Source organism: Arachis hypogaea, chromosome 1 (genome assembly GCF_003086295.3).
Source record: "Arachis hypogaea cultivar Tifrunner chromosome 1, arahy.Tifrunner.gnm2.J5K5, whole genome shotgun sequence".
NCBI lineage: Eukaryota > Viridiplantae > Streptophyta > Magnoliopsida > Fabales > Fabaceae > Arachis > Arachis hypogaea.
The window spans coordinates 107982309-108126487 of record NC_092036.1 but is presented as its reverse complement, the minus strand read 5'-3'; the positions used below and the strand labels follow the sequence as shown (position 1 = coordinate 108126487).

At 33.0% G+C, this 144179-nt stretch overlaps 4 protein-coding genes, 1 long non-coding RNA gene and 1 pseudogene across 17 annotated transcripts; all 6 read left to right on the top strand.

Moving 5' to 3' along the window:
- The first annotated feature begins 33448 nt into the window (after nt 1-33448).
- LOC112708516 (dnaJ homolog subfamily C GRV2) lies at nt 33449-49973 on the top strand. Of its 7 annotated transcripts, none has more exons than XM_025760643.3 (22): nt 33449-34479; nt 34911-35147; nt 35302-35389; nt 35509-35717; nt 36196-36297; nt 36373-36435; nt 36663-38897; nt 38999-39361; nt 39631-39771; nt 40071-40463; nt 40578-41072; nt 41549-41772; nt 41870-42214; nt 43829-44123; nt 44568-45011; nt 45087-45432; nt 45520-45863; nt 45941-46405; nt 46561-46685; nt 47808-47931; nt 49233-49301; nt 49461-49973. In XM_025760643.3, the coding sequence occupies exons 1-22, from the start codon at nt 34036-34038 to the stop codon at nt 49665-49667; spliced, it is 7758 nt and encodes a 2585-aa protein (XP_025616428.1). In that variant the 5' UTR covers nt 33449-34035; the 3' UTR covers nt 49668-49973. The 7 variants fall into 7 exon arrangements, with proteins under 7 accessions (XP_025616428.1, XP_072058449.1, XP_072058466.1 ...); XM_072202348.1 differs by having other exon boundaries at nt 33509-34479; nt 36186-36297; XM_072202365.1 differs by having other exon boundaries at nt 33513-34479; nt 36373-36439.
- A 14539-nt stretch (nt 49974-64512) lies between these two features.
- On the top strand, nt 64513-81578 carry LOC112708457 (uncharacterized). 6 transcript variants are annotated; one of them, XM_025760611.3, is made up of 5 exons: nt 64513-64830; nt 65003-65101; nt 65396-65549; nt 67580-67677; nt 68690-70391. In XM_025760611.3, the coding sequence occupies exon 5, from the start codon at nt 68741-68743 to the stop codon at nt 69983-69985; it is 1245 nt and encodes a 414-aa protein (XP_025616396.1). In that variant the 5' UTR covers nt 64513-64830; nt 65003-65101; nt 65396-65549; nt 67580-67677; nt 68690-68740; the 3' UTR covers nt 69986-70391. The 6 variants fall into 6 exon arrangements, 4 of the variants coding, with proteins under 4 accessions (XP_025616396.1, XP_025616404.1, XP_072058439.1 ...); XM_025760619.2 differs by having other exon boundaries at nt 65366-65549; XM_072202338.1 differs by having other exon boundaries at nt 65366-65549; nt 67567-67677.
- Nucleotides 81579-82749: 1171 nt separating this feature from the next.
- Nucleotides 82750-86224, top strand: LOC112708498 (uncharacterized). 2 transcript variants are annotated; one of them, XR_003156359.2, is made up of 4 exons: nt 82750-83130; nt 83303-83401; nt 83696-83849; nt 85761-86224. It is a non-coding gene; the product is annotated as an uncharacterized lncRNA (long non-coding RNA). The 2 variants fall into 2 exon arrangements; XR_003811372.2 differs by lacking the exon at nt 85761-86224 and adding an exon at nt 84393-84794.
- Nucleotides 86225-87490: 1266 nt separating this feature from the next.
- LOC112782006 (probable zinc transporter 8) lies at nt 87491-90914 on the top strand. The gene is made up of 3 exons (XM_025824569.2): nt 87491-88675; nt 88981-89130; nt 90373-90914. Exons 1-3 carry the CDS (start codon nt 88013-88015, stop codon nt 90676-90678), a joined length of 1119 nt encoding a protein of 372 aa, XP_025680354.1. The 5' UTR covers nt 87491-88012; the 3' UTR covers nt 90679-90914.
- An 11945-nt stretch (nt 90915-102859) lies between these two features.
- LOC112708432 (palmitoyl-acyl carrier protein thioesterase, chloroplastic) lies at nt 102860-109144 on the top strand. Its single transcript, XM_025760589.2, has 7 exons — nt 102860-103001; nt 103497-103804; nt 104638-104771; nt 106262-106375; nt 107393-107564; nt 107656-107724; nt 108301-109144. The coding sequence occupies exons 2-7, from the start codon at nt 103505-103507 to the stop codon at nt 108574-108576; spliced, it is 1065 nt and encodes a 354-aa protein (XP_025616374.1). The 5' UTR covers nt 102860-103001; nt 103497-103504; the 3' UTR covers nt 108577-109144.
- Nucleotides 109145-125823: 16679 nt separating this feature from the next.
- On the top strand, nt 125824-131862 carry LOC112708421 (palmitoyl-acyl carrier protein thioesterase, chloroplastic-like; annotated as a pseudogene).
- The last annotated feature ends 12317 nt before the right edge of the window (nt 131863-144179 follow it).

Here is a 144179-nt window from a genome sequence, read left to right as displayed (position 1 = left end):
ATGGCTATCATCTTTCATGTATTTTATGGCATGAATTATTCTTTGCTTATCTCTCGTCTACACTGAGCATGATTATCTATTATGTCAATTATACCCTCTTGAATCCATTAATATGTATCCCATATCTTTTGTATGTGCATTTACATGACCTTTTAATTACCATTCATTCCTTTCATGTTGAGAGTACATGTCTCTTTAAAATGTTTTATTAAATTATTTAACATTCCCTAATTTTACTATGTGCCCTTACATGACCTTTGATACCGTTACATCATTGTTATTCCTTTAATGTTGAGAGTACATGCTCCTTTTTGTGTCTTGTTCAAAGAACCCTATTTTATTATATGCAACTAAATGACCCCTTATATCATTATGTTATTATTGCTCTTTTATTTTAAAGATTAAGAGTACATGCTTCTTATAATATCTAATCCAAGTATTTCAAATACCCACTTTCTTACAATATGCACTTAGATTATATTTTATACATTATATCATTAATATCTTCTTAGGGTCAAGAGTACATGTTTCTTTATAATTGTTTTATTCAGCTAATTAATATCCCTCATTTTATTACATGAAATTATATTGACTTTTATACCATTAGATTAATATTAATATTTCCATGAGTTAAAAAGAGTACATTCTTTCTTAAATATTTTATTCAAACATCTAATATACCCTATTCTACTATGTGCATATCATTATGTCATTATTACTCCTTTAAAGTCAAGAATACATGCTTTCTTAAATATTTTATTCAAATATTTAATATACCCTATTCTATTATATGCATATCATTATTATTACTCCTTCAAAGTCAAGAGTACATGCTTTTCTTAAAAATATAATATACTCTATTCTTATTATATGATCGTTGCACCATTATATTACTCCTTTAGGATCGAGAATACATAATTTCTTTAATATTTTGTGCAATTATTTAAAATGTCCTATTTTCTGCACTTTGATATGACCTCTTTCAATCCATGCTATTATATTACCAAGATCTTTTAATTATAAAATCTATACACATGCTAGAGTCTCATGATTTTCATATATCCCTTTATTATCACAATTGTTCCTTTTCTTCCATGATCTTTTCTTATATAATTTTTCTCTCGTGTATGTTTAAACAACCTAATTGTAAATTGAACTGAGGGAATGATCCTTCGGTAAGGGAAGGTGACCCCCAAAGACAAGATAATCGAGATGATCCTTCGGTAAGGGAAGGTGATCGAATCGAGATGATCCTTCGGTAAGGGAAGGTGATCGGCAAACCTTTGGGAACCTTCGGTAAGGGAAGGAAACTCCCATCAATGTTATATAATAAGATATCTTTGTTGATATAACTCTTTTCTTGTGTATGTCTAAATAACCTTGATTGTAAATTGAACTGAGGGAGTGATCCTTCGGTAAGGGAAGGTGACCCCCAAAGACAAGATATCGAGATGATCCCTCGGTAAGGGAGAGTGATCGATCGAGATGATCCTTCGGTAAGGGAAGGTGATCGCCAAGACACTCGAGATAAGAACCTTCGGTAAGGGAAGGGGACTCTCATTTATACCGGTTTGAGCTCAATACCTTCCATAAAAGTTAAAAGTAAAGAAAGAAGAAAGCATGAATGAAAGTTTGATGTTTATGTTTTTTTTCTTTAGATTTAATTATGATTATGTTACTTAAGATGTTATCCTTCTATTTTCCTATATGCTTTCCTTTTTGCACACATGTTTTACAAGAAAGATACATATTACATGCCACGTTATACGCTCTTTTTAAAAATCCCGCACGTGGGCTGCAGATGGATATGGAGGTGTTGCATAGCACTCCTACTGAGACGTTAGGTTCTCACTCCCTTTCTTTTCCCATACTGTCTCCAGAGGAACATGGCACAGCGAATAGAGACGACGCAGTGTCCCCCGAAGGTAACTTCTGAGTATGACCCCTCGAAGCACGCGTGGATAGTTGCGACCACTACTACCGTGCTCCAAACTATCTACTTAGATCGAGAGTTCGTAGAAGAAGAACCCCAGCTGCCCGTCGTAACCTTCCTAAATAGGAATACTTCAGCATCTAAGAAGCGGTCATCTAAGGTGGTACACCTCGAGTCTGACTCCGAAACCGAGGAAGAGGAATCCGACAACTTGAGCCAAGGATAGGACATGACACAAGGATGGAAGTCTCTTCGATGAAACTAGTTAGGATGCGTTAGTTTCCTTTTCGTCATAGTTACCTTTAAGCACTATCTCCTTTAGAACCGTGTTCATGGGAATTCTTTTATGTTTGCTTGAACCTCTTTGAGTTTTGTTCAATTTCATCCTTTTAGTACTACTCAATTTCCACCCAAAGTTTCGCACGTATTTTCCTTCTCTTCTTACCTAACGATTTAGTTATCTTTGCCTTTTCATATTAAGTGTGACACCCTACTTAAAGGCCTTTAAAGGTAGAATATTAATTTAGGGTGTTACATTGCCTATGACTGTGGACAACATTCTATTGCTGGATGCAGCAGCAATTATGCAGCCAAAAATGTAGAAAATAAAAAATCTAGTGCAGAAAGGCGCTATTATGGAGAATTTCCTTTGTAGGGCAAAGAGAAGTAATTCGGGTAAGGAGAATTTGAATAGCCAAAAAAGAGTTTGTTTGGAAAATGACTAATCTAATGTTGCTTAAGTGGAGGGTGCCAGCTAGGAAATGGCACCCGAGAGGTCATCAGAATCTTCTCATGGAATTGTAGGGATTTGAGAAAATTCCTTACAGTTTATAACTTAAAAAGGATCGTTAAATCTCACTCCCTCAAGATTATGTTTCTATGTGAATTCAAAAATCAATCTCGACAAGAGAAAAAAAAGATGAGATCATGTGGTTTCTCTAGGTGGTTTAGTGTAGATCCTATGGGTATAGTTGAAGGTCTAATTTTGGCATGGAAGGAAGACTTGGAGGTGGTTATTTCTAGCTCTACCAACTTTTATAAAGCTGCTACGATTTCAGATCCTATGTCTCATGAAGAATGGACTTTAATCGGAGTTTATTTGAGCTGCAATGAACAGGTCAGATTGGCGCAATTTGAAACTCTATCTTTACTGATGGGACAAAGTGATCAAAGGGTGGTTTTGATGGGGATTTCAATGCAATTACAAGCCCACAAGAAAAGGAAGGTGGAGGCAACAAATCTCTATCTTCTGGGGAGTCTTTCAACTGTTTCATTGGTGATAATGGTTTGGCTGATATTGGAATGGTAGGGAGGCATTTTACTTGGACAAATAGAAGATGAGGGGTTGATCTTATTCAAGAACATCTAGATAAGATTCTAGCTCAGAACAGCTGGATGTATTTATACTCTGATCCAATGGTTTTGAGGCTTTCAAAGATAGGTTCAGACCATGCTCCATTATTGATGGACTCTAACCCTCAGTTGGAGAAAACCAAGACTTGGAAGCTTGGAAAATCCCAGTACAAGGATTTGCAATATTTTAAGTGGCTCAAAATATCAAAATAAGCAAGTACAGGTTGGTTCAATGGCAGCAAACGGCAAAAGCAAACTCTTAAAAAGAGATTGAGGATCTCCTTAACTAAATTGAGGACATGAAATCGGGGGGATTCATGGTGGTCAGGAGCCGGCAATTTTGGAAGAAAAAATGGAGACTGCTTGGCTTAATGAGGAGCGGTTTTGGCGAGAGAAATTCCGAGTTAAATCACTACGGGAAGGGGACTGTAACACAAAGTTTTTCCATAGGATGTATAAGTCTAGAACACGACAAAACAAGATATGGCGTTTACATTGTCAGAATGGTGAGACAGCCTCTTCTCCCCATGGCATTGCGGCTATTGCAAAGGACTATTTTAAAGGGATTTTTTCTTCTACAAATCATGAGAATCTTTCTCCGTTTTCATAGACTTTGTTCCTAAGGTTACAGCCAACATGAACCAAAGGTTACAAAGACTAGTCACATTAGAAGAAGTCAAAAGAGCCACTTTTAGTGTTCACTCCCTGAGTGTCCTAGGAGATAATGGAATGATGGCTAGATTTTTTTTCAAAAATTTTAGGATATTGTGGGCAAGGATGTTTTTAAAGCAGTTTGAAGTTTCTTCTATGGAGGAAGGATATTGAAGAGTTTCAATCACACTTATATCTACCTTATTCCTAAGATACCAGATGCTAGTAATATGACGCAAGTAAGACCTATCAACTTATTTTCAGTTATGTACAAGATTATATCTAAAGTCTAGGTTCATAAACTCCAACTATGTACGAGTAAACTTGTGAGCTCTAATTAGAGTTCTTTTATTAAGGAGAGAATTATTTTAGATACTATTCTTATTGCTCATGAATGTATGCATTAGCTAAAAGCAAAGAAGAATGGCTTGGAGGCTAAAATGGTTTTGGAATTAGATATGAGTAAAGCATATGATAGGGTGGAATGGCATTTTCTGTGGTTCATTATGGAGAAATTGGGCTTTGGTTTGAGATTGATTAATTGGGTTCGGAAACTTGTGACCAATGTTTCTTACTCTTCTGTTGTTGTAAAAGGTCAATTTTTTATTTTTTATTTTTTAAACCAAACAGGAGAATTCGACAAGGAAATTTCCTATCTTCATATCTTTTTTATTTTATGTAGAAGGTTTATCCTTTTTGCTACACAAGGCAGAGCAAAATATTCAAGTTTTCAGGATTCAAATTCATAGAAGAAGTCCTAATATAAAAAATCTATTATTTGCTGATGACTCAATTTTATTTAGTAAGGCTTCTGACAATAGTTGTGATAAGATCATGGCTATCTTATAAACTTATGAGTTTCAGTAGTCAGAAAGTCAATCTCAACAAATCAGTCTTATTTTTCGGCAAGAATACGCTCCAGCAAGTTTGGACAGATATTACACACAGACTTAATATTACTCATACTGGAGCTCAAGGTAAATACTTGGGACTTCCATCCCTAGATCATAAGTCTAAGAAGGATACGTTTAGTGAAATCAAGGAAAAAGTTCGAAAAAAAACCCAGAGTTGACAAAGGAACTATTTATCAGCTAGAGGAAGACAAATTATGCCCAGAGTGGTAGGAGCAGCAATTTCTATCTATTTCCTATAATGTTTTCATTTGCCTGATTCATTAATTTTGAAAATTCACAGCATTCTCAGTATTTATTGGTAGGCCAGAAGGGCTCAAAGAGACAAATGGCGTGGTTAAGTTGGAATCAGATGATGCAGCCTAAGAAAGAAGGCGATCTAGGTTTAAAAAACCTAAGGGCTTAAAATCAAGCTCTACTAAGCAAACAGTGTTGGAGAATCATTAAACAGCTAAATTCAATTCTTGCAAGAATTTTAAAAGGTAAATATTTCAGATATAGTGACTTGATGAATGCTGAAATAGGTCACTTACCGACTTGGGATTGGCGGAGTCTACTGGAGGGATGTCATGTTCTGGAGAAGGGACTAGTTTGAAAAATTGAGAATGATGCTTCATGTAAGACCTAGAAATTTTGAAAAATCTTATTATGAGCTAATTTCAATTGTCAGAGCTGCTGGCAATTAGTTCAGAGGCCGCTGCTGCTTCGTTCTTTTATTACAATAAGTATCTCTGTCTTGGAATCCTTGCCATTAGTATTCCGTTATATGTTATTAAGGATTTCACGACGTTGATGATTTAGGATTAAGTTATCAAGGTTGTATGTTGCAATTAAACTGTTTCTGTTGTTGTAGAAGTAAGCGGAGCTGTGGATGCAGTTGGTGGACGAAATTGTGATCACATCAATGTAGTATTCTTTGTTGTTGTATGGAATCATTATTATGGCACCTATGTGTGGACACAACTCCGTTCAACTAACCAGCAAGTGTACTGGGTCGTCCAAGTAATACCTTACGTGAGTAAGGGTCGGTCCCACAGAGATTGTTGGTATGAAGCAAGCTATGGTCACCTTGTAAATCTCAGTTAGGCAGATTATTGGTTTAAATTTGATTAATGGAATAAATAGAAAATAAAAGGGATAGAAATACTTATGTAAATCAATAGTGGGAATTTCAGATAAGTGTGTGAAGATGCTGTGCTCCTCTCGTATCTCTATTTTCTTATTACATTCATCCGATCCTTCCTGCTCCTTTCCATGGCAAGCTGTATGTAGGGCATCACCGTTGTCAATAGCTACATCCCATCCTCTCAGTGAAAACGTTCCTATGCTCTGTCACAGCACGGCTAATCATCTGTCGGTTCTCAATCAGGTTGGAATAGAATCCCTTGATTCTTTTGCGCTTGTCATCACGCCCAGCCTTCAGGAGTTTGAAGCTCGTCACAGTCATTCAATCCCAGAATCCTACTCGGAATACCATAGACAAGGTTTAGACTTTCCGAATCCTCATGAATGCCACCATCTATCTAGCTTATACCACAAAGATTCTGTTGGGGAATCTAAGAGATATGCGCCCGGCCTAAAGTAGAACGGAAGTGGTTGTCAATCACGCGCGTTCATAGGTGAGAATGATGATGAGTGTCACGGATCATCACATTCACCAAAGTTAAGTATAACGTATATCTTGGAATAAGGATAGAAGAGAATTGAATAGAAAGTAATAGTAATTGTATTGAAACTTGAGGTACAGCAGAGCTCCACACCCTTAATCTATGGTGTGCAGAAACTCCACTGTTGAAAATACATAAGTAAAAGGTTCAGGCATGGCCGAATGGCCAGCCCTCTCCATGATCAAGAGACCGAATAGTCAAAAGATTAAACTATCAAAAGATGTCTAATACAATAGTAACTTATCCTATTTATACTAGATTAGCTACTAAGGTTTATATGAGTAAGTAATTGATGCATAAATCCACTTCCGGGGCCCACTTGGTGTATGCTTTGGCTGAGCTTGGTCTATCCACGAGCTGAGGCTTTTCTTGGCGTTGAACTCCAAGTTATAACGTGTTTTGGGCGTTCAACTCCGGATCATGACGTTTTTCTGGCGTTTAACTCCAGACAGCAGCATATACTTGACGTTCAACGCCAAGTTACGTCGTCAATTTCCGAATAAAGTATGGACTATTATATATTGCTGGAAAGCTCTGGATGTCTACTTTCCAAAGCCGTTGAGAGCGTGCCATTTGGAGTTCTGTAGCTCCAAAAAATTCATTTCGAGTGAAGGAAGGTCAGATTCCAACAGCATCAGCAGTCTTTTTGTCAGCCTTTTTCAGAGTTTTGCTCAAATCCCTCAATTTCAGCCAGAAATTACCTGAAATCACAGAAAAACACACAAACTCATAGTAAAGTCCAGAAATGTGAATTTAACATAAAAACTAATGAAAACATCCCTAAAAGTAGCTTGAACTTACTAAAAACTACCTAAAAACAATGCCAAAAAGCGTATAAATTATCCGCTCATCAGCAGTCACTGCTGTTATGGGTCGAGGAAAAAAGGGATTTATCATGTTAAAATTGCTGCGAGCTTGATTCCTCGTGCCGGGGGATTGATAAACCTCAATTTTGTGGTTTATCTTGTGTTAAATTTAGGGAATTTTATCAACTTGTCTCACGTTTATTCAATAAAATAGCATGGTTTTGTGATTCTTCCTAATTTGTGCTTAAGAGTAAAAACATGCTTTTTAGGCTTTAAAATAGCTAAATTTATTTCACTTTCATCCCATTCGATGCCTTGATATATTTGTTGAGTGATTTCAGGCTTATAGGACAAAGATTGGATTGAAGAAGTGAAGAGAAAAGTATGCAAAGTGGAGAATTCATGAAGAAATAAGGATTGGTTGAACTCAAGGTGAGGCGTACGCGTAACCCACGCGTACGCGTGAGGACATCTTTCAGGGCGATGCGTATACGTGACCCACGCGTACGCGTGAGGAGAAAATTTGCTAAGCGACGCGCACGCTTCACCCACGTGCACGCGTGACGCTGGTCACGTGACCTCGTTAAAGTGAAACTCACGTGTCCCTTTTTATTATTTGTTATCTTTAGTTTTTTTCTTTATTTTATTGTCATTTAAATTCTCGCTTCTATATGAACCCAACCCGTGAAACTCATAACCAATAATTGAGCACTCGATTGCAATTCCTAGGGAGAACGACTCGGAAGTAATACTCTCGGTTATTTTTATTGGTTTGCATTCGTGACAAACACAGTTAAATTTTGATTGAGGGTTATTAGTCGGTTTGGAGCTATACTTACAACGAAGTGATTTCTTTTACTGAGAAGAAATTATAAGCTGACGATAATCCTTATATCAAGTTTTTGGCGTCGTTGCTGGGGAATTGCAATATGTGCTTGTTATTGGTTATTGTATATATATTGATAGTGTGAATAGGTTTGCTCTTTGTTTGTTTGTTTGTTTGCTTGTTTGAGTCACTAGTTAGGTTCTTGTTTCTTTATCTCTTAATAGTTTTGTTTTTGTTTTTCCTTTTCACTATGAGTTCTCATCACTTTGGCTATGAGTTTGGTTCTAACTATGTTGTAGGAGATGGGAATTACAATGACAACATGCATCAAGGATGAAACAATCAAAGATGGAAGGAGGCTTAAAGATTTGATCAACCTTCTTGGCAATAACCTTCCCAAAAGTACTATGAGCAAGAGCCATTCCACGATGCATGCCAACCCAATGGCTATGTTGGACCTCCTTGTGATTATCAACAACCACCACCATGTGCCTATGAGCCCGTCCTTAATATAGCCCTCAACCACCATACTCACAAGTCCCATACCACCATTAACCTCCATATGATCTTAACCCATACCCACCATATCAACAACCATTTGAACCATACTTAGAGCCACCATCATTCTAACACCAATACTCCCAAGAACCACCAATTCCATATACACCACCTCAAGACTTTTACCAATATGAATCACCTTCCAACTATGACACCTTTCCTCCAAACAATGAACTCTCTCTTCTACCACCGTCTTCATTGAGTGAAGTTTTTCAACCCTTCATGCAAGAACAAAGAGATCTTTACTCTCGTCTCCAAAAGCAAGAATATGAGTGATGAATGGATTTTTGACGATTTAGAATTCACAAATAAATTCTCGTTGCAAGTATAGTTTTCAAACCAAATAAAATCCTTTCATACAAAAAATTGTTTGTCACAGGTAACAAACCCCTTAAAAATAATAACCGAAGTATTCAAATCTTGGGTCGTCTCTCAAGGAATTGCAGGGAAGTGTATTACTATTAGTTATGGGTTTTTCTGAGAAATTTTGGAGTTGAGGAATGGAAAAATAAATGATTATGAATTAAAGCAATGAAAATTAACAAGAGGTTTTATGTAATTAAAATAAAGAGCCTTGACTAGGAGAAGATTAATCGAAAGTTATATCCTTGTTGGATTTTCCAAGATTAATGGTAATAGGTTGTTGTTTCTACTTAGTTAACCCTTAATGAATAAAGGAAAGTCAAGTAGTTGAGCTAACTCTTATTTACGAGTCCTAATCCTCTCCCTTGGGAAGGATTAGCATTAGTGACTAGAGAGCCAGCCAACAACTTCCAATTACAACTTAACTCTTGAGTCTTCCAACTCAAGGGTCTCCTATTAATCAACTCCAAAATTAAGTTGAGAGTCTACTCCATTGACATGGATGCCAATTTCACATACATATTCAAAGGGTAGAAAGAAGACATAATAATCAAATTAATTGGAAGCAAGCAAACAGGTAATGAAATTAAATGAAAAATTATTCTTTGCATTAATAAATCCCAAAATCAGAAATATTCATATGTAACTCATGAATAAGATAAATGGAAATTAACAGAATAAGGAAATAGGAAACAAACTATAATGATAAAGACTTGAACGGAGGTAGTAACTCTTGTAATATCCAACTCAAAAGCATAAAACTATGAATCATAAAATCTGGAGAGAGGAGAGAGCCTCTCTCTCTAGAAAACTACATCTAAAACCTAAAATTATGTGAATGAGAAGTGTCTCCTTGATTTCCCCACTCTGTAGCCTCTAATCAGTATTTTTGGGCTTGAAACTGGGCCAAAAACAGCCCAGAAATCGCCCCCAGCGATTTCTGATACACTGAACTTTCACACCATCCACATGTACGCGCACTTTGCGCGTGCGCATCCCTAAAAGCCAGGTCAACTATGACAAATTGTATATCGTTGCAAAGTCCCGAATGTTAGCTTTCCAACGCAACAAAAACTGCCTCATTTGGATCTCTGTAGCTCAAGTTATGATCAATTAAGTACGAAGAGGTCAGGGTTGACAGCTTTGCAATTCCTTCAATTTCTTGTATTCCTTCCACTTTTGCATGCTTCCTTTCCATCTTCTAAGCCATTTCTACCCTATAAAATCTGAAAACACTTAACACACATATCAAGGCATCGAATGGCAATGAGAGAGGATTAAAACTAGCAAATTTAAGGCCAAAGAAGCATGTTTTCAATCATAGCACAAAATTGAGAAGGAAAATATAAATCATGCAATTTCTATAAATAAGTGAGAATAGTGGATAAAATCCACTCAATTAAGCACAAGATGTACCACGAAATAGTGGTGCCTCAAATCTTCCCACACTTAAACATTAGCATGTCCTCATGTTAAGCTCAAGAGAAACTATAAGAGTGAAGAGGAATGGTAGAAAGTATGCAATGCAACCTATCTATATGAATGCAACTATATGCAAAATGTTTCTACCTACTTGGTTAAAAGTAAACAAATCTTTTAAGAACAAATATGAACTAGATTTTACTAATGCAAATCATAAAAATGAAGTACAAATAGACTTGCAAAAGAAGATAGCTCATGAAAGCCGGGAACAAGGAATCGAGCATCGAACCCTCACTGGAAGTGTATACACTTTAATTACTCAAGTGTTTAAGGTTCGATTTCTCTCAATTCTCTACTAAGCTTGCTTTTTAAGACTTACTTTTCTTCTAACATTCAACACAATTTAATGCACCAATACACATATCAAGAGGTCTTTTCAAAGGTTGTAATGGGGTTAGGGTCAAGGTAGGATTGTATTTGGTCAAGTGGACTAAAATATGAATCCTTAATTAACCTAAACTTCTCACCTAACTTAGGACAATCCATGTAATCATAATATAAAGCCTAACTACCCATTAACTATGTTTTGCCACATATTCATGCATCCGAATTTGCATACAACTCATATGTATTGCTATCATTTACTTTGGGACATTTTGTCCCCATTTAGCATTTGCTCTTTTGCTTTTCTTTTTTCTCTTTTTAGTTCTATATTTTTTTCTTTTGTCTTTCTCAATGCACATGATTAAGGTATTTAGTGCAAGAATATATGCTCAACAATTTTTTCACATTTTTACAAAAAAGATTAACATACTCAATTCCCAAATCAAACGTTTCCAAACCCAATTTTCCCACACTTAAATCATGAACACTCTCACTAGTCTAAGCTAACTAAGGATTCAAATTAAGGATATTGTTGTTTTTCGCTTAGAGTTAGTGATGTGCTAAAATAGAGAACAAAAGGGGTGAAATAGGCTCAAAATTGGTTTGCAAAGGATAATGAAGGGTTAAGGCCATATGGGTATGTAAGCTTTGTGAAACAAGGCCTCAATCACATAAGTACGTGCATACATTAAACAATGGAAATATAGAATTAAGTAAAACAAAAATCATAATTTTAGAGAGAACAACAGACACCAAAGTAAAACATTGGTTGATAAAATGTGGTGGACGAAATTGTGATCATCAACAATGGCTCCAAAGACTTGGTGCTCTTAAACATGAATTACACTTTGTCACAACTCCGCACAACTAACCAGCAAGTGTACTGGGTCGTCCAAGTAATACCTTACGTGAGTAAGGGTCGATCCCACAGAGATTGTTGGTATGAAGCAAGCTATGGTCATCTTGTAAATCCCAGTCAGGTGAATTTAAATGGATTAAGAGATTATTGGTTTAAATAATGATAATAAAATAAATAGAAAATAAAGATAAAGTTACTCATGTAATTCAATGGTGGGAATTTCAGATAGGTGTATGGAGGTGCTGTGTTCCTTCTGAATCTTTGCTTTTCTATTTCTTCCTTCCAGTTTTTTTATCACTCCTTTCTATGGCAAGCTGTATGTAGGGCATCACCGTTGTTAATGACTACATCCCATCCTCTCAGTGAAAATGGTCCAAACGCTCTGTCACAGCACGGCTAATCATCTGTCGGTTCTCAATCAGGTTGGAATAGAATCCCGTGATTCTTTTGCGTCTGTCACTAACGCCCAGCCTTCGGGAGTTTGAAGCTCGTCACAGTCATTCAATCCCGGAATCCTACTCGGAACACCACAGACAAGGTTAGACTTTCTGGATTCCCATGAATGCCGCCATCAATTCTAGCTTATACCACGAAAATTCTAATCAAGGAATCCAAGAGATATGCGCCCCGGTCTAAGGTAGAACGGAAGTGGTTGTCAGTCACGCGCGTTCATAGGTGAGAATGATGATGAGTGTCATGGATCATCACATTCATCAAGTTGAAGTGCAACGAATATCTTAGAACAGGAATAAATCGAATTGGATAGAAAATAGTAGTAATTGCATTAAAACTTGAGGTACAGCAGAGCTCCACACCCTTAATCTATAGTGTGTAGAAACTCCACCGTTGAAAATACATAAGTGAAAGGTCCAGGCATGGCTGAATGGCCAGCCCCCAAATCTAAGAACTAAACGTCCAAAGATTTCTAATACACTAGTAAAAAGTTCTATTTATACTAAACTAGCTACTAGGGTTTACAGGAGTAAGTAATTGATGTATAAATCCACTTCTGGGGACCACTTGGTGTATGTTTGGGCTGAGCTTGATCTATTCACGAGCTGAGGCTTCTCTTGGGGTTGAACGCCAAGTTGTAACGTGTTTTGGGCGTTCAACTCTGGTTCGTGATGTGTTTCTGGCGTTTGACTCCAGAATGCAGCATGAAACTGGCGTTGAGCGCCAGTTTATGTCGTCAAATCTCGAATAAAGTATGAAATATTATATATTGCTGGAAAGCTCAGGATGTCTACTTTCCAACGCCATTAAGAGCGTGCCATTTGAAGTTCAGTAGCTCCAGAAAATCCATTTCGAGTGCAGGGAGGTCAGATTCCAATAGCATCAGCAGTCCTTTGTCAGCCTCTTATCAGAGTTTTGCTCAGGTCCCTCAATTTCAGCCAGAAAATATCTGAAATCACAAAAAAACACACAAACTCATAGTAAAGTCCAGAAATGTGAATTTAGCATAAAAGCTAATGAAAATATCCCTAAAAGTAACTAGATCATACTAAAAACTACCTAAAAACAATGCCAAAAAGCGTATAAATTATCCGCTCATCACAACACCAAACTTAAATTGTTGCTTGTCCCCAAGCAACTGAAGATCAATTAGGATAAAAAGAAGAGAATATACTATAAATTCTAAAATATCAATGAATATTAATTCTAATTAGATGAGCGGGACTTGTAGCTTTTTGCTTCTGAACAGTTTTGGCATCTCACTTTCTCCTTTGAAGTTTAGAATGATTGGCATCTATAGGAACTTAGAATTTCAGATAGTGTTATTGATTCTCCTAGTTAAGTTTGTTGATTCTTGAACACAGCTACTATTATGAGTCTTGGCCGTGGCCCTAAGCATTTTGTTTTCCAGTATTACCACCGGATACATAAATGCCACAGACACATGACTGGGTGAACCTTTTCAGATTGTGACTTAGCTTTGCTAAAGTCCCCAGTTAGAGGTGTCCAGAGCTCTTAAGCACACTCTTTTTGCTTTGGATCACGACTTTAACCACTCAGTCTCAAGCTTTTCACTTGGACCTGCATGCCACAAGCACATGGTTAGGGACAGCTTGATTTAGCCGCTTCGGCCTAGATTTTATTTCCTTGGGCCCTCCTATCCATTGATGCTCAAAGCCTTGGATTCTTTTTGCCCTTGCCTTTGGGTTTTAAGGGCTATTGGCTTTTTCTACTTGCTTTTTATTTTTCTTTCTTTTTTTTCGCCAATATATATATATATATATATATATATATATATATATATATATATATATATATTCGCAAGCTTTTGTTTTTCACTACTTTTTCTTGCTTCAAGAATCAATTTCATGATTTTTCAAATCATCAATAACATTTCTCTTTTTTCATCATTCTTTCAAGAGCCAACAACTTTAACATTCATAAACAACAAGATCAAAATTATGCACTGTTTAAGCATTCATTCAGAAAACAAAAAGTATTGTCACCATATCAATATAATTAAACTAATTTCAAGGACAATTTTCGAAATTCATGTACTTCTTGTTCTTTTGAGTGAAAAATATTTTTCATTTAAGAGAGGTGAAGGATTTATGGAATTTATTCATAGCTTTAAGACATAGTTACTACATACTAATGATCATGAAGTAGAGACACAAAACATAGATAAAAATGAAAAACAGAAAAATTAAGAACAAGGAATGAATCCACCTTAGTGGCGTCTTATTCTTGAAGGACCAATGATGTCCTTAAGCTCTTCTATGTCCCTTCTTTGCCTTTGTTGCTCCTCCCTCATTGCTCTTTGATCTTCTCTAATTTCATGGAGAATGATGGAGTGCTCTTGATGTTCCACCCTTAATTGATCCACATTGTAACTCAAATCTTCTAAGGAAGTGTTGAGTTGTTCCCAATAGTTGTTGGAGGAAAGTGCATCCCTTGAGGTATCTCCGGGATTTCTTGGTGATGAGCTTCCTCATACGTCTCTTGGGTTCCATGAGTGGGCTCTCTTGTTTGCTCTATCCTTTTCTTAGTAATGGGCTTGTCCTCCTCAATGATGATGTCTCCTTCTATGATAACTCCAGCTGAGTAACATAGATGGCAAATAAGATAAGGAAAAGCTAGTCTTGCCAAAGTAGAGGGCTTATCGGCTATTTTGTAGAATTCATGGGAGATGACTTCATGAACTTCTGCTTCCTCTCCATTCATGATGCTATGAATCATGATGGCCCGATCCACAGTAACTTCAGATCGGTTGCTAGTGGGGATGAGGGAGCGTTGGATGAACTCCAACCATCCTCTAGCCACAGGCTTGAGGTCCTGCCTTCTTAGTTGAACCGGCTTGCCTTTGGAATCTCTTTTCCATTGAGCTCCTTCCACACATATGTCCATAAGGACTTGGTCCAACCTTTGATTAAAGTTGACCCTTCTAGTGTAGGGGCGTGCATCTCCTTGCATCATGGGCAAGTTGAACGCCAACCTCACATTTTCCGGACTAAAATCTAAGTATTTCCCCCGAACCATTGTAAGATAATTCTTTGGGTTCGGGTTCTTACTTTGATCATGGTTCCTAGTGATCCATGCATTGGCATAGAACTCTTGAACCATTAAGATTCTGACTTGTTGGATGGGGTTGGTTAGAACTTCCCAACTTCTTCTTTGGACCTCATGTCGGATCTCCGGATACTCATTTTTCTTGAGTTTGAAAGGGACCTCGAGGATCACCTTCTTCTTGGCCACAATATCATAGAAGTGGTCTTGATGGGTTTTGGGGATGAATCTTTCCATCTCCCATGACTCGGAGGTGGAAGCTTTTGTCTTTCCTTTCCCTTTTCTAGACGTTTCTCCGGCCTTAGGTGCCATCAATGGTAATGGAAAAACAAAAAGCTTATGCTTTTACCACACCAAACTTAAAATATTGCTCGCCCTCGAGCAAGAGAAGAAAGAAAAGAAGAAGAAGAAGAAGAAGAAGAGAAAATATGGAGGAGAGTGAGGGGGAGGTGTATTCGGCCAAGGTATAGAAGAGGGGGTTGTGTTGTGTGAAAATGAAGTAGAATGGAAGGGTTTATATAGGGAAGGGTGGATGGATGTGAGTGGTGAAGGGGGTAATTGGGAAGAGAGATTGAGGTGATTGGTGAAGGATTTTTGGAAAAGTGTGTTATAGGATTATTAGGAGGTAAGGTGGGAATATGTTATATGGGAATCCTGTGGGGTCCACAGATCCTGAGGTGTCAAGGATTTACACCCCTGCACCAATTAGGCATGTAAAATGCCTTTGCATGCAATTCTGGCGTTTAAACGCCGAAGTGATGCATGTTCTGGGCGTTCAACGCCCATGTGCAGCATGTTTTCTGGCGTTGAACGCCAGTTCCATGCTTGTTACTGGCGTTCAGCGCCAGCTTTTCTCAGGGCATATTCCTGGCGTTCAAACGCCAGGATGTTGCTTGTTTCTGGCGTTCAGCGCCAGATCCATGCTCTGTTCTGGCGTTGAACGCCAGCCAGATGCTCCTTACTGGCGTTTAAACGCCAGTAAGTCCTTCCTCCAGGGTGTGATTTTTCTTCTGCTATTTTTTATTATGTTTTTAATTTTAATATTTTTTTCGTGACTCCACATGATTATGAACCTACTAAAACACAAAATAACAATTAAATAAAAATAAAATTAGATAAATAAAAGTTGGGTTGCCTCCCAACAAGCGCTTCTTTAATGTCAATAGCTTGACAGTGGGCTTTCATGGAGTCACACAGGTGATCAGGTCAATGTTGTATAGTCCCAACACCAAACTTAGAGTTTGACTGTGGGGGCTCTGTTTGACTCTGTACTAAGAGAAGCTCTGCATGCTTACTCTCCCTTGTTACAGAATGATAGTAGTGTGCCTTAAACACAAGGTAGTCCCCATTCAATTGAAGGACTAATTCTCCTCTGTTAACATCTATCACAGCTTCTACTGTGGCTAGAAAAGGTCTTCCAAGGATGATGCATTCATCCTCCTCCTTCCTAGTGTCTAAGATTATGAAATCAGCAGGGATGTAAAGGCCTTTAACCTTTATCAACACTTCCTCTACTAATTCATAAGCTTGTCTTACTGACTTGTCTGCCAATTGTAATGAGAATAAGGCAGGCTATACCTCAATGATCCCCAGCTTCTCCATTACAGAGAGTGGCATAAGATTTATGCCTGACCCTAGGTCACACAGAGCTTTCTCAAAGGTCATGGTGCCTATGGTACAGGGTATCAAGAATTTGCCAGGATCTTGTCTCTTTTGAGGTAAGGTTTGCTGAACCCATGTATCAAGTTCACTAATGAGCAAGGGAGGTTTACCTTCCCAAGTCTCATCACCAAATAACTTGGCATTCAGCTTCATGATGGCTCCTAGATATTGAGCAACTTGCTCTCCAATTACATCTTCATCCTCTTCAGAGGAAGAATAATCTTCAGAGCTCATGAATGGCAGAAGGAGATTTAATAGAATCTCTATGGTCTCTATATGAGCCTCAGATTCCTTTAGGTCCTCAATAAGGAACTCCTTCTTGGTTGGGAGACGTCCCATGAGGTCTTCCTCATTGGGACTCACGTCCTCCCCTTCCTCCTTGCATTCGGCCATATTGACTATATCAATGGCCTTGCACTCTCTCTTTGGATTCTCTTCTGTATTGCTTGGGAGAGTACTAGGAGGAGTTTCAGTGATTTTCTTACTCAGCTGGCCCACTTGTGCCTCCAGATTTCTCATAGAGGACCTTGTTTCATTCATGAAACTTAAAGTGGCCTTAGACAGATCAGAGACTAAGTTTGCTAAGTTAGAGGTATTCTGTTCATAATTCTCTGTCTGTTGCTGAGAAGATGATGGATAAGGCTTGATATTGCTGAGCTTATTTCTTCCACCATTATTAAAGCCATGTTGAGGCTTTTGTTGATCCTTCCATGAGAAATTTGGATGATTTCTCCATGATGAATTATAGGTGTTTCCATAAGGTTCACCTATGTAATTTACCTCTGCCATTGCAGGGTATTCAGGATCATAAGCTTCTTTTTCAGAAGATGCCTCTTTAGTACTGTTGAATGCATTTTGCCATCCATTCAGACTTTGAGAAATCATGTTGACTTGCTGAGTCAACACTTTGTTCTGAGCCAATATGGCATTCAGAGCATCAATTTCAAGAACTCCCTTCCTCTGAGGCGTCCCATTATTCACAGAATTCCTCTCAGAAGTGTACATGAATTGGTTATTTGCAACCATGTCAATAAGTTCCTGAGCTTCTGCAGGCATTTTCTTTAGGTGAATGGATCCACCTGCAGAGTGGTCCAACGACATCTTGGAAAACTCAGATAGACTATAATAGAATATATCTAATATGGTCCACTCTGAAAACATGTCAGAATGACACTTTTTGGTCATCTGCTTGTATCTTTTCCAAGCTTCATAGAGGGATTCACCATCTTTTTGCTTGAAGGTCTGAACATCCACTCTAAGCTTGCTCAACTTTTGAGGAGGAAAGAATTTATCCACGAAGCCCGTGACCAGCTTATCCCAGGAGTCCAGGCTATCTTTAGGTTGTGAGTCCAATCATGTTCTAGCTCTGTCTCTTACAGCAAAAGGGAAAAGCATGAGCCTGTAGACTTCAGGATCTACTCCATTTGTCTTAACAGTCTCACAAATCTACAAGAACTCAGTTAAAAACTGATAAGGATCTTCAGTTGGAAGTCCATGAAACTTGCAGTTCTGTTGCATCAAAGCAACTAATTGAGGTTTCAGCTCAAAATTATTTGCTCCAATGGCAGGAATTGAGATGCTTCTTCCATCAAACTTGGACGTTAGTTTAGTGAAATCACCAAGCATCCTCCTTGCATTATTGTTGTTGGGTTCGGCTGCCATCTCCTTCTCTTGTTCGAAAATTTCAGAAAGGTTGCCTCTGGATTGTTGTAATTTAGCTTCTCTTAGTTTCCTCTTCAGAGTCCTTTCAGGTTCTGGATCAGTTTCAACAAAGATGCCTTTTTCCTTATTCCTGCTCATATGAAAGAGAAGAGAAAAAGAAAAAAGAAGAGGAATCCTCTATATCTGGACAAAGAGGATCCTTATTATTAGTAGAATAAGAAAGAAATAAGAGTGGAGAATCCAATCACAAGGGTGAGGATAGAGGCAGTGATTGGAGATGAAGAGAGGTGAAGAGAATTGTTACTAAATAAATAAATAAATAGAAGAAGATAAGAGAGAGAGAATTCGAAAATTAATTTTAAAAAGGAGTTAGTGATTTTCGAAAATTAAAGATGAGATAGAATTGAAATTAAAATTTAAAACAATCAATTAATTTAAAAAAATTTTGAAAAAGGGATGAGATATTTTCGAAAATTAGAGAGAGAGAAGTAGTTAGGTGGTTTTGAAAAAGATAAGAAACAAATAAAAAGTCAAATAGTTAGTTGAAAAAGATTTGAAAATCAAATTTGAAAAAATAAGAAGATAAGAAGTTAGAAAAGATATTTTAAAATCAAATTTTTGAAAAAGATATGATATAAAAGATAAGATAAGATAGATTTAATTTTTAAAATTAAAATTAATTACTTAACTAACAAGAAACTAAAAGATAAGATTTTAGAATTTAAAGATTGAACCTTTCTTAACAAGAAAGTGACAAACTTCAAATTTTTGAATCAATCATATTACTTGTTAGTATAATTTTTTAAAATCAAGATAAAATTAAGAAAAAGATTTTTTTGAAAAATATTTAAAAAGATTTTCAAAAATTAAATAAAAAAATAAAAAAGATTTAATTTTCGAAAAAATTTTGAAAAGATAAGATTTTTAAAATTGAAAATTTGACTTGACTCATGGGAAACAACTAATTTAAAATTTTTTGACTAAGTCAACTCAAATTTTCGAAAATTAGGAGAGAAATAAGGAAAAGATATTTTTTTATTTTTGAAATTTTAATTATGAGAGAGAAAAACACAATTATGACCCAAAACATGAAAATTTTGGATCAAAACACATGATGCATGCAAGAACACTATGAATGTCAAGATGAACGCCAAGAACACTTTGAAGATCATGATGAACATCAAGAACATATCTTTGAAAAAAATTTTATGCAAAGAAAACATGCAAGACACCAAACTTAGAAATCTTTAATGCATGGACACTATGAATGCAAAAATGCATATGAAAAACAATCAAAGACACAAAACAAGAAAACATCAAGATCAAACAAGAAGACTTACCAAGAACAACTTGAAGATCATGAAGAACACCATGAATGCATGAATTTTTCGAAAAATGCATAATAATTTTTTAAAACATGCAATTAACACCAAACTTAAAAATTGACTCAAAATTCAAACAAGAAACAAAAAATATTTTTGATTTTTATGATTTTATGATTTTTTTTGTATTTTTATTATTTATTTATTTTTTTTGAAAATAATTTTTGGGAAAAACGTAAACAAAGAAAAATTTTGAAAAAAAAATTTTGAAAACTTTTTTTTTGAAAAGAAAATTACCTAATCTGAGCAACAAGATGAACCGTTAGTTGTCCATACTCGAACAATCCCCGGCAACGGCGCCAAAAACTTGGTGGACGAAAGTGTGATCATCAACAATGGCTCCAAAGACTTGGTGCTCTTAAACATGAATTACACTTTGTCACAACTCCGCACAACTAACCAGCAAGTGTACTGGGTCGTCCAAGTAATACCTTACATGAGTAAGGGTCGATCCCACAGAGATTGTTGGTATGAAGCAAGCTATGGTCATCTTGTAAATCCCAGTCAGGCGAATTTAAATGGATTAAGAGATTATTGGTTTAAATAATGATAATAAAATAAATAGAAAATAAAGATAAAGTTACTCATATAATTCAATGGTGGGAATTTCAGATAGGTGTATGGAGGTGTTGTGTTTCTTCTAAATCTTTGCTTTTCTACTTCTTCCTTCCAATTTTTTTATCACTCCTTTCTATGGCAAGCTGTATGTAGGACATCACCGTTGTCAATGGCTACATCCCATCCTCTCAGTGAAAATGGTCCAAATGTTCTGTCACAGCACGGCTAATCATCTGTCGGTTCTCAATCAGGTTGGAATAGAATCCCGTGATTCTTTTACGTCTGTCACTAATGCCCAGCCTTCAGGAGTTTGAAGCTCGTCATAGTCATTCAATCCCAGAATCCTACTCAGAATACCACAGACAAGGTTAGACTTTTCGGATTCCCATGAATGCCGCCATCAATTCTAGCTTATACCATGAAGATTCTGATCAAGGAATCCAAGAGATATGCGCCCGGTCTAAGGTAGAACGGAAGTGGTTGTCAGTCACATGCGTTCATAGGTGAGAATGATGATGAGTGTCACGGATCATCACATTCATCAAGTTGAAGTGCAACGAATATCTTAGAACAGGAATAAATCGAATTGGATAGAAAATAGTAGTAATTGCATTAAAACTTGAGGTACAGCAGAGCTCCACACCCTTAATCTATGGTATGTAGAAACTCCACCGTTGAAAATACATAAGTGAAAGGTCCAGGCATGGCCGAATGACCAGCCCCCAGATCTAAGAACTAAACGTCCAAAGATTTCTAATACACTAGTAAAAAGTTCTACTTATACTAAACTAGCTACTATGGTTTACAGGAGTAAGTAATTGATGTATAAATCCACTTTCGGGGCCCACTTGGTGTATGTTTGGGCTGAGCTTGATCTATTCACGAGCTGAGGCTTCTCTTGGGGTTGAACGCCAAGTTGTAACGTGTTTTGGGCGTTCAACTCTGGTTCGTGACGTGTTTCTGGCGTTTGACTCCAGAATGCAGCATGGAACTGGCGTTGAGCGCCAGTTTACGTCGTCAAATATCGAATAAAGTATGAACTATTATATATTGTTGGAAAGCTCAGGATGTCTACTTTCCAAAGCTGTCAAGAGCACGCCATTTGGAGTTCTGTAGCTCCAGAAAATTCATTTCGAGTGCAGGGAGGTCAGATTCTAACAACATCAGCAGTCCTTTTGTCAGCCTCTTATCAGAGTTTTGCTCAGGTCCCTCAATTTCAGCCAAAAAATATTTGAAATCATAGAAAAACACACAAACTCATAGTAAAGTCCAGAAATGTGAATTTAGCATAAAAACTAATGAAAACATCCCTAAAAGTAACTAGATCATACTAAAAACTACCTAAAAATAATGCCAAAAAGCGTATAAATTATCCCCTCATCAAAATGCAACCAATCAAATAGGCTCAAAATCTCACTGGTTTTGTGTGTTCGAGCTCTACAACCATGTTCCAAATTAAATTTCTTCAAACAAGTTTAACAAAAATTTTAATTCAAATTAGTGAAATATTCTAAAAAGTTTCTTGAAAAATAAAATATTACTTCAACCAAGTAGTTGGTAAAATATGCACAAAATCAAACAAACATGCAAATACAACAACTAATTTAACAAAGAAAACTAAACATTGGTGTTAAGACAGGAAAGTAACTAACCCACAAAGATTGGTATCGACCTCCCCACACTTAAAGATTGCACCGTCCTCGGTGCATACAAAGATGCGCAAGTGGGCGGGTTGCTCCAACTGATGCTTTATTCCAAAGATTATGCAGCAGACTTGTTTATTGCTCCAGTTAGAAACTTTTCCTTTCTTCTCTTGGTGGCCATCCTGAAAGAAGAGAAAAAGGAAGGAAAATAACCCACAAGCAAAGATATGAAAAGAAATAAAACATATGTGGGCTAGTGCTAAATAATAAGGTTCTCAACTACATGGTAGCTACAACATGTAAGTGAGAAAATAATAGAAGCAAATGGCATATGAATAGTGCAAAAATTGCAATAATGGGAGAGAGAGTGTGGGTAATAAGAGACAATATAAGTATATATCAATGCATAAGGAATATAAGTGTCATAAAAGATTAGCATAGACATCCAAATAATATCACCCAATAGTGTAAAATAGGTCATTATGCACCAAAATAATACAAGAAAAGATGCAACAGTTGAATAAGAACATTTAACACCAACGGAAAATAATAAACTTAGAAAAAAAATAAAAACATGAATAAGATTAAAATGTAAGGAAGAGAAGTATGCAAAAGCAGTAAGTAAAAGAAATGGGAGAGAATAAGGATGAGAAGAAAGTGAGAAAAAAATTAGGATTGAGAGAGAATTAGGATTTGGGAGGTGGGAAAGAATGAAAACTAGCGGCGCTGGGATTTAGTGGTGCGGCGCAACCAACGCGCACGGGTGGGTTGCGCGAAAGGAGAGGGATGCGGAGGCGTCCAGTACGCGTACGCGTGATCGAAGCGGTGCCTCTAATGCGAATCCAACACTTGGCTAGCACAACTTTCGACCAAAACACTCAATTACGCGGATTTCCAGGGGCACGCGTGCGCGCCATGCATGCTTCTGCGTGGGTCACCAAAACTGCGAACGCGTCAGGTACGCGTACGCGTGGGTGAGCTTGTGCGTTGGGCATGCTTCTTGCACAGCTCCCGCAGAACCCTCTGTAACTTGGGCATAAATTCGATTCCCCCAAGGACGCATGCGCGTCATAGATGCGTAAGCGTCAAAGGCCCTCTCTTCTTCTTTTTTTTTTTGCAGAATGCAGATGATGCATAACTTATGAATTAACACTTATAGAAATAAAATAAAATAAAACTAAGAAGAAAAAGGGATGATTATACCATGGTGGGTTGTCTCCCACCTAGCACTTTTAGTTAAAGTCCTTAAGTTGGACATTTAGTGAGCTCCTTGTCAGGGCGGCTTATGCTTGAACTCTTCTAGGAATCCCCACCAATGCTTGCAATTCCAATAGCCTCCGGGATCCCAAACTAGGCACCATTTTGATGAACGGATTTTTGACGGTTTAGAATTCACAAATAAATTCTCGTTGCAAGTATAGTTTCCAAACCAACTAAAATCCTTTCATACAAAAAATTGTTTGTCACAGGTATTAAACCCCTTAAAAATAATAACCGAAGTATTCAAACATCGGGTCGTCTCTCAAGGAATTGCAAGGAAGTGTATTACTATTGGTTATGGGTTTTTCTGAGAAATTTTGGAGTTGAAGAATGGAAAAATAAATGATTATAAATTAAAGCAATGAAAATTAACAAGAGATTTTATGTAATTAAAATAAAGAGCCTTGACTAGGAGAAGATTAATCAGAAGTTTTATCCTTGTTGGATTTCCCAAGATTAATGGTAATAGATTGTTGTTTCTAGTTAGTTAACCCTTAACGAATAAAAGAAAGTCAAGTAGTTGAGCTAACTCTTATTCACGAGTCCTAATCCTCTCCCTTGGGAAGGATTAGCGTTGACTAGAGAGTCAGCCAACAACTTCCAATTACAATTTAACTCTTGAGTCTTCCAACTCAAGTGTCTCCTATTAATCAACTCCAAAATCAAGTTGAGAGCCTACTCCATTGACATGGATGCCAATTTCACATGCATATTCAAGGGGTGGAAAGAAGACATAATAATCAAATTAATTGGAAGCAAGCAAACATATAATGAAATTAAATGGAAAATTAAGGTTATTAGTGACAAACAAAATTAAAATTTGATTGAAGGTTATTAGTTGGTTTGGAGCTATACTTACAACGAAGTGATTTCTTTTACCGAGAAGAAATTATAAGCTGACGATAATCCTTACATCAGGGATTGTTTTAATAAGAAAATATTTTGGGTTTTGAATACCTGACAAGTTTAGTAGGTTAATACAAAATGATGAATATTTGTGATGTAAATAATTTTTTGTTGAGATTGTCATTGTTGTATTTGTTGTTGAATTTGTTGATTTCTGAATTTCTGGTAAAATGGAAAGAATACGTTGATTTTAGTTTCTTTGATTTAAATTGATAATGATTGGTCTTAAATGATGGATTTGGAAATGTTGACTTGAAATATTAGTTTTGTTGAGTTGTAGCAAACTCCGGTTTTAGGGGAGATGTTGTTGAAATTTTTCTAAGAATTTGAAGAAGTTTTGGTTATGATTTCAAAAATGAGTTTGGTTTGAATTAATTATCAAAAGAGACAAGTCTTGAATAATGAATATTTTTAAGGATATTAAAGAGAACCAGATTTTTATTATTTGGTTGATTATTTTAACTTTATTGATTTTTAATAACAACGAAAAGATGTTTGATTAACTAGTTAAAGATTTTAAAAATTAAATTCTCTATAAATTCAAGGATTTGGGATAGAAGAGTGAGTTTGAAGTTGTGAATGAAATATAAGAGTTGAGAGAAAGAGAGTTATTTTAAGGAGTGTGATGAAAATTGTGTGGTGTTTGATTTGGAGATAAGTTTTAAAGGATTATACTTGAAATCGAGATGTGATTAGTGACAATTGGATTTGCTTGAAGTTTGATGATGTTTTCAGGTTTCGGAGTGAGGATAATGATTAAGTATGATCGAGGTATGGTGATGGCTAACGATGATTATGAATGAAAATATAGTGAAATGTGTGAATTGAGTAGGCTTGATTTTGGTTGATTGTGAATGAGTGGATTGAAGTAGTTTAAGGTTGTTTTGTTGAGTTAAAAATTGTTTTGACTTATGAATTTTTGAAAATTTGATAAACTAGAATGAGACCCGCGCGATGCGCGGGACTGTAAATTAATGATAGTATATAATAAATATTAAAAATTGTTATGTTTTGTAGAATTAAATTAAATATGTGTAAACTAAAGTTAAATTTGAAAGGTATTTTATTTAAAATAACTTGTAGTACAAAAGATTTGGATGTTGGAATTGTACAAAGTGACATCTTTATTTGGTGATTTAATTTTTGTATTTACTTTTGTTGATGGACTTAGTCTTCTTATGTAGTGCTCGTCCTCCTTTTTCTTTATTGGTTGTTGTTAGAGTTGTTGCTTTCTTCTTTCTGTCGTATGTTCTTGTGAAGACATGTTCTTTATGAATTGTTGAGTCGTATGCACTTTCTATTGTGAGACTCCTCTTAGTTTGTGATTGTTAATGTTTTTCATAGACGAACCATGCAAACTTTGATAAACCAATTGTATGTTTGTTTGGTAATATTGTTCAAAGAATATTGTTTCATTGAGTAAGTCTGAGATGTTGTGTAGTTCAAAAATAAGTTTATTGTGCTAAATTTGATGTTATTTGAAAAAATAGTGATAAGAGACTTATATAAGTAGGTCTAATATTATGAAATTTAAATATTTGTAACGTAAAATTTATTATAGTTAATAATATTATTAATAGATTTGTAATACGGATGTTTATTACATTTAATGAATTATTTATAGAAATTAATTATTGGGGCCTTGGGGGTTATAAACTTATTATATTGTTTATAACGGTAAGATATAATAAATATGGGGATATGCATTCAATGTTTTTTGTAGGTTAATTTCTAATTATCAGTGTTTTTTATTTTTTTTTTTATATTTTATTTTTTTGCTGATTTAGAAATAATATGTGATTTGTCAAAAATTGAGTGGTTGATTCTGAAATTTTGCCAAGTAAGCAATATTGCTGACATGACATTAGTAGGAGAAGAAACATGTCTTAAAAGTAATGTGTGTAAACTTATGTATCTACTTTTATATATTAAGAATTAATGATAGTATATAATAAATATTAAAAATTGTTATGTTTTGTAGAATTAAATTAAATATGTGTAAACTAAAGTTAAATTTGAAATGTGTTTTATTTAAAATAACTTGTAGTACAAAAGATTTGGATGTTGGAATTGTACAAAGTGACATCTTTATTTGGTGATTTAATTTTTGCATTTACTTTTGTTGATGGACTTAGTCTTCTTATGTAGTGCTCGTCCTCCTTTTTCTTTATTGGTTGTTGTTAGAGTTGTTGCTTTCTTCTTTCTGTCGTATGTTCTTGTGAAGACATGTTCTTTATGAATTGTTGAGTCGTATGCACTTTCTATTGTGAGACTCCTCTTCGTTTGTGATTGTTAATGTTTTTCATAGACGAACTATGCAAACTTTGATAAACCAATTGTCTGTTTGTTTGGTAATATTGTTCAAAGAATAATGCTTTATTGAGTAAGTCTGAAATGTTGTGTAGTTCGAAAATAAATTTATTGTGCTAAATTTGATGTTATTTGAAGAAATAGTGATAAGAAACTTATATAAGTAGGTCTAATATTATGAAATTTGAATATTTGAAATGTAAAATTTATTATGGTTAATAATATTATTAATAGATTTGTAATACGGATGTTTATTACATTTAATGAATTATTTATAAAAATTAATTATTGGGGCCTTGGGGGTTATAAACTTATTGTATTGTTTATAACGGTAAGATATAATAAATATGGGGATATGCATTCAATATTTTTGTAGGTTAATTTCTAATTATCGGTGTTTTTTATTTTTTTTTTGTATATTTTATTTTTTTTGCTGATTTAGAAATAATAGGTGATTTGTCAAAAATTGAGTGGTTGATTCTAAAATTTTGCCAAGTAAGCAATGTTGCTGACATGGCATTAGTAGGAGAAGAAACATGTCTTAAAAGTAATGTGGGTAAACTTATGTATCTACTTTTATATATTAGAAATAGATTCTATTTTGGTTAACAACTGATTTTCGGCCAACTTCGGTAGGCCGTATCTTGTTCTTCGGAGTTGGAAATTTTACAAAACTAAATTTTTATGAAAATTTATTTATCAATCTTTCCAATGACTGAGAAATGAATTTTGTGAAAAAAGTTATGAAAGTTTGAAATGTGGACCGAAAAACTTGTTTTTTACAACATAACAGCTTTTTCCCATTTTGATATGCCATGTGTACACAAACATTGGGTTGCGTATGCGACTTTATCACGTTTACGCTCATGCGTACGCCACGTAAGTCTTGCGTACGCGAGCGAGCTCCACTGGCCAAACCTTCTGCGTATGCGAACATGTGTATGCATACGCGACCCCCCTGTTTTTCTGTTGACAACCTGCAAGGACGATGTTCTCACCCCCGTACAGATTTTCTTTTTCAGTGATATGTTCAGGAAGATTTGGCGCGAAGCCACGATTAAACTACAAGCTTATTGTTATGATTGTACTTTATGAATTTGGTTTAGTTATTAGATTTTCCCCTCGATAATTATTGTTTTGGTTTTTAGAGGGGTATGACTCGTATTTGAAAAGTTTTGACTAAGTCTATGTATTTAATATTATGTGGATATAATTGTGTGATTAAATGATTCAAAGTAAAGACTTTTTGTTTTCACAATTAGAAATTCGGTTTTTATTCGCGAATTCTCAATATTAAATATAGTATGAAATTAAAGGAGTAGAGGTAGGTAACACTTAAACTTTTAGCGCGATCATGAGGTATTAGAAATTTGGGTGTTACACTTCGAAACAGTATGATATAACTTTAGGATATAGAATTGCATACCAATTTTTTTATGTGCCTTCTGAGCTACATATCCAAACACAACTTAACACCTTGAACTATGGAGCAGCATTTGAAAAATTCAAGCGCCACACAAAGTTTAAATCTTCATATAAAAAGTCCTCCATGAATGTCTCCCAGTGATAAAATTACTCTACCATCGCTTCTCAAACACCAATCCAACCTATCCCAGATGCTACTCTAATGTTGAAACTATTATCCATTGTATTTTCACATACTCATATTCAAATAAAATTTGGGAGAGTAGTCATTAAATCAGAATCCAATAGTTAATCCATTCAATAATTTCATGCAAGGATGAGAATCAATTATTTCCTACATGAAGCAGTAACGGAGGGAAGAGAGGGATCAATAGTTGTAACACCATACCACACAGACCTTTACAGCTAGGATGTAAAATAGAGGTGGCGAGACGCTATGACCTCTAAAATATACCGAGAGTTCTAAAATACATATAACATATATATGTGTGTGTGGTGGCCACAAGTTTTGGTGCCTATAGTGGCTATGGATTTCACAAAATGATATTTTCAACCAAATAAAATGAAAAATTGAAGCACGTTTCAGTTTTATTAATAAATAATGACATGTTTATTAGTATAAATAAAAGAAAAAAATTAGACCATTTATCATATTTTTTGACAAAAAAATGATCTATCGTTTTCTCTCGTCATCAAAAATGGAGTCGCTACCAATGCCCAAAATTTAAAAAATGATAGTATCTAAAAATACTTACATTGCATTAATTTTTTTCTCACGTTAATAAATAATTATTTATATCTTTTATTTTTAATTAAAATAATCATTTTATTCTACAATAAAAATTTTGAAGTCTAAAATTACTATTATTAATTAAATTTTAATATTAGTAAAGTAAAATTTAAAATTATTAATTACAAAAAAGAAAAGTATAAGTAGATAATGAAAATATTAATGCAATGTAAGTATTTTTAGATACTATCATTTTTTAAATTTTGGGCATTGGTAGTGACTTCATTTCAGACGAGAGAGAGAGAGAGAGAGAGAGAGAGAGAGAGAGAGAGAGAGAGAGAGAGAGAGAGAGAGAGAGAGAGAGAGAGAGAGAGAGAGAGAGAGAGAGAGAGAGCTACAGAACCTATTTCTCCAAAATAACAAATAAGATGAATTAATACAACATATATATAATAGATGGAGACAATAAGTATCTAAGCAAATATAGATAACCAAAATAAAGCCCAAGAGATAAAAATCTTCGCAACATCAGAAGCTTCCAGCAAGCCTCAATGAGGAGCCTCATGTCCTACATCTGAAAACCACAAAATCCGAATGGGTTAGAACCAGAGGTTCTTAGCATGGTAACAGTGCCCGCATATCTAACATATAATGTCCTGGAAAAGCTGAAGGCAATCCTAGAACTTCCAACATATAATTAAAGCTTATAAACATAAATAAACCATAAAGATAAAACAGGCAACTGGCTAAGGGTCTTCAGAGCTATCTAAAACTCCCCTTTCCAACTCCTCTGAACCTCCTAACCACCAACAAAAAAAAAAGTGCCACAAACACAATTATTTCAAGCGAGGAAATCACAAATAGAAAGCATATACAACAAATAAAGCAGGTAGCAAATAGTTTATGCAGTCACTTAGGCAATCCGAATAAATCACACCAAACAAACACATAGATGCATATGATGCATGCCTGTTCTAGTGGCTGATGAGTCTCATCTGTCGGTTATAAAGCCAACTCGACAAGTCTTGGTAGCTAACCATTGGACTGTCCCTCTGTCGTGCATCCCCAACTATAGTAATTCTCAATTATAATCATAATCATAATCATAATCATAATCATAATCATATAACACCCACACTGGTATTTATTCACGGGGTGAGCTCATATAGAACTTTCACAGTGTCCAGCCACACTTACGACATAGGGTCAGCAGAATATCGAGTCTTAACCTGGAGCACTTGGTAGCTAGCCACTACTTTCACCTAGGGAAACTCGTATCTCAGATAGTCATTTAATACTCATTCATAAACATTCCATAATCATTTATTATGACCATATCATCACATAATTGCACTTTTTTTACATCACTCATCAAACCCGGGGCAAGTAGGGGCGAAACCACAACCCTTGCGTCCACCCGAGGATGCTCTATGCTAACCAACTTGGAGCAAGTGGGGCGAAACCACAACCCTTGCATCTACCCAAGAGGTACGTTCTCATATATCCAGGAGGAACTAAGGAGGGGATCCTAACCTCCCACCATCTCGCTGGAGGTGAGTTTACAATACCAGGAGGAACAAGAAAGGGGATCCTCACCTTTCAACATCTCTATGGGGTCGCACTTTCAAGAAATAGGACTTAAGATAAAACAATAATCCAAATTCATATATTCATTATTAGCCCTAAATTAATATTTATCATAGCCATCCAACTCATAACATAATCCATAACCAGCCATAGATCATTATCAAATATAGCACTTCGCCTCACGGCATATACCGCACTTCCTAATTTATCGTTAACTCTACTCTTACTTCATCCTCAAGCTACCACCCTCAGTAACTCATACATTCATCATTAATCATAATTTATCGTTAACTCTACTCTTACTTCATCCTCAAGCTACCACCCTTCCTAGCTTCTTCTTGTTACTAGGCATACTATAAGGATTTAAGACTAAAAAGATGAAAATAGAGGCTTAGAGGTTTGAAATTCGGTTTTAAAAAAACACAAAAATCATATTTGCTGAAAATAGGGTCACGCGCACGCGTGGGTCACTTGCACGCGTGGGTCACGCGCACGCGTGAGCGCTAAAAAAATCCAATGTCACGCGTACGAGATGGCCACGCGTATGCGTGAGCATGCATGTTGTCCCATTACGTGTACGCATTGCTCTTTTTCGTGTACGCATACGGACCAGGCAGAATTGACTAGTCGAGTATCAAACTTTTGCGTACGCAGAATCCCCATGTCACGGGTTCCGCGTGAACATGCATTTTTGCCCGCGTATGGGATGTATGCGTACGCATATAATGCAGCAACACAAAAAGCTGTTGAATCCTAATTTTTCAGTTTACGCACCAAACTTTGGTCGAACATAACTTCTTCATTTTAAAACATTTTTTCTCCGTTATTCGAACGGCATAAACATCTCGGACCCAATTTTATTTCTAAATAAGTTTGACACAAACTCTTCTAAAAAACCAACACTTTATGAATTCAGCCTCAACCACATTCTAACTTTCTCAAACAATCTATAACCTACTAAATTTATTCACTTTAATCAATCTCAAACTCAATATTTCAAGTTCAACAATATACAATACACATTCATCACCTTACCAATTCTCCATTTTCATCAAATTTCAACCCAATACTTCCAATGCCACAATATTCAATATACAACATTAATATCCATATCAAGCCCAATTTCAACTTCAAATCAACATACCAATCATCATCATCATATACAATTCACATGCACCAACAACAAGAACATCATTTACACCCTCCAAAACCAATAATCCCTTAATCAATACAATCCATTTCAACCAATCAACCACATTACAAATTCAATTCCTATCTTAGGGTCACTAGCCTAAGTTTTCACATTACATTACATTTTAGATAAGAGAAATCGAAATCATACCTTGGCCGATATTCCGCTCAACCTGGATCACCTCATTTTCAACTCTTCCTCGATTTTCAAGGCTCTAACACCTCCAATATCAGATTTTCAGCTTGTAAATCCCCTCAAGCTCTCAAATTCTCCATCAAGCTCCAATCCATTTATATATATACCTTGCCTAACACATATAACATGCATCCATACATACAAACTTAATATCTAATCACAACAACTCAAGTATTTTAACTTAAGGTTAAAAATCTTGCCATACATAAGGATAAAAGAGGTGAGATTAAGCCTTTTATTCAAGCTAATTGGATCCTATAACATCAAATAGCTCAAAATTTCAACACTTTTACTTACAACTTTTGAAATCAAGGCTGGAAAAATTGGAAGAGAAACATGGCTTATCTCGGGAACAAAGTTGTGAGCTTTGTAGAGTTTAACACTGCGGTCGTGTGGCCACAAATGGTGTGGCGATCGGAGTTTCGGATCAAAAGTTATTGCAATTTGATTATGTAGTGAGGGTTTGTGAAATTTTGGAATGTGTTCTTCCCTCTTGGTGAGCATTCAGCGTTTATCAAGAACTTCTTTGTTTTTGAAAACACCAAACTAAATCCCATGGAGGTAGTGAGAGCAGCTGACTGTCTCTGTCGCATCGGTGTCATACCAAGGGCGAAGTGTGCATGTGATCCTTGCATTTTTTTTTCTTTTTTACATTAGTTCTTTCTTCATTTATTAGCAATTATATCCTCCTTTATTGAAACTATTAGTTTCAGTAATGACTTTGGGAGTCTTTTTTTTTTTGTTGTGTTGTAGTCTTATAATTTGGACACTTATTTTCTTTCTCATTGAATGAAATATATCTAAAAATTATTTTAGATATTATCATCTATGACGCACGGACATTGACAAGGATACATGACATGACACGATGTGGGATAAGTAAATTTAAAATTTTATAAGACACAAAAACACGATATATATATATATATATATATATATATATATATATATATTAATTTTTAATTATTTTATTATTTTTTAATTGTATAAATTATTTAAAATATTTTTACTTTAATAATTAATAATATATACTATTTTTAAATTTATTTTACCAATATCTGTTTAAAATAAGATTAAACACGTTGACATATAATGATATTTAAGTCTATTTAGAGAAAATTTTTTTATTAAAATACGATTGAATATAAAAAATATGCGTGTATTAATAAGTATCATATTCAAAATATGTCCACAAATAAGACAACTCAAGAAAAAAAGTGTCCCTATTTAGTATTTACATAAATTAAATAATTCTATTAATTACCGATTTATATCATTTTTAGCGTTTTTAACAAGATGCATTCTATCTTATATTTCGTTTACAGTGTAAACGAAATAATTTTGAATGTTGTAAACGAAATATGAAAAAAATTTTAAACACGTATCATGGGTACACACGTAATACATAAAAATTGATTTACTCCATGTATTTCTACGTATACGTGTTTAAAATTTTTCTCATATTTCATTTACCGTGTAAACAAAATACGTTTAAAATTATTTTGTTTATATTGTAAACGAAATATAAGATACAATGTATTTTGATAAAAACACTGGAAATGATATAAATCTGTAATTAATAAAATTTTTTAATTTATATAAATAAAAAATCCCTCTCTAAATTCTTTTTTTTCTTCTTAATAGTAAATGTAAATTAAAATGAAATATCACAAAATGTGAAAGTATTAACTCGCAAAGTCGGTTTCGGTGTTGACAAATAAGAACACGCCACGTCATCCTAAGTAGTCAGATGCGGTGCGGGGGATCATCGCTATCCTTCCCTCTTTCCACGACTCTCTCTCTCTGTTTCGCTCCGTTTCGGCAAAACTCCTCCTTGATCTCTATCTTGGATTCAATTTTCGCCATGCGGTTTCTCTGATTCACCTGCATAAACATCCGCTCCCATTCTCCAGTCCCTTAATTCCGATTCGGATGATTTTCGCATTCGCTGAACCAATCGCAGATTAGTTAGGGTTTTCGATTCGATCTGAAAACGACCGAATTGAATGTAAAATCTCTCTCCCCAAATTTTCAGAGCTGGGGGCAAATCAGTCTCGGCCTCACCGAACCCCGGCGGAGGCGGCAGCACTATTATACTACTCCTCGCGGCAGCAGCAGCATCAGCATCAGCAGCAGGGATTCTGGTCCTTCCTCAGCAGCCTTCAGCATGCGCCACGTGTCCCCACTCTCGCCTACCTCCCCCAGGTCGAATCCGTAACCAGCTACGCCTCCGATCTCAACCGCCCCGTCCACCTCCGTCCTCCGCCCATCATGGAATCTGCCTCCGCTGGCGCTGTCGCCGCGCGCTCCTCCTCCGGCTCTGCCGCACCAGCTCCACTCGAGGAGCCCGAGTACCTCTGCCGGTACATGGTCGTGAAGCACTCCTGGCGCGGCCGGTATAAGCGGATACTGTGCATATCCAGCGTCTCCATTGTCACGCTCGACCCGTCCTCGCTCTCTGTTACGAACTCATACGACGTCGCCACTGATTTCGAGGGTGCCGCGCCGGTCCTTGGACGTGACGATAATTCGAATGAGTTCAGTGTGAGCGTGAGAACCGATGGAAGGGGGAAGTTCAAGGCGATAAAGTTCTCGTCGAGGTATAGGGCGAGTATTCTGACAGAGATGCATCGGATAAGGTGGAATAGGTTGGCGCCGGTGGCTGAGTTCCCGGTGCTGCATCTTCGACGGCGGGCGTCTCAATGGGTCCCATTTGTAAGTTATCCTGGACACGCTGTTCTGGTTGCTACTTTTGGTGTAATGCATGGCTGCATCTTCATTGGGATGGTGAAGGGTGTATGATTGTTGGTTTTTAGTCATCATATGTTTTATATTTTTAGCTGCTGGTTATGGTGAAGTTTGAGGATGGGCACGTGTCTTGCATTTTTCAAGTAATTTAGACGACAACGATTTGATATGTAGGGGGAGGGAAGGCCCCGAAAGAGAAAAAACAGAAAAAAAAAAAGGGGGGGGGGATAGAACACGTTAGGATGAGTTGCTGATGCTTTTCAAAAAATCTGATTGAATTTTTGTATGCTTGATAAAGTGTGTGATGAGCCTCGCTGTACAAAAATGCAAAGAAAATAACAGGAAAAGAAATGTATATGTGAAACTAATTATCTTTGTATGACTCTTGACACTTACAGAAACTTAAGATAACCTATGTTGGTGTTGAACTTATTGACACAAAATCTGGTGACCTTCGCTGGTGCTTGGATTTTAGAGACATGGATTCTCCTGCAATTATTATTCTTTGTGATGCATTTGGTAAGAAAAATGTTAATCATGGGAGTGGTTTTATCCTTTGCCCTTTATATGGAAGGAAATCTAAAGCTTTCCAAGCTGCCTCTGGGTGCACAAATTCAGCTATTATTGCGAACTTGGTATGATGACGTTCTTTAAGCCTAAACAATTGTTCTCCTAGATTTTGGCATCTTAATTCATGTTACCATTTGATATTGAGATAATGCGATGGTTTATGTATTGTCTTGTAACACAACTTAACATCAGCAGTAGTAACAGTAATTTTTATTGCAGACAAAAACTGCAAAATCCACTGTTGGGTTGTCCTTGTCTGTGGAGAATTCCCAAACTCTTACAATCTCTGAGTATATAAAACAAAGGGGTATCCAGTTATAATTATAACATCATTAATCTTCCTTCCACATTTGAATTATTTATTGCCTGTAGTGAGTTTCTTTTGTTTTTGTTTTTTTTAACCTTAAGCGTATAAATCTAATGCAGCAAAAGAGGCAGTTGGAGCCGAAGATACCCCTTTGGGAGGTTGGTCTGTAACTAGGTTGCGTTCTGCTGCCCATGGAACTCTGAATGTTCCAGGATTGAGCTTAGGAGTTGGTCCAAAAGGAGGACTTGGTGAACATGGTGATGCTGTATCTCGACAGCTCATTCTTACAAAGGTGTCACTCGTGGAAAGGCGTCCTGAGAATTACGAAGTAAGTGACGCATTTGTTAAGACAACTAGTAATATAGAAAAATGTGTGTAAATGCTTTGGGAAATCTATCAACTTCTGACACAAGAATGTATGCATTGAGTTGCACAACTAGTTTCTGGAATTTAGTTCTGATTTTATCTAGAGTAACACAAACAGTATCAGCTTTTTATAATTTGAAGTACATGCAGATTTGTTGATCACCTATTTTGTGTATTGTTAGGGGCCTACATATTTAAGTTGTCATGTAGCAAGCAACATCATTCTTTTTTTGTCCAGGGCAAAATAGAATTTATGGAAGAATGGAAGTTTTATACAACTTCAATTAATGTACAGTTTTGTGTATATCAATAGTTTTATGTAGTCTTTATACATATCTGACTGAACTGCTTTATATCAGTACATTTCTATCTGCATGTAAGATGATTTTTACTTGGAAAGCTTATATCATATATTGAGAATTTTCACTAGATGTGTGCAGGCTGTTACTGTTCGTCCTTTGTCTTCAGTAAGCGCCCTTGTTCGGTTTGCTGAAGAACCCCAGATGTTTGCAGTTGAATTCAGTGATGGATGTCCTATCCATGTAAGCAATCTTACGCTACTGCAATTATGAAATTTTATGCTCTGAAATTTCTCATTTGTATGGTACTGATTGTAGGTTTATGCAAGCACATCTCGCGATAGCTTACTTGCAGCTGTTCGTGATGCAATTCAAACTGAAGTAGGTAGATGTATCTCATCTTGGTTAAGAATTTTCCTACTATGGCATGTATAGATGGAAGTAAAGTATGGCAGTTCATTTGCTAGTTTAATTGCTTAGAATCTTGATATCAATTTTAAACATTTTACCATACTGAAGCAAATGGCTATATGGTATATTTTTATTTTCCAAAATAAAGAAATCCTGCATTGTCTAAGTGCATCTTTGACTTTTGATGTTTTGTGCAGGGTCAATGTGCCATACCTGTATTGCCAAGGCTGACAATGCCTGGTCACCGGATTGATCCTCCCTGTGGAAGAGTTTATTTGCAATATGGTCAGCAAAAGCCAGTTGCTGATGCTGAAAGTGCTGCAATGCATTTGAAACATTTAGCAGCTGCTGCCAAGGATGCTGTTGCTGAAGGTGGTTCCATTCCTGGATCAAGAGCTAAACTATGGCGAAGAATAAGGGAGTTCAATGCATGTATACCTTTTAGTGGTGTGCCTTTAAACATTGAAGTGCCAGAGGTTACCTTGATGGCCTTGATTACTATGCTTCCTGCGGCCCCAAATCTTCCTCCAGAATCTCCTCCTTTGCCACCCCCGTCACCAAAAGCTGCTGCAACTGTGATGGGTTTTATTGCTTGTTTACATCGACTACTTGCATCAAGAAGCGCCGCATCACACGTGATGTCTTTTCCAGCAGCAGTTGGAAGGATAATGGGTTTGCTTAGAAATGGTTCAGAGGGCGTTGCATCGGAAGCTGCCGGGCTTGTTGCAGCACTCATTGGTGGTGGGCCTGGTGATGCTAATGTGATGGATTCTAAAGGAGAGTGGCATGCAACAATCATGCATACGAAGTCAGTATTGTTTGCTAATCAGAGTTATGTCATTATTCTTGTCAACAGATTGAAGCCTATGTCAGTATCACCTTTGCTGTCAATGGCTGTGGTTGAAGTGCTCGAGGCTATGATTTGTGATCCACATGGGGAAACTACTCAATATAATGTTTTTGTTGAGTTGTTGCGCCAAGTTGCTGGGTTAAAGCGTCGTTTGTTTGCACTATTTGGTCATCCTGCCGAAAGTGTTAGAGAAACAGTAGCTGTTATTATGCGATCAATTGCTGAAGAAGATGCTATTGCTGCGGAGTCCATGCGAGAGGCTTCTCTGCGTGATGGTGCTTTGTTGAGGCATTTATTGCACGCTTTTTTCCTTCCTGCTGGTGAACGCCGTGAAGTTAGTCGACAACTTGTTGCTCTTTGGGCGGATTCCTATCAACCTGCTTTGGAGCTATTGTCTCGAATTCTGCCTCCCGGACTTGTTGCTTATTTGCATACACGCTCTGATGGAGTTCAAGATGAAGAAACGAATCAAGAGGAGTCATCAATTGGGAGAAGAAAAAGACGCTTACTTCAGCAGAGGAAAAGTCGCATCGGGAGAGGACTAACCTCTCAAGAACAACCCTTCGCTTCAGCTAATAATTTTGATGTTTCAGATTCGGGTAGACAGACAGGGAGTGCCATTGTTAGGGGCTCAGACAACTACCATAGAGCTGCTCTTGAGCCAAGCTCTGGACAGGCTTCAGATATTCAATCTTCTGTTGTTCATACTAATGAAAATTTGTCCAGTGGATCTCCTACAGCAGTCACACAAAATGGGTATTCAACTGTTGTTGCTTCGGCTACTTGTCCATCTGCAAACTCAAATGAAGCAACGGTACCTGATTTATCAAATTCAGTTGCTCCTGATGGCAATGCAGTTGGCTTGCAGAATGCAGATGTTCCAGCTCCTGCTCAAGTTGTGGTGGAGAACACTCCCGTGGGTTCTGGTCGGCTTCTATGTAACTGGCCTGAATTCTGGCGAGCGTTTGGTCTTGATCACAATCGTGCAGATTTGATTTGGAATGAGCGTACTAGGCAAGAGTTAAGAGAATCTTTGCAAGCTGAAGTCCATAAACTAGATGTTGAAAAAGAGCGTACTGAAGATATTGTTCCTGGGGGTGCTATCCTTGAAATGGCAACAGGGATTGAGAATGTCCCGCAAATATCTTGGAACTATGCTGAATTTTCCGTTCGTTACCCAAGCCTGTCAAAAGAAGTTTGTGTGGGCCAATATTATCTGCGTCTCCTGCTTGAGAGTGGCAGTGGTGGCAGGGCACAAGACTTCCCGTTGCGTGATCCAGATGCTTTCTTTAGAGCACTTTACCATCGTTTTTTATGTGATGCAGACACAGGGCTTACCGTAGATGGGGCTGTTCCTGATGAACTAGGTGCATCAGATGATTGGTGTGATATGGGTAGACTAGATGGTTTTGGTGGCGGTGGTGGTTCATCAGTGAGAGAGCTTTGTGCAAGGGCAATGGCAATTGTATATGAGCAGCACTACAAGACCGTTGGTCCTTTTTCAGGCACTGCTCACATTACCGTTCTCCTGGATAGGACAGATGACAGAGCTCTGAGACACAGACTTCTTTTTCTTTTGAAGGTCATTGTAAATTTAATCTACTTATTCTTTCTTGTTTTCTCTTTCCTTTTGGTGATTCCACTTTACTAGCTCTACTCAAAGTTAATTTAACTCAATTTCAGGCTTTGATGAAGGATTTAGCTAATGTAGAGGCTTGTGTTCTAGTTGGAGGCTGTGTATTAGCTGTCGATCTTCTTACAGTGGTCCATGAAGCTTCGGAGAGGACAGCTATTCCTTTGCAATCAAATTTGATTGCTGCTACGGCTTTCATGGAGCCACTCAAGGAATGGATGTATATCGACAGAGAAGGTGCTCAAATTGGACCTGTGGAAAAAGATGCTATTAGAAGGTTATGGTCCAAGAAGGCTATTGATTGGACAACAAGGTGTTGGGCCTCTGGGATGCTAGATTGGAAGAAGTTGCGTGATATTCGTGAGCTTCGCTGGGCACTTGCCCTTAGAGTTCCTGTCCTTACCCCACCTCAGGTAGAGTCACCATCTTTGGTGGAAGATAATGTTATATTCATATAAACATCAATTGTTCTGTACATATTTTTCTCTATCTCGAATTCTTTATTATTTCTTGTCTGCCACAATTTTTTTTAAACCTAAAGTTTCTGTGCCTGTTATATTCTTCTGAAAATTGGCATGTTGCTAGCTGGAAAGATGTCATTTCTCTTGGAACATGTATATGTCTTATTTATGCTTTCATTATATTTTCATGGTACCTTCCTGACAATGGTTCTTGCCTTCAGGTTGGAGATGCAGCTTTGTCCATATTGCATAGCATGGTGTCTGCACATTCAGATTTAGATGATGCTGGAGAAATTGTTACTCCAACTCCTAGAGTAAAACGAATCTTGTCAAGTCCACGTTGCCTTCCTCACATTGCACAGGTACTTTAAAGGTTTTTTCTTATTATTTGGCCATGTATCAAAATATGTTTGTTCTGATATACTACTGCTATAATAAAATTTCTTTCTCAAAGATGATAGGAATTGTCTCATTGCTTGTTAACTTTATCATATTTTCAAGTTGTTTGCTATGTGATAGTATGGTTTCAGTTGATTTTTAGTATTTTCTACCCTTCCAATAATTCATTAATATAATATTTTATTCTAGTTTTTATTTTTCTTTTCACTTTTTCCCTCTTTCGTTGTGTGTGTGTTGGGGGTGGGTTGTTTTATGAATTCAGGCCATTCTCTCTGGGGAACCAAGTATTGTTGAGGCAGCTGCTGCATTGTTGAAGGCCATTGTTACCAGGAATCCCAAAGCCATGATACGTCTATACAGCACCGGTGCATTTTATTTTGCACTGGCTTATCCAGGATCTAATCTACTTTCAATTGGGCAACTGTTTGCCGTCACCCATGTCCACCAAGCATTTCATGGTGGCGAAGAGGCTGCGGTTTCAACTTCATTGCCTTTGGCAAAACGTAGTGTTCTTGGTGGACTTCTTCCTGAATCTTTGTTGTATGTATTGGAGCGCAGTGGTCCAGCAGCATTTGCTGCAGCAATGGTATCAGATTCTGACACTCCTGAGATAATATGGACTCATAAAATGAGGGCAGAAAATTTAATACGTCAGGTATTACAAATTAAGATCTGATGTGTATATTTTAATAGAATACAAGTGTACTTCCCAAACTACCTTTCCGATATTGTTCATGCGGGTTCAATATATCCCTGTTCACTGTATCAGGTTTTGCAACACCTTGGTGATTTTCCACAGAAATTGTCACAGCATTGCCATGTTTTATATGACTATGCTCCAATGCCTCCAGTTACATACCCTGAACTTAGAGATGAAATGTGGTGTCATCGTTATTACCTGAGGAATCTATGCGATGAGATCCGCTTTCCAAATTGGCCTATTGTTGAGCATGTAGAGTTTCTGCAGTCTTTACTTGTAATGTGGCGTGAAGAGTTGACGAGAAAACCTATGGATCTTTCTGAAGAAGCAGCTTGCAAGATCCTTGAAATATCCTTGGAGGATGTATCTGGTGATGCTGTAAATAAAAAGCATTCTTTGGAGGTATCAGATGAAACATCTAGCTTATCAAAGCAAATTGAAAATATTGACGAGGAAAAGTTAAAGCGACAATATCGAAAACTTGCTATGAAATATCATCCTGACAAAAACCCTGAAGGAAGGGAGAAGTTTCTTGCTATACAGAAGGCTTATGAACGCCTCCAGGTAAACATAGTTTGCATGTTACAAGCTTATTTGGATTCATATGTCAATAGAAGTCACTTATGGACAAACTCTAGTTATTTTGAAGTCTTCAAAGGCCATGGGGACATGTTTTGTTGTCTTAACTTCTTAATTTTTGATATGTAAGTATATTAATCATGCAAACAAGTCCATGTACTTTCTTTAGTGTGAGAAATGGTGTGATAGCCCCTTGTCACTCAGATTGGGAGTGTGTTGTAGATGCATATGCTGTTGTTTTGTTCTTCTTTTCTCCTTTTGCAAGCCAGCTATAGACAGGCTTAGTTATATGCATGCACAGATTTGGGGTGGCAAAATCATGATGTATGTTAAAATTTCATTTTGCTTCTTGGGTGGATGTTTACAGTGAATTTATGCGATATAATATCATTTGCTTGCAACAGTATATTTTTATATTCTAATTCACTGAAAATATTTACCTTTTGTGGACTGTATCTTAGGCTACAATGCAAGGATTGCAAGGTCCTCAGCCTTGGAGATTGCTTCTTTTGTTGAAGGGGCAATGCATTTTATACAGAAGATATGGAGACATATTGGAGCCATTCAAATATGCTGGCTATCCCATGTTGTTAAGTGCTGTTACTGTGGACAAGGATGATAACAATTTTCTTTCTTCAGATAGAGCACCTCTTCTTGTTGCAGCATCAGAGCTTGTTTGGCTGACGTAAATTCCATTTTCTTTCATATTGGCTTCACTATTTTCTAAAATATTTTGAATACCATTCTAACTCATGCTGCACATTGACTTTTATTGTGGCTAGATGTGCATCTTCTTCACTGAATGGAGAAGAGCTGGTGAGAGATGGAGGAGTGCAACTTCTTGCAACCCTTCTTTCCCGTTGCATGTATGTTGTTCAGCCATCTACTCCTGGAAATGAACCATCTGCCATTATTGTTACAAACATCATGCGAACATTTTCAGTTCTTAGTCAATTTGAGGCTGCCAGATCTGAGATACTCGAGTTTTCTGGGCTAGTTCCAGACATTGTGCACTGCACTGAGTTTGAGCTTGTACCAGGAGCTGTTGATGCTGCTCTACAGACTATTGCCAATGTTTCTGTTTCATCTGAATTGCAGGATGCTTTATTGAGGGCTGGTGTTTTATGGTATGTCAATTAATTTTTTTGATAAAATGCTTGGTATTTATCTCTCAACTATAGGTATGCAGGAGGATGTTCCATGTGAATTTAGGCTTAGTTGGCAAACTTAGTGTTTTTGTGTGCCTGTGTCGCCAAATAGCTTAAGTACTTATTGAGTAATATGAGCTTTACCATTACATGAAAATTTACTGTGTATGAAAGTAGTTCTGTAAACAGCTATCTACTAAGCTCTCTAGATTTTGCAAAGTCTTAATTTTCAAAGCTTAATATATATTACTTATGAAACTAATCTCAACATCTGATTGGGTTCAAAACCCGTTTTACTACGTTCATCCATACATGACAAAGATGTTTCATGTGTGCGCTCTTGTTGGAGCAGATAATACCAAAAGTACTTATGTACTAGAATGGTTATTTTTTTGAGAAATGCCTGGCATATTATTTGGCCACTATTTTAAAATGATCTGTCCGCTCCTATATCGGTGGAGCTATAAAGGGAATGCTGTATGTTAGTCTAGTTATAATTCGATGATAATTTATTGAGGGATCATACTATCTCCCTTTCTTATCATTTTTATGTTATTAGAGTTGTGTCTAGTTTGGAATTTTCTAGCTATTCTATTTTGTAGTATTATCATAATTTTTGTGGGTTTTGGCAGACCATTTAAACCTAGCCTTTCCTTGTCTTTATCATTGTCAATTTGATCCTGGGTTCCTCTTCCTCTTGGGACTTCCATTTCTTTCTTAACCTTAATGATAGAGAATCATTTCAACTTTTGGCTCTCTTAGGTATCCTTGATGATTTTTCTTTGTCTTCTAACCCCTGACAAAAGGATATTGTCTCTTGATTCCTCTGGTAGTTTTAGCTGTAATTCTCTCTTCCAATTTTTACTCACTCCTCTATCACAACTTTGGTCTAGACAAACCCATTTGTAAGTCCCAAGCTTCCTCTAAATTCAATTTTTTTATATGGGTCAGCTGTGCTTAACATAGCTAATGCCAATGTCTTGTTGCAGGTTTGAAAATCACATAAGGCTAGATGTGTGTTATGTGTGAGACAAGCTCAGAGTCAAATTCATATCTTTTTTTGCATTGCCCAGTAGCTGTTTTCTTGTGGAGCAATTTGTTTATCATCTTTGATGAATGCTGTGTGCACTGTTTAATCCTTGACTGATTTCTATTGACTAGGTTTGTTGGGTTCGTAGTAGAAAAGAGGCAAAACTTTTGTGGCAATGTTGAGAGATTGGAAAAGCTATGCTTTACAGATAAATCTAAACCTTTTTTGCCTTTGCTTTTGTATAGGGGATCCCTTACCAAACCCCCCCCCCCCAACCCACTCACACAACAATTTGTATTATCCTTGTCCTGATAAAATGAAGTTCTTCTTTTATCCCCTGGAAAAAAAAAGTGGTTGACCTGTGTGGTTTTCATTCCTTAATGTATGTCGGTTAATCCTTTTGATCAAGTGATGACTTTTCTGCTGTGGATACCTAATGAACTTGTATATGTGGACAGTACATATTTGTGTTAATTTCAGAAAATGACTGTTCCAGTTATGTTATATGCTCACAGAATATTTGTTGGACTAAGTCATTTAGTATGGTCCATGGTCCATGATAGGTACCTATTGCCGCTGCTGCTTCAGTATGATGCAACTGCTGAAGAACCGGATGCAACAGAATCACATGGTGTTGGTGCCAGTGTTCAAATTGCCAAAAACATGCATGCCATACGGGCAGCCCAGGCTCTGTCAAGGCTCAGTGGTTTGTGTGGTGATGAGAGCTCAACTCCTTACAATCGGGCGGCAGCAAATGCCCTCAGAGTTTTGCTAACACCTAAGCTTTCTAGCATGTTACGAGACCAATTACCTAAAGATTTGCTGTCCAAGTTGAATGCAAACCTGGAGTCTCCAGAGGTGGGTCCCCACCCACTACTCTCTTTCTAGCTAGGTTTTAATCTATCTCCTTTTGTACAGGTTATTGAACATACTTTGAAGGCCGAGTCTGTTAAAAGTAAAATACAAATATATGCTTGGTTGTAGCTTCTGTTCCTATTTGGAATCTGGTTAAGTAATTCTATTTCTTGTACCAAAATGTGCAAATAAGCAGATAACATACTCGTAATTCATGGCTGCAGTAGCGAGAATTTCAATTTTTTTTGGCCCATCCTCCATTTCATCCCGCTGGGGCCCTGCCCCTGGTGGGAAAAAACCTGAAAACGAAAGTAGGGTTACATGCTGACTGGTTATGGTGGTTAATGACAATCCATTATCAATTATGCTTGGTTTAAAATGCTGCTGTTCTGCTTCTAAGATTACTGCATTAATACTATGTTTTTATTTTGTAATCTACTTTTTCAGATTATATGGAATTCTTCAACACGGGGAGAGCTGCTGAAATTTGTGGATCAGCAGCGTGCAGCTCAAGGTCCTGATGGTTCATACGATATCAGAGACTCACATGACTTTGCCTATAAAGCACTATCAAAGGAATTGTTCATTGGCAATGTTTACTTGAGGGTCTACAATGATCAGCCAGAATTTGAAATTAGTGAACCAGAAGCTTTTTGTGTTGCTCTAGTTGATTTTATATCTTATGTTGTGCACAACCATCCTTTTGAGGATGCTGATCAATATGTTGATGGCATCTCTTCTCCTGCTCAGAATTATGAGGATGCTGTTGATGGATTTGTGAGTGAACAGCCTGTCCTAGATAATTCTAGCACAATATCCGAGGAGCAAGTTGTTGGGAAGGAAGAAGCCGAGCTAGTTAAAAGTCTCCGTTCCGCATTGATCTCCCTACAGGTTAATTGCTTAACAGCTTTACTTGTTTGTAATACTTTCTGAGCATGTTTGACTAATCTATCTTATTTTCTGCAGAACCTATTGACTAATAATCCAAATTTGGCATCCATATTTTCCAATAAAGACAAGTTACTGCCTCTTTTTGAATGCTTTTCTGTCCCTGAAACATCAAACAGCAACATCCCTCAACTTTGTTTAGGAGTGCTGTCACTCTTGACGGCACATGCTCCTTGTTTGCAAGCCATGGTTGCAGATGGATCTAGTCTCCTTGTTTTACTACAAATGCTTCACTCATCCCCAAGTTGTCGTGAAGGGGCTCTCCATGTTCTCTATGCATTGGCAAGTACACCTGAACTGGCCTGGGCAGCTGCCAAGCATGGTGGTGTTGTCTACATTCTTGAACTACTGTTGCCTTTGAAAGGTAAGAACTTAATTGATTTATATTTTTTCCTCATTCCTGGAAGGTTTGCAGATTGTTAAATGCTGATGATAAAAATCGTTCATACAGAAGAAATTCCACTCCAACAAAGAGCTATGGCAGCCTCCTTGTTGGGGAAACTTGTTGGGCAACCAATGCACGGTCCAAGAGTTGCTATAACACTTGCAAGGTTTCTTCCAGATGGCCTTGTATCAGTAATTAGGGATGGACCTGGTGAAGCTGTTGTTGTTGCGCTTGAGCAGACTACTGAGACACCAGAACTTGTGTGGACGCCAGCAATGGCAGCTTCTTTGTCTGCACAGATTTCAACCATGGCATCAGAATTATATCGGGAGCAGGTGAAAGGCCGTGTTGTTGATTGGGATGTACCTGAGCAGGCATCTGGGCAGCAGGAAATGAGAGATGAGCCACAGGTATGACCTAATAAATATAATTTAGACTTTTTTTTTTGTTATTTTGTGGAGTGGAATCAAGTTTTGTTTTGATTCAGGTTGGTGGCATCTATGTTCGTCTATTTTTGAAAGATCCCAAATTTCCATTGAGAAATCCTAAAAGATTCTTGGAAGGCCTTCTAGATCAGTATTTGTCATCCATTGCTGCCACACATTATGACACTCAGGTTGTTGACCCAGAGTTGCCTTTGCTTCTATCAGCTGCATTAGTTTCATTGCTTCGTGTTCATCCTGCACTAGCAGATCACGTTGGATATCTTGGATATGTCCCAAAACTAGTTGCTGCTGTTGCATTTGAGGGAAGGCGAGAAACAATGTCATCAGGTGATGCAAATATTGGAAAAAATGCAGATAAAACATATGACCCTGATAATGGATCAACAGAGCACACACAAACTCCTCAAGAACGTGTGCGGTTGAGTTGTTTGCGTGTCTTGCATCAACTTGCAGCTAGTACCACATGTGCAGAAGCTATGGCAGCAACAAGTGTAGGAACCCCTCAGGTATGAGATTACATATTCTGGAATGTCTCAAATGTATTTACTGTGGGAGACAGAGAGGAGAATGTGAGCTAGATTACCTTTATATATATTAATATAAAACGAAGTTATATATATATATATATATATTCTTTTCCCTCTCAAATTTCTTCTTCCAGGTTGTTCCACTGTTAATGAAAGCTATAGGGTGGCAAGGTGGAAGCATATTAGCTCTCGAGACCTTAAAGCGTGTTGTGGTTGCTGGAAACCGAGCAAGGGATGCTCTTGTTGCACAAGGACTTAAGTGAGTACCTTCAAGTTTTTTATATCATTCGAATATTTTCTACTTGGGAGATTAAAACTGCCAAAAAATGCAAATAAAATAAAAACTTCTATGCTAATCGGAAAAATAATTTAAATAGGAGGAAGTTGGATGTGCTTGTGTGGAAGGTCGTGTAGCTTGTTTTGAACTCTAATCTCCATAGTCCGTATAACATTTAATAATTCTGATCATAAAATTCTGCTATTTTTTTTGTGATGATTGGCTGTGTTTGGTTGTTATCCATGTCCATCAAAGACATGGACACAGTGACATAGGTCCATTAATGGTTTAATAAGACACAAATTACGAAGGATGTGCTGACACACGACATAAAAAATACATATATTTAGTATCTTTTCAGATTGTTGGGACACATATCAGATACGACAGATTTTTATTACACTTTTTTCCTTCAAAATTTTTAAAATTCCACTTTCCATCACGTTGATCACCAACAACTTCTTCCTTATTAGAGGTAAAATTTGTTTCTAATAACAAATATGCTCATGTCTCTTTATTAGTGCCTTAACAACCAAACAGGTTACATGTATTCATTTTGTCTGTGTGCATGTATGTCTGTGTGTTTGTCTTCATTGTTCTGAAATAGTAAACAAACACGGCCATTTGGATCTAACAAATTGTTAGATTGGGTATGGTTTTGCCCCATTGAGTATAATTATTAAGGCCCAAGGGACAATTTTTTTCTATCTGTGGATAAAATTAGCCTTTCAGTGTACTTTTCCCTGGTGTACCTGGATATAAAGTCCAGTAAATTCCAATGCATCCTGTGATACACTATGGATTGGCTTTCCAACATGAGACTGTTTGAATAATTGACAAATCGCTTATTTTGTATCGTTTATGAATATGTTGAACAATTTTTGTGACCAATGAATATATCTTGGAAGTTCAATTGTGATTTCATAATCTCGAGGATACCGACTCAAATGTATTCCTACTTTCAATGCAATAGAGATGAATAAAATTTATGCTAGAGATTTATTTTGTCTGTAGAGGTGAATGCTTCAAGGCTATATTTTGTATTTACTGTTGTGAGAGGTACATTTGTCTCTAACCCTAGCAATAATTTTGCAAACAATGCAGAGTTGGTCTTGTTGAGGTACTTCTTGGTCTGCTTGATTGGAGGGCTGGAGGGAGAAATGGCTTTTGTTCTCAAATGAACTGGAATGAATCTGAAGCTTCTATCGGCAGAGTGCTTGCAATTGAGGTTAGAGTCTCATCATCGATTTTTTTCTTCCTCAAGTAATGAGTCCTGCATATTTTGTTTGGTTTATGTTATTTCCCTCTATACAAGACTATTATCCTAGCTGCTTCGTAGATCATAACGGTCTTCTGTAAAGACTCCCCTGTTCTCTTTTTGTTTTGTGTCATTTTTTTTAAAGGTAACAATCAACATGGTCATTTTTCCAAAAAACTTATCAGGGTTGTTGCTCCCAATTTTTTTTACCTTAGATCGAGTTAGTCCTTCCTTCAAATAGCAAATTATTGCTGTTAACGTGGACTGTTAACTGCAAATGTGGCAGAGCATTAGGCATGCCTGAGATGGCACAAAGTTGGTTCAATCAATTTGGTCTCTATCAACTTGATCAAACCCAAAGAACATGTAACTTACACACTGCATCATCACCTTCTTCGTGTTCTTCCCTCTTTTATTTCTTTGCAACCAAGCTCTCTTTCATTCTCCTCCAAGATTTGAAACCTTAGTAATTAGGAGGAGTAATTAAAAGAATTCAATTTAAAAACAATAACAAAAAAGCATCCAATTTTTTTTTTTAATTCCTTCCCAATTTTGCCATCGCAAGGTAAGCTCCTCTACTCTTTTTTTTTTTCTTTTCTTTTCTTTCCAGAGAGGGTATTCCATCATTGGGAGGGAGGGATTGCTAGACTTTAGGTTTTAGGTTTCATGCATTTGATAAGGATTGGGGTTTGACGTATACTGGTTTTGATTGAGATTTCCACATATTGGATTGCCATAATCGGTCTTATTCCTGCCTTTCTTTACTATGTTTACATCATCATTTTGGTTGTATATCCTGGTGAACACCCTCTAAGGTTTTATATCTTGGAGGAGGAGGAGAGATTGGTTATGGAAGGAAGATTATACAATGTGTGGATTATATATTTGTTGGATTTTGATCAATTTTGGTCTGAACCAGATTGATTCAATCACCTTGCATGTCTAATGTTTGGCGACTTCGGCAGATAACCTTCCACATCAAATTCCCTTTAGTAGCGTTAATTGGCTTTCTGACAGAGGACTAACTTGATCTATGTAAACGGGGGATCATTTTGATAAAAGATAGAGGGACCTTTTTTATTCTTACCATATATTTTAATGTTAAATGAGTTGGATCTTATCATGATTGTCTAATCTTTCGACTTCAAAATGAGAATCGTTGCATTTGAGTCCATAATATTTGTATTTCTTTCTGCAAGAATTTTTTACTGATTTGAGCTGACTTTGTTAGTTCATCTACGCTGACATGGTGCATTTATATGCTGAATCAGGTATTGCATGCCTTTGCTACTGAAGGAGCCCACTGTACTAAAGTCCGAGAAATATTGAACAATTCTGACGTGAGTCTAACACATCTGGATTAATAAATTCATATGATTGTTTTTGCTTTGCCTAGTGGCACTTCAAATGTTGGTTCAGCTATTTTGCCGTCTGCCTATTGCAAATATATACCAGCCAAATCACCATTTACGATGTTGTTCTCCTTTCGTGTCTTATAGGTTTGGAGTGCATACAAAGATCAAAGGCATGATCTTTTCCTTCCTTCAAATGCACAATCCGCAGCCGCTGGAATTGCTGGTTTGATCGAGAATTCATCATCGTCAAGACTCACGTATGCCCTTACTGCACCTCCACTGCAGTCATCTACTTCTAGACCTCCCCCATCATCCACATCCGACTTCCATGGAAAGCAAGAACTCTCATAGTACAGAAAGTAAGTCCATTTTTTCAATCAGGTTGACGGAGAGCATATATACATATATATGCCTATACTTGTAACTCACCTGTATAGTACACTGTACAGTTTTCTTGTCTACATGCTTCTGGGTTGCCCAAATTGAAGCATGTGAAATTTTTCTCTCTCGTTATTCGTTTGTTTTCAAGAGGAACTCTCCCAAGTTCTCTCCCATTTTCCTTGTAAATTGGATGGTGTATTTACTAATTTGCTACGAAAATTGCGAGGCATGTGCATTTCGTGAAAGTTCAGTCACAGTTGCGGCAAGGATTCAACATACCTTTTCCCTCTTCTATAGGTCTATTGTTTTTGCTTCTTTTTTCTTAAATAAATTGTCACGTTTTCGTTTCCCATTAGTTTTAAATTGATTGGTCCATACGTGCGCCACTTTAGCAATTTAGGTATGCTAGATAAGCTAAGAAAAAATCATAATAGCGCTGGAGGAAAATAATTGTACTGCAACTTTTTCAATGCAAGATGTAACTAACCACCTATACATCAATTTCAAATCACCTTGATCTGTTTTTTGGGTTTTACTAATTGGTAAGATTTTAAAGGGAAAATTGTGAAAGAAAGTTTTACTTAGTGAATATATTAGATTTTATATTGGAAACTTTTGGGTTTCAAGTTTTATTTAATGCCTAATTGTTTGTATTTATAAAATGGTAATTTATTCTAGCAATTCATACTTTATAATGTTAATGACTCGTAAAATTAATAAAAAAAATTAAGAAATTTATAAATTTTGTATTGTAAGATGTTAGGATTTGTAACAATTAAATTTGGTTTTACATGATTAATAAATCAATAAAATTAAGTACATTAGGGACATAATTTTGATATTGAAAAGATTTAGCATGTGACATGTAAAGAGTTATAATAAATTAATGTATAACAGATCAAAATAATAAAATTAATAAAAAAAATTAAAAAAGCTTGAATAAATAAGAAGAAAATAAAACAGAAGCCGTGATAGGTTATGATAAAATGAATTGAGTTTTTTGTTTTTTTAAATTTCATATCATATTTATTTTAAATAATAATAAATAAAAATATGTGAAAAAAATGATGAGATAGAATTATAATATAATTTTAAAATAAAAATTTAAATTAGATCATTATATTATTACACAACACAAATTAAAGTAATTTTATATTATAATACACCATACAAATAAATAAATAACTTAAGCAAGTTTATTATAAAATCTTTTTTTATTTATGCATGCCTAACACTACGATCCATGAATACTTCATGTCATATATAGTTTCGAGTGACGCTCATTCAAATAATCGAATTGGAGGCTGGAGGGTATGGTGGCTTGTGTTCACAAGTTTCCTTCTTATAACAGTGCCTTATCGGAGGAAAACAAATTACGATAAAATTATTCAGTAATAGAGTACTTGATAAAAAAAAAAAAAAGAATTTCTCTTTTAGTATATATAATCTTTTATAATGAATAAAGAAAAATAGAAGGAATGAAATTTTATTTTTTATATTAAAAATAAAATTTAATATTTATCTTAATAAAATTAAATATAAATATTTTAAGAATTAATCAAATTCATTAGTTGATACAAATAATTAGTATAATTGAATTCAATTAATATCTTAAGAGACAATAATTTTCTTAACCAAATTAATTTGTATTTATTGTATTCAATTAGAATAAGTAATAAATTATTTATTTTATTATGTATCTTATAAATTAATGAATCAAAATAATCGATATAATGCATTACAATTAATTGATTAATATAAATATAATAAATTGTGTGATCCCTAAGGTTTCAATCGTCCTATTTAAATCCCTAACGTTTTAAAATAGACTCAATGTTGTCCTGCCGTTAGGGATCCGTTAATAAAATTGACGGCGGGACAAAATTGAGACGATTTTGAAACGTTATGGACTTAAACAGGACGAAAATGTTGGAAACAAAAACGATAGATAGAAATAAATTTTAATTTTATTTTTCAATAATATCAATTTTTTACTATACATAGTATTCAATTATTTTAATCACATTTACACTTAATCACGTTACTTTCATTCTAAATAATTTTTTTTAATTTTACACTTTCATTCTAAATAAATAATGTAATGTGATTAGAATGAAATAAAGTGTAATATATATATATATATATATATATATATATATATATATATATATATATATATAAGTAATGTGATTAAGTAATGAAAGTAAAATTACATTATTTATTTAGAATAAAAGTATAAAATTTATTTATTGATAAAAAAATTATATTACTTTCAGCGTGAAATTATAAAAAAATTAATTTATTTATAATGAAAGTGTAAAATTATAAAAAAAATATAAGTAATGTGATTAAGTAATGAAAGTTAAATTACATTATTTAGAATGAAGTGTAAAAGTTATTTATTTATAAAAAAATTACATTAATTTAAATGTAAAATTATAAAAAATTAATTTATTTAGAATGAAAGTGTAAAATTGTTAAAAAAATTATAAGTAATGTAATTAAGTAATGAAAGTAAAATTATATTATTTAGAATGAAAATGTAAAATTTATTTATTTATAAAAAATTACATTACTTAAAATTTATTTATTTATAAAAAATTACATTACTTTAAGAATAAAATTATAAAAAAATTAATTTATTTAGAATGAAAGTAATGTGATTAACTATAATTTAAAAAATAATTGAATATTATGTACAGTAAAAATTAATATTATTGAAGGATAAAATTAAAATTTATTTTTATGTATCGTTTTTGCCCCAAACGTTTTCGTTCTATTTAAGTCCCTAACGTTTCGAAAGCGTCTCAATTTTGTCCCGCCGTCAATTCTATTAACGGATCCCTAACGGCAGGACAACATTGTGTCAATTTTAAAACGTTAGGAACTTAAATAGGACGATTGAAACGTTAGAGACAACTTTGGAACTTACCCCAAACCTTGGGAACAAAAACGATACTTTACTCTTAAATATTTAATTGAATTAATTAATTTATATAATTATTTTATCATAATAAATTATTTCTATTGAGTTAAAAAATAAATAAATAAAAACAATTATATAATAATAGATTCTTCAGTAATCGTTGTACATTTATAAATAGGCCCTCATTTAATCGTACCCCTATACTGCTCTGCCGCCGCACTACGATTGCATGGTTGAGAGAGAGATGGCGGAATTGGGTGCGCAACCGAAAAGAAGGAAAGTAGAGCGGATAGAGATGGATGGATCGTACCTTTGCTTTATGACAACGGAAGACATGTTCGTGATCAAGTTAAGCAATCTGGAGAAACAAGAAGAGGTGAAGGACTGGACTTGTTTATCTCCACTAAAGTTCTATTTCAATTTGAAACTACCAGTAGAGTATTTGTGTCCTTTTGAGTTCGACTCCAAGATCTATATGGCGCCGGGCGAGTTGCGCAGATGGGCAAGGGGGAACGGGCGTTCCTTTCCAATTTACGAATTCAATTTTGAGGAGAAAGAAATCAAGCCTACGGAATCCCTTAATCAGCCATCCGTACCCTTTAAGTCATCATTTGTCACAAACATCTCCGGCTGTGGTGATGTTTACTTTTATGTGGATACCAAATTCGAAGGCCATCAACCTACACTGATGATTCTTTATGCTGCTACCAAGAATTGGGAAATATTTTACCCGAAACTTCCTTTTCCGCCGGGCGAAAGTGATCCTATCTGTTGCGACATGTTCGCCCTGCACGACAAGATCATGTTGACATCTTCCTTCTTTACCCCTCAGTCCTATTGGACTTTGTTCGACCCCGTAACCAAGTCTTGGACGGATAAGCCAGATGGTGATTACAATATATTCAGCTTAATACGTGCTACGTGGGGCGACGTGTATCGTACTCTTTTACCTCAATTTGCGGTGTCCGTTCCAGGGCTCAACAACGACTACAGTGTTGCCCTTTCACACACGTATGCTGAACCTCCAGAATTCCCAAAAGGAATTAAGAATGATGATTTGGTTTGTGTAAGGGTCACTGCTTTTATGGTTAACCAGAATGGGCGTGTCGCATTGTTTCAATACCTTGATAAGTGTTTTGAGGGGATAAGACCCACGCTGAATGCATCGGATACGATTAAATTAAGGATTCTTGACCTTGGCCATGGGAAGCTGTGTGCACTCCTCTTTGGTTATACAATGGAGCAGCACATTCCTGTACTCTGCATATCCATTTTCACACTCTCCGTGCTCAGTGATGCATTGCAACTTCCTGCCTCCCCCATGCAGCGAGATTTCTTGCAAGTGACTGTCCATAGTAAAAGTGCCTACTCCTCGGAGGAGGTGGTTGAGTCTCTTATGCATCACGCCTTTGTTTGGCCGCCTATCCAGGGAGCACGATTTCACCGCTATGACCCGGAATTTTGCCCGTAACTTTTATAGTTGTTGTTACTTGCTTGTGGGTTGTCATGATTTGATTCCAAGATAAGGTAGCATTGCAACTTATCATGTCTTTTTTCATTTTCAATTAACTTCTACTATCTATTCGGATATTTGGAACCTTTTGGATTTCAATCTAGTGCTTGATAATTATATTACTACATCAGAAGTAAATATAACCATTGTAAAGTTGGTGAAGAACTCTGCAATTCAAGATTTTACGGGGAAGAGAGTGGCCAACATATTGTACCGATGTGGTTCAGAGTTTTATCACTCAACAACTTTTGTTGATTAGGCAAGTAGACAAGTTCAAGAACTTGTGCTTTAGACTCACTCCATTGCATTGCTTGGAGCATTTTCCTAGTTGAATAAACAAGTAATTGTTTTATGACTTCCCTTTCGATTTGTGAAAGAAAGGCTAAAAAGCTTAGTTGAGTATGCCATATCCCTTAGTTGTGAAATACAATTTTAGGCTTCATCGTTTGGTCTAGATTGTAGCATACTTCACTTGTAGCATTGGTAGGTCTTTATATAACCAATTTTACATAAGGATTTTCTTTTCTTTCCTTCTTGTGTAGTATATATATGATCATGGACGTTGGCCGCTAGCTCCTTGTGCATGATCTTGTAATTTTCTTCCTACCCTTCCTGTTTTAGACTTTTAATACTAGTTTTACTCTTTTATGTACATGGGATTTTTGGGCCATATATTTTTAGCATAGCACCTCTTGGTTACTGTGGTATTGCCATTTATGCTCTAATTAAAAGTATTAGAGCGATTAGGAAAACAATTAGTATAGGTTACACTTTTTAAATATTAGATTTTACTATATTATACTCATCATAAGAGATCATTCTAACTCACAATAAGCCTTTTATTTTGTTATTTTCCTTCTTCTTCGATCGCTTTGTTGTACTAAGCCGATGATTAGCTCTCTATTGGAAAAGGAGCTCATCTCTTGTCATTGTCACCCCTCTGGCCCTCTTATGTTGAGTTCTGATTATGACAAGAGCGATGTTACATGTAAATCTTTTTGTAATTAACTCCAACCAAAAGTTAGTGTAAGTCCATCGAAAAAAATGTGGACATATATAGAATGTGTATTATTTTTTCTTTTTGCTTTTTGCAGTATTAGGTTTTCAGTGAGAGAAATGAAACTGAAAGAGAAAATGTTTTTTGGAATTGTATTAGAAGTCTATGTACAAGAGGTTTTTTCTGCTATATATACAAACAGGGGTCACACACACACTTATCATATCAAGTGCTACCCTTTCTCAGTTACACTACTAACACCCCCACCTCAAACTTTGGAAAAGTGAACTACTGACCCTAAGTTTGCCTTTAAAAAATTTAAATAACCTAGAAGATAATGGTTTTGTTAACACATCTGCAATTTGATCAAGTGCAGGAATGTTAACTACAAATAGTTCTTTCTTATTCACCATTTCTCTTAATGAATGCAAGTCTAATTCCAAATGCTTGCAACGGCTATGGAGAACTGGGTTGGCTGCAAGCATACACGCACTCTGGTTGTCACAGTAAATTGTTGGAGCAATCTTTTGAGATACCCCCAGTTCACTGAGAAGATGCTGTAGTGACACAAGTTCAGACTGCACGGAAGCCAACGCACGATACTCAGCCTCTATGCTACTATGGCTAACTTTAGATTGTTTCTGGCACTTCTAAGAAATTAGATTTGTTCCTAGATATACACAGTAGCCTGTGACAGACCGCCGGTCATCGAGATCACTTGCCCAATCTGCATCAGCAAAACCCAAAAGTTTAAAATCAGTACACTTTGAAAAGATAATCCTATCACTTACCGTCCCTTTCAAATACCGCAAGATCCTCTTCACTGCTTTCCAGTGATTAAGAGTGGGATTGTGCATAAATTGTGAAACTCTATTCACAGAAAATGCAAGATCAGGCCTTGTTATAGTCAAATATTGGAGAGCCCCTACTATAGAACGATAAAGCTTCGGATCAGAGCAAGGTTCAGAATCATTTGTATAGAGTTTCAAATTCCCAACCATGGGAGTAGGCAAGGCATTTGCCGTTTCCATGTTGGCCTTTTTCAGAATTTCCATTGCATATTTTCTTTGAGATAGGTGTACACGTCCTCCCTGCAAATAAGAAAATTCTATGCCAAGAAAAAAATTTAAATTACCAAGAACTTCAAGAGGGAAAATTGTATTGAGTTGCTTAATTAATAGATCAATTTCATTAGCATCATTTCCAGTGACAACAATGTCATCGACATATACTAACATGTATACAACTGATTTGGTATTTTTCCTTACAAACAGGGAAATATCGGATCGAGTACTTTCAAACCCAAACTTTGTCAATGTTTCTTTCAAAGTTAAGTACCATGCCCGTGGCGCCTGTTTCAGGCCATATAGGGCCCTATTCAGCTTGCATACCAGGTTAGTATTGCTATCCTCATAGCCTTGTGATTGAGTCATAAAAACCTGTTCCATTAAAATTCCATGTAAGAAAGCATTATTAAAATCAAACTGACGTAGAACCCATCCTTGTGTGATGGCCAGAGTAAGTACAACACGAACAGAAGAAGGTTTTATCACAGGGCTATATATCTGCTCATAGTCTATGCCTTCGGTTTGATGAAAACCTTTGGCAACAAGACGAGCTTTATAACGAACAACCTCACCATTAGTGTTTCGTTTAATGGCAAAAACCCACTTAGTTGCATTCGGTGGGGGAGTCACAAGACACCAAGTATTGCATTGCCTTAGTGCTTTAAGCTCAGCGTCCATAGCCTCCTTCCAGTGAGGGGTTTGGATAGCTTGAGCAACAGTTGTAGGTACTTGTTGTTTAAGATCAATATCAATATGTGTAATATAGGACTTTGGCTTGTGTATACCCGCCTTTGATCTTGTTACCATATTGTGTATATTGGTGGTTGGATGAGGAACCTTACTTAGAGGGGGATCAAGTTCCTGACCAGTGGCCTCACTATGCATAGAGACATTAGTCTCTAAAACTGGGTTAGGAGTAACACTAGTGTCCTGTACGCTAGTAGATGTAGGTGATTGCAAATGTGTAGTTGTTCCACCAGTTCGAGTGTGATTTGAGAACGAGTTACTTGTAACGGTAGTATTTGGTAGCTTTAATGTGGAGGGTAAGCTGTAATAAGCATCAGTAATATAGCTAGGAACAGATTCAGTGTTAGTAATGTGAGCAAAAGAATTTTGAAACAAATCATGATAGGGAAAACTCAACTCATCAAAGATCACATGGCGAGACATATAAACTTTTCCAAACTTACTCATACATTTATATCCATGAAATTTAGTGTCATAGCCTAAAAATAAATATTTCTCAGAGCGATATTCAAGTTTATGCTTATTGTATGGTCGAAAAAATGGAAAACAAGTACACCCAAACACCTTTAACGCACTATAATCTGGTTTTCGATTATGAAATTTTTCAAATGGTGACATAAAATCAAGAACAACAGTAGGTAGTCTATTCATTATATGAACAGCAGTAGCAAAAGCATCTTCCCAAAATTGTATGGGAAGAGATGCTGTTGCCAATAATGAAAGACCAATCTCAACTATACTTCTATGTCTTCTCTCTACACTACCCTGCTGTTGATGTGTATATGGACATGAGAGTCTATGTCTAATACCATTATCAGTTAAAAAGGTAGTGAAGGCAGCAGATACAAATTCTCTTCCATTATCTGTCTGCAAAGATTTTAATTTATGTCCAGTCATCATCTCCATTTGATTTTTAAAATTCTGAAGGGCATTAAGAGCTTGGGACTTATTAGTCAACAAGTAAATATATGTATATTTAGTACATGCATCTACAAAACTAATGTAATATTTCATACCATTTCTAGATGCAATAGGAGATGGTCCTCATATGTCAACAAAGATTAACTCTAGAGGAAAATTATATGTAGTATTAGAATCACTAAAAGGTAAAGCATGAATCTTAGAAATAGAGCAGATTTCACAAATTTTAGAATGAGCTGGTTTTGTAGGTAAAGGAATATCACATTGTTTAAGAACACGAAAGAGATTATTCATTGAAGTGTGGCCCAATCGTTTGTGCCAAATTTCTACATCATGAACACTTGTACAAGTTGCTGTTAAAACAACATTTTGATTGCTAAAACTATGCTTAAAGTTGTTTGAAATACAATGAAAATTTAAAGAAGAAGGAAAATTTGTAGTAGCAGTATGAGAGTTATTATGTAATTGGGTTTCAGACAGAGAAACTGATTTTGGCACATAAAGATCATCAAATGTATAGATGCCATTCTTAGTGATTCCTTGAAGAAGAGGGGCCCGAGTTACCTGATCACGAATGGTACAATGATAAGGCCAAAATTCAAAGAAAACACCATTTTCTTGAGCAAATTTCGAAACACTAAGTAAGTTTTGTGTGATTGTTGGAACATATAATAAGTTTGTCAATGTAAAGCCAAGATTGTTGTTTTTATTAACGAGAAAAGAGGAACCAGATTTATGAATAGAAATACCTGCACCATTACCTACAAAAAGTTGCTCATGATCAAGATTGCTTGGAGAATGAGAGAGCAAATTGTTGGGGTCGGCAGTGACATGATGCGATGCTCCTGAGTCAACATACCAGGATGAGTCTCCAATGGAGGATGTTGTAGACATATATGCTTGTGGCTGATGGAATGATGCAGAAGGTGATGGAGGACATGTATTGGAAAAGGGAAATTGTGGTGGAGGAGTGGGACGTGGTGGGTTTGGTTGGAACTGCTGATCAAAGCGATGGTAGCAGCTCCATGCTGCATGATCTACCCTGCCACAAATTTGGCAGATTGTTCTTGGAGGTTGCCATGAGCTTCGACCACCCCTTTGGGATCTACCGCCACCACGACCTCGTCTTGCACCCATTCCTCTAGTTGATGACGGCAAGAAAGCTTGTGTGAAGTTTGCCACGGGAATTGATGAGGATGGAGTCTTGAATCTATCAAGCATATCATCATACGCTTGAAGAAAGGATTCTACCTCACTAACAGAGAAAGTGCCCAATCTGGACATGATAGAAGTTATGTAACCACTATAATCCTCAGGCAATCCATCAGTAATAGCTTGGATATGATCATCATCATCCAATTGGTACCCAATAGCAGAAAGGGAATCAACTAGCTTTTGAATTTTGGAGAGATAATCATAAACAGTACCTGTTTTCTTGACACATTTTAATTGGGATTTCAAGCTTTGAATTCTTGTCTTGGATGTTGAGGAGAAGTAGGTGATGATGGTGGTCCACGCATCACAGAAGCGGGCACAATGAACAATCTTGTTCTTGTATGATGTAGTCATTGAAGCTATGAGCCATGTGGTAAGGGAGAGATCATCTTGCTTCCAGATCTTGAATGCTTCAGTTTCTTGTAGCAGATCCGTGGAAGTCTCTGTTACAGAATCGATTTGGTTGTTGTATCAACTTTTGATGCTGCTGCAGGCGGAGACTTCGTCACCGGTTCAAATCTCTTAGGAGCATTAGCCCAATCAAGATGAGTCTCCATTGAAAGACTCTGAATTGTGAGCCATGCTTGATGGCGCCATGTGTTGAAATTGTTGTCATCAAGCTTTTCAGCGATGGGAATGAGAGGTTGTTTTGTTGAGGATGAAGCAGAAATGAGGAAGGCCATGATCAAGAACTTGATCTTGAGGCTCTTGATACCATATTAGGTTTTCAGTGAGAGAAATGAAACTAAAAGAGAAAATGCTTTTTGGAATTGTATTAGAAGTCTATGTACAAGAGGTTTTCTCTACTATATATACAAACAGGGGTCACACACACACTTATCATATCAAGTGCTACCCTTTCTCAGTTACACTACTAACATGCAGCACATAAGTTTTTGTAAGAAAGTATAGAAATTTATTGATATGGCATACAAATTTTTAAAATATAGCACATAAATTTTTGTATATAACACAAATTTATCAATATAACACAAATATTTATATATAGTACAGAGTGGCGAATCCAGAAATTTTATAAGAGGAAGGTCAAATTAAATACAAAATAAATTAAAATATAACATAATAAAAAGTCAACAAAATATAATTTATAGCATATAGGTCAAAATTAATAATTATATTATATAAAAGTTAACATTCAACTACATACTTTAAGATTTTGGTATTTTTGAATTTGTTCTGCGATATTTTATATAATTAAAATGATCAATTTACCATCTGAAATAAATTTTGAAGCATTTTCTTTTTTAACATACATAATCATATCATCTACTAAAAATTCGTCTTTTATCTTGTTTAAAGAAACTAATATCCAAAATAAAAATTAATAAAATAATAATAATCCATCATAATCTTAATCTTTTAATATAATTAATAACAATATAATTAGTCTACCATAATCTTAATCTGATTTTTTAATATAATTAATTTTAATTAAGTAATCAAATAAATTGAATATAAATATGTCTAATTTAATTGTATAAAAAATAGTAAATTTTCTACAATTAGACATATATATATATTGGGATAAAACGCCATTTCAAAATGAGATTATATTATTAATGACATATAAATATTAAAATTATATTAATGCATTAATTAAAATATATTATTAGAATAAAAAGTTGCGAGAATTAAAATAACTAAAATTTATTAACTTTAATTAGCATAAAATAAGAAAGAGATGATTAATCAAGGTTAAATAAATTAAAAAATATTACTAAATAAAGCAAATGTTACAATAATTATATTACCAATTGAAAAAAAATTTCAATCAATTCAAATTTTTATTTAAAATAGATAAATAAATATCACCAATAAAAAAAATGAATGGGACATAATAAAAAATAATTTTGGTATTATAAATAATTAAACTAAATTATTATATACAATTTTTATTTTTTACCTTATTATAATTTAAGTTAACATTAATGATAAAAAAAAACTGATTTTAAATAGTCACAATTCGTATTTTGCAACATAATTAAAGCGCAGTTCATAATTTTTTATTTTGTGATTAATAACCAATATTTTTTAAATTTTTTATTTTGTGATTAATAACCAATATTTTTTAAATTTTTTTGTTAAATATTTTTCTGCAAAACACAAATTTGTGATGAATTATTACAATCATAATTAATTAAGAAAATAAAAAAAATTATAAAAAAATCAAATAAAAAATAAAAAGTAGAGTAAAAATTTATTTTGAAACTAAAAATTTGTCAATTATGCTAAAAATTCAAAAAATTTGTATTTTATTATATAATCAAGTTTGTTACTCATTTCAACTTCATTATCCCTTTATATCCAAAAAAGTATATTGTAAACCCCGGTTAAATTAGTAGATAATTAGTCAATAAATTAGTTTTTAATAAAGAAGATTAGAAACACAAATATTATATTAAATTAGGGTAGAACTCATCGAAACAAGAATTTTGACATTAATTTTAAAAAAAAATTAATCTAAGATTAGATTGAATAAACCGAACCGATTGAACCGAGCTCGTGGACCCAACCGGACCCGCATATTTAAGTGACTTACGGACTTTTCTTCCTCATTTTTAGAAGCTCGCTGAAGGTAATAGCAGGGAGAAGAGAAAGAAGAAAATTCCCGTCACCTTACGGTGAACTCCAATCTCCCGTAACTTTTCTGTCCGAGTTCTGATTATCGCACCATTTGTGGCCATACGTTTACCGCATCGACCTCTACGTTTTTACCGGAACAATTTTATAGGTAACTTTCTATTTCACCTTAGCCTCTTTTTCCCCAATTTTTGAAAAATTAAATGGAGGTATTAAATTTCTTTGTTGTTTGATATTTTAGGATCCAATTAGCTTAAGAGAAACGTTCACTCTTACTTATGTGAAGTTTGGGTAAGGTGAGGAAACCATAATTCTATTTTAATTTCATTGAATTTGAAATTTGAGTATTAAATTGGGTATATATGTGTTATAAATGTGTATTAGGTTGTGAATAAATAATTGGAACTTGAAATTGTGAATATTGAAACTTGGAGGAAGATGAGCCTAGAATTTATTGAGCTTTAGAGGGGCTGTCTTGGTTTTAATTAAATTGCTTTGGTCGCTACGTGAAAATCGGCTAAGGTATGGTTTAGGTTTCTTACATTTAATATATAATGTTCTGTAAAAACTTAGGTTAGATGACCATAGGATAAGTTGGATTGCATGTGTATATTTAATACTTAGTATTCTGTTGATGAACATGGTTGGTTTGGTGCTTGTTGATTAACTGGTGATTTGGTGAATTATTGATTTGAGGTATAACTATTGTGGAGGTATTTTGTGTTAAAAGTCTAGGATTTGTGAACTATGACTCTTAGTTGAATTTCTGTTGTTGGATTTGAATATTGTATGAGTATAATTGTTGATTTGAGGTAGATTTATTATGGTGATTGTTATGATGATGAGGAAGGGTATGTTGAACCCGAAAATGGTGGCAAAGTCCGAATTTTAGAAGAGATGTTGCCGAAATTTTATAAAAATTAGAGATTTTTATATGATTATTTAAAAAGATTTATATTCAAAGATTATATGGTTTGATTTTAAGTTATTGAGAAAATGAGCATATTTTAAGTTTGATTCATTTAGAAAAGAATGAATTATGTTTTGAATTGAAACTACTGATGGACGTAATGGGAGATGTGATAATGAAGGATAAGGATTGAATATGATTGATGTATGATGATGTTGATGAATTATAATTGAATTATTTATATAGCTTATGAATTTGAATAATCTGAGATACGAGATTCTCTGGATTAAGTGTCGTGGCTTGCCACCACGTGTACCAGGTTGAAAACTCGATACTCTGTTGACCCTACGACGTAAGTGTGACCGGGCACTATATAAATTCCCGGAAATGTTACCCCCATTGAGCAATATTGATTATTTGAGAAAAAACTATGCATAGACTCTTGGGGATGCACGTCGGGGGACAGTATAAGTTCAATTCAAACTTGTCGGGTTGGCTGGATAACCAACAGATGAGTTTCATCAGCCATAGGACAGGCATGCATCATATGCATATTACTTGAACTACTTGCTTGTGCTTTAATTGGGTGTACCTATATGTACTTGCCATGTTAAATGTGTATTTGTTATCTACAGTAATTGTAACATTCTTGTGCTTGCCTTTATCTGTTTATTTGTCTGTGAAAATGCATGATGGAGTTGGAGGTATGGAGGAATGGCAGTATGAGACATAGATTTAAGGTTAAGTTAAGTTAGGTTTAAATATTCTAAGAAAACTACCTTTTATGCCTTCTGTTTAATACTTTAAGCTCTATAATCTAAGAGTCGGGATTCTAGGATTGACTCTGGCATTCCTAGGGCCTTATATATTATATGTGTGACACCTTTACCATATTGAGAACCTCCAGTTCTCATTCCATACTATATTGTTGTTTTTCAGATGTAGATCAAGAGACATCTCGTTAGGCGTCTGGATTGAAGTGGAGTGGTTACTAGGTTATTTTGTGATGCTATGATGTATATGTATATGTACTTAGCTTTCTCTCCGTATAACTTGTTCTTTTTTATTCTCTTAGAGGTTTATGGAGAGGCAAGATTGTGTATATGTACTTTTGAGTTTTGGATATGTATGTATATATGTGTAAATATTCTTCGGCCAGTTTTGACTTTGCAGGCTGAGTTAGGAGCTTGTTATTTTGTATCTTTGGCACTATGTTCTTACTTCTGTTATCTTATGTTTAATAGTTATGATTTTTTTTCTAATACGCAAGTTAACTCGTTCCTTGAGTATTGCGCTTTTATTTCGCTATTTTTATTTCCTCTATTCTTCAATGCTCCTAGTATATTATAATTCCTCTACTATTATATGTACTCATTTTATTTTAGAGGCCGTAATACCACACCACCTCTGTTTTACGACTTAAGCGTAAAGTTTAGTGTGGTAGGGTGTTACAAATATAATGTCACATTTATTTAAAAAAATGAAACTTTTTAAATATACGATATAATGTATAATTTAAAATAATAAAATAATAAATATCTAAAATTTTATAATAATATTTAAAATTTTCAATGACGATAATATAAATATATATTTTATACAAATTAATCTCTTATTCATATAATATTCTTAATATTTCGTCTTTGAATATTTTTTTATTTTTATTAATATCATCATAATATATTTTTTTTGTTACTAAATGCCATGGTTATTAATTATGTATATGTAGTAATATGATCGACATACAGTTGATAATTTAATAATAATTAATAACTTTTAACTATTAATTTTAGTTAAAAACATTTATAATAAATTATACAGAAAACAGTATGATATTTTTAATAAATAACATTATGACACTTATAATACTTTTTTTTTTGTGTCATAATATATATATATTTTTTTTTACTGCAGTAATGGAGTTTATATCTCTCTCCACTTTTCCTTTTACTTTCCATTTCTTCCAAAACCTTGATTGCTACCATTTGAGGTGTGATGAGAAGAGACGAGAAACAAGAAAGTAACACCATAACCTTCACCGTGGCAGTTTGCGTTCGCTGTTCACCGTCGCTGCGTCGCAGTTCGCGTTCGCTGTTCACCGGTGCGGTTCGCCCTCGCCTTTCACTGTTCGTCGTCCCCCGCATCGTCTTTTATCTTCCCCTCTTTTATGTGTGCGAACCCTACTTTCCCATTTGGCGACTTTTTCCTTCTCTTCCAACTCCACTGAACACTGATAGTGAGTATTTAATTGTTCTTCTACTGTATTGTTCATACTAAACATGTTCGATGAAATGCTTCAACAAGATTTCTTTGAATGCGCTATTTGTTATTTCTTCTCTTGATTCCTTTGATGTTTTTGTGCCTTGATGGCATCATGAACTGGTTAATGTTCTTCTTGAATGATGTAGGTGATGTCGATAGCTGAAGCCGGAATTGAGCGAGCTAAGTATGCAGTTGACGGGTTTCTAAGCACAGTTGGTAGGTTGCAAGCTGAACAACATAAACAGGTACTTTATTGATGGTTCTATATTTTATTGTAGGGTTATGCACATGTTGTTTTGTAACATTGTTCTGCAGATATTCAATATTGGCCCATTTGTGTGTAATTATGCTGAAGCTGATAAAGCATGTCAACCTAAACTAAATCTTTTTCATATACATATCTTTCATGGCATTCGGTTAATAAGGTTGTGAATCCTCAGTGAATGATACAGCATATTTTGCTAAATTAGGCTCTGTTTTCACCAAACTTGTCTTTCTTCATGATCAAGGCTTAAAGTTAAAAGCCATTGTCGTCTTAGGTACTTCTCATCGGATCCCTTCAGAATACTAATGATGGGATGGAAGGCACTAATGAAATTATAGTCTTTAAGTTCCTGACAAAACCGAATTCAGTAAAACAAGACTTGCTAATGTTGTGAAGAGCCCGAAAAAATTAGGTTCCAAGGATCCAAGGTATGTTCTTATACTATCTTGTATTATCTTGTGATTTATTGATTTCAAGAAACAAATTCATCAACAATCTTCAATCTCTTGATTCAAAATTTGAGCCATGCATTATTTTTGATAAATAGCCTTCCGTTGAACTCATGGTGTTGAAGCATTAATCTTAATTAGCTGGTACCAATAGCTATTTAGACTTCAATAATATGTTTAAAATAGACATAAATTTAATTCCTCAATACATATATGATTTTAACCCTTACTTTAAAGAATTATTTTTTGCAGAAAATTTAAGTCCTATAACTTGGTCCATGCAAAATTCAATAGAATGAACAATTTAGCCACTAAGAGAATTTAACTGTTTCTTTTGTTTTTCATTCTTTGTTTAAAAGAACTATTAATGAAAAAAATAATTAATTCTATTGGCTAATTTTTAAATAAATATTTATTTTAGAATCAAATCCAAATATATTTAGAATAGAAAAAGTATTCCTAAAGGTGTTGTCTGTGTCATGATTGATGAGTGTAAAGTCCACTGAATTATGCAAATTAAAGTCTTGAATGAAGGTGCCTGAATTTGAAGTCTACAGCAAGAGACACTTGTTACTAATCTATGGTCAAGTGAAGTCAACACCCAACAGTTGCACACCTCATTATCGATTCCCACTTTATTTGTTTGCTTAACATGATCGAGACATGATTTCTAAATATGTTTCATTTGATATAGTCTTGCTAGATAAATTGTTTCAATTGTAGATATCCCCCCTCCTCTTCCTTTCCCAACTTAGCTCTAACAGTTATTTCTTCACTTTTCACTGGAGAAGACTACTCTTGTGTATAGTTAAGTTCTTCTTTTGCAACCTCACAGTTTTTCAAATTAATTATAATAAAATGAACTGGCAAGTGAGCCGAAACAATGCACATCAGGCAGAACAAGTTGAAAGGTAGCTCAGACTTTATTTCAATTATTGTTCTAATTAATAATGATGATAGATATCTATCACTGCTTCTGTAAGATATATATCAAGATTGCAGCAGTGAATTATTATTGTAAGGTTCTTGCAGCATGCTTTTCTTTTCATGTTCTTCTTAACTAATGGATTTCTAGCATGGTTTAATTTCATCTTCATTAGCTTTTGCCCTCAATTTTCAAGCAATTGAGAAAGTACAGCATAACTATGCTGAAATCACCCAAACTGAGAGAGACATGTAATCAAGTATATGCTTGAAATGTGTCTTGTTTTCTGCTATGTATCTGTGTATGTTAATTGATGCTTAAGATAGATATATAAAAATGTGAAATGGTAGTAGTAGTAGTAGCTTTGTCTCCGGGCCCCAAGGAATGTTTAGCTTATTTCACGTGGACAAGAAAGCTACTGAAGCCATCATCAGTATCCTAACATATATACATTCATCAGATGTGAAATTCTTTCTTTTCCTAATCTTTCTTTTTCTAATCTTTCTTTTCTACCACTAGCTATATAGCTAATAGCTTCTATATAGCTGCTGAGTGCTGACTCTCTCTCTCTTTCTCACCCTCTCTTCTTCCAAGTCCTTTCACCTTTATTTGCTTGTTCACCTTTAAGAAATAACTGTGAAATTCTTTCTTTTCCTAATCTTTCTTTTTCTAATCTTTCTTTTCTACCACTAGCTATATAGCTAATAGCTTCTATATAGCTCCTGAGTGCTGACTCTCTCTCTCTTTCTCACCCTCTCTTCTTCCAAGTCCTTTCACCTTTATTTGCTTGTTCACCTTTAAGAAATAACTGTTTTCTTTTCTTACTTATTTGTTTGATAAGAACATCCATTGATCAAAGAAGTGAGAAGCAATGTAGGTTGGCCAATTAATATATTCACAAGGATTGAAAGGGAAGGTTATAAATCAATACAGAAACCTTTTTGTGGAGGCCCGTGGCAAGGGTTCTGCCAAAAAGGATCTTAATAGTCAGAGGAACTTGTTCTGAGATATTTTAGAAGTCATTCATCATCTTATAAATCTAGTATTTAAGTGCTGATCTTACTTTGTTAGAGGTATTTTTCAGAGAGGAAGAACCACTGAAGTTGAAGCAAAATTTGAGAAGCTCTTGAGAAGAGTAAATGTGAAATCTGAAAAGGTTGACCTGTCAAAGAGGTATTAAGGGTAAGGATTTTGGTGTTCTGAGTATATTTTTATCAACGAGGTTCGAACACGGGTTGGCAAGGATGCAGCGTCACTCCCTTGCCACTGTGCCATCTTGATTCTGAGTAATATGTGTGATAAAAAATAAATATATAATAAACCATTAATGAATTTTTATTTTCTTTTTTATCCTTTTAATCATGAATTGAAATGAATACCAAACATAACAAGTAAAAACACATAATATATAAACATATTATAAACATATTGATATTGATTGTGTTATCTTCTATTTTCTCTAGTTCATTTAAATTGAAAAAGTATTTTGTATTAGTGACTAATTTATTATCTATTTTTGCATTATAAATTATATTTAAGAATTGATATTTGATTATCATTAATTTTTTTAAAATATGCATTTAATTTTTTATTTTATTTTTATCTTTATAATTTTATATTTTTATTTAATTATGATCGGGTTAACTGGGTAAATCAGTAATCTATCTGTTGAACTTTTAAACAATTGAACTTTTATACTGGATTAGACGGGAGTTTGCATAAAATTGATTTTGTAAACTAGATTTTGATAAAAAAAATTTTGTTAAATGATTTATGTTTGGCAATTTTTGTATCAAAATAGATGATAGTAAAATAAAAGTTGTTTAGCTTATATTATTCAAAATTACTTCCAGATAAAAAAATTACAAAAATAGATATCAACTAAAATAATTTTTTTATATTATTCTATTATTTTAATTTAGATATTTAATAAATTTTATTAATTAAATTTTATAATAAAATTAATATTTACTTACTAAAATAAAAAGAACATATAAAAAGAACATATAATAAATTGTGTGATATTTAAATATTTAGTTAAATTAATTAATTTATATAATTATTTTACCATAATAAATTATTTCTATTGAGTTAAAGAAATAAATTAAAAAAAACAATTATATAATAAATCTAAATAAAATAGATCGAATAGAATCAATAGATTCTTCAGTAATCGTTGTACGTTTATAAATAGGCCCTCATTTAATCGTACCCCTATACTGCTCTGCCGCCGCACTACGGTTGCATGGATGAGAGAGAGATGGCGGAATTCGGTGCGCAACCGAAAAGAAGGAAAGTAGAGCGGAAAGAGATGGATGGATCGTACCTTTGCTTTATGACAACGGAAGACATGTTCGTGATCAAGTTAAGCAATCTGGAGAAACAAGAAGAGGTGAAGGACTGGACTTGTTTATCTCCACTAAAGTTCTATTTCAATTTGAAACTACCAGTAGAGTATTTGTGTCCTTTTGAGTTCGACTCCAAGATCTATATGGCGCCGGGCGAGTTGCGCAGTTGGGCAAGGGGGAGCTGGCATTCCTTTCCAATTTACGAATTCAATTTTGAGGAGAAAGAAATCAAGCCTACGGAATCCCTTAATCAGCCATCCGTACCCTTTAAGTCATCATTTGTCACAAACATCTCCGGCTGTGGTGATGTTTACTTTTATGTGGATTCCAGATTCGAAGGCCATCAACCTACACTGATGGTTCTTTCTGCCGCTACCAAGGATTGGGAAATGTTTCACCCGGATCTTCCTTTTCCGCCGAGCGAAAGTCGTTATCCTATCTATTGCGACATGATCGCCCTGCACGACAAGATCATGTTGACATCTTCCTTATTTACCCCTCAGTCCTATTGGACTTTGTTCAACCCCGTAACCAAGTCTTGGACGGATAAGCCAGATGGTGATTACAATATATTCAGCTTAATACGTGCTAAGTGGGGCGACGTGTATCGTACTCTTTTACCTCAATTTGCGGTGTCCGTTCCAGGGCTCAACAACGACTACAGTGTTGCCCTTTCACACACGTATGCTGAACCTCCAGAATTCCCAAAAGGATTTAAGAATGGTGATTTGGTTTGTGTAAGGGTCACTGCTTTTATGGTTAACCAGAATGGGCGTGTCGCATTGTTTCAATACCTTGATAAGTGTTTTGAGGGGATAAGACCCACGCTGAATGCATGGGATACGATTAAATTAAGGATTCTTGACCTTGGCCATGGGAAGCTGTGTGCACTCCTCTTTGGTTATACAATGGAGCAGCACATTCCTGTACTCTGCATATCCATTTTCACACTCTCCGTGCTCAGTGATGCATTGCAACTTCCTGCCTCCCCCATGCAGCGAGATTTCTTGCAAGTGACTGTCCATAGTAAAAGTGCCTACTCCTCGGAGGAGGTGGTTGAGTCTCTTATGCGTCACGCCTTTGTTTGGCCGCCTATCCAGGGAGCACGATTTCACCGCTATGAACCGGAATTTTCCCCGTAACTTTTATAGTTGTTGTTAGTTGCTTGTGGGTTGTCATGATTTGATTCCAAGATAAAGTAGCATTGCAACTTATCATGTCTTTTTTCATTTTCAATTAACTTCTACTATCTATTCGGATATTTGGAACCTTTTGGATTTCAATCTAGTGCTTGATAATTATATTACTACATCAGAAGTAAATATAACCATTGTAAAGTTGGTGAAGAACTCTGCAATTCAAGATTTTACGGGGAAGAGAGTGGCCAACATATTGTACCGATGTGGTTCAGAGTTTTATCACTCAACAACTTTTGTTGATTAGGCAAGTAGACAAGTTCTTTCAAGAACTTGTGCTTTAGACTCACTCCATTGCATTGCTTGGAGCATTTTCCTAGTTGAATAAACAAGTAATTGTTTTATGACTTCCCTTTCGATTTGTGAAAGAAAGGCTAAAAAGCTTAGTTGAGTATGCCATATCCCTTAGTAGTTGTGAAATACAATTTTAGGCTTCATCGTTTGGTCTAGATTGTAGCATACTTCACTTGTAGCATTGGTAGGTCTTTATATAACCAATTTTACATAAGGATTTTCTTTTCTTTCCTTCTTGTGTAGTATATATATGATCATGGACGTTGGCCATTAGCTCCTTGTTTGCTCCAGGCATTGACATTGTGCATGATCTTGTAATTTTCTTCCTACCCTTCCTGTTTTAGACTTTTAATACTAGTTTTACTCTTTTACGTACATGGGATTTTTGGGCCATACATTTTTAGCATAGCACCTCTTGGTTACTGTGGTATTGCCATTTATGCTCTAATTAAAAATATTAGAGCGATTAGGAAAATAATTAGTATAGGTTACACTTTTTAAATATTAGATTTTACTATATTATACTCTTCATAAGAGATCATTCTAACTCACAATAAGCCTTTTATTTTGTTATTTTCCTTCTTCTTCGATTGCTTTGTTGTACTAAGCCGATGATTAGCTCTCTATTGGAAAAGGAGCTCATCTCTTGTCATTGTCACTCCTCTGGCCCTCTTATGCTGAGTTCTGATTATGACAAGAGCGATGTTACATGTAAATCTTTTTGTAATTAACTCCAACCAAAGGTTAGCGTAACTCCATCGAAAAAAATGTGGCTGATTAATTTAAATATGGAAAACATTTTGGTGAATTGGGAAAAAATGGAGCAACTGTGTGTATTACACAGAGATGGACGTGTCAGATGAAATGCACAGCACGCAGGGGACGTGGTGCATACAACACGTGGGGGGCGTGGAAGCTAGGTGGCAAGCTGTGGTTGAGCCACCTAGGCAGCACGCAGGGGGCGTGCTTAGTCAGCACGCAGGGGGCGTGTTGACGTGGCGAAATCTGGTTGGCTAGTTGCTGCACCACGTGGGGGGCGTGCTGCGTCAGCACGCAGGTGGCGTGCTGACGTGGCGAACGGTGATTGGTCCAAGTGTGAACCACGTGGGGGGCGTGGTAAGTACACCGCTCTATATAAGGTAGAGCTCGATAGTGTTTTCCATACTGAGTGAGTGAGATTTGAGTGTGTTGTGAGGATTCTTTGATGCTGTAGTTGGTGTAATGGAGGACACCGCAAATTTGGTGGTGTATCGTAATGGTGAGATAATACGTAATACTCATGAGGGAGTGAGGTTTGTGTCACAAAATTCGTTTTCGTTTGTGGTTCCATGCACGATGACGTTAATAGAGCTGCAGAACGGCCTATGTCAAAGCATGGAGAATGGTACGTTAATGAGAGTGAGCAGAATTCTGTACCGGAATCCGGTTGTGATTTTTGGTGGCCTAATACAGCTTGATACCATTCCGATCACGGATGAAGCGAGTATGCAGAATATGTTTCAAATTCACCGGCAGACTTATATGAGACACCCACAGATTGAGTTGTACGTTGAGTTTGAAGCTGTAGAGGCAGTAGCGGTCCAAAATGATATAGATGTAAATGATGATATAGCTGCAGTGTACGAAGGAATGAATAGTGACAGCGAAGAGGACTTCGAAACCACTTATGAAGCCGACGATGAAGATGAGGATGGTAATGTGGGAGTTGAGGCAGCAGTGGAGAATGTAGTGGTTCGTCCCCCGATGGGCGTTCCACCTTTTATGTGTGAGTTGGATCTCGATGCCATGCATGCCCCCGAGTTTTCGGAATATGCAAACAGAGGTACGTGTTGACTAAATAAGAAGTTTTTGTTACTTTATACCTTTGAGTGTGCAATACACGATGATTTCGGCTTTCTGTAGGTATTGCTGATCCTGAGGACGGAGAGTTCCGAATACAGTTCTAGAAAGTCGGTCGTTGCAGCAATTAAAAGTTTCACTATATCTAGAGGAGTTGACTATGATGTGTTTGAGTCTGAGCCACAGACGTTCTATGCAAAATGTAAGATGTACGGGCGTGGATGTGACTGGCTTATCCGAGCCAGCTTGATACGGAGAAAAGGTTGTTGGGAGATACGCAGATACAACGGTAGGCACACGTGCACCATCGGAACGATTTCACAAGATCATTCCAAGTTGGACTCAGATACAGTTGCTGAGGCTATAAGGCCGTTGGTCGAGACGGACCCGTCCATCAAGGTGAAATCTATAATTGCGGAAGTCCAGTCAAGGTTCAACTATACCATCAGTTATCGAAAGGCTTGGTTGGCAAAGCAGAAGTCAGTTGCCATCTTTTTCGGTGATTGGGAGGAATCTTACCAAGCATTGCCGTGGTGGCTCTCGGTCATGGTGCAGAAGATTCCTGGTTCAGTTGTCCAAATAGAAACACGACCACTCTACTTCGGGAATGAGGAGGCACAAGGTGTAAAAATACTTCATCGTGTATTTTGGAGTTTCAATCCATGCATTAGGGCATTCAGGCATTGCAAGCCCCTGGTTCAGGTTGACGGCACACACCTATACGAAAAATACAAAGGTACACTTCTAGTCGCTGTTGCACAAGATGGGAACCAGAACATTGTGCCTATCGCCTTTGCCTTAGTGGAAGGTGAGACAGCTGATGCGTGGCACTTCTTTCTCAGGAATCTGCGAACGTATGTTGTTTGAAAAGACGGTGTGGGTATGATCTCAGACCGGCATGAGTCAATACGGGCAGCAGTTAATCGTTCCGGTGGTGACTGGCAACCTCCAAGAGCATGGTGGATGTTTTGTATAAGACACATCGGCAGTAACTTCTTAAGGGCATTCAAAGTCCCTCACTTGCAGAAGCTTGTTGTCAATATAGGGTATTCAAGAACGGGGAGTACAATATCAACTATAAGAGGTTGGAAGAGCGAGGCGAGGCATATGCCAGGTGGTGCGATGCCATCGGACTCAGACATTGGGTATTGGCATTCGACGAGGGACATCGATGGGGCCATATGACAACAAACCTTGTGGAGTGTATTAACTCAGTGTTGAAGGGTGCCCGTAATCTACCTGTGTTGGCGCTGGTCCGAGCAACATATTATAGGTTAAATGAACTCTTTACGCGGAAGAGTGCGGAGACTCACGAACGCAAGCGTGCTGGATTTACATACTCCGCATTTGCGCAACAGCGGATAGAAGCAAGTATGCAACAGGCTGGGAATATAGTTGTGCATCGCTTTGATAGAAGAAATGAGGTGTTTGAGGTGTGCGAAATGACTACTAGAAAGGTGTTAGTTGTTGATCTAGCGCGACGGACGTGTGACTGTGGGCACTTTCAGGTTGAACGAATACCATATCGCCATGTTATTGCTTGCTGTGCTAACCAGCGGCTTGATTGGCAGTTGTATGTGCATGATGTGTACAAGTAGATGGAAGTTCGTAAGGTTTATAGGTTTGAGTTCACACCATTAGGAGATCCTGAGACATGGCCTGCTTATGAGGGACCCACATTGGTCGCTAATCCCGCACTGAGGCGAATGTCTAAAGGCAGGCCCAAACTGACCCGATACCTGAATGAAATGGACTCACGTGACATGCGTGGTCCTCGGATATGCCGTCTCTGTGGTGCTCAGGGTCATAGTCGGAGTAGGTGTCCGCAGCGTGCTGGACCGAGTGGTGCTGGTTCATAGTTTAGTTTACTCATGTTTGTACTTTTTAATTTGCATTTCGTCAGTTAGTGCTTTTATTATCAGACGTGTTTGTACTTTTTTATTTGTATTTTTCAAATGAAGTCTATCCATTGATATCTAAATGTCTGCTTAATATTGTCATTAACTGATTTCCTTAAGTTAATATACAAAAAAGGGAACTACAGGTTACATAAGTTAACAAAGCAAACATTAAACACGAATTACATTAACTTAACTCTGAAAATAAAATCTAGATAACCTAAACCGAAGCTCACTTCTTTCCACCAAAGTACCTCAGTCCCTTACCCATAATGTCCAGACTGAACCGCGATGGAGTATACTTATCAGGTGGATTTCGCTCCGTCCGTAGGTCATATGGGTGACCTCGAACTGAGTCATCCACCCCCGGAGCTCCCGAACCACCTGCCTCTGTAGGAGCGGCCGACCCACCTGCATCTGTCGGAGCGGCCGAACCAGCTGCATCTGTCGGAGCGGATGATCCGGGGTTGAACGTGTCAACAACTGTGTATGCCCGCTGACGATGCATAAAACCACTATCACATGATGCACTCCCTGACGTGCGGTCGGAAGGACGACCCTGCAAACCATGAGCCATATCTACTGATGCCCTACGTGGATCAGCTGACACCGACAGTGAAGGGATACCACTAAAATCTGACCAGCCACCCAAACCAGCCTCTCCGCCGCTGGAGAAGTCAAACCAATCTGTACCGGAAGGAATGGTAAGTATGGGATCATGATGATGGCCGGATGGACCGTGGTCACTGTGCTGAGAATGGTGGCTGCTCTGAGCGTGGGGGTTGTGCTCAGAGTGCTGAGAATGGTGGCTGTGCTGAGAGTGGTGACTGGCCTGAGAGTGATGGCTACCATGACTGTAGGCCGGTGGCTGTGGTATATAATAAGGAATCGGCTCAAACACTGCATGCTGTGGGGCAGGTGGCTGTGGGGGAGGTGGCTATGGGGCAGGTGGCTGTGGATGATGAGGAACGTAGGCCGTCAATCTCAACAGATGTCCATAGGAGCGTACGTACCAAACCTGATACTCTACCGTCGGGAAAAAATCCCAGGTCGGAAGGGAGTGCCGATCCCGCAATCGACTGTGTCGCCTGTTGGCCCACTCCCCTATCCATGCCCCATGCAAAACTGTCCAGTCATGTAGCTGCACTCCACGTAGAACGACGCAATGCTGATCAACTGGAATATCTCTTACTGCCCGCAGAGGAGGTTGTGCATATTCATACTGACGCATCACTCGGTCCGCAGGGTGCCACTCGACACACTCGAATGACAACAACGGAGCAACGATGTCACACACCTCAAGATGGGGATATAACTCGTCCGGAACGATCAATCCGTGATACGGCCGCCACTCAAATTGCCACAGTATTATTGGCATATTAGAACTCTAACAATAATGGATTGAAAAACGGAACAGCTAAAATATAACTATTTACCTCTTCCATGTAGTCTATGTCATGCCTGAATGTCTCTACGGTCTTGGATAACCACGCTGTAGTCCGTTCCGAATGACTCCACCTGACACATTATTAATCGAAAAAATTTAAATAAAACACCATAAGTCAAACATGCATCATGAATATAACACACGACTAAAATAAGACTTATTACCTCCTGGCAACTGGTATCTCGGCGGGTGGAAGGGTTTGTCTCGGTACGGGAGCAAGACACGGCATTCGCTCTCATGCCCAAACAAACAATAGATTCAGAGGGCCATCCATCTCCTTAGTATCATATCGTGATGCACGGCATAGTGCTCTGTAAAGATGAGCGAGACAAGTTGACCCCCAACTGTAAGTATGGATCTGCTCGAAATCGCGAAGCAATGGTAAATACTTCGCATGGACATATGCGGTTGACTTGTCCGTCAATAGGGTCGACCCTAACAAACATAAGATATGACATCTGACGTATCTCCTGATGGACTCCTCAGTATCCAACGACTCTGCATCTCTAATACGTCGAACCCAAGCCAATTTTATATAGGACTTCGCATTATGACTGACTGATGGCTCACGACCGAATATCGCTATGCCCTGACTTTGAACAAACTCGCTACTACTATCTGTCCATCCACTGACAGGCTCTCCATCAATGGGTAGGCCGAATATATGAGCGACATCCTCTAATGTCACTGTAACCTCACCGATTGGCAATACAAAGCTATGGGTTTCAGACCTCCACCTTTCAACCAGAGCAGCTAACATGGGGTGAAATCCTCTTATGACTCCAATTCTGGAGACGTGGTAGAATCCCGTGGCGCGTAAGTGATTCTCCACCATCGGATTCCACGTCTGTGGTGGATCCAGTTTACGCACCAACAAATTCCTGTTAGGCTGCATTAACAAAATTACATGTTACATTAATTAAATAATAATCCTTATCATATTATAATATACATTCACATATTTATACGAGAACAATATTAAATAATATAATATTATTATATAATATAATATTATTATTATAAAAATAATAATCTTTTATATATATATATATATATATATATATATATATATATATATATATATATATATATATATTATACGATAACAATATTATTATATATATTAACGTTATATATATTATACGATAACAATAATATAATAATATATATTATACGATAATAATATTAACCTTTCATACTATTATATAATATATTATTATTTTTTATACATTTTACATATTTAATTTATTATAATATTTACTTACTAAATTTTTTAATAACGATACAGTATAATATAATTTAGGGTTTATTTACTAAACATATTATTATTATTATTATTATTATTATTATTATTATTATTAACGTTTATTTTATAAAAAATATTATTATATTCTTAAAATATTTAAAAATATACAGAATAATATTCTCAACACCAAAATATATATGTATCATAAAAAAAATACATAAAAAATAAAATAATTTAAATACATCAAAAAAAATATTTACTTACATAAATAGGATGATCCAAATAGTTGATAATATGTTCTTCAGGCGCTAGATAATTACATACCATTTTTTTTTAATCCTTTAAACTAATATTCTTTTTATTTTCACGTATAAACTTAACTCACCACTATTCACTACTACTCACTATACCCTCCTCACTAATACTACCCAACTCACTTCTTTCTCTCCTTCTCCCGTGTATTTCTTTTCTTTCAGCTCAAACACTATGATTCTATGAATAGGAGGAGAAGAAGCCCAACGACATGCATATATATACATGGAGCAATGGTAGCGCTGGTTCCCGGGGTGGGGGGCTGTCTCCTGCATGCAAGCAGGGCTGCAACACGTCCCCCGCGTGGTGCAGCAGGTGCTTTGGGACTCCGCGCAACTCTGCCATGCCTGACGTACCACGCCCTTGGTGTGATGACTCACCACGCCCCTGGCGTGCTGCCACCTCAGCCACCACGCCCCCGGTGTGCTGTCACCTGGCTTTCCACCTCAGCCACCACGCCCCTGGCGTGCTGCCAACTGTTTCTCCCGCTCAGCCACCACGCCCCCGGCGTGTTGAGGGTGAGCTCCATCCTCCGGTAATTCCCCTCCTTGGCCAATATCCGGCCAATTCACCAACACAGCATCCATAAAGAAAATAATTTCCGAAAAAATGTGGACATATATCGAATATGTGTATTATTTTTTCTTTTCGCTTTTTGCATCACATAAGTTTTTGTAAGAAAGTATAAAAACTTATTGATATGACACACAAATTTTTAAAATATAGCACATAAATTTTTGTATATAACACAAATTTATTAATATAACAAACAAATATTTATATATAATACACAATGGCGGATCCGGAAATTTTATAAGAGAGAGGTTAAATTAAATATAAAATAAATTAAAATATAACATAATAAAAAGTTAACAAAATATAATTTATAGCATATAGGTCAAAATTAATAATTATATTATATAAAAATTAACATTAAACTACATACTTTAAAATTTTGGTATTTTTGAATTTGTTCTACGATATTTTATATAATTAAAATTATCAATTTACCATCTGAAATAAATTTTAAAGCATTTTCTTTTTTAACATACATAATCATATCATTTACTAAAAATTCGTCTTTTATCTTGTTTAAAGAAACTAATATCCAAAATAAAAATTAATAAAATAATAATAATCCATCATAATCTTAATCTTTTAATATAATTAATAATAATATAATTAGTCTACCATAATCTTAATCTGATCTTTTAATATAATTAATTTTAATTAAGTAATCAAATAAATTGAATATAAATATGTCTAATTTAATCATATAAAAAAATAGTAAATTTTCTACAATTAGACATATATATATTGGGGATAAAACGTCATTTTAAAATGAGATTATATTATTAATGACATATAAATATTAAAATTATATTAATGCATTAATTAAAATATATTATTAAAATAAAAAGTTGCCAGAATTAAAATAACTAAAATTTATTAACTTTAATTAGCATAAAATAAGAAAAAGATGATTAATCAAGGTTAAATAAATTAAAAAATATTACTGAATAAAGCAAATGTCACAATAATTATATTACCAATTGAAAAAAAATTCAATCAATTCAAATTTTTATTTAAAATAGATAATTAAATATCACCAATAAATAAAAATAAATGGGATATAATAAAGAATAATTTTGGTATTATAAATAATTAAATTAAATTATTATATACAATTTTTATTTTTTATCTTATTATAATTTAAGTTAACATTAATGATAAAAAACTAATTTTAAATAGTCACAATTCGTATTTTACAACATAATTAAAGCACAGTTCATAATTTTTTATTTTGTGATTAATAATCAACATTTTTTAAATTTTTTTGTTAAGTCTTCTATATTTTATGATTGACAAATTTTTTCTACAAAACACAAATTTGTGATGAATTATTACAATCATAATTAATTAAGAAAATCAAGAAAAATTATAAAAAAATCAAATAAAAAATAAAAAATAAAGTAAAAATTTATTTTGAAACTAAAAATTTGTCAATTATGCTAAAAAATTAAAAAATTTGTATCTTATTATATAATCAATTTTGTTACTCATTTCAACTTCATTATCCCTTTATATCTAAAAAAGTATATTGTAAATTTCGGTTAAATTAGTAAATAATTAGTCAATAAATTAGTTTTTAATAAGAAAGATTAGAAACACGAATATTATATCAAATTAGGATAGAGTTCATCGAAACGAGAATTTTGACACTAATTTTAAAAAAATTGGTCTAAGATTAGACCGAATGAGCCGAACCGATTGAACCGAACCCGTGGGCCCAACTGGACTCGCATATTTAAGTGACTTACGGGTTTTTCTTCCTCATTTTTAGAAGCACGGTGAAGCTAATAGCAGGGAGAAGAGAAAGAAGAAAATTCCCGTAACCTTACGGTGAACTCCAATTTCTCGTAACTTCTTCGTTCGAGTTCCGATTGTCGCACCATTTGTGGCCACGCGTTCGTTGCGTCGACTTCTACGTTTTTACCAAAGTAATTTTATAGGTAACTTTCTATTTCACCTTAGCCTCTTCTTCCCCAATTTTTGAAAAATTAAGTGAAGGTATTGAATTTCTTTGTTGTTTGATGTTTTAGGATCCAATTAGCTTGAGAGAAACGTTCACTCTTACTTATGTGAAGTTTGGGTAAGGTAAGAAAATTATAATTCTATTTTAATTTTATTGAATTTGAGATTTGAGTATTAAATTGGGTATATATGTATTATAAATGTGTATTAGGTTGTGAATAAATAATTGGAGTTTAAAATTGTGAATATTGGAACTTGGAGGAAGATGAGCCTAGAATTTATTGAGCTTTAGAGGGGCTGTCTTGGTTTTAATTAAATTGCTTTGGTCGCTACGTGAAAATCGGCTAAGATATGGTTTATGTTTCTTACATTTAATATATAATATTCTGTGAAAACTTAGGTTAGATGACCATAGGATAAGTTGGATTGTATGTGTATATTTAATACTTAGTATCCTGTTGATGGACATGGTTGGTTTGGTGCTTGTTGGTTAACTGGTGATTTGATGAATTATTGATTTGAGGTATAACTATTGTGGAGGTATTTTGTGTTAAAAGCCTAAGATTTGTGAATTATGGCTTTTAGTTGAATTTCGGTTGTTGGATTTGAATATTGTATGAGTATAATTGTTGATTTGAGGTAGATTTATTATGGTGATTGTTATGATGATGAGGAAGGGTATGTTAAACCTGAAAATGGTGGCAAAGTCTGAATTTTAGAGGAGATGTTGCCAAAATTTTATAAAAATTAGAGATTTTTATATGATTATTTAAAAAGATTTATATTCAAAGGTTATATGGTTTGATTTTAAGTTATTGAGAAAATGAGCATATTTTAAGTTTGATTCATTTAGAAAAGAATGAATTATGTTTTGAATTGGAACTATTGATGGACGTAATGGGAGATGTGATAATGAAGGATAAGGATTGAATATGATTGATGTATGATGACGAATGAGATGCGATTGAGAATGACGTGGATGTTGATGAATTATAATTGAATTATTTATATAGCTTATGAATTTGAATAATCTGAGATACGAGATTCCCTGGATTAAGTGTCGTGGCTTACCACCACGTGTACCAGGTTGAAAACTCGATACTCTGTTGACCCTACGACGTAAGTGTGACTGGGCACTATATAAATTCCCGGGAATGTTACCCCCATTGAGCAACTATGCATAGACTCTTGGGGATGCACGTCGGGGGACAGTCTAAATTCAATTCAGACTTGTCGGGTTAGCTGGATAACCAACAGATGAGTTTCATCAGGCATAGAACAGGCATGCATCATATGCATATTACTTGAACTACTTGCTTGTGCTTTAATTGGGTGTGCCTAGATGTACTTGCCATGTTAAATGTGTATTGGTTACCTGCAGTAATTGTAACTTTCTTGTGCTTGCCTTTATCTGTTTATTTGTATGTGAAAATGCATAATGAAGTTGGAGGTATGGAGAAATGGCAGTATGAGACATAGATATAAGGTTAAGTTAAGTTAGGTTTAAATATTCTTAGAAAACCACCTTTTATGCCTTTTGTTTAATACTTTAAGCTCTATAATCTGAGAGTCGGCGTTCTAAGATTGCCTCTGACATTCCCAAGGCCTTATATATTATGTGTGTGACACCTTTTACCATACTGAGAACCTCTAGTTCTCATTCCATACTATATTGTTATTTTTCAGATGTAGGTCGAGAGGCATCTCGTTAGGCGTCTGGACTCTTGAAGTGGAGTGGTTACTAGGTTATTTTGTGATGCTATGATGTATATGTACTTAGTTTTCTCTCCGCATAACTTGTTCTTTTTTATCCTCTTAGAGGTTTACGGAGAGGTAAGATTGTGTATATGTACTTTTGGGTTTTAGATATGTATGTATATATGTGTAAATATTCTCTGGCCAGTCTTGACTTTGCAGACTGAGTTAGGAGCTTGTTATTTTATATCTTTGGCACTCTGTTCTTACTTCTGTTATCTTATGTTTAATAGTTATGATTTTTTTCTAATACGCAAGTTAACTCGTTCCTTGAACGTTGCGCTTTTATTTCACGATTTTTATTTCCTCTATTCTTTAAGGCTCCTAGTATATTGTAATTCCTCTACTATTATATGTACTCATTTTATTTTAGAGGTCGTAATACCACACCACCTCTGTTTTATGACTTAAACGTAAAGTTTAGTATAGTAGGATGCTACATATATAATGTCACATTTATTTAAAAAAATGAAACTTTTTAAATATACAATATAATGTATAATTTAAAATAATAAAATAATAAATATCTAAAATTTTATAATAATATTTAAAATTTTTAATGACGATAATATAAATATATATTTTATATAAATTAATCTCTTATATTCATATAATATTATTAATATTTTGTCTTTGAATATTTTTTTATTTTTATTAATATCATCATAATATATTTTTTTTGCTACTAAATGCCATGGTTATTAATTATGTATATGTAGTAATATGATCGACATACAGTTGATAATTTAATAATAATTAATAATTTTTAACTATTAATTTTAGTTAAAAACATTTATAATAAATTATACAGAAAACAGTAATTTTTTTAATTAAATTAATATATATTTATTATTTTATTACATTTAATTATAATAAGTAATAAATCATCTATTTTGGTATGCGCCTTATTATAAAGTAATAAATTAAAGTAATTAATAATAATTTATTAATATAAATTATAATAAATTGTGTAATACTTAAATATCTAATTAAATTAATTAGTTGATTAATTAATTTATCGTAATGAATTGAATTTAACGAGTTAAAAGAAATAAATCAAAAAATACTCTCAAAAGCATGTCACGTTAACTCCATTACTAAATATAAAAATCTAATTTTTATTTTTTTTTATATAATAGAATAGAAGAAAAGATGTTTAATTAAAAAATGTTCCAAAAAGTATATATTAAAATTATAATTAAATTTTAAATTTTTATTTTAAATAAATATATAATAAATACATTAAAAATGTAAATCTTATATATTTTTATATTTTTTCTCAATTAATAAAATCAATCAATCCTTAACTAAAGCCTATATTGGGGGGTTACGACCCTTTCACTACACCAAATATAGCTACCTAAATTTGGGGCCCTAATTCTAAGGATTTCCATTAATTAACATTATGACACTTATAATATATACATATTTTTTGACTGTCAGTAATGGAGTTTATATCTCTCTCCACTTTTCCTTTTACTTTCCATTTCTTCCAAAACCTTGATTGCTACCATTTGAGGTGTGATGAGAAGAGACGAGAAACAAGAAAGTAACACCATAACCTTCACCGTGGCAGTTTGCGTTCGCTGTTCACCGTCGCTGCGTCGCAGTTCGCGTTCGCTGTTCACCGGTGCGGTTCGCCCTCGCCTTTCACTGTTCGTCGTCCCCCGCATCGTCTTTTATCTTCCCCTCTTTTATGTGTGCGAACCCTACTTTCCCATTTGGCGACTTTTTCCTTCTCTTCCAACTCCACTGAACACTGATAGTGAGTATTTAATTGTTCTTCTACTGTATTGTTCATACTAAACATGTTCGATGAAATGCTTCAACAAGATTTCTTTGAATGCGCTATTTGTTATTTCTTCTCTTGATTCCTTTGATGTTTTTGTGCCTTGATGGCATCATGAACTGGTTAATGTTCTTCTTGAATGATGTAGGTGATGTCGATAGCTGAAGCCGGAATTGAGCGAGCTAAGTATGCAGTTGACGGGTTTCTAAGCACAGTTGGTAGGTTGCAAGCTGAACAACATAAACAGGTACTTTATTGATGGTTCTATATTTTATTGTAGGGTTATGCACATGTTGTTTTGTAACATTGTTCTGCAGATATTCAATATTGGCCCATTTGTGTGTAATTATGCTGAAGCTGATAAAGCATGTCAACCTAAACTAAATCTTTTTCATATACATATCTTTCATGGCATTCGGTTAATAAGGTTGTGAATCCTCAGTGAATGATACAGCATATTTTGCTAAATTAGGCTCTGTTTTCACCAAACTTGTCTTTCTTCATGATCAAGGCTTAAAGTTAAAAGCCATTGTCGTCTTAGGTACTTCTCATCGGATCCCTTCAGAATACTAATGATGGGATGGAAGGCACTAATGAAATTATAGTCTTTAAGTTCCTGACAAAACCGAATTCAGTAAAACAAGACTTGCTAATGTTGTGAAGAGCCCGAAAAAATTAGGTTCCAAGGATCCAAGGTATGTTCTTATACTATCTTGTATTATCTTGTGATTTATTGATTTCAAGAAACAAATTCATCAACAATCTTCAATCTCTTGATTCAAAATTTGAGCCATGCATTATTTTTGATAAATAGCCTTCCGTTGAACTCATGGTGTTGAAGCATTAATCTTAATTAGCTGGTACCAATAGCTATTTAGACTTCAATAATATGTTTAAAATAGACATAAATTTAATTCCTCAATACATATATGATTTTAACCCTTACTTTAAAGAATTCTTTTTTGCAGAAAATTTAAGTCCTATAACTTGGTCCATGCAAAATTCAATAGAATGAACAATTTAGCCACTAAGAGAATTTAACTGTTTCTTTTGTTTTTCATTCTTTGTTTAAAAGAACTATTAATGAAAAAAATAATTAATTCTATTGGCTAATTTTTAAATAAATATTTATTTTAGAATCAAATCCAAATATATTTAGAATAGAAAAAGTATTCCTAAAGGTGTTGTCTGTGTCATGATTGATGAGTGTAAAGTCCACTGAATTATGCAAATTAAAGTCTTGAATGAAGGTGCCTGAATTTGAAGTCTACAGCAAGAGACACTTGTTACTAATCTATGGTCAAGTGAAGTCAACACCCAACAGTTGCACACCTCATTATCGATTCCCACTTTATTTGTTTGCTTAACATGATCGAGACATGATTTCTAAATATGTTTCATTTGATATAGTCTTGCTAGATAAATTGTTTCAATTGTAGATATCCCCCCTCCTCTTCCTTTGCCAACTTAGCTCTAACAGTTATTTCTTCACTTTTCACTGGAGAAGACTACTCTTGTGTATAGTTAAGTTCTTCTTTTGCAACCTCACAGTTTTTCAAATTAATAAAATGAACTGGCAAGTGAGCCGAAACAATGCACATCAGGCAGAACAAGTTGAAAGGTAGCTCAGACTTTATTTCAATTATTGTTCTAATTAATAATGATGATAGATATCTATCACTGCTTCTGTAAGTTATATATCAATATTGCAGCAGTGAATTATTATTGTAAGGTTCTTGCAGCATGCTTTTCTTTTCATGTTCTTCTTAACTAATGGATTTCTAGCATGGTTTAATTTCATCTTCATTAGCTTTTGCCCTCAATTTTCAAGCAATTGAGAAAGTACAACATAACTATGCTGAAATCACCCAAACTGAAAGAGAGACATGTAATCAAGTATATGCTTGAAATGTGTCTTGTTTTCTGCTATGTATCTGTGTATGTTAATTGATGCTTAAGATAGATATATAAAAATGTGGAATGGTAGTAGTAGTAGTAGCTTTGTCTCCGGGCCCCAAGGAATGTTTAGCTTATTTCACGTGGACAAGAAAGCTACTGAAGCCATCATCAGTATCCTAACATATATACATTCATCAGATGTGAAATTCTTTCTTTTCCTAATCTTTCTTTTTCTAATCTTTCTTTTCTACCACTAGCTATATAGCTAATAGCTTCTATATAGCTGCTGAGTGCTGACTCTCTCTCTCTTTCTCACCCTCTCTTCTTCCAAGTCCTTTCACCTTTATTTGCTTGTTCACCTTTAAGAAATAACTGTTTTCTTTTTTTACTTATTTGTTTGATAAGAACATCCATGGATCAAAGAAGTGAGAAGCAATGTAGGTTGGCCAATTAATATATTCACAAGGATTGAAAGGGAAGGTTATAAATCAATACAGAAACCTTTTTGTGGAGGCCCGTGGCAAGGGTTCTGCCATAAAGGATCTTAATAGTCAGAGGAACTTGTTCTGAGATATTTTAGAATTTTTTCATGTATTTGAATTTCATTTTATTTATTAGTTGATATAACTATGATAACGGAAGTCATTTATCATCTTATAAATCTAGTATTTAAGTGCTGATCTTACTTTGTTAGAGGTATTTTTCAGAGAGGAAGAACCACTGAAGTTGAAGCAAAATTTGAGAAGCTCTTGAGAAGAGTAAATGTGAAATCTGAAAAGGTTGACATGTCAAAGAGGTATTATTATTTGGTCTTCATTGATTATTACTATTTAGTGGAGTGGAAGCTGGAGACTAAGTCAAACTTTAAATCTATTCAATTTAACCAAAAAAATTGTAACGTTAAATTGTTCTAAGGACTTGCTACAAAATTGTATTCAAAGGGGTTGATTAAAAATGATCAAAGTATTGCTCGGAAAGATAGTAAGAAAGCAACTCTAGTTCTCTGTCAAAAGTTGAAGAACTACTGGATCTATGTTCAAGGTATGGGTTTTGGTGTTCTGAGTGTATTTTTATCAACGAGGTCCGAACACGGGTTGGCAAGGATGCAGCGTCACTCCGTTGCCACTGTGCAATCTTGATTCTGAGTAATATATGTGATAAAAATTAAATATATAATAAACCATTAATGAATTTTTATTTTCTTTTTTATCCTTTTAATCATGAATTGAAATGAATACCAAACATAACAAGTAAAAACACATAATATATAAACATATTGATATTGATTGTGTTATCTTCTATTTTCTCCAGTTCATTTAAATTGAAAAAGTATTTTGTACTACTGACTAATTTATTATCTATTTTTGCATTATAAATTATATCTAAGAATTAATATTTGATTATCATTAATTTTTTTAAAACATGCATTTAATTTTTTATTTTATTTTTATCTTTATAATTTTATATTTTTATTTAATTATGATCGGATTAACTGGGTAAATCAGTAATCCATCTGTTGAACTTTTAAACAATTGTTGAACTTTTAAACAATTGAACTTTTATACTGGATTAGACGGGAGTTTGCATAAAATTGATTTTGTAAACTAGATTTTGATAAAAAAAAAAGTTTGTGTTAAATGATTTATGTTTGGCAATTTTTGTATCAAAATAGATGATAGTAAAATAAACGTTGTTTAGCTTATATTATTCAAAATTACTTCCAGATACAAAAATTACAAAAATAGATATCAACTAAAATAATTTTTTTATATTATTCTATTATTTTAATTTAGATATTTAAATAAATTTTATTAATTAAATTTTATAATAAAATTAATATTTACTTACTAAAATAAAAAGAACATATAAAAATAGACAAAATATATTTTTAAATAAAAAATATAAATTATATATATATATATATAATCAAATGTTACATTTTTTAAGTATTAACGTGAAAATGTTAATTTAGTATTTTTTTACATTATACTCTTATTCTTAATATTATTTTAGAATTTAATGTTTATGATTTTATTATTATCTATGATTAATTTTTTATTTATTTTATCTTTGTTAATGAAATTATAATATATATTATAAAAAAATTATACTAAAACATAGTATATGAAAATTACAATGATAAAAGAGAGTACTAAAAATAATAAAAGATAAATATTTACTTTGAAGCGAATGAAATAAATCTAAAAGTTTTTATGATGTTTTTTATGTAGTATATTTTTATTTTTTTTAGTATGTTATAATTTTTTACTATTATTATTATTTACGGTTAATTTTTTGTTTAATTTATTTTATCTAATAAGATCAATAAATCATATTATAAAAAGATAATAACAAATATAATACACAAAAATCATAATTATAAAAGTGTATAATGTTAAACCAATAATTAACAAAAAAATAAAAATAATAAATAATATAAAAATAGAATTCATATAAATAGAAATAATAAGAACTCTATAAATAATACAATAACATAGATAAAAGATAGAGTTAGTAAAGGATAAATAAATGTTTAATATCCATGGCTAAAAGTCCGTTAAGAAAACGCAGAAACTAAAAATGGTTGTTATTTCTTATAGACGTAGCAAAATCACATTTGCGTTGAAGTTTTTAAGAAGTCTAAACGTGCTATTTCTTTTCCAACGTGTTAAACACACTCATTGTCAAGAAGAGTGAAGAAAGTAACGTGTTTACTATTCACACGCCTACAAATCAACCTCACTCCTAAAAATTTGGTCAAAATACTCCTCAAAGTCTCAATACAACAAGAGATACACTAACCCGTTGCAATTTCTCCATCAAGTCATTAGAGTAATTCCCACTTTTTAAACCTAGACTCACAAATTGGTCAATCTAAAGTTTCGCCAAACCAAAGCACTATATAAACAGCCATAACAACTCATAATTTCTCTCAACTCTCATTCTCTCCCTTACAATCATGGCTACTACACCAATGAATTCAAACCTCCTCTACAAGATTATTATTGTTATTTCCTTCCTTGCAATCACAACTTGCCCGGTTGCCTCAGCCGAGGAATGTGCCTCGAACCACCAAGGAGCATGTCACAACCGGAGCGAGGCGCTCAAGTATAAGATAATAGCAATACTTGCAATTCTAGTGATGAGCATGATCGGCGTATCGCTGCCGATGCTCTCACGCGTTGTGCCCGCGATTCACCCAGACCGTGACCTTTTTGTGCTAGTGAAGGCCTTTTCCTCCGGTGTCATCCTCGCCACCGGTTACATGCACGTATTGCCGGACTCATTCAGTGACCTCATGTCGGACTGCTTGCCGGAAAAACCGTGGCACAAGTTCCCATTCACTACATTCATCGCCATGTTTTCTGCTGTTTTCACCCTCATGGTGGACTCTTTCTCCAACTGTTTCTTTAAGAAGAGAATCCTTGCTTCTTCTTCTACTACTACTGGTGATTTTTCCGAGAAGAACATTGAAGTTGATGGTGGTTGCCGCAATGAAGTGAATAAAGAATTGGAATTGCTTAGTCACAGTCACACTCACGGTGATGAGATTGAACACGGAAATGGAAACACGAAAGTTGTGAGTGGGGAACAGTTGCTTCGCTATCGTGTTATTGCTCAGGTTAGTTATCTTAGTTGGTAAACTACCAAAATAGTAGTAGAAAGCTTATACCATTAACAAAAAAGAACTCCGACAAATATGAATGATAAATAAGTTTTCGAAAAAATTATAAACGTGATAACAATAATAAAACAATATCATATTTTGTTATTTTATCGTGTTTTTGTTATATGCATGTAGCACAACTAATCTTCGTTTTATTATTGTTGTTGGTGATGAATTTTGAGCTTGTGGATTATGTTTATTATTTATTGTTTGGTGTATGAATTGTGAGATGTAGTAGTGTGTATATAACACGTATGCAGGTGTTGGAGCTAGGGATTGTGGTGCACTCGGTGGTGATTGGTTTGTCAATGGGAGCTTCGGATAATCCATGCACAATTAGGCCTCTCATTGCAGCACTTTGCTTTCATCAATTCTTTGAGGGAATGGGCTTAGGAGGCTGCATACTTCAGGTTTAATTTGTTGATTGCCGATATGTATCTTTATTATATTTTTTATGTTAAAAAAATTAACCACACTAAAAATTAATACTAGTTAATTTTATTAAAATCAAATTTTCTTAACTACTAATAATGAACTAATGAAATAGTTAGAAAAGTTAGTTCCTAGTCATTCTCCTAACAACAATAATTTTCTATTTTTAAATATATACATGAACTAAGAAAATAATTAAAGAATTTTAAGGTTACAAAAAATTGAATCTAAATTAACAAAATTATATTAATATTTTTTCACGTATTCCATTAATTTTAATATTTACCAATATTTCTTTTCTTAATAACTTAGTTCAATCATGTCTTTGTGTAAATGCATAATTAAAAAAAAGATATTAAATATTGTCACCAATGTTTGTTTATTTTGTAAAAATGATATCTTTTTTTTTTGTCTCTCTATTTTCATTTATTGTATTTTCTAGTTTTACAATTTTAAAAGTGAAAAATTGAGAATAATGAAAACAAATTACATATTTTATTTTTCACAGTTCTCTAAAATTAAATATAAAACACTAAAAATAACTTAATTAGTATTCTGAAAGTGATAAAATATATTGATGTTTATATTCGAATGGTTTAATCCTAGTAATTTAACAGTCGGGTAATACTGTTGTCGGTTATATGGTATCCAAAGAATAAAGAATAATAAAGGAAAAAATCTTAAAAGTGTAGAGTGAACTTTCCATTTTGGATTCTGAAAATTTTATTTTTTAACAAAATGACTTTTAAACGAATGAAATAACATTTTGATCCTCCAAAAATAATCTTAATTTGCAAAATACACTAAGAATAAAAAAGCATACTCAAAAACAACTTTAGAAGTCGAATGAAATCTTTTTGGTAAAAACATAAATACTAAAAAAAATACTCTAAATATTGAATGTTAGGTAAGTTTTCTGTACGTACCTTCTAAACAATTTCTACATGTTATAACAAAAAAAAATGTAAGTTGTTTGCCCATTATAAAAAACTACTATATTTTTTTAAATTGAGACAATTTTTCCAAGTTCAATTTTGTTTCTTTCTTTTGAAGATTATTTTGTCAAATATTAAATTATTTGGGATCAAAATTATGATTTGCTCACTAGTGATATTCAACTTTATGTGAAAAAAAAAATGTAACTAAGAATGATTTAATATATAAATAGATACCCATTTAACGAATATATATTTCTTTTCCAACATCTTTTTTGGTAACAGGCAGAATATGGGATGATGATAAAGGGCACTATGGCCTTCTTCTTTTCGGTGACAACTCCATTTGGAATTGCATTGGGGATAGCTTTGTCGAAGGTGTATAGTGAAACAAGTCCAACCTCACTCATAGTTGAAGGTGTTTTGAATGCTGTGTCTGCAGGGCTTCTCAATTACATGGCATTGGTAGAGTTATTGGCCACTGATTTTATGGGCTCAAAACTTCAAAGTAAAGTGAAACTTCAAATGTGTGCATATCTTTTTGTTATGCTGGGAGCAGGAGGAATGTCAGTCATGGCAATATGGGCATAGAGAAAAAAGAAATGTTGTAAGAAAGAATAAAGTAGAATTTTTAGGGTGGGATTGCTTTTTACTTTTTTTTTTTTTTTTCTCACATGCATGCCTTGGTTAGTTTTTCAAGCCCCTGAGATCTAGTTTAGAAAGACCTAATAGATGTTAGCTCCATGCTCGAACTCAAGATTTTATGTCAAAGTGTTTGGTCACTTGTGGATTGCCATCCAATCAAAGTATCATTGGCTTTCTTTAAATTTGGTTTTAAGGATAAAAATCATAGTAAATTTTTATTTTAGTCAAACTTACAACAAGACAAACTCTAAATGTTTGAAGAGATCACCTTTTCTTCCTTCTGATTAAATAGTTACTCAAAAAAGTAACAGTGTAGCCTAGAAATTCTCTTGGTCAAGATCCAACCAAGTTGAAAAAAACTAAAACTAAATAAAGTACACATCTATCAATAATAAGTGATATAGTAACTTTGACTTAGTGTTTCCACTTGAATTTATGCCTCATAGTATATCCACTTTACCATAGAATGAATTTAGTTTATATTTATCTCTATAGTTAAACATTATATATCATGGTATACTAAAGTTTTAAAACAAATATGCAACATAAGACATACAATTTCAAGCCAAATAAAGAGATAGTTATATCAGCATAATATACTTCTACTTACATTACATAATACTAACCACAAATCTCAAAAATTTTTCAAACAAAAAATAAAGGCAACAACAAACATAATTCTCGTTGTGCAATATAAAAAGGGATAACCTACATTATAATCAATCACCACATTGATTCATCTAAGAGCCCACAATATAGACATGTAATCCCACCAAGAGTCCTAACATATAGGTACACGTCTTCCGTTTAGTTTAGTAAGACACAAAAATTTAATAGACATAGAATGACATAGATGGATATGAATACACAAAATTTGTGTACTACTTATAAGTTGGGACACTAAGACATAAACACAAGACACTAATTTTTTTTTTTAAATTCCAATTTTAACCCTAAACCCTAATCACGTTTCTTCTTCTCTTCTCTTCCGTCTTCCCTCTTCCCTCCTCCATCTTCTTCTGCCTCTATTATCTTCCCTCAATCACTCCTCCCTCTGCCGCCATTCTTAGCCACTCTTTAAGATCTGTCACCCACCACTAAACAGTCGCAACATCCCTCACGAGTAGCAAGTCACCGCGCCGTCGCAGAGCCGTCATCGTCCACCCTCGTGACCCAGCACCTCAACGCCATTGTCATCCACCCCTCGTGGCCCAGCACCTCACACCTTGCAACACAGAAACGCTCTTGCTACTCGTCTTCCTCCGTTTCACAACTGCCATCGCCTTCCAACAACTTGCAACCGTCATTGCCTTCTTCTCCCATTCTATTGCGGTCACCCCATCTCTCATTCTCTTGATTTTTTTAATTTTGGTTGATTGTTACTGTGATTACTAGTTGCTCCTCTCTGTCAATTTTTTTGAGATAGACAATAGTTATTGTTAAGAAATTTATTTCAAAATTTTTTATTAATTATAGATGATGATAGTCGTATTGATGATGATGGTGGTTGTAGATGTTGAGGATGGTGGTGGTAGTGGTGTTTTTGATAAGGATAAATTTGGTATTTGATATGAATAGAAATTTAGCGTATTGTTGTGTATATTATTACCAAACACAATTAAAAAAAGGGAGCTACTCAAATGAAGATGCAAAAAACATCTTTTTATGAAGATGCTTTGTATAAAAGTGTGATTTATTGATTTGGCCACACTTCAAATAAAAACAACACTTTTATAACATATCAAAATCTAACCCTACACTCCATCATCTAAGGGTCAAAAAGAAAAATCATCACATGAAGACAATTATAATATCTTCATGGGAGTACCCACCTTAAAAAAATTGTGTATGTTTATGTCTATGTATTGTTATGTCTTTGTGTCTGCGTCAACTCTTTTGTGTCTTTGTTACCAAACGGAGCCATAAAGCACCATCGGTCATCAAGAAACCAGCTCTGATTCCTTATTGGACAACTGACAACTAAAAGTAGTTAACTTACTCAACTACTATACTTTTAAGCCAACTACTCAAATGAAAATGGCAAAAATATCTTTTTATAAAGATGTTTTGTTTAAAAGTGTGACTTATTTATTTAGCCAAATTTTAAACAAAAACAACACTTTTTATAAATATCAAATTTGACCATACAATCCATCGTCTAAAGGTAAAAAAAAAAATATTTTTACATAAAGACGATTATAAAGTCTTCGTTATAATATCCACATACTGTTAAAGTTTTATAAATAAGAAGCATAACTATTGGACCATATATTAATATGGGTTAAATATCTTGAAGAAAATCACAAAATACTCTCCTATTTATGTCAAATGCAGAGGTAGAACCAATGTGAGTGGCAATGCAGTTACCTTAGGACAAAAAATATTGTTCCTGTATAATGCACATTCTGCCACAATTATTGAAGATATTACTGCAATTTTTGCCATCTGATAAAAACTAATGCTGAACACAAAGAAAGATAGCAGGGACAAAAAATAATTAAGAGTAACTTAAACAAAACATAAAGAACAAACAAATAAATAAATAAAAAATAGAACAAATGATACATAGTTGGTTTACCTATTCTACTTCAAGCTGACATTAGCAAGGCCAGATAGAGACATAACAAAGCCAAGTATAAACAAAAAAAGACATGTGAATGGATTTTGAGGAAGGAGATGCAGGGAGCAAACTTAGTGCATTCGACACCGCCATTAAAAACCAACTCACTACATAGTGAATCAGTGAGAGAAGTATTGAGAACTTGAACTGCACAGTTCATAGCACTTAGATAGAATCAAAATAAAATAAAAGATTAATTAACATATAAAAGAATAAGTTATAATTTCTATGATAAGAGAGTAAAGTAAAACAAATAAACAAACTTTTTGTCGATGAAGATATGCCAACTGCAACAAGAAAGTTGAAGGCAAGTGCTGCAGCAGGAAAACTAAAAATTATATATATCTATATATATTTATTTTTATTATGATGTTGTTTTTGCCCTCTAATAAATTATAGATGATTTTTTTAAAATTTATCTTTAAAAAATATTTTATTTAGTTAAACTTAACATGTAACAGTATTTATCTTGTAAAATTTGATTTAGTATTAAAATTAGAAATAAATGAATCAACTCAATAAAAAAAATTAATAACTAGTGATAAGGTATTTTTTAAAATTAAATAATTAATTAATTACCAAAGTAAAAATTTAATTTTTTAAATACACATAAAATTATCAATGTCTTTCTTCGTCTTAAAAAATTATTTGATATAAGAAAGAACATTATTTATTTATCTATCTATTAATTAATATTATATATTTTAACTTTAAAACAGTTTTATTTGTATCGTTATTTTTGTTTAAAAAAATATTTTTTTATAAATATTATAATGAATAAGTAAACTTTTTAATTGAGTGGGGGATAATTCATATAGTTAAATCTTTTGGTACTTAAATATAATTCAAACTTCAAAATTTAAATACTAGTATATTAATAAATTTAACATGCCTATTGATTAATTTTTTTATTTATTAAATATGTAAAAATAATAAAAATGGAGTTAATTGAGAACATGAAATAATAAGTTGTTTATAATTTAACCAAGATTTTGAGTTTAAATTTTAGAATATAGCAAAAGAAATATCTTTTAGAAATTATTTATAATAAAAAGTTTTTTTTTAAATTGTGCACTAATTTTTTTAATTTTATATTTTTAATTTTTTATTACATAATATAAATATTACTATTTAATAAAATTTATTTTAATATATTTTTATTTTATTATTAAAATTTTTTAGGTCCGTCACTGTATTCTAAAGACTGATAAGTTCACTGAACGAGGTTTACTTTGTAACCTGGAATCAGATACAACATGTATTTTTGTAATGGAAAAGTATGAGGAGACAATAATAGAAGTATTGTACAATACATAAATTTAAAATATTTGATAAACAATTAATTAATTTTAAATTATAAGTAACTAATTAATTTTGAATAGTTTTCAATTTGAAATTTAAATCATATATTAGAATTAGAATTACTGTCGATTTTGGAAACAAATAAATTACCTCCCTCTCTCACTTCTCTCTCTCAATACCGTTTGTCAGCATTCTATGCCTTTCTCATAAAGTCTCGCCGGTACACTAACACCATGGTCACCAGTCACTATTGGAGATACCGTCCTCACTTCCTCATATGCGCCTTCACTTTTTCCCATTCCTTCAAGTCTCTTCTCACTGATGATACCACCATGCTCTTCTTCTTTGGATCCAAGCATGGTTAGCTTCTTTCATGATTTGAGCCCTATGCTTCACAACAGTGCCGCTTTTGTCATGACTAGTCCTTCAAAATTATGTTTCACCACAATAATAGTTTCTTCTGTTTATTCATCTTCTTCTATTTTAATGGTCAATTTAGGATGGTAATTTTAGTAGGTATGCGGATGGTTATTTTATTTTTATGTAGATGATTATTTTGATTGGATTGAGTTTAGTTATATATAATTAAAATTGTTAGATGTTCAATTCATTAGGTATGCGGATAATTATTTTTATCCTTAAGTGGATGGTTATTTTTATTAAGGGTGAGTGGCTGACAAACCAAGTAGCGACGGTGAAATGAGATGATTATTGATGAAGGTGGGGTGACCACCGGTTGAAAAAGAAGAAAGTATTGGAGGATTTCAGATGGTTATTTTTTTGAAATAACTAACAAAATATAGCGGGCCTCTTTTGTAATTGCATTGTTGCCTTTTTTTTGTCGATAGATTGGACAACTCTCAATACTAGATACCCCAATAGATTTGATAACCCCAATTCTAAATATACAACACACCCACACCCTCCGTATACATTTTTATTGTTGTAAGGCGGGCCTTTCACTTGGCCAGGTAAATAGATTTTTGTTCGTGCATATATAAAATATTTTTGTTGGCTAATTTATACAAGAAAAAAGCTAACAGATTGGGGCTTATGCAAATGTGGAATTAATGCTTGTGTGGTATACAAATAGTTTTCTTTTTGTACACAGACATAGTTATTTAAAGAACTAGACAACTTTTTTTTATAAGTTTTCATTTTTTTACCTATGGGCCTCAGTTGGACCATATGAAAAAATATTTATGTTTAGAAATGCGTTAATGTGTATTTTGTGCTAACTTTGGAGAATTAAAAAATAATAAAATTTTAGTCATAATTCTAATTAAGTCCATCCAAGTATTTTAAATTTACGTGTACGTTTGGTTGCCATTACTTCTTCTTTTAAATTCGCACACATAAATTCTTTTCATATACTGCGTCTTCTTCTTCTTCTTTTTCTTTTCCTTTTTTGTTATTTTTTCTTTTGTTATTGTCATCACTAATAACACTAATATTTTGCTAAAATTTTTATTAGTTCTGATTTTCTATGGTGCTATCATTAAATAATTTTGACTTATTTATTAGTTTATTTGAGGTTCATTTGAATCCAAAAATAAATTCGATGTGTTTTTGTTGATGATTGACTCTTTTTTATTACTTGTTCAAATCTAAACTAATTTTGTTCATTTGAAAATTAATATAAGTAAATATATCATGTGATAGGCATGTATTTAGAATTATATTATTTATTCTATTTTTTAAAAAAATAAAAAAATAAAAAATTTAATATCTCCATGTATTATATATAATATTTTAAATAAATTATATTTTAAAATATTTTGATAAAAATTATATTATATAATAATTTTTAACAAAAATAGTTAATAAATAAATTTTAAATATAATAATCTAATTATTTATCAAATAATAAAAGATAAAATTTTAATTATTTTATATTTTTATGTTATAATTTAAAATATTTTTTTAATATTATAAAAATTTCTTACATAATAATTTTAATGAATAAAAAATATTCATATATTTTATATTTATATGTTTTATATTTAGTTATTTAAGAATAAAAAATTTTATTATTATTAAAGTATTATATTAAAGTATTGTCATTTAAAATATTTATTTATATACTAAAATATTTTGTATTTATTAAAGTCTATTAATAATTTTTTATATTAATTTTTAATTTTTATTTAATAAAATCTAATAATCTATACAAATATAATACATCCAATAAACACATCATTATATATTATACTCATTTTAGATATACCTTGTCACTTTACACAAAAATAATTTCTGATTCCAAACACATCCTCATAAGAATTAGACATAGCATTAAATAATCTGTTTTACGTTGTTTCCGAACTTCCTTTTCCATTAAACTTCACATCCATGGTGCCAAGTGCCAACCATGACCTGAATTACACGGCACTTACCTAAACATATATATAATAGCTTTCGATGATTGTTCTCTTATATAATATAATACAAGTACTATTTCAACAATTAAACATAGCTTAAAAACTTATAGTAAAAGGTAAAATATCTAAGTTATTTTAGAATTTTGTTAATACTATTCAATAACTAATAAGGATGCTGATTTGAGTAATTCGTTCCCCAGTTATTATTTGTAAATTTATTTGTAGTTATTAAAATAACATTTCTCATATATATATATATATATATATATATATATATATATATATATATATATCATACAGCATTTTTTTTGGATATCCAAATAGACAATAAAATAAACAAAAATGAGAGACAAAAGAAAACTGGATTTTTAAATAAATATTTTAAATATTTTATTTATCAAAATATATTTTATATATATATAATATATAATAAAAGAAACTAAAGTTACGTTTTTACTTTTTACTATTTATTCCTAAATAAATGTTTAAATTATTGTAAATCAAGAATAATATATGACTTAACATATATAACTAAACATATATTATTAATTATATATTACATAACAAAAGAAAAATTAGTTATATATGTTTAAAATTTGAAAAATAAATCAACTGCAAATTAACGGCAAAATTAATGGCAGATTTTTAAAAAATTAATTACAAATCAACTGCAAAACAACGGAAAGAAATTAACAGCAATAATACTCTACATTCATGTAAAAAATATTAGCCAGACGTGCTTTCTTTTTCACTCACTCGTTTGTCATACATGCACTACATATAACGTGCTGCAATCTAAAGTTTTGCACAACGTAAACTTTCTGCTGCAACATAAACTTTTTTTTTGCTCACGTCTTCTTCTTCGATCTGCACTTTTTAATCGAAACAATGAATAACTCAACTTCAAATTAATTGAATGAGAGCAATTTGGATTATTCTTCTTAAAGAATCAAACTGACGAAGTTTGGATTATTCAATTTTGAATCGAATTGAATGGAATGCAATTACTAATTTGAATTGAACTGAATTTGAATTGAATGGACGGAGGTGTATTGAATTAAATTGAATTGATAATCTGTAAATTGTAGGCAGGGCTGTTTGAATTTGATTTTATATAATAGATTATGTTTCGTTCACTCAGTACTATACAATTGTTTCACCATGAGTACTGTGTTCGATTCATTATGCAGAAAGCTGTTTGGATTTGATTTTATATAATAGATTATGTTTCGTTCACTCAGTACTATACAATTGTTTCACCATGAGTACTGTGTTCGGTTCATTATGCAGAAAGCTATTTGAATTTGATTTTATATAATGTATTATGTTTCGTTTACTCAGTACTGTACAATTGTTTCACCATGAGTACGTGTTCGGTTCATTATGCAGAAAGTTGTTTGAATTTGATTTTATATAATGGATTATGTTTCGTTCACTCAGTACTATACAATTGTTTCACAATGAGTACTGTGTTCGGTTCATTATGCAGAAAGCTGTTTGAATTTGATTTTATATAATGGATTATGTTGCGTTCACTCAGTACTATACAATTGTTTCACCATGAGTACGTGTTCGGTTCATTATGCAAAAAGATGTTCGAATTTGAATTTATATAATGGATAATGTTCCATTCATTTAGTACTATACAATTGTTTTACTATAATAATATTTTGGTTCATTTATGTTCTACACAATTCAAAACTTTTTCTCCTCACCTTCTACTGCTTCTTCACCAAAAGAAGGAGGAAAAGACAAAAAATACAACAGCAACAACAACAAAAGAATGACGATAAGGAGAAAACATGTGAAAAAGAAGGAACGCGAAAAAGAAGGAGGAGAATGAGGAGGAGGAGGAACGCGAAAAAAAAGGCGAAGAAGAAGAAGATGCTCCGTGCGTAAACGAGCGTGAGAAGAAGCGCGGGGAGAAGCGAAGAAGAAGAAGGAGAGAAGAAGCGTTAGGCAAGAGTAGTTTCGTGTGTGTTGGGCGCATGTATTTTACGTTTCATTTAATGGTATTGGATTTATTTTGGTATTGGGCCAACTTGGATGAACTTGGATATATAATTACATGGATGTGTAGTATGACTATAAAATTAGTGATTTAAAACTACCTACGAATAATGAGAAAGTTAATTGTAGTGAGGAAGTTATTAATCTAATTTAATAAATTCAATACAAATAAACGTTAATAGTAGTGAAGTTATTAATTTAAAATTTAAATGAGATATAAATGGATTAAAGTCGATCTAAATAATAACAAAAAATATTGATTTTTAATACAATTGGTGTTAATGATATGAAAGATGCTGAATAAGAGCCTAATCTGGAGGTAAAGTGATTTCATCATCTGTTAGAATCTGCCACGAAACCTTTACTTGAGGGGTGCGTTCACTCGAAATTGTCTTCATGTGTTAGAATGATGAGTATTAAGTATAAGTCAAATTATGCCCAAGAGTCTTTTGATAAGTGAATCACCCTTTGGGTGGTTGTAGTTAAGATTAAGTCAAGAGGTCGCATCAAGTCTGAAGGAATGGAAGGTCAAGAACCTTTTCAAATTGATGACCCAACTCTCTCGAAGATTGTGGTTGATACTGGTGATTTGATCACCCTTAGGTCGAATATTATGGATGATGACATCATTGACTTTATGATAGATAACGAGACACTACGAGTAGATGACAACGATATTCAAGAAGAAGAAGAATAAGAGAAAGAAGAAGAACCAGAGGAAGAGGAGGATGAACCAGAGAAAAAAGATGATGAATCCGAATAAGGTTAACATAAATATAGTTTAACTAGCTTGTTATATGTTTAAATTTAATTAGTAAGACTATATAATTACAATGCACGCTAGACTTAGTTCTATCTTATATATTTCTTTATTAAACTTTAATTAGCTTATGATATAATTACATTGTTTCAGGTAGGCATGACGACAAGTAGGGATGTCACGAGACAGCCTCGTGGTTAGGGTAGAGGTAGGGCAACTACTGGCTCCTATGGGACTTCTTAGTCCTCACCTTTTACCTCGGCTTCCTCTAAGTCGTTACAGGATCAACCTTTTATCATGGTCCCTAATCCTAACTACGTGGGTCCTGCCACGCCATCCCTCCTCTAGGCAGTTGTCCTACTACTTCACGAGAATGGACTCTTCCACCTCCTCCACCCATTCAGCAGACCACTACTTTAATGATGCCACCTTCAATGAGAGACACCGCAGTGTTGAAATCCTCTCAGGGATCCTAGCTAGATGCCCCAGCATCGCCACTGGTCGTACGGATGACGATTTGGCCTGATGGTTTGATAGCACGAGTACTATTTTAATTGGTTTTAAATGAAATTTATTTTGAAGTTCTTAAATAACATTTGTATTTATTAATCTTAAGTTTTTCAATAATAGGTTTGCACCAAATAACAATGCATGTACACAAGAGACAAGAGTATAACAACGTCATTAAGCTGATGTACGACAATCCATGGCTGAGCTACAAAAAGATCCCTGTTGGGTGGTAAAAACTCTACATAATCAAACTTTAGTTAGTTTATATCTTTATTTTGTTTAATTATGTATTTAATTTTGATTAACTGGTGCTAAATGTTTTCTTGTGCAGGAAAAATTTATATGAGAGAAAACTCATGATGACATGATTAAGAAGATATTCGACCATTGGAGGTAACTTCAACAGATGCTTAAGAACGTACGTAAGAGGTGCAACCACCTTACTTAGTGGCTCCGTCCGAACATTAAGAAGGTCTTCTATTTCTATTGGGAGACTAATGAGGGGTTTAGGTCATCACCGAGCCACAAATATGGCCAACAGAAAATTTGCCAAGTCATTCAAATATATTGGCGGGTCAGCGACTTTTATAAAGATAAATATTAGGATGGTATGTAACTTGTTTTAGTATGTTAAATTAGTTTTTTCTTTGACATATAATGTAATTATCAATTGATTTAATATATCTCTTCAATATGTGCAGTCTAGGTTGTTGGATTGCAAGACAATGATGGCGAAAACCTTCAAGTATACTCACATCTTGAAAGAGGATAAGGAGAAATTTGCTAGTCATCAGTCTCAGGATTATTACGTGAGAAAACGTCATGTTTTGAATCAGAACATATAACGATGTGTTTCAATTAATTGTCGTTATAATCACTTTTGTATATAACGTGATACGTAAGAATCTTACACACAAAGGTCGGAGGCCACGACCCAACAATCTCAATAGAGTGGGAGGATGGCAACAACTCCGCTGTTTCTGTACTTGATCCTGATACAATGTGGTACGAGACCGCAACTGAGTCATACATGAATCGTGTCTACCGGTTGGGGTTATTTTTCACCGACAACCTCCGCACCTCCACCTTGAGGGCTTTGTCCGTCTCAGCCACCAGTCCTGCCAATTCTGAGGTTGTTGATTTGCGGGAGCAGGTTCTTGTCCTCACCCAGAGCTTTCATAACCAGGCTCAACAGTTGTATCAGTCTAAAGAGAGGTATAACGAAATTCTTGCACGGATAGAAGTGATGGATGCTCGCGATGCAAAGACAGAATTCCTAAAAGAAAAGCTCAGGCCGGAGCTAAAGCATATTCAACAGATGCAAGGATAAATGGCGACACACTATGAGCACATGCAGCGGTGTTGCTGGAGGGGGCTCCTCTTCCTCTCCACAGGACCTAGGACAGGCACCGACACCACCACCTAGACTGCCACCTTAGCAGGACCAGGGAGACGATGACGATGACTACTATCAGGACCAGTAGTCATTAGGGTTTTGTTTTGATTTATTTGACAGCATTTTATTCTTCTGTGTTTTTATTCTGCATACTTGATATTTTGCAATATATATAAATCATCAAAAATACTATTTGTACACCAAAATCAGTCACTAAAGTTAACCACCAACTGTGTATAAATATATATGTGATTTAATTTATTTTCAACATATATTTATATTCTGGCATATATTTTATATGGATGGCTGATTCTAGTATACACGTAACATAGTCCATAAATCATTGTTTTTAGATAAATTACTACTTGATTTTTATTAATTGAAATTTGACTATTAATTATTGAAAATTGATATCGGAGTCTATTAAATTTAGAAAAAAAAAAAAGAAAACTATTCAACGGTAACGTAGCGCGAAATCATATCACTTAGCGCCAAAGTTCGGAAATTATTGGATGGTAATTACTAATTATCAAGAAATTTTTGTCATCTTTATATTAAAATCTGCCGTTAATTTCACCCCAAATTATTATTGGAAGAATAAATTTGACAATAAATAATTACTAGCGATATATTTATTATTGGATTGTTTTCGATGCAAACTTTGACTGTAATAAATTTACTAGCAAATTTTATTCGTACGGTACTAAGTGAATTTTTTTATAGTGCACACTCCGAAGGCTTGACACCTCATTAAGTCCATCTTGTTAAAAAAAAATGGAGGCATTAGCCCACATAGCACTTAAACTAGTGGGATCCCTAGTAACCCATACATGGTTTGACTCCAAATTATTTAAAGATTCGAAGCATTGATATTAGTCGACATCTAGATTCCAGAGAATTATCGATCGACTTAATTTATAGATCTAAACCTACCCATCAATTCTACAACCAAACGACTTATAGACTTATTGACCGTAGTCGAACGATAGCATTAAATAATCTGTTTTACGTTGTTTCTGAACCACCCTTTCCATTATACTTCACATCCGTGGTGCCAACCATTACCTAATAAGATACACGGTACTTACCTAAACATATATAACAATGATTTTTCTCTTATATATAGCATTTTTTTGGTATCCAAATAAACAGTAAAATAAACAAAAAGGAGAAAAAAAAAAAAACTCAAGCCTCAACAGGTTTCTGCTTCACTACTAATAGCTTCAAGAAGAGAATTCTAAGGTTGCAGCGATTCTAAGTACTCAGCATCTCTACGTTCTGTCTAGCTAAAAGGTCTGCAATGGAATTGGCTTCCTTCACAATTAAGTTAAAATGAAACACCCAGTCTCTGTTCAACAGATCATGAATTCATTATTAATTGAATTTTTTAAAAAATAGAATTTTTATAATTATTTTATTTATATTTTAAATTTTAATCTCTAAATTATAAACTTTTAATCCTAAATACTAAATTATAAACTCTAATTTTTTCTAAAAAGTAGAATTTTTTATAATTAAGAACTAAAAATTATTTAATGTTAGTGAACTAAAAATTGGTCTCCAATATTTTCTCTTTGAAAAATTATCCATCTTAACTTTCTTTTTATGAGAAAATTTACGAAGTCAGGCAGCATTTAACCAACAAAAAAAAGTGAATAATTCTACACCATTAAAAATATTAATGATGGCTAATTGATGACTATAAATCACAAAACTTGCTGCCTATAGCACTCTTTTTCTTAACTATTCTTTTGTTTTACATGCTTTAATACGTACATATGTTTGTAGAAATCATTATGGTACCACTGATTACTGCTGCTTCAGCGTGTTCACTTCACAATGTTATGTTACCATCACAAAACTATGGTACAAAGAAAGGCATCAAATGTGGCCCTAACCTAGGACAAGGGTTTGGAATGAAGCGTGCTTGTTGTGGTGGCTTACAAATTAAGGCGAATTCCCAAAATTATAATAGCGATGATAAGTTTTCCAGAGTTCTTAGCACATCTTCTATTCGTCAAAACTTTGCTATCAGAGCATATGAAGTTGATGCTAATGGAATAGCATCTATTGAGACTTTGATGAACTATTTTCAGGTTTGTCCTTAAACATCATCATTCTTAATCATACACATGAGCTCTGAAAACAAATTAAGACATGGTTAATAAAGTTAACAGACATTATCTCAATGCTAGACTGTTTATATATATATATATATATATATATATATATATATATGTTAATTAACTTGAAATTTTGACAAAATAAAATGTGAATTAATCATGTTTCAAGATTTAGGTAACAACATGAAAATACACAAAGTATGACTGAGAAATATGATGATGTCCATTAAAATGATCCCACAAAGCAATAATTCGTACAAAGAACTTGAAGATATTATTACTGTGCAATACTTAAAATTCAAATTCATCTTAAATTTTTTATTTATTGTACGATAATAGGTATGCTAGAAACAAGGTAGAAGAAGAGAAAAAGAGAAAAAAAGAGAGAGAACAATTGAGAGAGCAATGTGATTCAATGTGTGTATTGGATTATTGATTCAGTACATACACCTTCCTCTGCTCTTCTATATATATATTATTTAGATTTAGATCCTTTAAATTTTGAATTTTACTTTAAAGAGTAAAGTGTGATCTCTCACCATTTATTTCATAGGTAGGAAAAAGAGAAAACATAAGAAAAAAATATTTAAGCGTGAGAGATCACACTTTATTCTTTAGAATGAAAATCCAAAATTTAGAAGATGCATATGCTATATATTTAGCTAAGAGATAGAACAGAATCTACTAACAAACTTATAACTTCCTTAAATATAACTAACTTAACTAACCTTTTATCATTTACGACATGTATACCGTAACATAGAATAATATTGTTATCTCATTTCGCTCTATTATTTGTTTCATAGCACTCTATAACTTATCACTGTAAGACACTTGGGGTCCACGATGATGTAGCTGGTTCTACGAAAGAAATGATCAAAAGGAACTTAGTATGGGTGTATAGTGAAATGCAGGTTTCGACTTATCGTTATCCTAAATGGTAAGTCTTCCTATATATTTATAATTTTAATCATATTGATCTTTAATTTGCAATGAATAATGATGATTCTATAACATATATATTTCACTGGATTTGGTTGAGTGGTTTATAGGAGATCGATTGATATTTGACTATGAAACAAAATTCCTATACATTCATGAAGGGATTAAGAGAAGACTGAGAATGATTCCAAAAACAATAAAGTATATTGAATTGAAAGTATATTAGAGTTGATTTACAAGAGTGCAGCACTATGCTAACAAAATATCAGAACAACCAATTCTATTACACAGTGCAACAAACTAACTAACTCACTATTTTACACTAATACCCCTATACTCTATTTATTCATAACAAATTTTTGTGTCATTTATTATTAGATGCTCTAAGAATAAAATAAAAGGATTTACTCTCTCCAATTAGTTTATGCCATATATACAAAAAGGGAAAGTATGAGGAGCCAATGAAATATTTATACAATGTGTATAATGGAGGTTTATGGAGTATTAGAGATATAATTATTAGTGTTATATTTTTCCCATCAGCTGAAGTTTTTGGGATGAGTGGTATTATGACATGGTATTAAAGCGTTAGATCTAAAAGGTCAAGAGTTCGATCCTTGGTGAACCCAAAAATTAAACTAATTTTTTGAGAAGATGTTTATTATCCCTTGTACTCTTATTCTAAATAGTATAACTCAATAACCATTGTACAAATAGTTCATTATCTCCCTAGCGGATCCTGTAATCATATTACTATGTGAACAATAAATCTATTTACTAATTTTATTTTTTAGCTATGTTGACAAATTAAGATGATACTATATGATTAAGTTATTTTGATAACTAAGTTTAACTATAGTTGGTTTAATAGTTTATTGGCACAATAAAAAAACAATTGAAAAACAAATTAAAGAGGAGATGCATGAAAAAAAAAATGAGTAAATAAAGTGATAAATAAATCCCTTAGAATTTACATTTTAGACATATTAGTCATTAAAGAAAAAAAAGTATCAATAAAGTTTTTTAAGCGTAGACAAATTAGTTCAAATTCAGACATTTTACCCTAATCATAAGAGTTAATTTGAAGATAGTGTATCCACATCTGTTATCTTAGATGATTTTATTGGTACTTTTTTTAAAAAAAATAATCTATCTAAAATATAAATCTTCAAGAATTTATTTGTCACATTATTCAAAAAAAAAAAAGACTTGGTTAAACGTAAATATAAAAATGACTTGTTCACTTGATATTTTTGGACAAATTAAATAATAATAATAATATATTGCTTTCTTAAGTAATTATAAAAGTCTTGTACTATATATTCTCTCCCTGTATATTAAGCCTTATGGAATTTAATTTTGTTGTTGTCATATTTTCTCATTTAATTTCTTTTAATTTGTTTTTGACGTATTATCCGAAAAACAAATTCTTGCAATCTTCCTTATGTTTCATGAATATAAAGGGCAGAATATATATTTGTATTATAGGGATGATGTAGTGGAAGTGCAGACTTGGTTATCTACTGCAGGAATGAATGCTGTGCGCTTCAATTGGATTGTGCGAGATTTCAAAACAAATCAAATGTTGAATAGAGCCTCAAGGTATATAAATCAATTGCTTTTAAAACATTTTCTTTCTCACTTTCCAACAATCAACGTCAAACCTAAAAAAAAATTGATCTTCTTGTTGGTAGAAAAAATAAGGAAATATGACATTATTTCTTTTATTTCTTGTCGAAAATCAACTTTGACAGAAAAAAAAATTGATGAAAAATTATATTTATAAATAGTGTCGTATAGATTGACATTATGGCATAAGTGTATATATAAAGATAAATAAGATTATACATGTATGAGTGAATAGTATTATACGAAAATTGTTTTATAAATAGTAATTTACACCAATATTTAATGTAAAAGACTAAAATCCGATAAAAACTTTATGTCGAAATTTCAAAAAAAAATTATTATATTTCTTTTTTACACTTTAAGAGTATCTATTCTTTTTTTCAAGAATAGTAGAGATGTTTAAAAAAAATTGTTGTATAAACTCTCATACTTTATCATTTTTGGACGCTACTCAAATCTTACTTGAAAATTAACTTGCAATTAGTATAAAAAAAGAAAAATTACCAAATTAATTAAACACCCTAAATGTTAAATATTAATTTCTAAATTTTAAATTTTAAATTCTAAACTCTAAATCTTAAACCTTAAATCTGAATCATTAATATAAAATATAATAAATAAAACTTAAGATTTATTTCATTAATAAAAAATGCAATACTCTTTGCTAAATAAGGAGTGTTTAAAAATGAGTTATTCATTTGGCTAGATAATTAAATTAAAGGCAACAGTTTGATTTAGAAATAATCACTAAATGCAATTATTTAATTTGTTCAAATAATCAATACTTGGTAACTTATTTGGAATTGTTAGATAACTTAGTTAATTAACCGGAACTATTTAGAAAAATAATTTTTCTCAATTACTGTGTTATGCGACTTCATGCATGTTTCTTTAGCTTGTGTACGTTTCAATGCAAACCACCTTGGTACAACTTGTTAGAAAACTTATAATCAATTGATTTGGATTTGGATTCTGATACTGTCTATGCAGTGTTTCTGTCTTGATGAACAAATTAACAAGAAGATTATCTAAAATACCGGAAGAAGTCAGAAGAGAATTTGAGTCCTATCTTATAAATTCCAGAATTATTATAAAAGGTGATGACAAAAAAATACCTAAACTTGATGACACCACAGCAGATTATATTTGTACTGGTTTAAAGGTATGCATGTTTTCTTTTCTTATAAATAATTGTTTAATATTGATTAATTTCTTACATTTATATCATGTAATGTGTGCATGTTAATTTTCAGCCAAGATGGAGTGATCTAGATATAAATTTTCATGTCAATAATGCGAAGTATGTTAGTTGGATTTTAGAGGTAATTAATTTTTTTTTCTAATATATATTTCTAGAATTCAAGTAAAGAACTAATTTTTTAATGGTTTAATTACTCTATTGATCCCTATAGTTTTGCGAAATTTTCAATTAGGTCCCTATACTTTTTTTTTAATTGAGTCCTTGCACCAAATTTTTTTTTAATTGGGTCTCTACACTTTTTTTTCTTTTTACCAATTTTTTTTTAATTGGGTCCCTATAAAATTAAGCCAATTACTACTAAGAATGACTTAATTGAAAAAAAATTTAGTGTAGAGACTCAATTAAAAAGAAAAAAAAGTATAAGGACCTAATTGAAAATTTCACGAAACTATAGGGACCAATAGAATAATTAAATCTTTTTTAATTAATATCAAGTATCAACTATTTTTTAAAAAATAATTTTATTTTAAAAAATTTAAGTTAAAAAATAGTTTTACAGAAAAATAATTAATTTTAACTAATTAAAAATTAATTTTCTATATTTATTCGTACTTTTAGGATATGCATTTTGTTCTGATTTGGCTTTATTATTTAGTTTGATACAACATGGTCTTTGCTTTCAATTTGAAATATGCAGAGTATTCCACAATCAATCTTGATGAATTATGAGTTATCTGCCATGAGTTTGAAATTCAAGAGGGAGTGTAACAGAGACAGTAAGTTACAATCTCTAGCTGAAGTTTGTAGTGACAATAATAATAATAATAGTAATAATAGTATTGAGTGCAATCATATGCTTCGATTTGAAGAAGGTGTTGAGATTTTGAGGGGAAGGACACAGTGGAGACCTAAACCTCCTAACAACTTTGACATTTTTAATCATGTTCCAGAAGCTTCCATTAAAGACTTGTAATCTCTATTTATGTGGGGGCGTGTGTCTCTGTTACTAGCGTGTTACTTTGATGGTTAATAATAATAATAATAATAATAATAATAATAATAATAATAATAATAATAATAATAATAATAATAATAATAATAATAATAACGGTAATGTATGTTAGGAAGACAAAAAAAATAGTTATAATTTGTTTTATTGATTTTGGCTAAATTTTTTTGTTATGGAACATTTTTGTAATAACAATTTGAAAAAGTATCGGTAAACAATGACAATATTAAACAATGTGAATAATTGATATGTCGGATGCTCAATTTAATAGGTATGCAAATGATTATGTTCATTATTTTTAATTGGATGGTTATTTCTTTTGATTTGATTTATTCATGCATAATTAACAATAACTGGATGTTCAATTCACTAAGTATGTACATGATTATCTTAATGTTAAGATTTAGGAGGTAATTTGAGGGGTGGAATGTTTTTTTTTTTTTACTTTGTTGGGTCAATTCTATAGTGTATTGTTTACAAAAATCATTGTCTACCTAACAAGTAATAATAATGCGAATTGCTTTTATAACCATTAATTTTTTTTCTCAGTTCTTTTAGATACTTCGATTATGGAAGTTTAGGTATCGTTTGTTTTGAGGTACTGGAATAAGGATTTAGTATCACTTTTGTTAATTCAAAAATTGGTACTAAAGAATTTCAGTCTCTGACTCCAAAATTTTAATATTCTCTAAAAAATGAAGACACATAAGACTAAAATTTTTGGAGATAGAGACTAAAAATTTAATAATATTTTATACCTAAAATACCTCATTTCAATTAATTAATTCTAATTTTATCATTTGTGCAAATTAAATTAAAATTTCATTCTTATTTCATTCTCTATCTCTCACTTTACACTAAATACAATATTAAAAATTATTTCAGTTTCTATTTCTCTTTCAAATACTATCTTAAGTACAATTCTTAACTGTAAATTTTGTTGAGTTTAATTAGAGAACTAATTTTTTTAGTTAATATCAATTAATTTTTTTATTTTAAATTTTAAATCATAAATTTTATATCCTAAATTATATTCTTAAACTCTAAATTCTCCAAAATTAAATAGCAAAAATAATAATTTTATAATAAAAACTAACTAATTAATTATTTAAAAAATAATTCTCTATACTTTTAATATATAAAAAAAATTTTGTTAGCCAAACAAAAATGCTACCCGCGCTAAGTAGCCAACTATAATTAAATATCATAGATAACTCATACGTGTCTCATGCAAATCAATCTAAAAAGATTCATCTCACCAAAAAAGAGTCTATGCTATGTATATTTATCAAATTTATTAAAAAAAAATAAAAGTTAATATTTAATTTAAAAAATATAAAAATAAATATTTTTAAATATTTAAAATTTACTATAAAAAGTAAGTTTGACAATTTTGACACAAAACTTATAAACACTAAAGAATTAACCAAAAAAACTATTTGATTCATATATGAATTTATAATCTATGTCGTTGGATCGTAAAACCATACTGGTAAATATTTTTAAGTTTTCGCCTACTTTAAAAGCAAACAAGGAACGATTTGCTGACGAGCGGTCGACAACTCATTATGTGAGTTTAAATTAATCATAAATTTTAGTTTTATTAGGTTTTAATAAGTTCGTTTATTTAACTATTATTCTAATCACAACTAATGTGTGAGACCCAGAATTTATATCAGCAGAGATTGGAGGCCGTGACCTAGCAATCTCACCCACCCAGTGTAGCCGACGAAACCGACTCGGAGACCTTAGTCGTGGATCCTGACAGGATTTGGCGCGAGATCGCCTCCGAGCCCCACAAAAATCGTCGCTTTGGGTTTGACTCGTTCTTCGCCAATGGCCTCCGCTCCTCCCAGTTGGAGGCTTCCTCTACCTTTGCTTCTGCCACCAGTCCTACTGATCCCCAGAAGTTATGGACTTGAGGGAGGAAGTCCAAAAGCTAACATAGAAGCTTCACCAGCAGCAGGAGCAGTATGAGCAGAAGTATCGAGAGATTCTTGCACGTGTTACCGCCAGCTCGGACGTCACGGAGAAGCTGGAGCAGCTCGATCGGCTGCGACAGCAGATGGAGGAGTATAGCTAGCAGATGTGCGTTGGAGGCAGTAGTGCTACTGGTTCCAGCGACGCTACTGGTTCCAGCGGCGACGCTGTTGGTGGGGCACAGCCAGCAGCACCTATTCTGTCGTCTCAGTAGGGGGAGCACGACGACAATGGCACCAATGACGACAACGATTATCAGGATCTCTAGCTGTTAGATTTTTATGCATTTTTGTTCTGTGACATTTTATTTCATTCATACCATTTATTTTTAATAAAATAATTTGTTGATTTCTACTTCTTTTAGATTTCTGATAATAATTTCATTAACCAGAGTTTTAATTTGAGATTAATCAAAAAAATTAATAATGTTATCAGTGGAATTACTGTCGGACTTGGTTTTGGCGCCATTTTTTTAAATAGCACCAAAGTTACAGTCGGATTAATCCGACAGTCATCACCAACCCCAGGCTCAACAACTCATTCATAACACCGATAAAAAATCTGCCAATTAGCATCGGATGGAAAAAATTTGCCAAGAAGGGATTTTCGGCACCGTTTATATCAATAACTATAAGATAATGGTAAATTTGACGATAATCTTTTTAACAACAAATTTATTAAATTAATCCGACCATAAATTTGATAATACTCAACGTTATTTTTTAGTATCGTTTTGCAAAATCTAACCTTTTTTTTATCTTGGGCTAATTCCTTCAACCCTACCCAAACCTAACAACCTACCCACCCCAAATTCAGATCCCCTTTTTTACATAGACTTTCATAACAACCTAGCAGTTAGACTTTCATAACGTAATTCCTGTAGAAGTTGAAAGTAGTGGGAGTTGTAAAATAAAGCTCCCATAGCCTCCTTTTTAGACTGGTCTTCTTCTCTTCATCATTTTCTTTTTTCTTATTTTTTCTTCTTTTTTAAGATCTGAATTCGATGCATGGTATGATTGTGCCGGTTTGTTCAGGTCTCCTCTGCTGGCAGCGCCCCTGATGGAAGCTCTGTTGCAAAGGGTGAAGGAATCCACAATTTCTCAGTGGGAGTTCCTCTCTACTAAATTGCTCGATTCCAATGTACAATCTTTGTTTCGTATTAAGCTTGAAAAGTAAGTTGTTTGTCTTTCTCGTTTTCCTTACCGTCTTTCTGTCATATTTAAATCTCGTATCTGTTTGTGACGGTCTTCTGGTTTAAACGCAGGTTGCTCCTCTGTCCATTGCCCCCCTCCGGTTCCTTCCCTGTCTTCAATGATCACCTGATTGGGTACCGTTAAAATCTGGTTTTCTTTTTGCTCGATTGCACCTTCGTGATGTGTAGGCCTTCCTCCAATTTTTCTAACTTTCTCTGCTTTTCTTCTCAATTGGGTTTCAATTATCACTGGTAATCTCACTGATCAATTGCTTGAAAGTGTACCTGCTGCTCTTTGTGTTGCTATGAGATGCGCTAAATGATTTTCCTCCCTTGGAGTCCAGGTTATCCCGGCATCTGATAGATCTTTTAAAAGATGTGCTATGTCCTTTAAATAAGCTAGTATTTCGCCTATATAAGATTTTGTCTTTATTGATTGTATTAATTGTAAATTATCTGATTCTATTAAAACTTTTCCCAACTACAGATTTTTTGCCATTATCAATGCTTCCCTAAGTGCTAATGCTTCAACTTCAAGACTGGAGAAAATCCTGATTTCTGTTGCTGATCCTGTGATAAATTTTCCTTGCCAATCTCTAAGAACTGTTGCAGTTGCTCCCTTCTTGTTAGATTTTCTGAAGCTTGCATCCACATTGATTTTCAACCAATCCTTTGGTGGAGCCCTCCAGGTAGCATTTCTCATCCTCTTATTTTCTGTTCCTTTATGCTTCATTTTTATCTGTTCGATTGCCGATAAAAATTCAATTTGCATTACCTTTGCTGCTTGAATTATTCTATTTGGGCTGATTTCTTTTCCTTGAAAGATATGATTATTCCTTTGTTTCCAAATAGCCCAGCACATGAATCCTAAACTTCCTATCTGTTGTTCCTGCATTTCTCTGCCTTCCTGTTTTATTTTGTTGATTGTTTTCAGCAACCATTGAGCAAATGATCGAATTGAGTTATCTGTCGGTATTGCCTGAATTTGTGCTCCGAACCAAGTAGGTCTTGTCCATGGACATAATAGGATAGCATGCTCCACTGATTCTTCTCGATCCCTGCATATCCTGCATATTGGACTATTAGTAATTTTTCTTTTCAAAGATTATAATTAACTGCAATAATATTGTGTGAGGCCTTCCATAAGAAGAGCTTTATTTTATTTGGTATTTGCATCTTCCATATCTCACTCCATACTTCCTTTATATTATCACTAGAAGATGCACAATTATCCTCACCAACTCTCTCTTCATATTTGGCAATGTAGTACCCTGATTTTATAGTATAATTTTCATCTAATCTGTGTGGCCAGAAGAAGCAGTCTTCCTTATTGATGAGACTTATAGGTGGGCTTAGGATCTTTTCTTTTATATTAGGGGGAAACACCTGTCGTAATAACTCTTCATTCCATCCCGGTAATTCTTTAAACTCCCACCTTCAATAATCCAATTGTCTTTCCATATATCAATATTACTTCCATCTCCAATGCTCCATCTTCCATTCCTTTTAATAAAGTCTTTTCCTTCCATTATACTTCTCCAAACCCAAGAGTCTCCATTTTTTGCCTTTGCCTCCCAAAAATTTCCATCCGAAAAATATATTTCTTTTAAAATTCTTGCCCATATTGCCTCAGGATTCTTTACAAGTCTACAAGCCTGCTTAGCCAAATATGTCATATTCTGATTCTCTAATTTTTTGAATCCCAACCCTCCATCTTTCTTACTATTAGTCATTCTTTTCCAACTTATCCAATGTGTTCCTCTCTCCTTCCATGATCCAGCCCACCAAAATTTTGCTATCTTGCCTTCTAATTTCTTGCAAAAACTCTTTGGCAGCTTCACCACATTCATAACGTATGACGGTATTGCCTGAATCACTGCTTTAATTAGGATTTCTTTCCCAGCTTGATTAAGGAGTTTCTCTTTCCATCCCTGAATTTTCTTATTAACCTTATCCTCTATCCATTCTAGCGCTTTCATCTTAGATCTTCCCCATTTCACAGGCAAGCCCAAATATTTTCCTGGATTATCCCAAGTAGATATTTCAAGAATTTCTTCAATCTGTACTCTTGTATTTATAGAAACTTGATTCCCAAATATTATTCCGAATTTATCCAAATTTATTCTTTGACCGGAGGCTTCCGTGTAAGCATTTAATATTTGAATAAGTTGATATATATCCTCTTCTCTAGCTTTCAAGAAAATGATATAATCATCAGCAAACACAAGATGGGTTAAATTCGGAGCATTTGGAGCTAATTTCATACCAGTAATATCTCCTTCTCTCTCTGCTTTATTTATCAAGATAGTAAATACTTCAGCCGCAATAATGAACAAATAGGGTGAAAGCGGATCCCCTTGCCTTAAACCCCTCTGCAGTTTGATTTTTTTGTTAGTTTTTCATTCACTTTAAACCTATAATTAGCTCTTGTAACACAACTCATTATCATCTTCACCCATTTTTGACAAAAACCAAAGGCCTTTAATACCTCTTCCAAAAAGTCCCATTCAAGCCTATTATATGCCTTATTCATATCCAATTTTATTGCTAAATCCTCCATCCCCTTTCTTCCTTTCTTTCCAATTTTATGAAACGCTTCTTGGATAATAACGATATTATTCTGTATCATTCTCCCTCTCATAAAAGCACTTTGAATTGGGGACACAATAATATCCAAAATCCTTTTTAGTCTAATAACTAAAATCCTAGATATTATCTTATAAATAAAATTACAAAAACTTATCGGTCTGAGATGATTCAAACTTTTCGGATTATCCACCTTGGGTATGAGAACTACTATGGTTTCATTAATATCTTCTGGAATTGTCCCATCTTCAAAAAACTTCTGCACCACTGCTAAAATATCCTCCTGAATAATATGCCAATATTTCTGATAAAATAAACCATTTAAACCATCTGGTCTCGGGGCCTTTAAGCTTCCCATGCTAAACATGGCCTCCTTTACTTCTTGCATATTTATCTCCTTGTTTAAGTCTTCATTCATATCATCTGTAACCTTCCTTGGTATTTTTTTAATGCACTTTTCAAAATTTCTTCTTTCCACAGTAGTGAACAGCTCCCTAAAGTGATTTTCAATTAAATTTAAAATATTTGTTTCTCCATGAATCCATTCCCCATAACTGTTCTTCAACCTTTCAACTCTATTTCTATCCCTTCTCTGAATGGTTGTAGCATGAAAAAATATCGTGTTCTTATCTCCCCATCTCAGCCATTTAAGTCTGGACTTTTGACCCCAACATTTCTCCTCTTGTCTTCAAAGCTGAGAAATTTTTTCCTTAATCTCCTTCTCTTTTTGTTGTTCATTTCCTTTAAGATCAGAATTTTGTAGAATTGTAAGCTGCTCCTTTAATTTACTTATTTCTTTATCCGCTCTCTTAAATTTCTGTTTATTCCATCTCTTTAGATCCTCCCTGCATCTCTCTCTTTTCCTCTTGAAATTATTCTAACTTCTTACTTCTTCACCTGGTTGAGTCTAACTATTTTCAATAACTTCTTCACAATCCTCATGATCTGCCAGAATGCCTCAAATCCGAAAATCTTATTCGCTCTGTCATTTGGTTCTGTGTTCAAGATCAAAGGGCAATGATCTGAACTTATAGCTAGTAGAGCTTTTAACTGAGCATGTTGAAAAGTTTTCCTTCATCTCCAATTCACCATAACTCTATCTATTTCTTCTCTAATAATAACTCCATTTCTTTGATTGCTAAACCAGGTAAACCAATTTTCTTTCAATTCAATATCAATAAGTCCAATTTTGTTTACAAAATTACTAAACTCCTCTAATTGTACTCTTGCTTTAGGATGTAAGCCCACTTTTTCCTCTTGATATAAAATGTCATTAAAATCTTCGATGAAAGCTAACGGCTGATTTGGGTCTCCCTTTCCCTCTGCCAAATTACTCCACAACTTCCTTCTTTGTTTGAAAATAGGATTTCCATAAATAAAAATACTAGTCCATTCCTTTCTATTATTTTTCTTCATTTTTGTTTTAATAAAATTATTACTCCACTGGTAAACATCAATTTTAATATTAGATTTCCAAAGTAAACATAGACCACCAGACAATCCACGGAGTTCTACACAAAAAGATTCATCAAAATGTAATCTTTTTCTAATCATATCTATCTTATCAACCTTAGCCCTAGTTTCCATTAAGTAGATAACAGCCGGTTTAATCTGTTTACACAGATTTACTAATTCTGAAATTGTCGAGGTGACTGCTAACCCTCGACAATTCCAGCTTATGACAATCATGGTTCAATTGGGGGCATGATAAGGCCCGCCTCCTCAGCCATGACCATGTCAAAAGCTAGTGAATCGGTTCCTTCTTCTAAGTAATTTACCAGTTTTTCTTTCATTTGTTCTGCTATTTTCTACTTCCTTGTCACTTGATCTTCTCTGTTTGTCTCTTTCTCCTTCCATTCTTCATTCATAATCAGTTTCAGAGTATCTTTTTCTCTTTTCTTTTTAAGCTGCAGTCCTTCGTCCATGTTCTTTATAAACTCTATTTCCCATCTTGCACTCTCTTTTATATTCTCTTCAGCTGCTTCCTCTCCATTTTCTTCATCACTAGCAAGCTCCACATAGTATGCTGCCTCCTCTCCTGTCCCCTGATTCTCCTTTTGTTTATAATCTGTAGCGCCTATTTTTTCTCTTACAGGTTCTCTATACTTCCAATGCCACTCAGGTTGAACCTCAGCACTGATCAGTTCCTTTCCTTTTCCAGCTATCCTTTGGTTGCTGAGCTCTTTAGTTTGTAATTCTCCCCCATTATTATTTTGAGAGCTTCCCTAGTTGTTGTATGCTTTGGACTATTATATTTAATTTGGGCTTCATTTTTACCATCCTCATTCTTCTTTTCGGTATCTTGACCTCTAACCTCTCTTGGATTTTGTTGTGGCATGTTCACACTATCCTCCTGACTCTTTTCTAGCCCATATCCTTCTATAACAACTTCTTTCTCTTTGGGCTGGTTTGTAGCCCTATATTCTTTTCTCCCTCCATTTTCAGCATAAGCCTCGATCTTATTGGGCCTATCAGCATAACTTGGCCCAACCTTGCTGCCCCTCCAAACTTCTCTTAAACTAATTTCTTTCTAATTTTGTTTATTTACAACCCGTGTTGCTTGCTCATCTCTCAACTCTTCTAGATATTTCAGTTGATAGGCTACCCCTACTTCCCTCTGCTCCTCTTCATATCCCTGAAAATTAGGAATTTTTTGCACAATATCTGCCTACACTCCAACTTCCACCATCTCTATCTCTCTCATCATTTTGTTTTCCAAGAAATCTTCCTCTCCTAATCCCTGCTGTAGACACTGTTCAGCCCTAATTGCGCTTTCTTCTATTTCTTGCTTTTCAACACTCTCCTTCTTGCTGTGTTGTTGCTCACGCGCTGGGTCAACTTCTCCTTCATTCCTCCAGCCACTCCTCCATGAACTGCCTTCCTCCATGGCTGATAAAGGACGAACGAGATTCACCCCCCAAACCAGCTGAGTATTTTGGCTTTGTCGGATCCCAGCACGCCATGGCAGTAGGCTTACTGCAATTCTTCTTCTCGTGTCCTATTATCCCACGTTTGAAACAGTAACAATCAGGTAGTCTCTCATATATGAAAAACACCCATGTCCTGGGCATTTTCTCTCTAGATAACCAAAAACCAGTTGGCAGCGCCTTTGTTATATTGATACCCACTTTAATCCGTAAAAACGGCATTCTGAGTATGCTATCCACCAGCGGATTTTCAACCTCAGCAATAATTCCCATCATATCTCCCACCTTGTTAGCTATTTCTTTATTCATGTAATCCAAAGAAAGCCCATGAATTTGAATCCAAAATTTCACATAGTCATGGTTAACATCATAGACCGATTCTCTTTCAGACCATAGCTGCAAATTGATTAAATTGCCTTTGATGTTTTATGGGCCATTCCGAACAATCTGTAACCCTTTCTTAATATCCCTAAAACTGAACAGCAATTTCTTTCTTCCTATATCTGTGACTGCAACCCCTTGCGGGTTTTCTCACATCCCCAAGAGAGCATTCTTGCACATTTTGAAGCTTATCTCCTTTTCTGTGATGACTTTTCCCACCAGATTTAGGCAATCAGCTTTATATACAAGCTCTCCTCCTTTGTTGAAACTGATCACTTTGCCTTCTATAGACTCCAGCCCGTAGGTAGTCATTATCAATATCTTTTGTGGTTTCAAAAACGCACCCTGAAAATAAGAATCTTAATCGAAGTATTTTGTGAATGTGATCAGGTATGGAACGATTGTGACGATGATTGTAAGAAGAGTAAAAGATTGAAAATTTTCTGTTGGATAAGAACCAAACGTTCTAGTGAGACTCTCCTTATGTGAGAGAAGAGATCTCTCCTACTGAGAGAAAAGGTTACTCCAGTCTATCAAAATCTGACTTCATCCATTTGCTACTTTTGACAAATTTGGCGGGCCTGCTCAACATGCTTAGCCCGTTTTGCAACCCCTAATCCTCCTCTTGTGCGTACCTTTTTGGTTCGAAAATGTAATGGACATCGTTCAAATCATTGTCATGGGCTTAGAAAGCTACATCCCTTGTCACCAGGCCATCTTTAATAATACATGCTAAAAGTTATATATATAAAAAACTTTTACTAAATATTTACAAATTAGAAAGCATAATATATTATTTACTCACTACAATATATCTTTTTAATAAATATTTGTAATATATAATAATATAATAAATATAAATTAATTCATATTAAAATATAAAAATAATAGTTACATTAGTATTAAAATAAAATTAAAAAAGATACTTTTATGAACATAATGATAAAATTTTATTTAATTATTTAATTACGATTAAATTAACCGATTAAACTTATAATTTAATGATTGAACTAATAATTTAGTGATCTAGTAATTTAATCAATTTGATTACTAATTCAATTCTAATAATTATGTTTTTCTTTTACGTTTCTATTTTCGGACTTGTTGATGAGTTTTTTTTAAAGAATCAGTTTTATTTTTATGTTGTTTCTTGATAAAGAATTATATAATTCCAATATATTTAAATTATTAAATAATTCTAATAACAAAATATATTTTTAATTTTTTAATAATTATCAAATATTTTTTTAAGTTATTTATTAATTAATTTTTTATATATTATTTAATTTTAATTAAAATTTTTTATTATTCAATATTCATCTATCTTGGACTTCCGGATGTAACAATGTTAGTTTTCACATAGAAGAAGAAAAAAAGTATATAATAATATATTTTTTACTCATCACAATATATCTTTTTAACAAATATTTGTAATATATACTAATATAATAGGTATAAACTAATTCATATTAAAATATAAAAATAATAGTTACATTAGTATTAAAATAAAATTAGAAAGACATTTTTATAAAGATAATAGTAAAATTTTATATAATTATTTAATTATAATTAAATTAACCGATTCAACTTATAATGTAATGATTGAACTAATAATGATCTAGTAATCCAGTAATTTGATCGATTTAATTACTTATTCGATTTTAATAATTATATTTTTTTTATGTTTCTATTTTTAGATTTGTTGATGTGTTTCTTTAAAACAATCAGTTTTGTTTTAGAGTAAAGTATTATTTTTGTCCCTAATATTTGAGGTAAGTCTCAAATTTGTCCCTAACATTTTAATCGTTTTATTTAAGTCCTAAATATTTCAAAACGGACTCAATGTTATCCTGCCGTTAGGGATCCGTTAACATAATTGATGGCGGGATAAAATTGAGATGATTTTAAAACGTTAGAGACTTAAATAGGACCAAAACGTTGGAAACAAAAATGATACATAGAAATAAATTTTAATTTTATCATTCAATAATATCAATTTTTTACTATATATAGTATTCAATTATTTTTTAATCACATCTAAGTAAATTACACTTAATCATATTACTTTCGTTTTAAATAAATTAATTTTTTTTGTAATTTTACTCTTAAAGATTTTTAGTTATCATGAAATGTTTGTAGAATGACTAGTATATAAACTTGCAGAAAAGAAAAAAATAATATATATACAATAAAATATATATTATACCTTTTATCTCTAATGTATCAAAATTCTTTAAAATTATAAAAAAATAAATTTATTTAAAATAAAAATAATGTGATTAAGTGTAATTTATTTAGATGTAATTAAAAAATAATTGAATATTATGTACAGTAAAAAATTAGTATTATTGAAAGATAAAATTAAATTAAAATTTATTTTTATGTATCGTTTTTGTCCCTGACGTTTTCGTCCTATTTAAGTCCTTAACGTTTCAAAATCGTCTCAATTTTGTTCCGCCGTCAATTCTGTTAACGGATCCTTAACAGTAGGACAACATTGAGTCAATTTTGAAACGTTAGAGACTTAAATAGAACGATTGAAATGTTAGGAACAATTCTGAGACTTACCCCAAACATTGGGGACAAAAACGATATTTTACCCTTTGTTTTATGTTATTTCTTAGCAAAAGATTATATAATTCCAAAATATTTAAATTATTTTTTATTAAATAATTTTAATAACAAAATATATTTTCAATTTTTTAATAATCATCAAATAATTTTTTATATATTATTTAATTTTAAAATTTTAGATTATTTTTCAATTTATTATTTTATTATTCACTATTCCTGTTTCTTGGTTTAGGATGTAACAATGTTAGTTTTCACGTAGAGGAAGAAAAAAGTATATCCATCATTAATTAGTGCTTTTGTTTTTTTTTTTTCTACAGTTTTTTTTAGCTCGATAGATTAAGAATTAATCTGTTGCAGTACTGAGATTCATTTAAGAGTACAAAATAGGATTCAAATCTTGACACTTATTTAAGCAGATTAATGAATTAACCATTAAGACTAATCAAACTTAGTTTATTAGTGCCTTCGTTATTCCATGATCATATGTTCCAAGAATCCGATCTATTGGCTTCGAGATAATTTTTTGTCCCAACTAAGAACATAGGTTGGATGATGCAGGGGCAGGTTCCATAATGTAAGGACAGATTCTAATGATTTAATTTGTTAAAATTAGGTGATACATGGCTGCGTTTGTCCAATTGCTGTTCATGCATTCAGCATTCCTTTGAACTGAGATGCGAATGAAGATGATGAAGCAAATTGAATCAAAGAGAAAGAAGTAACCTGAATCGACTTCGAATTTGTTCCTTTGCGCACGCATCAAATCGATTTGGTAATATTTAAATCGGTTAAAAATATTGCCAATCAACCAACCAATCGATTACCGAATTAAAGAAATTGAATAATAAAATAATAAAATTAAATTAAATCAAAGATTTTAAATTAAATAATATACAAAAAATCAATTAATAAACAAAATTTAAAATAATTATTTGTAAATTATTTAAAAAATTAAAAAATATATTTTATTATTTGAACCACTTAATAGTCCAAAAATTCTGGAACTATGTTGACTGAAACCTTGCTTGTTTCTTAGATTAAACTTCACATGGATGGTGCCAACTATTATTTGAAAGTTGGAACACACAACAATAATAATATCTTTAGATAATTATTTTCTCTTATAATGTAATGCACACAATTTTAATTTAAAAATGATTAGATTTTTAATTTTTTATTTACTAATTTTTCTCATTCTAAAAAAATTTAATTCTATTTTTAATATTTTGAAAATTTTAACTACGGTTTCGAACTTAGAATTCACCTTTTCTATTAATAAGAAAAAAAAAAAAAAACACATGCACACCCTATTAGGCCTAATCCAACAATAGCTGTCACTGTGAGAAAACTGCAGCCCCACAGACCACCATCAGCGTCCAACACCTTCTCTCCATAAAGGAGGTCCGCTGCACCCTATAAATAATTGTACGTATCTACGTACCATAATAATATATAGATATAGTTGCTTTGATTTCAATTTTTCGGAGGAAGAGTTGATTTCAATTTGCAGATTGGTGCCATAGATCACCTCAATAAGCTGGTTTCAATATGTATGTATATATATTCATTAGTGTTTATCCTATATTTTGATTATTAATTATGGAAATGAGTTTATTTCTTGGTCATAATGCTTATAATAAATAATTGACAAGTATTACTTGTGATTTCGTCTTATAGGTTCATTTTTTGTGATTTTCTTTTGATTATATATGGATTGCAGTTTATGCTAATGTTATTTTTAAAAAATATATGCGATGAATTCCTATTATATTGATGAGTACCGATGAGGCCAATGTTTGCAAAATTGCCTAATAATAATCCTGATTAATTTTCCTATTAACCCTGAACCACCTATCAAATTCACATGTATGGATTACTTTGGTGGTTAAAAGGAGAAAGCCTAAAGCTAACGTGTGGACCTTATTTTCATTGCAGCTATCTTGTTTCCTATAAAAAGCCTCTGTAATTCATCACAAATAATTAGGTCTAAATCTTGTGATTCTTTTACCATATTTTTCAGTTTAGCTGGTCAAAAATTAATTTGTCATGGATTAAAATTTTATTTAAGAATTTATTTTTGGCCAATAAATTACTACATACATAAAGTAGGATTTGAATCATTGATATTTATTTTATTAGGCTAATAAACTAACTATTAGACTAATCCAAATTAGTTTTTTATAATCATTTTTAGTTAAATAAAAAATATAGAATATAATCAAAATTAAAATTTATTTGCTGATGAATTTTGCAATAGTCATCTGTCAACGTCTTCATAGATTGAATCGTATTTGCAAATTCATTTACGGATATGATCCGATCACAAGATGATCAGATTGAATCCGATATGATTCGCATTCTAGTCAGATCAGATCGCAGATCTTATATCTGATCTATATCCGAAAATTTGATCCGAATATCTGTAGATCCACACTAAATTAATAATAAATAATAAGTAATATCTTTTATTTATGTTTTATTTTAATTAATAATTATTATTCATATATGTTATATTATTTTATTTTTGTTATTTAAGAAAAATTAATTTAATAATATTTTAGAAGTAAACAAGTATGTTTACAAGAGTGAAAAAATTTATTAGAGAAAAAAAATAGTTTTATTGACTTCTTTTAAAATAAGATTTTTAATATATTTATTATTTTGCAAATGTATATATCCGATATCCGATCGGATATGAGCATAAAAATATAAAGATCGATATTGGATTGATTCGATGAGTTTAGTGCGGATTAGATCGATATTTTAGCCATATTCGATCGGATTCATGAATACCTCTAGTCATCTAACTTTCTTAACCTTTAATTTTTAGCTTACATATATAACTTATTAATTTTAATATTTGTTAGAAATAAAGTTGTGAGAACCGAACCAATTAATAAACCAATAAAGATATTGATTCAAAGGTTTAATGGTTAACTATAGTTAAACCGTGATCGAACCGGTTTAATTAAATATTAAAATAAATATATTAAAATTTTTAACTTGGTGATCACTATCTCATTATTCCGTTTTCAAAATAAAAAATTTTTAACTAATTTTACTCAGCAACCAATCAATAACTAATAAATTAATTCAGAATTAGAAAAATAACACAAAAATAACTCAGAACATTATATAATAATAATAATAATAATAATAATAATAATAATAATAATAATAATAATAATCCAAGAGTCAGAACAAATACCAACAATCCAGCTCTCTTCACAACAACCATGAACAATGAAAAAAATTAACTCACGAAACAGCATATAACCCTGAAAAACAACGATCCGCAATCAACTCCCAGAAATGAAACTGAAGAAGCACTGGAGGAGCTTACCGTTGACAACGAAGAGCAAGCAGCGAAAAATGGAGAGGCAACGATGGACAGAGAAACCCTAATCCTCAAATCTATTTGGTCACTCGACAGTGATCAAGGCGATTGTTCACCGCCGTTTATCGGATTTTTTTCCGCGACTGAGCGCCACCAATTCGAACCTTTCATCTCGCTTGTAACCTAGTTCAGTTTGATCAATACCCTTTCTTCTTCATTGTCCAATCTCCACCTCCAATCCGCCACACTCCCAAAAGGCCAACATTGTCCCGTTCTACAGCAACCACCAGCGTCTATTCTTCTTCAGACTCCGCCATCCTTTCTGCTTCATCGTGATCGTCTCCCTCATCTCCGACGGTACGTGCCCTTCCTCTCCCAGAGATTGAAGCTGCGAGTTCCTTTGTCCCCCACTACGTGAGCTCTATCGTCGTCTTCTGCTTTTCGTCGTCTTCTCATTCAGCGCAACTTTGGTGTGTTAGCAAGATTTTCAGGCTTTAGGGTTGGATTTTCGTGAGAGAGAGAGAGAGAAGGAAAAGGGGGGTGCTCTCTGCCCCTTTGGGCTTGTTTTTTTCCCAATTTTTTTAATCAAAACAGTAGAGTTTTGATTTAGCAAACCGGCATTTTAGAAAATTAGACTGGTTCATCCGGTTCACCGATTAACCAACAATTTAATTAATTTTTTACAAGTCAATTTTTATCATCAACCAAACCGGTAAAAAGGTCGGTTTCTGATTAACCGGTCGGTCCAATTCGATTTCCAAACCTTAGTTAGAAATATAAAAATCTAAAATTCAATTTTTGTTATCCAAAAAAAAAATTAAAATAAGACAAAAATAATTATACAAAAATTTATATAAATCTAAAAAAAATTATATAAAAAATATATTAAAATTATAATTATTTATATTTTTTTATTAATTTAAACTTTTAGAACTAATAATATCGTAACAGTATCCAATTTTGCGTCGTCTGTTTTGCTGCACATTCTTTTCAAGCCTACATAATTTAAGGAAATACTTATTATAAATAAGGTTAAGCAAATTACACAGCACATTTATTTTATAATATTTTGTTGGTTCCGGTGGCTGTTTTATTAAGCAAATCATATATTGGAATTCAAACTTTTCACCAAAATGAAAAGGTTAGATGCAGATAGGATTAAAAAATGTAAGGAACCTACCGCTTAGTGCTTCGCCTAGTCTGGTTTTTCATAAAACACGTGCAGGTCTAAACTTTTTTAAAAGTCTAAATTTGTTAGTAGTTTGTGTCCAAGATTACAAATTAATCTTAAATGATCAAGTGATCAAGTATCCTTTGTTTTTCTATTAATTTTTACCTATTTTAAAAATTTATATATTATTATAAGGACAATTCTAAGAAAAAAAATTTCTATACATATAGCAGACACGAGTAAGAAAATGAGATTATTATGATGACACAATTCTTTAATTATGAATTATATAATGTAATGTGTGACTTTATTGAAAGAGGATAAATTTTGTATTTATTACGAGAGTAGGACAGGTGAATAATGATGATTAATAGTCATTATTCTGTTAATAATGATAATTAAATTATGATTATTATAATATTATGTTAATATAATGAACCGAAATTTTATATATGTTAGTACCAATATGAGTTTGTTCGAAGTAGAGGAGGTTGAAATTTGGATCATGGCACGGACATTCAGAAATATAAGATTGACATATATTCGCTATTGTTAAATCCTTCTACCTAAACTTTAGGATTCACATATGCTTTTGATTTTTAGATTTAAATTATTGATTTATTTTTTAATTATTTATTTATTTATTATTATTATTATTATTATTATTTTAAACAATTAATATAACATTATTAGTAAACAGAAAATTTTAAAATATAAACTATAATCAGACTTACTATTTAATTTATTACTGTCTCACAATTCGTATTTTAAATGATCTGATTTTATATTGACAATAATAATTTAAATCAATTTAATAAAAATAGATATTGTCGTGTTATTGTAATGGTATGTTTCTAATTCTTTTTCTTTCTTTACATATTACAACATGTGATGTGTACTAATTTAAAAAAACCAATGGAATTCAGTTGTTTCCGTGTACCTTGTTTCTCAAATTATATGAGTCAAGAAATTTACTGATATTTATTTTTTTATTTAATTTGTCTTTGTAGGAGCAATTTAAAATAGATGAGGTGTCTTTTTGAAATCTTAACACTTTTCCTTTAAGATTAATAAGCATTATAAAACTAAGTTTATATACCCGATTGACAGTCTTCAAGCTTCGTGAGTTCCATTTCAGAGAAATGGCTCCAGACAAGGTGCATGTCATGAGAAAAAGTCCGGTTTCGGGTATATATACGTCTTGAGAGGATACTAAGGTTCAGGTAGAAAGATTCAAGAATAACGAATATATGTTAATTCTATATTTTTGTATGTTTGTTTCATGACTCAAATTGTTAACTTCTTTCACTTTAAGCCTAACCCATATTGATAATAACATATATAAAACTTGGCTCACAAAACAAAAACCTAAACCATTAGTTACATGCTCATTATATTATCACTGTTCATCTATTCAAACTCCGCAATAAACAGACTTTGTTCACTTTTAATAAAGTCAAATATCACATTATACAACTCATAATTAGAGAATCGTGCCACCATAACAGTCTCGTCTCCTTATACGTGTCTTTACATGTATAGAAAGAAACAGTCTCATCTTCTTATACCTGTCTTTATATGTATAGAAGGAATCTTCTTTTTACACTATAGAATTGTCAGTTTATAAATGTTGAATTTGATATATTGTATATAAGTAGATAAATAAATAATTTTTAATTTTTTAAAAAATTGTATAATATTTTAAATGCAAGGTTTACTATGCCAAATTCAATAATATGTCAGATTTAATATTTAAAAAAAATTATAATAAATTGTAAATCAAACCAATTAATTATATTACAGACCTAATCTGTTAAACAAAAATGTTTATCTTCATCCGGCATGTTTATACTCCTAGATGTGGGTCGTCAATCGTCATCATATATATTTCCATTTCATGTGGGAAAACAAATCTTAGCGTTGTATCTTTTGGTTTAGTTTAAATCTTTGTGACCGAATTGTACATATAATCCAAGATCATTATTAAAAGAATGTGTTACTCCATGAGAAGCTAAGTTTGAACTCTAGGAAGCTACCAACATGTAAGATTCCCCACTCTTAATAATTTTATAACAGATCAGATTCATCATATATAGTATAGTAGATAGTAGATAGATACATATTACTTTCTTCGCTCTTCAATTTTCTTCTTCTTTTTAGTATTATTCTTATTATAAAATTGATTAATCTTAGCTAGCCTAAACTAACAGAGGCCTTTGAAAGAAGTAGAAAGTCTTTTAAGTTTGTTTCATGATTTCTTTTTATTCAGTTTTCTTTTTTAATAAAATGAGACTTAAACTAACTTGAGAAGGCGGGTACAGAAAAGAAATACCCTATTAAATTTTTTCCAGAGATTTAATGACAATCATCTGTTTGACTATCTCAAATAAATGCAGCAATTAATAACTCCAATAAGAAAATTTCAGTAACTAATTATTTTTTGTCAATACATAGCTAACAGTTTAATTACTTTCACCTTTTTCTTTTTAAAGAAAATAGTATTTTTAATTATTTTTTGGGTAATGCTAGGTAGACAAAAAAAATAGCCAGAACTTGTCTTATTTAACATTCATTAATTGTCGCAATAATTAATAAATGTTAAATAAGGCAAGTTATGACTGTTTTTGACTGATTTTCTTTAGTTACCAAATTTTTATATTACTTACATAATGAATACAAATTAAAACGTTAACCTTATAAAATTCCACCAAAAATAATTCCCCTTATTAGCCAAAACGATGTTTTATTCGGCGCCTATTCCCATACAAAATAAAAGTATATAGAGAATAAAAAAAATAAAAATAAATGATAAGATATATGTTTTTTTGGTTTAAATAAAATATGATTTTATTATTAAATATGTCTAATGTATATATTTATTCTCTCTATATTATTTGCAGACTCGTCTACACTGTATTTGTAAAATTGGTCTTAAATTTCATTCATTCTTGCACGGAAAAGGCATTCCAGAAATAAAATAACCACGCATGCATCCTATATAATAAGGAGGGTAACAATGTAGAATGCAGTACAAGAAAGAAATCTTATGAAATTATTCTTATAATTGCATTCTTCAATTTTAGAGGTCTCAAGTATGTATTATATATTATAGTATATATTATATTTAATTTGTTACATAATGCTTTAGATTTTGAGTTTGTCTACTATATATTTCTGTGTCTTTCATTGTTTATGATATATATTACTCTTTTTATTTTAAATTTGTCTAACAAACATGCTTTAATAATAATAGATTTGTTTGCAGAATTAATTATGGTAACGCTGGGTACTTCGTCTACATTATGTTCTTTTATTGGTGTCATGCTACCACAACAAATAAATTTTGGCTACCGAGGAAAGCAAGAAGTGAAACATGCTCGTTGTGGTGGCTTCCAAATTAAGGCAAATGTTAAAACCCCAAACAAGGATGATAATTCTTTGAGAGTTACCACATCTTCTACTCTGGATGATTTTGTGTTCCGTCAAAATTTCACTATTAAATCGTATGAAGTTGGTGCTAACGAAAAGGCATCTATTGAGACTTTGATGAACTATTTTCAGGTTTGAATTTTTACCTCTGGCTCTATGTAGTTATGATTAGTTTTCTTTATATATATATATATAGTGGTGCTATTCGGTGGCTTTGGTTCCACAGAAGAAATGATTAAAAGGAACTTAATATGGGTATTTACTCATATGCGAATAGAGACTTACCGTTATCCTGTATGGTAATTAACTTACTTTTAAATATAGTGTCCTTATAATGAATTATTATTATTATTATTATTATTATTATTATTATTATTATTATTATTATTATTATTGGATTTACCGAAAGCTTATGCATGTAACTTGTTTCATAGAATTGGTTTAATAGCTTTAGAGTTTAGAGACTGTAGTACAGTAATCTTACTACCAATGTGATAACTATTACTTTGGACAAGATTTTACAATACATATTTGTTCTCAAGATACTTAAAATTGGTGAGATTTAGACCTAAATGTGAGGTTTAAACATTTTTTTTGTTAAGATGCTCAAACATTTTTTTCGACGAAGTGATGTTGTTCGAATTTTTTGGAGAAGCTGAAAATACAAAAATTTCAATACTTAAGTTAGCAAATATTTTAGATAATTTTGTATAAATTGAAATTGATCAATAGCTAAATTTGATAAAATATTTATATAATAAAAATAGTAAATTATCTTTTTATAACTTATCTAACTATCATAATAAGTGATTATTACTTATTCATTTTTTTATTTATGAGTTGTTAAAATCTCATATTTAAATATATGAATATATTTGTAAATGTAGTTAAAATTCTGCCAATCGATTCGTAGAAGAGAGGTCGGGTGTGCAAAAAAAAAAGTGATTTTGAACCCCCCTTAGTTATTTTTTATCTAACTTTGAGTTATGAACAAAGATATAAACAATATTTATAATAATAAATACATTAATTTTGTCAAATTGAAATTAAATTTATTAATGTAAATGGATGATCTACTCATTTTATTTTAAGAACAAATATTTAAATTAAGTTTTAAAGAACTTTAAATTAAACAAATTGTTTTTTAGTAACTTTTTATTTTTTAAAAGCTTTTGAAAATTACTCATAACTGATTCTTCTAACATTTTGAAGGAGATTTATTTTTCTTTTAATGATATTTTTTAAACGTAAATGTTCTTATAATAAAATTTATCAGAAACTAATTTAAACATACATATTAAAAAATTGATTCAAAATAACAAAATAATCAATCTATTGATAAAAATAATTTTTAAAAATTTTTAAATAATAAAAATTTATTAATATTTACTCTTATTTTAATGTCACTTCTCATTAACTGTAGTTTTGCCTAGCTAGTTACAGAAAACTACTCGTTTCTTATTTAACATAAATAAAATAGTATGATATAACTAATAAAATTTTTTTATTAATATTTAAATTTTAAAATTTTAATTAACATAAAAATAAAATATTAACTAATATTAATAAAAAAATATTGAGCAATGCTAGGGGTCAGCAACATTTGTGATTGGTAGCTATCAACTAACCATCAATGATGATTTGATAGTGTAAAATTGGTGTGAGATTTCATCCAATGGTTCATCTTTCTCTGCTGGTTACATGCTGGCTAAAAAGCAATAAAATTGCTGGCCCCTACACTTTTCCAAAAATATTTTCTCATAAATTTGTTACAGCGATGAAGTTGTTCAAGTGGAAGCTTGGATGTCCGTAGCTGGAAAAAATGCTGTGCGTTGGAATTGGCTTTTGCGAGATTCCAAAACATATCAAGTCTTAAGTAAAGCGTCCAGGTGGACATCTATCAATTATTGCTAATTAATTTGTATATAATCAATATATTTTTAATTTGTTAGCAACATTTTAATAACCGATTCATTTTTAATTATTTTGATAAATCTCTATAACAGTGGTTGTGTCATGATGAACAAACTGACGAGAAAATTATCAAAAATACCGGAAGAAGCTAGAAGGGAGTTTGAGTCCTATTTTGTAAATTCCTCTCGGATGATTCCTGAAGATGATATAAAAAACATACCCAAACTCAATGTCATTACAGCAGATTATATTTGTACCGATTTAAAAGTATGTAGTCTTTTCTTTTAAGTTATTTTCTATATATTAATTTTTGAGAAATATTAAAAATTAATACTTGTTATTATATTAAAATTTAAAATTTAACTTTTTATATTTAAATAAAATCAATCAAATTTTTATTAAAAAATAATAAATTTTGTTAGTTACGTAAAATTAATCTTGATTATTTTTTTATTTTTATAGAATAACTAATTAATACCTTTATTATATTAATTGATTTTTAGCCAAGATGGAATGATCTAGATATAAATCTTCATGTCAGCAATGTGAAGTACATTGGTTGGGTTCTGGAGGTAATTTTTTCTCCTCTATCATCCACATATTTCTTATTGGTGCCTGAACTTTTTCCATATAACAAGTTTCTTTTTGTACATGTGCATTATTAGGGTAGCATGGATAGTGAGTTTAGCAAAGTATTCTCCTATTTCAGTATTTTACACATAAATACTCCTCATTTTCTTAATAATCAAGTTGTTTAATTGCAAGTTTAACAAGAAGAAAAATCACGCTGACTTTTTGTTATTATTTTTTTCCTGTGTTTAAGAGATATTAGACACATGATGACTCTATTTGCAAAAGTATCAACTGATTTTACATAGAGATTTAGCTTATTTGACATTTGGTATCCTTGTGTTCTGTAAAATTTTGTATTAACTTAGTACGAATATAAAAAAAATGTAATCCCATAATAATAATAATAATAATAATAATAATAATAATAATAATAATAATAATAATAATAATAATAATAATAATAATAATAATAATAATAATAATAATAATAATAATAATAATAATAATAATAATAATAATAATAATAATAATAATAATAATAATAATAATAATAATAATAATAATATACGAATTCAACTAGAAAGACAACTTTTTTAGTTAATATCAGTCAAATATAAAAATTAAAAAAATAATTTTACAATAAAAATTAATTAATATTAATTAATTAAAATTTAGTTCTCAGTATTTAGTTATATAATATACCTGGTCATACTTTCTTATTAATTGATTCTTTATTGGTGATAAGAAGAGCTGAAATGTTTTGATGGCTTTTGGTTTGGATGGTGTTGTAGAGTGTTCCGGAATCAATATTGACGAATCATGAGTTGTGTGGCATGAGTTTGGAATACAAGAGGGAGTGTGGTAGAGATAGTAAGCTTCACTCTCTAACTGCAATTTGTGGCGCCAATAATAACAATGTTGAGTTTTATCATTTGCTTCAACTTGAAGATCGTGGTGTTGAGATTTTAAGGGGAAGGACTAAGTGGAGACCAAAACTTTAACATTATTGCATATAATATTCATGTTTTAGACGAGACCCAACTCCAGTCTTAACAATATATTTGAAATTTTTCTAATAGATAAGTAGCAAAATAATTACTAAAACATGCATTATCCCTGGATTAATGTATATTTAATTTCAGTCATTGTAAATTTCAATATTTCGTAAGCATGTTTTTTACATAAATTATTTGGACTCGTTTATCTTATATGGAAATCAAAATATATATATATAGTAATTAATCAAAATGAACATTAACCTGTAATCATTCCTTAGCATATATACCAGCTGACCTTTAGTCTATTAACACATATATATTGGAATGCATGACATGAGAAGATTAACTTTGCTTTTCTTTGTATCTAACAAAAACCCCATTGGAAAAGACGGTAACCTTAACTTATTTTCGCCAATTTGAATTTAGATACGTAATAGATTCTAATATTTTAGCTGAGTTGTATCGGTCAAACCGAAAACAAATCAAACCAGACACTAAGGGGAGGACATCAAGCCGCGCGTCTACGGTGGAGTCGCGGGGTCCACACGATGCACTCCCCCAGTCCACCAACTAGCTAGCATTCCTCTCAAACTTCTAAAAATTGAAAATCGGTTTATTGATTGATTCTGTTGATTTTTAGAATTATTCTATAAAAAATTGAAGAAAAATCGGTCAAATAAAAAAATAAATCAATAAATCGGCTTAATTGTCCTAATTTTTTAAAGATTCGGTTCGCGCTTCAGCATTAAAACGACGCTATTTTGATCTTAGAAAAAAGAAAGAAAGAAAGAAAGAAAGAAAACTCAAACGGACAGAAAGGTCATAAGCACTGAAGCAGAACACTTCCTGACCTCCCTCTTCCATCTCTCACCCTAAAATCATCCAACCCTAATTTCTTGTAAAACCCTATCAGAGCAAACAGCAAAGTCACGCTTCTACTATCATCCCCTACCACTATCGGCACTGGCGGTGACAACCAACGGTTGCATTCTCGTCACTCGAAGGTCTGCTCTTCTTCTTGCGTCGGCCGTCTCTGTCCTAGTCGTCGTCGGCCGTCTCTGTCCTCGTTGTCATCTTTATCCTCGTCGTTACGCATCTTTCTTTGAGCCATCTCTTTCTCTCTTTGTTGAGCTCACTGCAAAAGTGCGAAGTGCGATTGTGGGAACATACCCCTGCCGTCGTGGACTCGCTACCATCATAGACTCTTCGCCTTCTCTTTGTCGTTGTGAGTTCTTCAGTCTTCAGTAATTCAGTTTTTTTTTATTAATTATAATTATTCAAAATTGCTGTATTTTACTATTTTTTATTCTGAATTTTGGTTTTTTTTTAAAGTCAGATAATTCCATTCATATAATGAAAGAAGCATATAAGTGTCTATATATGGGACAAAACAAAAAGATGGAAAACTCTCAACGCTCTACTATAGGGTAACATCATATAATAATCTAATAAGAAAAATAAAAGAAAGTAAAGTGCTCATCAATTAGGAATTGGGGATTGTTGAAGCTCCTTCTGCAACTTCAAAACCAACGCCATTATCTCTTCCATACCAGTTGATACATTATCAAAGATAAATTTGTTTCTAGCCTTCCATAAGGACTAGCTCAGAATCGTCATAGTCACCATTTGGGAGGAGCTATTGGATTGGGTATGCAAGACCCCATCCTCGTGTTCTACTTAACATAGAAATCAAAGTATTTGGTGCCCCCTTCTAGTAGCCGGTAAGCCCATTTTTGACCAATCTCTATTGATTTCTCACAATGAAAGAAGCAATGGTTGATTGTTTATGGGAATTGTAAGCATCTTTGGTAGATGGGTTAAACTGACGGGGTGCAATGATGAAGCCTTTGCATCATTGGAAGCTTTTCATGGAAACTCCTCTAGAGAAAATTTTAAGTTTTGTTGGGATTTTTAGCTTCCATAGTTCTCGTCACAAGTTTTGTTATCTCATAATCTCTGGACAAAAATTTACGAGAAGATGCGAGAACCCATAAACAACATGGTGGTACTCAGTACTCACTTCATACAAACTACTTTTATTAAGGGTTCAACAATTTTATCTTCTCCACCCCCAATTGTTGTTGATAGCACACATTGACTAGTGCCCTCAGAAGAAATGCATCTAATTAGAGTTTGATTCTACAATACATTAGAAAGAATTAAGTCCTTAACCATCAATAGTGATTGATTTTGCAGATTAGAAGCTTCAGATGGAGGGATAACTGAAGAATGTGGAGGAGCAAGTCATAGATTGCTGAAGATTTGGATACTGGACCCTACACCAACTCGCCAAACCAGCCCTTTGTCAACAACCTTGCACCCTTCCAATATGCTACGTCACTCTCAAGAAGGTACTGCTTTGACCTCTCATTCATTATAGAACTGTATCAAAAATATTTATCTTTAAGGAGTCTAGATAGGAGCAAGATGTTGAAAACTAAACTGGTCATTGAACCACTCTAGTTACTGGTTCACTAATTCGTTGGTTCAATCAATTCTACCGTAGTTCAACCGAAATACCTGTTTTATAATAAAATAATAAATAAAATATAAATAAACACATTAGAACATAATTATAATTTTTATATATATATCGTATTGATAGCTAAATTCATTATTTGCATTCTCTTATAGATTATATAACCTGGCTTATTGAACAAATAGAGAAAAACTCAATTCAAAACATAAGCACAAAATAACTGAAGGATAGGACAATGCTAATACAAATTAGAATTCTTGCACTAAAAGACCTCTTCGAACCCACACATTCAACACATTATTAAAAAAAGCACATATCTTGCATTAAATTAAACAAACGTTTCAATTTGTCTTGATATAAATTCACTTTATTCTAAGAATACATAAGTCAAGCACTTCAATAAAACAAATATTGAAGCATGAAACAGAGTTAGAGTTCATTTGCTTTCCATTTATAAGCAGTAACATATATTATGATAAAATCTTCACAATAAAATTCTTCAAGAACATAAAAATTTCAATAAAAGAAACATAAACTAAATAAACCATTTTACAAAATTAGCATAAACTCACAAGCATTGATTTAATAGGATGATCACATAGATAAAACCTGCTGCACCTCAAATTCACTACAGACAACAAAAACAATAAAATTAAGGAAAAATCAAAACATTGCATTGAAGCATGATAAAAAATTGACATAGTCAAATTATAGAGTGCTAAAACAGAATCAAAACAAAATTAAAGACAATAGAATCACAGAATATCAGAATCAAAATTTAAGAATATCATTAACAATCACAGATTAAGAATCCTAAAAAAATAACTTCAAGAGCACAAAGGTGAGGGAGCAACAGCAAGGTTCACAGATTAACCAACAACAATTATTTAAAATTATTCAACAATTATTCAACAGCAAGATTCACAAATTAATTAACAACAATTGTTTTCAACCCAGTAACAAGTTTACAGATTAACTAACAACAATTATTGTTAAGAAAATTAATATCTAGAAGCTAGAATAGAGCATAGCAAATCAGCAGACTGAGCAAGAGGGAGACAAGGGCATGACTGAAGGGCTAACCGGTGGAACAGAGCTGGCGCCGGCGACAGTAGAACAGAGCTACGCGACAAAGGCAGGAGGCGAGACCGGCAACGGTGGTTTCGAAGCTCAAATGGTAGCTGCACGATAGAGAGGAAGGAAGTTGCAATGGTGGTTTGAAGCTCGAAGTTGCGACGATGGCGAGAGCAGGCCGATGGTTGGACGGAAGTGAGGGAGTGAGCTCAATGACGATGAAATGAAGGATAAGCTCGAGGATGGGAGGGAGTGCTGCACGTTTTGGCTTTACCGTTGTGGTGTGAGTTACTGAGTTAGGGTTGGGTAATAGTTAAGGTTCCTCAATCCAAATGGCGCCATTTTTGCAAAAATTAAGAAAACTGGCAAGGTCTCAATTCGGTTCGACCGAGCGGTCCTGGTCGGTTCGACGGTTGATGTCAGTTTCTCAAACTTTCGGTTTTGATATTTGTCCCAACCGTTTTTCCATCGGTTCGCAGTTCGACCGATTTAACCGGTCTATTCGAACCAATTTTCAGAACCTTGGATAGGAGTGATTGTGGTTGAGAGACAACTTTTCATCATTGTTTTGCTAATAGCGCCAAATTCTGAGCCCCTAAGTCCTTAAAACCAAGGTAGACAAAATCACGTGTTGAGTTGTGGAAACACACGATTTTGCATTTTTGCATCTTCTTCCCATGCCGATTATGCTTCTCGAGTTGAACCAAGGTGCTTCCTGCAGAATCGCCGTTCAAAAATGTATAACTGCTGGAATCGCACTTCTACAGTGATGTTATTCTAGATTGAAGAAGCTCTTTTCTTAGCCCTGACTGTAGCCCAATCTAACCCAAAGGCCTAATCTAAGTAGAAGAACATGGAAGATGGAACCCTAGTGGTAAATTGCCTAAATCTCTCAACCTCTCTCACTTTTACAATTTATCTCCATGGCCGAAATTTTCAAATTTTCACCTCTTTCAAGTCTCAATCTCTGACTCTCTCTAACTCTATCCTTCTGAATTTGAATTTCATGCGGCCAAAATCTCCAATTTGGAGCGGCGGTATAAGGCAGGCCGCCGGTGCTGTTGAATTGAATTGGTGGTGGCTGGACAACATAAACTTTGCGAGTGTGATTGTGCAAGATTCTCTGCCTTTCTGTCTCTGGTTTTCTGGCTCTGCGACTACAACTCTACAAGTTTTTTTACCTCTCTAGCTCTCTAACTTCTGCAATCATGTGACTGGCTGACTGCATCTCTGCCTCTCTAGTCTCTGATTTGCTGCTGCTCTTTTCCTCTCATTCGCTGCTAGTTCAGGAAAGGTAAGACCTCCCCTTTATCTTTTTCAATGTTTAAGATCTTGTACTTGTACTATATTATTTTTTTCTTTGTTTTGTTCTAAATATGCTTATGATATTGATTATTCTATTGAAGTGTTGAAATTAATTTATAAATACAAATGTTTTATACTTGTTTTGTTCTGAATTTTTATTCTGAGTTATTAATTTGTATGATTGAATATTTTTTATTGTATTGAACTGAATTTTTTAGTTGAATTTTGTTAAACTGTATTTTATTTTGAATTAATTAAAATGAATGATGAAATTTTTATTATTGTTGAATTTTTGTTATAATTGAATGTTGTTTCGGTTTTAAAAAAAGGAACTGAAAGAAAAAAAAAAAATAGTGTATTTGGCCAACACATTTTGGAAGTTGAAACTCGAGATGCCTTGGTTGCTAACTTACTACGGTAGCTGCTGGTTCCACTTTGAAAATATTAGTTGATTAATTCCCTTGAAGAAATGTGCAGGGTTGGCATTCTTTGTAACATAAACTTAGATGATCAAAAAAGAAAGATGGGTTTGAATTGGGTTCAATAATATTATAAGTAGCTTTTAGAATGAGGCATTAGGATTTTGCTTAGTTGAAAAACAGAGTTGACACTAGTTTGTGTATCCCACATTTTCTTGTAATATTTTTTAGTTAATTAGTTAATTAGTTGTTCATTCTAATAGTTTAGTTGGTTTATTTGTTACTTGAATTTATTTTAGTGTCGTATAAACTTGTGAGCTATGAATTTTGTGTTTTAATTTGTAAGTTGAGTTGTGAATTTGTGTTATGAGTTATATCTTTTAACTTGTTTCGATATATAATAGTTATAGTCTTATAAAAAATTTAGTTTATTTTAAAATTTATTTTATTACATGCAAAATTAATTTTTACTATCAATTTTTTTATAGTTTTTATATTTTACGAGTTACGTTTACATTCCGTCTTATAATTCAGCGAATTATAATTCTAAACTAATTTAACGAATCGAGATAAAAACTATAAATTTACTATATTATTTAAAATCAAGTCCACCTTTTAATTTCGGTCTCACAACAAAAACATGGTAATGAATAAATGTTTCCTTTTTTAATAAATTATTACAATTCAAAAATAATAATGAGTATAAAATAAAAATAAAATAAAAAATACTTATTATAAAGTGAATGACATATAATTTTATATAATTATTGTAGAGAAAAGTTCTACATCCATGTAAAAAATACATGGATGTTATCCAAGTCGTCGTCGTCTTCTTCTTCGCTTGCGTTATAGGCTTCGTCGTTCTCCTCTGCTCGCGTTTTCCTCCTCCTCCTCCTCCTCCTTCTTATTCGCGTTCTTCGTTATGGATTTGGATTGACTTCAACCTAATTAGCTTCGTCATTCTTCTTCTTCTTCGTTTTCTTATTTGATTTGGACTTCTGAATTGAAACAATGAATGAATCAACTTCAAATCAGTTGAATGGGGTTATTACGTTGAGACAGCTAGGAAATGATTGCTACATGCTATCAAAATAATCTTAAACACTGAACAAAGTAAAAAGAGGCCACCGAACCGAACAACATTCATCTGGTGAATCAAAATCACAAAGGCCATCGAACGAACAATGTTCATGTGGTGAATAAATGGTGATCAACTTTCAATCAACAAGAATAATATTTCTCCTCCTCTACCTCCTCCTCCTTCTTCTTTCAAATTCACGCACTCAGGTTCTTCTTTTGCTTTTTCTTCTTCGCGCACGCAGATTCTTTTTCTTTCGTTATAATCATCACCAACATGTTGCTCGGTTAAGTGGAGTTGCTCATTTTGATTCACTTGATTATTAATGTGTTCAGTTGAGTCCTTGTGCATGTAGAAATATTTTTCTTACTGATTGAATGTTTATCACGTTTATTCAGCACATGATTAGTGTTCGGTCTAGTGGTGTTGACCATTTCGGTTCACCTGATAGTACTCGGTGAACAAAACATAATCCATTATATGAAATCAAATTCAAAACACCTCTGTCTACAATTTAGATATTATTAATTCAACTCAGATTCAGAACACCTGTGTCCATTCAATTCAATTCAATTTAATTTAACAATTGCATTCCATTCAATTCGATTAAAAAAATAATCCATTAGCAAAATGTTGGTGTTGTTGGTGATGACGATAACGAAAGAGGAGAAGAAGAAGAAAAAGAGAAGGAGGAGGAGGAGAAGCAAAAAAGAATCTGTATACGAAGAAGGAGAAGGAGGAGGAGGAAGAGGGGAGGTATACGTAAATTTGAAAGAAGAAGAAAAAAAAAAGAAGATAAAGCGTGTGTTTTCACTCGTCATTAATGCGCATGACTCTAATTTGGGCTTGGGCAACTTAGTTACATGATTACATGGATGTGTAGTGCGTCCCATTATTATAAACAAATTAATTTGTTCAACTAATGATCTAACTGTTGAACTAGTGATTTAATGACTTAATATTTTAATCAGATTCATTACCGATTCGATTCTAATAACTATGATTTTACTAGTTAATTTTACCTTTATATAATAGTAAATTTATCTATTTATTTTGTTTATAAACTTAGTTAAAATGTGCTTTAAAGTTACCATATAGAAAAAGAATTTATTAAAAATATACGTATTATGTTAACAAAAATAAAGAATATTAATTATGTCAAATTTTATATACTGATTTTTTTAATTAAATTAACATCAATATAATAAAAGAGATTAATCACTTAATCTACTTGTATATTAAATAAATTTATTTTTTCAATAAATATATAATTTTTTGTAATTAAATTATACATAATATATGAAAAATTCTATGGTACTTACCAAAAAAATTAACATAACATACATGTCAATTATTGAGGATTTTAGAGGCCAATTTTTTTAAATGAAAAAAAATATTAAAATAAAATAGTCTCAAGTATCAAATCAAGTCAGTGAGAGTCAGAGAGAGAGAGAGAAGCTAACTATTAAATCCATTCACATAATTTTCAATGAGAAAAAGTAATTATTTATTAAATTATTTTAATAAATTCATCATATAATCTAATTTTTAATGCATTTTAAATTTTTAGTTAAACAATAGTTTATCATAATAATAAAATTTTTGAAAAATTAGTATTTTATTTGTCGAAATGTATTATTTTAAGAATATTTATTAATTTATGTAATATTATTTATTCCATTTATAATAAAAATAAGATGTATATATGCATATTTTGTTTACACTATAAATAAAATAAATAAAATAATATAAACAAAATATTTTTTTTAAATCTATTAATGTCCGAAATAATAATAATAAGTATAAGATTAATTAAAAAATAAACATTTAATATTTTTATTATAAAATTGTTAAAACATCAAATTTGGATGAATTATGTAAATTGATTTTATTTTTTAAATTGATCCAAAATAAATTGTAAACATCATCTTTTTAATTATTCAATAGTCTATCGTAAGAGCTAAATAACTATATAGATATCTTATTTATATTTTAAATAAAATTAACTAAAAAATTTTAATACATATTTTGTTTACATTCTAAGTATGGCACAAAAAAAATGTAATTCTATGAAAAATTAATATTTGATTATAAGTTGTTGATCTTTGCATAAATTTTTTAGTATTGTTATTTGTATAAATGTAATGAGTCTGTATTTTATTTTTTATTATGAAAAATAATTAAACTTAAATACTTTGATTAATTACTATCAATTTTAATATATAAGATTTAAGAATTGATATTTTAATTCATAAAATATATAAATTAATTTTATATTCATTAAAATTAAATTTGATAAAATTATTGAAATGATTTAATAAACAATTTTATTAAATAGTTTTTAATTTTACTAAATTAACATAATTTTAATAAATAATAATTTATTTCTTTTTTATTCACGATGGTGCTACGGATGCAGTAATCCCAAAATGACTAAAAATCTTGCAGGACGTGATATATGTCTCGGTACCTTTCTTTAGGATTTGAGTACATTTACTTTAATTTAATCTTTATTTTTCTTTTTATTTTAAAATAAATATGCCTCTAATTTTCATTAATTGATACGTAAGATCAATATACTATACTTATTTTTCTGGTAAGCACTATAGAATTTTCTTATATATTACTATAGAATTTTTCTATATATTAGAGTAGATTAAGATTTAGTTTGGATAAATAACTTAAATGAATTTAAAAAAAAAACTTAAAATAAAAAGATTTTTATTAATATTAATTTATAAATAAATTATTTTATATTTAGATTTTTAGTTATAGAAGTATTTGTTTTAAAGTTATAGTATTTGAATAAATGACTCAAAAAATATAATTTTTTTACACAAGAGAGTAGATAATAAATAAGAGTCAAATACGATTTTAGTTTCTAAGGTATAAGTTGAAAATTTTTTTCGTTTCCAATCTTTTTTTATACAAAATCATCCTTAAAATTCAACGTAATTTTAAAATCATTTTTCAAACCTAAATTTTAAATTTCTAGACCAAATTATTCCTAACAAAAAATATAAAATTTAAAAAAGAACAAAAAAAGAACAAAAAAATCGTTAACGGAGGAAAAAGAACTAGAGAAGCCATTAATGGGACCCCAACATAAAAACCCTTTCTTCCTCCATTTCTCTCAACCCATTCCACCATGGCTCCTCCTCCTACCCTCCCACTCTTCCTAGTCTTCCTTTTTGTCGTAGCCACCCTTCAATCCAAATCCAAATCGGGTATCATCCGCCTCAATGACTAGTTCCTATCCCACTTTCTTATCTATATCTCTACCCTTTGTCCTTACTCCATCGTCGTCTTCCTCGACGCCCTCCAGCTCCATGATAAGACAGAGCTGTGCCTCCACGAATTCTACCAAGAATTCTCCATTGTCTCCTCCTCCTTCATTGCCAACTACAACATCTCCTACCCTTGGCACTCCAAGCTCTTCTTCTGCGACATCGAAGTTTAAAGAATCTCGGTTCCTATTCACGAAATTCGGTGTCAACACCCTCCCGCACATTTTCCTCATCGCCCCAACCATTCCTTCAAGGATTCACGGTGTAAATCTCGCATAATTAGTGAATAATTAGCTAAAAAATTAATTATTAATTAAAGAAATTAGAAAATTAAATTTTATAGTTTAATGAAGTAGAAATAATTATAATATGAATTTTGACATTAATTTTAAAGATTTTGACCCAAGATTAGGCAAAACAGTTGAACCGGATCCACATTGGGTCCAAGGCCTAACCCAACATTACTTAAATGAAGAGCACATCTCTTCTTCCCCAAAGCAAAAAGGGGAAACACACCGGGCCAGAGCCAAGGGGAAAGAACGCCAAACCCTCACCACAAATCCAATCTCACATAACTTTCAATCCAAAACTCCGATCGCCGCACCGAGATCTATAAAGTTCATAGAATAACTTGGTAAGTACCTCACTATTTCTTGTTCAGCCACTTTTTCTTAAATTTTGAATTTTGAGGTATCAATTTTGAGAGATTATGTGATTTTGAATGTTTAGGATCAAATTAACTTATAAACTTATCGGGTCTTGTCCCAAATCTCTGTTGGTAAGGTGAAAAACCTCTAACCTTTGTGAATTATTAATAATTATGAGCCCTAGGTTAATTTTGGATGATATTGTTGGTATTAGATTAAATTTTGAGTCCTTGAACCAAAGTGGTGGTGTTGGAAACTTGGTTTTGGATCTTGGAGGTTGGGATATTAGTTGATGGACATTTTGGAGCCTTGGATTTTGTGGAACGGTGGTTAACTATGATGTTCCAGGCTTTAAGAGGAATCGGTCAAGGTATAATTTTAGTTTCTCATGATAACATGTAATATTTCGTGAAAACTTAGGTTAGATGGCCCTAGGTTAAGTTGTATGATATGTATAATTGATGATTAGAGACTTGTGGTTATAATTGTTGAGTGAAGGATTGAAACGTATGATGATTAATTATGAATAATTCTGAATAATGATGATGATAAATTTTGAATTGATGAGTGGTATGTATGTATGTACAATTATTGAATAATGAGTATATTGGAGTTGGAAGGCGTGAGAATGTATTGTTGAGATGGTAAGTATTGATGATAAGAAGTGTGATGATAAACAATGATATTGAATTATGAGAATGATGCTTGTATGAATGATGATTATGTGTGGTTTGAGTTGAAAATGATTAAGAGTGTTGATGATGAGAAATGTTTAAGAGAATCGGGTTTGCTATCATTGTAAAATAATTGAATGTGAATTGAAGTTTGGTAAAATAGAGCATTAGCGATTTGAATGAAAACTTGGTGTTGATTTGAGTACACAACTAATTTAAATGATGATGACAAATATTGAATTATTGGGATAAATACCCAATTAATTTTGATTGTTTTTATTTAGTGATGCAGGCAAATAAATAAAGCATCCCAAACAAAAAGAAACAAGAAAAGAAGAACTACCCATATTTTCAATTGAAGTCCAAGTGAAAGTAACAAACATCTCTATTGGACCGAATGAATTGACAAAAAAAATCTAAACCCAATGCAATTCATCCAAGTTGAAGCCAACATTCACATTACTTGCTTCGGTCAGATTCTTGAGGAAAGAGAGAGTTTCTTCTTTCTGGTTCATTCACCAGAAAATAAAGAAAGAGAAAGGTTCATCATGAAAACAGGGTCACATAACACTAATCAAAGCATGTTAAGCTAAGTCAAAGGTTAAAGGTAAATAATTTTCATTTGCATACAAGTTGATTTTTTCACTCCTTCTCCTACTCTCTATGACACCATTTTTGGAAAGAAGAAGGAACTGGTGATGAATTAGCTCTGCTTTAAATCAATGGCTCAAAGTGTTTCTTGGATCTAAAGCACCTAATCAAAGGTGTGGATTTGAGATTGTCACTGAGAAGACATCTTTCTAATGCTCTGTGGACCTCGATAAAAGCAAATGAATCAGTTTCAAAACCCCTAATTTTGGAGATGATTGAAGAAAAAGGAGACATGATATCTGAGATCTTAAAGTCTAAAGAGTTGACTGGAGAGAAAACCTATCTGGGTCTCAGCACAAGGTACAAAAAAGAAAAAGGTTTCTAGTTGGAGGCAAGGAGAGAGAACCAGAATCTGTGTTATTTTAGAGCTTCCCTGTGAAAAGTTCAACGTTTTGGACAGTGTTTCTAAGTTAAAGAAGTATTCCGCCAAGATAAAGAGCTTAATCAAAGTTAGCTAAATTCGGTTCAACTTATAGCAACAAAGGCTGTTATGCATCAATTTCCTTCATGTTTTACAGTTTTGCATTTCAGTTTGAATGTATATCTTTCTATAATATCTGAGAGGTAAAAGGCTGTAAGAAAGACATTGAGAAAAAGCCTAAGAGTGAAAAAGGTTGAGTGAAACATTTGAGAGAAAATCCAAGAGTGGATTCTGATTTTTTTTGTTGTAATTTTCTATTTTGTGTCAAGTACATGTGAGGTACCCCTTGCTAGTTGGGTAAGTACTTAGTGTAAAGAGTTAGATATTAGCATAACCAAGTCAAGTTTAGGAATAAGAAACTTGTGTGTCCAGATAGAATTGGGTGAATCCTAGAAAATTGGTGTATGTAATATGTAAGAACCGAAAAAGGTTGAGTAAAACATTTGAGAGAAAATTCAAGAGTGGATTCT

Coding starts and splice junctions, on each gene's coding strand:
- LOC112782006 (XM_025824569.2), top strand. CDS start 88,013: ATGGCTACTACACCAATGAATTCAAACCTCCTCTACAAGATTATTATT. Junction 88,676..88,980: donor GCTATCGTGTTATTGCTCAG/GTTAGTTATCTT, acceptor ACACGTATGCAG/GTGTTGGAGCTAGGGATTGT. Junction 89,131..90,372: donor TAGGAGGCTGCATACTTCAG/GTTTAATTTGTT, acceptor TTTTGGTAACAG/GCAGAATATGGGATGATGAT.
- LOC112708432 (XM_025760589.2), top strand. CDS start 103,505: ATGGTACCACTGATTACTGCTGCTTCAGCGTGTTCACTTCACAATGTT. Junction 104,772..106,261: donor ACTTATCGTTATCCTAAATG/GTAAGTCTTCCT, acceptor TTTGTATTATAG/GGATGATGTAGTGGAAGTGC. Junction 107,565..107,655: donor ATATTTGTACTGGTTTAAAG/GTATGCATGTTT, acceptor GTTAATTTTCAG/CCAAGATGGAGTGATCTAGA.
- LOC112708457 (XM_025760627.3), top strand. CDS start 68,741: ATGGATGAGAGAGAGATGGCGGAATTCGGTGCGCAACCGAAAAGAAGG.
- LOC112708516 (XM_025760643.3), top strand. CDS start 34,036: ATGGAATCTGCCTCCGCTGGCGCTGTCGCCGCGCGCTCCTCCTCCGGC. Junction 38,898..38,998: donor GACTTCTTTTTCTTTTGAAG/GTCATTGTAAAT, acceptor ACTCAATTTCAG/GCTTTGATGAAGGATTTAGC. Junction 45,433..45,519: donor ACTACTGTTGCCTTTGAAAG/GTAAGAACTTAA, acceptor TCGTTCATACAG/AAGAAATTCCACTCCAACAA.